General features: G+C 40.6%; 1 protein-coding gene and 1 long non-coding RNA gene across 2 annotated transcripts; both read left to right on the top strand.

Moving 5' to 3' along the window:
* Positions 1-2,209: 2,209 nt before the first annotated feature.
* On the top strand, positions 2,210-93,475 carry LOC126282124 (cytochrome P450 4C1-like). Its single transcript, XM_049981595.1, has 12 exons — positions 2,210-2,576; positions 14,808-14,914; positions 22,397-22,487; positions 38,068-38,253; positions 44,316-44,385; positions 60,268-60,394; positions 62,683-62,755; positions 62,832-62,941; positions 83,139-83,207; positions 83,324-83,495; positions 89,444-89,623; positions 93,238-93,475. The coding sequence occupies exons 1-12, from the start codon at positions 2,414-2,416 to the stop codon at positions 93,393-93,395; spliced, it is 1,506 nt and encodes a 501-aa protein (XP_049837552.1). The 5' UTR covers positions 2,210-2,413; the 3' UTR covers positions 93,396-93,475.
* A 1,977-nt stretch (positions 93,476-95,452) lies between these two features.
* Positions 95,453-100,315, top strand: LOC126282125 (uncharacterized). Its single transcript, XR_007551331.1, has 2 exons — positions 95,453-98,478; positions 98,547-100,315. It is a non-coding gene; the product is annotated as an uncharacterized LOC126282125 (long non-coding RNA).
* Positions 100,316-144,179: the final 43,864 nt, after the last annotated feature.

The raw sequence follows: 144,179 nt of genomic DNA on the forward strand, positions 1-144,179 counted from the left end.
CGGAGGAGGAGGGAGGTGGAGATTAGTGTTTGATGTCCAATCGACAAATAGCTCATTATAGACGGAGAACAAGCTCGGATTAGGGAAGGAAACCTACCATGCCCTCTCAAAGGAATAGTCCGGGCATTTGTCTGTAGCGATTTACGGAAATCATGGAAAACCTAAATCGGGATGCCCGGACGCTGGTTTGAACCATTGTCCTCGCGAATGCGATTTATCCGTTGCTACTACATAAGCGACATGATTGAAAAGACATAAAAAATAACTGTTCCGAATCAATCGTCACCCGAATCAACAAAAAACTACATCGGCTGCCAGGTTTTGGTGTACTAATGTTAAGATTATTGGAGAATTAAAGATGGGAACCAGAATGAAAAATGCTCATATGTACAAAAGAAGGTGAATACATCCCGGACTGAATTAGGGATGTAAAAAAAGGGAACTAGCTTTTCGATTTATCTGGCAGCTTCAAAGACATTTAAATCAAAAGATCTTGACATATTTTTTCGAGTTAGTCCTACTTCTCCAACACAGTGAGCTATCTTACACCCGCCTCCTGTTACATGTACGGTGAGGAAAGTAAGAACAAATAGACACGAATTTATATACTACTAGAGAGTATCCTGGAGTGGGGGTGTATCTATAACAGGAAATAACCCAGAGTGGAGATGCATGCATCCTAAACTTTAATGACACGTTGTGTCCTATTGCATTATATTACAAATGCTATGTTGCACGACATGATGATATGTACCATGTTATACGACATGACGTCATAATAATTTGAACAAGGAAAAAACCACGAATCTGTCAAGATGTTTTTATTTAAACGTTTTCGAAACTACCAGGTAAGTCGAAATGCTAGTTCCCTGCAGGATATGTTCACCTTTTTCTGTGCTACGGTAGGAGCATATCCATTTTGGTTCACTACACCGTCAGGTTTACATGTGTACAACAGTCAGTAAACGTCAAAACATGCATTTAGAAAGTATCAACTGAAAAATAAGTGTTTTCAACACAACACCTAGCCGTTGTGAAACACGTCACATTAAAACTGTTTTATGGCTCGCAATAAATGTTCGCATATCCCACCATCAGCTTCTGTACATTTGTGTACTCTTAGGAGTGCATGTTGTGTTGCTCTTCTGCATGCAAATTCAAGTTCCCCTAATGGGGGCAGCAGCGTCCATGACGTGACCAAGCAGTTCATCTCGCGGAATCCACCTTTCATTCGTACACATCAGACTTCATCCAGCCCCATAAGCAAAAGTCCAATGACTTAAGGACTGGTCATCATCCAGTTAATTGAGCGATTAGAGTAAGTGCGGTTGGGATGTTCATCCACACAGATAGTAAATTGTGGACGCCCACCGTAATGTTGGAAGTGCACTGTAGTCCGCGTGGCCTAAGGAACGTTCTCGAGCTGTTCAACAAACGAATTTTCCAAAAAATTGCTAGTAATTCTGTTCCGTCTTTCGCTCTTCTACACCGACCGGACCTGTCAGCATGTTACCGAACGTGCCGCACCGAACATGGATTGAAAAACGACAGTGGAAATTGGTTCCCACTGTAGGGTATGGATTTTCCTGCGAACATCAGTAATACGTGTGTTGTTGATTCCATTCCGTGTAAACGTGGCTTCATAAGTGAATAGCATTAATGGAAGCAATCGACAACTGAAGGCTTCCATCAAGGAACACGATCACCATCAGCTGTGTAGTGGGATGACGACAAAGAAAATTTGTGCTGGATCGGGACTCGAACCCGAATTTTACGCTTATCGCGAGCGGTCGTCACAAGACATCCGTTCAAGTCGTTCCATGACCCCATTGTTAATTTGTACTAATTGCATTTCTGCAAGTTGGTTATTATTATTTTAGTTTTACTAAAATTAATTAATAGTGTCTATCAATATGCAAGCTTACAACTATCTTAAGTTGTTGCAGTTTATCTGCACTAGAAGCAACAGCACAATGTCATCAGCAAACTAAGCGCCTGAACAAACTGCTTAGCCTGTCGAAAGCGAAAAGAGCTGATGATGTCTTACGGTCGTTACTGCCCACTTACGAGCAGTAAACGCAACATGATTCATTGTTTTGCCCCTTCATTGAGACGTGACCCTGACTTTGAGAGCAGCTATGGCGACACGCGTGGTAAAATGGCCCCCCCGACGGCTCTGTTACGAGCCGAGGGCGCCCACTGCCATTAGTCGACCTTCAGAGTGTACGCTAGCGCTACGGCGCGCCGCGGCCCATAACGGAACTAGCAGCAGCACGCTGGCCGCTGATGGCTGCGATCTCGTCTGCGCTGATGGCTTTCCCCGGCCAGTGCACCTCCGGAGCTCTGCCGAGTCGAGTGCACGCCGCTCCTCTGCGGTACTTCTAACTTCACCGGCATTTGCGTCTTCTGCCCCATGGAGCTAATACTCTTCGTGGTAGCGGCCGCAGTTGTAGGCCTGGCCGCTCTGGCGCTGTACCGGAGGTGGATTTTCTGCAGAGCCGTCGACAAGATTCCCGGCCCTCTGGCGTTCCCGCTGATAGGGACTACGTACATAGCGTTCCTCGTCGAAAGGCAAGGTACTGTACCAACAATGAAAGTTTTCGTATAGAAACCGTATATTCACATGGTTAACCTTTAGTTACTTGTCACAACAGAATGCCAGATAAGAGTTAGAACCTCAGCATCTCTCATTACCGGCACATCTGACGGAATATAGGTGTACGAAATTTAGGACTAGGAGCTGCGTTGGGCTGCTTATGCTTTGCATAAAAGACATTGATGTTGGTCCGCTTCCTGGACTGATAAATTTTAAAACTAGATTGCGAAATCCTCGTAAAATTTACTATTGCAGGTGATATAACACTGGATATTCTAAACTTCCTGGCAGATTAAAAGTGTGTGCCGGACCGAGATTCGAACTCGGTCCCGAGTTCGAGTCTCGGTACGGCACACACTTTTAATCTGCCAGGAAGTTTCATATCGGCGCACACTCCGCTACAGAGTGAAAGTCTCATTCAGGATATTTTGTTTGTTATTTTATCCGTGTTGGATCTTGTGAACCCCGCGGCCGTTAATGATAGTTGGTGAATGACGCAACCAGCCACAAATACATTTTTAATGTTTTATTTTACTGCCTTAACCGGTTTTGGGTGCCACGCCCATCTTCATATGGCTAACATTTTTCGTTACATAGATCTTTTGGTTAACAGCATGTCGTCTGCTCCACACTGCACAAGAATATTTGAGTATTTAATGCCACTTTATCAGTTGTTACATTAATAAAACTACGCAAAGTGTGAGATGCAAAATGGTTGTGTTCTCTAGTAGACAGCGATTCGTTTCATTGTGATCCGTGTGGTTTCCTAGCAACAAAACGAACCGCTATTTACTGGAACATATAAATGCGAATACACACACACACACACACACACACACACACACACATATATATATATATATATATATATATATATATATATATATATATATATATATATATTAATTAAACAACTGATGAAGTGGAACTATACTCAAATATTCTTGTGCAATAGGGAGCAGACAACATTATGTTAACCAAAACATCTATGTAACGAAAAATGCTAGCCATGTGAAAACGGGCATGGTAGCCAAGAACCGGTTATGGCAGTAAAATAAAACATTAAAAAAGTATTTGTGGCTGGTTGTGTCACTCACCAACTAGGATATTTTGTATGAAGTTTGGTATGTAACATACATTAGACATCTAATACTGGTAAATTACTAGTGCATAATCTATAAATTATGGCTTACATTGAAGAAAATGTGGAGTAGTGAACTTCACGATTGTTTAGTGGGAGTTTAACGTTTTTCCCTCCTAAGTGTTCTAGGGTTAATTTACAGGGTGTTACACCTATGTATATACAAACGAGAGGCGAGTATATTGCAATGAAACAAGCGAATAATTGTAACAAATATAGATTCGTAAACCAATGGTTTCCAAAATGCCTTCGTTTGATTTTATCATCATTCTGGATACCCAAGTATTGGTACATAGTGCTACAACGAGAAGTCTGTTTTGTAGTGGATCCCCAGTACCATGGCCTCGCAGGTCCACGAACTTGAAAGCTTTGAATATTGTGTGTGAGGATATATAAAAGGATGACTCCAGGAAAATATAGTGGATGGTTGTCATTTCGTTGGGAAACCGTTTCGGATTTCTGACATGTACGGGAATCAATAAGAATACGTGTTGAAGCCTGCCTTCGCTTGCAGAACACTTGTTGGAATATCCCCCGCATGAATCTCCACTCCGCAGAGGATTCAGCGCTGACTTGAACCTTCGTGGAAGATTTAAACTGTGTGCCAGGGCTAGGCCTAGACTCGAAGCTGGGACCTTTGCCTTTTACGGACAAGTGCTCTTTCGGTTGAGCTATCCAAGCTGTGAGGGTGGTTCGCGAGTTGTGCATGGATATCGTCTACTCGATGGAACACTTACCTGCGTAAAGCGTAATTTCCGTGTTCGAGGACCGGTATGGCACATAGTTTTAATCTGCCAGGAAGTTTGTGGTACGCGTTTTTCGTTAAACGTATATCTGTAATTTGGATGTACAGAGACTCTGTTATAAAGTGTTGAGGTACTCAGTGGTAATATATGGTGTCAGGGAAACCATTGGTTATCGGATCTGTATTTACAGTATACATTATTTCTCAAGTCTACAACCATTATTCTCAACACACTCATCGCCCAGGAAAAAATCAGGTATCGTTAGAAAGGTTTTTGACCGGGTTCTGACATTTCATCCCGGTTTTGTCCTGAAACGTACTATATGTGGAAAATTTTAACATTACAGACTTTTTAACTATCATAGGCAAAACAGCAGCGTGGATCCCCAGGTTCAGGCGTATATTTTACGAAGCTGACTCATTAATTTCTAATAACGGACTGTCCTTTCGTATTATCTTACTACAAATACCATTTTATTTGTTTTAAAGTACTTGTTTTTATACACCATTGTCACAAATAATAACCGTGACCACTGCCGTAGGCCGGTCGGGGTGGCCGAGCGGTTCTAGGCGCTACAGTGTGGAACGGCGCGACCGCTACGGTCGCAGGTTCGAATCCTGCCTCGGGCATGGATGTGTGTGATGTCATTAGGTTAGTTAGGTTTAAGTAGTTCTAAGTTCTAGCTGAATGATGACCTCTGAAGTTAAGTCCCATAATGCTCTGAGCCATTTTTGAACCACTGCTGTAGTCAATTATCTCTGCCTGTCATACAAATTGACACTTCTAAGCGAATACACTTGATGAAATGACAAACATGCTTGTCATTGTCGCCTTGATTTGTGATTACCTGTTGCTACGACGGCCTATGGTGCTTACTGTCATTGAAGATGTTTGTCGAGTCAGAGTCTTAGGTTATGTGAGTCTACTGCCTGTCGCACAAGCCGGGACGAACATTCCATATACAAAACACGTTTTTCGACACATGCAAATGTATATACAAGGATGTATCATAAATTCTTGATTATTATTTCACGTCGTTCGGTTCATTTTTTAAAATACTTTCTCTTCATTCCAACGACAACACTTGTTCCAAATACTGTTCATTGTTTAAAAGTACAAAAGTGCTTAACTTTCCCCTGGCTAGGATTATTTTCTTGCTTCATTGCGCAGCTAAAGTGGGGGAGTCACTCGAGCAGACGCCTTATAGTCCTGATCTCTCCGTGCGATTATCACGCCTTCTTTCCGTTTGAGCCTGTAATAGTACACATCCTGTACAATGAAAGTTATGTTCCACTCTCAACCTAACATCTCCGTTGAATCTGCTTAAGAAAATACAGAAAATTTATTTAAAAGTATGCATTTGGTGTAGTGAATGATAACTCTGTTTATACGCGCTGCAAGATAATGCCCGTAACAAAGAAATAGAATCCGATAATTCGATTCTAAGCTTCTTGTAAGACATTTGTGGAACTTGATGATTTAAATATTTACCGGCAATACTAAGAAAAAAAGATAAATATGGTAACACTGAATGTAAATAGTAGGTACTCTTTTCTGAAGGTGTAAGACTCGATCAAAAATTTTCGGTGTGAGGGCTTTGCTGCAGTGTATATGCAACATAGCGCGACTCTGATGAGGGCGTACAAGCACAGACATGTAAGCAAGGGGTTAGTGTAGCAATCGTGTCTTTCCGACTTATAAGCGATATATGAGGAAAGAGAATTACGACAACATTATTATCAAATGCGTCCAAACAGGATCAACGCACTGTTATTCTTTTCTTGGCGGCCGAAGAATTCATCTACAATTACATGGATACTCTACAAATCACATTTAAGTGCCTGGCAGTGATATCATCGAACCACCTTCACAATAATTCCTTTATTCCAATATCGTATAGCGCGCTGTAAAAATGAATACCTATATCTCTCGGTGCGAGCTCTGATTTCCCATATTTTATTATGGTGATCGTTTGTCCCTGTGTAGGTCGGCAGCAACAATATATTTTCGCATTCGGAGGAGAAAGCTGGTGATAGAAATTTAGTCAGATTCCTCCGCAATGAAAAACGCCTTTGTTTTAATGATGTTCACCCAAAATCTGTATCATTTCAGTGACACACCCTCCCCTATTTCGCGATAGTACAAAACCTGCTGACCTTTGAACTTTCTCGATATGTATGGGGCAGCATGTCTGTCGAAAACAACCGTTGTGAACTGGTGCGTCAATTTCAGCAGTGGTCGCGATTCGACACAAGACGCCGCTCGATCTTGGAGGCTAGCGTCAGTCATTACGGAAAACAACAAGCTGGTGGTCGATGATGAGATTAGGCCGGACCGGCGCATAACTATTCGTGCGCTAGCTGAGGATCTCGACGTCAGCCTGCGTAGTGTGCAAATACACCGTCCAGCAGAAGTTGGGCTACCTTAAAGTCCGCAGCCAGTGGACACACCGGGCGTCGAACGGCGAACAAAAAGCAGACCGGATAAGGATGGCTGTTTTCCTGAAGCACCTGATTCGTTTAAATGTTGAAGGCAACACGTTTCCTAAGCGCATTGTTGCAGGCGACGAAAGGTATGGCACCACTGGGAACTGGATTCGAAGTTGTCGACGATGCGGTGGTCTCATCCATAGACCCCTCGTTCCAAGAAGTTCAAAAGCCAGTCATCTGCTTGAAGGGTGGTGCTCACCCTGTTCTTTGATTACCAGGGCTCACTGCTTATTGATTTCAAGATAACTGTTTCTCCATCGCTTGGGAAGGATACTGCGCAACGCCTGAGAAATTACGGCGTGCAAATAAGGCGAAACGTCCGGTAAAACTGCGACAAGGTGTGCTGCTGCTTCATTATAACACACGTCTCCATATCGCAAATGGCGTAACGCAGAAATTGCGCCATCTAAAGTGGGAGAGTCACTCGAGCAGACGCCTTATAGCCCTGATCTCTCCATGCGATTATCACGCCTGCGGACCCTCAAAAATTTCCTTCAAGGTCGACGATTCCTGTCGGACCAATATGTGCAGCAGGCATTTACGGACCTCCTCAGGCAGCACGACAGCGTATTTTACCAAACGGGTATCTTCAGCCTGGTGCGTCGGTGGCATGATTGTCAAAATTCAAGGCGTTTTTGCCTGATTGGCACAGCGATTCTGCACTGTACGACATTCGAGGGGGAACTTTTTGATCGCTCTTATATTTCTCTACAGCAGTGGTTCCCAATAGGTGGTCCGCGGACCCTTAGGGGTCTGCGAGCTATGCCAGAGGGGTCCTCAAGACACTATTAGAATAAAAAATATATTGAATATATTTCGTATTATAACAGATTTTTAGTTTTGGCCGCTTGCTGCATGAGCAGAGATTTACCGAACGCTAACTTCTGCGTCTAGCGTCTTCCTGGAGCCAACTGAAACTAGCACATTCTAGCGCAAAACTAGTATTAGACAGATGCATATAGTTCTGCTGTATGCCGTTAGACTACGCACGCTGCCTCTTTGCAGCTGACAACTAACAGTCACTTTACACAGAAACTCGCATTTCAGACGACAATCGGCCAATGTTAATTTATTTCCAGTGCTTTCACAGACCGTATTGTTTACATATTGAATATATTGTATTAAAACAGTAATGTACGTAAAGCGTTGTTTTTTGGGGAAGCCACAGTTCGCGTAGTTAAAAATGGACTGTTTGTTAAAAAGTGGTTCGTTAAAACGAGAAAGGCCTACAGATGAAGAGGAAGATAATGCACCTGTTATACTAAACACCCAGATTTGAAGACAAAGATTTTTGCAATAATCAAAAATTTAACAATAAGAATGATGGATAAATTGAAAAAATTATAAGCTGAATATTGTTTCAATAATGAATATGTCAATGTTTCTTCTAAGTACCAAAAATAGAAAACGTATAAAAAGACTCTTAATTTGGCTTTTTAGATTCTTGATACTGTGATAAGACAAGGTACCGATCATGCTCGATGAGGGGTCCTCGAAAAAATTTTGTTAGGAACCCCTGCTCTAGAGTGTAGCATTGAACAGAAGTAAGTCATTCCAGATAATAATAGAAGCTTTCGGAATGAGGTGCTACAGAGACACTGCAGAAGATTAGATATGTAACTAGAGTTGTACTCCTTAAAGAATATGTTGCATTTTTTAAGTAATAAAAATTAGTTACTCCTGTAACTTCTGCGCTTTTATGCAACCGAAGCAATTACGTTTGATGAAATTACAGTTTACATGCACAAAAATTTATATGTATGTAAGCGTTGTTATTATTTTGTACTTAATAGGAGGCTTATCATGGTCAAACGCAAGAACTTCCTGCTATTACTGATAAATGCGAAAGTTGTTTACGGATAACAGAAACATGTTTTACTTAAGTTTGAAAAAGTACTGAAGCGATGTTTGATATATTTTTGTTACTTGGTTTTTTATTTTACCTATTTTCTCCACTCAGTTTTTTATTTTACCTTTTTTCCCCCACTCACTTCCTAGATGAGCGTAACGGCCAACAGTTATGCAACACACCCAATTTACAGGTAAAACAGATTCGACCTTCCTTAACTGACCAAAGCTACTGGGAAAACTAGTGCATACTACGCATACTTACGGTAGTCTATGAAAGCCTACAATAATATTAAGCTCTATGCGTAGCTAACGAAGAGGTACTGAATCGAAGAGGGGGGGGGGGGGGGGAAGGAGTCTATAGCATAACTCGGCTGAAACAAGGGCCCAGTTGATACAATACGTTCTGAGAGATCATGGAATTAATCAGTATTAAGCAGCAGCAGCATCCAGACATGGAGAAATCAATAACGTCTTGGAAATGTCAGTCGGTAATGGAGGGAAGTAAGTGGAGAGGAGAAAATTTTAGGGAGGGATCAGCGCGTGACAACAGAAGAGCGGTTTAGTTGAACGTTGGTTACAGCAGTTGTGCAGAAGAGGCTTGAATACGATAGACTAACAGGAAGAGATGCATCAAACCTGTTCCAGAGAGACAGGTTTTACTTTGTCGTCCTTTTTTGTGCTTCCACAATCCGCTATTCGAACTTAAGCAAGTATATGGGTACCAAGTCAGAGTTTTTGTCTTTTCCAGCTGTGTATCTCATTTCCATTCGCTCACGGTAACTGCTGCTGATTACATGATTGCCGTTTTTAACTCGTTGCCCTCAAGTTTGCATTCAGTACCGCCCCGTTCTGTCTAGGGTCTTGGTTCCCAGCAGTGTTAGTTGTGCGTTAGCGCTGACACGTAAGTCCTGTGGACGGATTTAATTATGAACAGTTGGCCGATGTGAACCCCATGTGAGGATCCACTGAATGCAGCGGAAGTGTGGCATAACGACGCCACTGTTCTTGCAGCAACGGCAGCCACGTCACAGTTCTGTCTGAGGGGTATTTCATTAATCTGTGATGAATGCTGTACGTTCTGGTCATTTCATTTTATAGGCTTCTTCACTGTTATGAACGTACGGGATAGTTAAAAAAAGGAATAGACTTCAGTTGTTTATTACAAGGAAACTATGAAAGATAGCAATACATTGCGCATTTCACTCCATAGAGGAATGTTCAAAGTTTTATGTTCGTACAGGTATTATACTGCACACATAACATGGGCACCATGAGTTGCTCGAGAAAAATCGAAACGGCAGTCTATTTCATTCCACAAACGAACCAACAGGTACCTGTTTACTGAATCGACAGTTTCAAAAATTCAGGTCTTGAAGAGAAGCTGCCACAGGTGGGACAAGGACTCTGTCTTTTACGTAAACACACAGAAAAGATAGCAATGTATGACTTCTGGTAACCTGGGAGAACAAAACCAATGAACAAGATCTTGTTATCCATCTCTTCCAGTCTAAAGTTGTGGGATGTTGATGTTAAGATAACGCTGCGCCTAAAGGTGGAAGTGAGGTGGGGCGCCTTCATGCTTAAAAATGAATTTATTGGAATCTTCGTGAAGTTGAGGAAACAACCAAGTTTGCAGCATGACCAGGTATGACATTCCTGTCGCAGTTTCTTCCGGAAAAAAGAAAGGTCTGTAAACTTTGTGAACAGAAACGCCACACAACGCGTTCAGTGTCGGTGAGTGTCTTCCACGTTCGACGACGACGCCATGATTTGGTGACCCCAAAATTCGTAAATTATGACAGTTTACTATACCCGATAGATGAAACGTCGGTTCGTCCTTGAAGATGAGTCGTTCGGAGAAAGTGCCCTCTGCCGTATCTTGTAGAACTGAAATGCAGAACTCGTACCTTCTGTTGTGGTCGCCGGTACGCATTTGCTACAGTATGACTTGTAAGCCTTCGTATCCATGCGTCGTTTCAGAACACGCCACACCGTTGCTTGAGGAAATTGAACTCCTGGCGTGCCCGCTTGTGGACTTCCGAGGGTTCCGTGTGAATGCATCTGCAATAAGCTCGACATTTTCATCAAATATGCGTGGCCGATCAATGCTTTTCCCTTCGCATATGCAACCGACTTCCAAGAATTTTGTATGCCAATCATAAATGTGCGTCTGCGAAAGTGGCTTCTTGCTACATCGTCGGCAGATTGTACGTTGTACTTGAACAATGAATTGACTTCGCGCAGATTCCACCACACAAACTGATTACTCTTTGTAATGTAATCGCCATGTTGCTACAAACAAACAAGAATCACATCTGTGTTAGAACTTCGAACCTTCCTCTACCCAGCGGCATATGCAATGCATTTCTTTCTTTTATAGTTTGTCTGTAGTAAACAATTGAAACCTGTAATTTCTTTTTGAATCATTCCACATTTTCACAGAGACAGAAGTGATTGTCCTACAATACCGAATAAATCATAATTACATTTTTACTCTGCCGTGGAGACCACGAATCCCTTGTACCAAAATACTTCGAAGCTATCCCTGAACAACATCTGAAAGTATGTTGGTAGGGTTGCTTCACACTGTATAAATCATGACCCACGTGAGGTTGCAGTTTCCTCCAGTCACATGTCACAGAAACATGTAAACGTCGTGAGTTGAGCAAAACAGTGTGTTGTGATGGCTCCCAAACACTCCACTCTGGACGAGGAAGACAGATGTAATGCAGGCTAATGGGATGGATAAAATTCAGAAACTCGTAAAAGAATTTACAACTAGAGTCTTCGACCAAACGAATTTACTTCCAGGTGTCTAGGTAACGCCTACATAACTCGTCTACATATATTGCACAACCGTAAGTTACCAAGATACCTATTCGAGGAATCACAATAAGGAATTGTACAAACAAAAATTCAAACACTGTGAGAGAAAAACCAACAGTCAAACAAACGAATATATATATATATATATATATATATATATATATATATATATATATATATATATATATATGAAAAAAATCGTAACACCAAAAAATTATTAATGTAGTGTAATGAATGATCTCGGAAACTGACATACGGTCGGGAGGGCGGTGTGCTGACCACATGCCTCTCGGTATCCGCATCCAGTGACACCTATGAGCTGAGGATGACACGGCGGCCGTTCAGTACCGTTGAGCCTTCATAACCTGTTGGGAGTAGTTGTTTTTGTATAATGAAATACATTTATCTAGGTAACATATTTATGTCATTAACATTTCTAGTACACTCCTCCCGATGTCTCCAGGTCTCTTCCACATATACAGTCTTCTTTCATGATTCTTAAACCAAATGTCAGCGATGATTGAATTATGCTCCTTGCAAAATTCTAACATGCGGCTTCCTCTTTCATTCCATTCCCCAAGCCCATATACACCAGCAATTTTTCCTTCTTTTTCTTTTCCTACTATTTAATTCCAGTACCCTATCACAATCAAATTTTTGTCTCCTTTAACAATCTGAATAATTTGTTTTATCACATCATACATTTCTTCAATCTCTTGGTCATCTGCGGAGCTAGTTGGCGTACAAATTTGTGCTGTTGTGTTAGGCGTGGACTTCGTGTCTATCTCATTTGGGAGGAGGGGGGGGGGGGGCGGGCGGGGAAGAGCAGGTTAATGTAATCGCGAGATTAAAAACATTGCAAATGTGAAACTGGGTACTGCAACTATGCCGTTCATAGTAGCTTATCCGCGTTCCTGATTATTTTATTCATTATCAAACCCACTCATCCATTACCGTTATTTGATTTTGTATTTATAACCCTGTATTCACCTCACCAGAAGTCTTGTTCGTCCTGCCACCGAACTTCACTAATTCCCACTATATCTAACTTTAACATATCAATTTCCCTTTCTAATTTTGTAATCTACCTGCCGTATTAAGGGATCTGACGTTCCACGCTCTATTCCGTAGAACGCCAGTTTTGTTTCTCCTAGTAACGACATCCTCCTGAGTAGTCCCCGCCCGGAGATCCAAATGGAGAACTACTTCACCTCCGGAATATTTCACCCAAGAGGACGCCATCATCATTTAACCATACAGTAGAGCTCCATGCTCTCGGGAAAAATTACGGCTGTAGTTTCTCCTTGCTTTCAGCTTTTCACAGTACCAGTACAGCAAGGTTGTTTTGGTTGCTGTTACAAGGCCATATAAGTCAATCATCCAGACTGTTGCCCCTGCAACTACTGAAAAGGCTGCTGCCCCTCTTCAGGAACCACACGTTTGTCTGGCCTCTCAACAGACGCCCCACTGTTGTGGTCTTACCTACGGTGCGGCTATCTGTATCGCTGAGGAACACAATCCATCTCACCGACGGCAAGGTCCATGGCTCAGGGGGAAGGGGGAGCGGGGGGGGGGGGAGGGAGAGCAGGTTAATGTAATTGCGAGATTAAAAACATTGCAAATATGAAATTGGGTACATTAATTACCGGTGTAACAGCAAGAATGTTGAATACAAACGTGCATGCATTGTGTTGTACGGATGCCGGCTGTCGGTTTGTGGCATGGATTTCAATGCCTCTTGCACTTAGCAGGTCATTACAGGGACGGTAAATTCTATTTGATGATGAGGCTGGATTTTTCGTCCGACGATGCCTCATATGTACTCGATTGGAGACAGATCTGGTGACCAAGCATGGCAAGGCGATTTGTCGACTCTCTGCAGAGCATGTTGGGTTACAACAGTGGTATGTGGGCGAGGAATGCCGTTCATGAATGTCAGCACAACAGGTCTAACCACCAGACTGACGTACGAATGTGCGATCAGGGTGCGTTGGGTCACCACGAGAGTGCTCCTGCTGTCATACGAAATCGCATCCCAGACGATAACTCCAGATACAGATTCATTGTGTCTAGCACACAAACAGTTTGGTTGCAGGCCCTCAAATGGACTCCTTCTAAAGCATACACGGCCTTCCCTGACACCGGGGCAGAGCCAGCATTTATCAGAAAAGGCAGCAGACCACCAACCCGCCGCCCAATAAGCTTTCACTTGACAACACTGAAGTCGCAAATCGATGTTGTTTGACATCGAGGAATATACGCTACTTGCCGTCTTGCTCAGAGCTGTTCGATTTGTAACAGTTCTTTGACTCGCTATGGTGCCAGCTGCTGATCAAATTGCTGCTGCAGATGCAGTACGACGCGCCAGAGCTATCCGCCGAGCACAATGAGCCTCTTTCTCGGTATTGCCACGTTGTCATCCGAAACCTGCTCTTCTTGCGACCGTACATTCTTGGGACCACCGCTGCCAGCAATTATGTACAGTGGCTGCATTCCTACCAAGTCTTCGTGCAGAAGGAACATCTAACTTCTCGTACCTCTATTACACCACCTCGTTCAAACTCTGTGAGGTGTTGATAATGGCGTCTTAGTTGTTTTAAAGACATTGTTGACTAACGTCAACTCACCACATCCAATCTCAAAGGTAACCAATGCTCACGATCCTTACAGGGCATCTTTAAAGCAAACCTGATTTGTGTTCTCACAGTAGTGCTACTAGCGCTACTGATGCGATTGGCGCCAAATTTGAATAGACATGATCTTTCGCATGCAAAAACATGCCAACCAACTTCCATTTACGTCACACAACTCTTTCTCGGTGATCCGATTTTTCACCTATCAGCGTATACCAAATTCTTCGTAAACGGATTCGAATTTATAACCATTGAAGTAACATCAAATATCCTGTCAATGTGTTTGTCAGTTTCTACTTGTGTCGTTAGTTTTGCAGGGCTACATGAGAGGTTTAGCAGAATCACGAAAATCATTTCTAGAAGTTCGTGAGGTTTCTTCTCATGATCCACATGCGAACGACTACGACGTTGCACGCTGGCCTCAATCTCCACATCGATATCATTGTTGCGTTTTACACCGAAGTGAGATGAATTATGAAAAACAATCCAACACTTCTTAGTATAGAAGACGATTTTATTTTCCAGACAGACTTCGTGTCTTCGACAAGGTGACGAAACAATACTGGCCGATATTCCGCGGCTGGATGGGTCCGAGTGCCTCAATAAACGTCAGTAAACCAGAGCATATCGAGGTAAGCCATTATTCTACTGTCTCCATATCCACTAAAAAATTTAACAATATAGACTTATTTGAGATACAGACCTACGAAAATAAAGGTAATCCGGCACAGACGTCCTTAAAGTATCTGAAAATTATATTCCTAACCCGTCTCCAGAGGAACATCATTCTCTGAGCTTTTCGATTATTGAAACCTCTGACTTCAGCAAAACATTTCCTATATCTCGATTAGTTGAACCCTTACTGAACATAACTCCATAGAAAAATGGTGAGAATGTTTCATGCCCGTTAACACCAGTCAGGTAAGATAAGATAAATCATGTTCAATAATGTTTATTTTGCGAAAAAATAGCTGCATGTCACCCATAACTCAGCACAGAGATAACCACGCTCTGTAGATCAAGCTGTTAGAGAGAGGCGACGACATAGGAAATGCTCAGCAGCCAACACAAGATAAGGCAGGTCGAGGTTAAGAGCTGTTTAAACTTTGTACACACGACCTCGATGTAGGTCTTATGCAGTAAGAAACAGCTTGGTCTTTCACTAACTCTGGTAGGAGTAACTGATATACATAAGCCACAAGTTACTGTACAGTGTATGATAGAATGTATTTTGTACTAGTATTAGGTACTCTCTGGTACTAATGCAAACGGATATTAAGCTAGGTAACAAATCTTGTCCTGATTCCTCCTTTTGGAGATCTGCGATGGGGGCAACAAAGCTATTGCTCAGAGTTCCGCAAAACTAGGTCCCTAAATTTACCGGGAATAACGTCACCTTTGTTCCTGCTATTACCATTTAAATTCTTTGAGCATGTTCGTTCAACTTTGGTACAAACAGTATCAACCTGTAACGTTCTCACAGGCGCTTCTCTCAGTAGCTTCAACATAATTTCAGACTCAAACGCAGAAGCAGTACTCTGTAACAGATGAGGTTCCTTTAGCAAATGCGCCGCACGTCCCAGAATTTCCTAAAAACTATGACCCTCATCCACCCTTAGTGCAAGTGATTTCACCTGCATGTTCTCTCCATTTCATATCCTTTTGTAGAGTTATCTCCGGATATTTAAACAATGATACGTGCTCCATTAGTTTACCGTTATTGTTGCGGTCTGATAATGTCGGATACTTCCCTTATTTGCTTTTATCACGAGGGCTACCCTTAGCGTATAGATGAAATGCTTCTAATAAATGTCAACCAAGATATTAGGTTGATGCATAAGTTGGTAGTGATTTTATTTTGCCTGTTGGTATTCCGGGTACTATGGATTTATATATCGATTATCATTTTTTATTTGTCGTTCACTGTTGCTATTTAAGTTTACATTTGGAGATAGTGAGTGGAGCTGCAGAGGCTAGGAAATGGAGTTATAAATGGAGAAATCGGAATATTTCCGACGTATTCCACGTTTGTTTACGTGGCCATCTTCCTCGGCAGCTGTTAAGATATGTTACTATTAGTTAACCGGCTTGAGCTCACTGCAATTTAATTAAAAAGAATTACACCAGATGCGTTTCGCTTTTATTTATAAAAACATATAACCGAAACAATAAATATTATAGAACAAAATCTTAAGACAAACAGTACACTTCCACAAGAATACATCAAAGATACATCTAGAGATAAAATAGAACCGAACTATTTTCATTTCAATAATGTATTCTATTTACTAAGTGAAGAATAACCAGTGGGATCCCCAGTGTCTGGAACCATAGCAAACATATTTATGAACCATGTAGAATAGATTATATTTAACAAAATAGTGTCAAATAGGTACAACATACTATACTGGATAAGATATATGGATGATATCTAGTGCCTGATAGATAAACCAAGCAATAAAATTGACCAGTTCTGCACAGACATAAATTCTCTTCACGATAAGCGACATTTTACAATAGAGAAAGAACGAAGTATACAGTTAAATTTGTTGAACATTACCATAAAGATTCAAAACAACCACCACACATTTGACATATACCAAAAACCAACAACAACAACAGACATAATTATACATGAGACGTCATAACACCCCAGTTCTCAAAAGCAGGCAGCACTTAGTTACATGCTCCACAGATTAAACACAGTACCATTACATACAGACAATTACAAAAAAGAAATGAGTACCATAATACAAATAGCCACAAACAATGGATACAAAGAGAACTTAGTAACAAAAGTGAACAAGAAAATCAAGAAATAGAAACAACGAACATCCAGCTGTCATCAACACAAGGATAAAATCACACACAAACAAATACACATAATACAAGAATAGGAACAACACAGTGTTAAAGAAACAAAGTAAAAGATGGTACTCATTGACGTACAACCACAAATATATACACGGAATATTCATTATTTTTTTAAAAAAAAGCAAGGCGCAAAAATAGTCCACAGAACGAATAATTCAATTCAGAAATACTTCCCGAAAACAATAGGAAAAACTGATCTATATGAGAAATCAGGAACATACCAACTGAAATCCAATACATGTGATGGAAGACACATAGGTCAAACCAGGACGACTTTTGACACGAGATACAAAGAGCATCGAAGTATAGGACAAATCATTCAAATTTTGCCGAACACTTGCACCAACACCAATATAAAATTACAGCCAGAGACACAGACATGGAAATCATAAGGATAAACAACAATAAAATCTACATCTAACCTTAAAAGAAAACTACCACATCCAAAAAACCGTAATAGAAGAGAAGCTACTCATAAATGTTGAAACCAGCTTGCAAACCGCACACTGTTTAAACTGACTAACCACTTAATATAACGTTAAATATAGACATACAACCACAGTCGCCATTTACCTCTACCATGTCCTCACAGATTCTGTCCTATAATCACCGTGCAGGCCCATCCCCACTACCCCACCCCCACCCCACAAAAAGAGTCAACCCACCTCCACTCCTTTCACGTCTTTAACAAAGATAAAACAATTCACAAATTTTCGCGTAACTCAAAAAAATGTAGTCACATGTTGGCAACACACAACGTGAACGAAAACAAACAAACAGACATGGACGCTGTTATTGTACGGAATGAGAAACAGTTTACAAAAGTGAAGTGTAAATAATGCAGTGCAAGAAGTACAGCACAATGGCAAAAAGTGACAAGTGCAAATCTGAACCGAAATCCTTTGACGTCAAGCACTGCTAGGTAGATGGGATGCAGAAGAATAGGTAAAGAGACAGCGTAAGTAACTTGCACGCCAACTTTACAAAGGAAACGCTGTTTTTAACCTAAAACTACCAACAATGAACAAATATTTGTCTACAATTTGCAGGACAACTACGGAAGATGATTTATAAATAAAAGCGAAACGCGACTGGTGTAATTCTCTTTACGTCAATTGCACTCCGTTCAAGACGGATAACCAATGGCAACCGACGTGTTCTGTTTGAGTTAAATAGCTTGGTGACAGCATCGGCGGCAGCAGTCAGAAACATGTTCTACATGTACGGGGATAATGGCATTGGAGAGAGCGACGGCAAGGAAATGTTTACCTCGATTTAAGGATGACCATATTGACGTTGGTGACTCTCCACGTTCAGGAAGGCCTTCGGGGTTTGACCTCAATAATCCACGTCAGTGTACTCGAAATCTGACAAACTCGGTGACTGATCATTCCACCATCATCGCTGACATTTATTGTCAACGACTGAGAAGTCTTGCGGACGCAATCCAAGAACAACGACCAGGAAGACGGCGTCAAGTTATGCTACTCCGCGATAACGCCCGCTCGGTTCATCTGATGCTGCACCTTCATATTTTCACCCGTTCCATTCTATATCGAATAATCTTCAAGCAGATTTCTTTCCGGATGAAAATGCGCTCCGGCCACGCCTAGGCGGGTCCTTCGCCTCAAAACCACGTGATTAGTACAGTCGTGGAATCGATAAGTTAGCCAGCGTTGGTAGACTGTTGTGAATAGTGGAGGAGAATAATATATTTGGTGACTAAAGGCTCTGTTATGTGTATCAATAACTTATGGAAAAACGCTACGAACTTAACGCAGCAACTTAGTTTATAAAGAAGAGTTTCGAATTGTTTGTTTGTAATGCATACAAATCAACAGTTTTGTTGCGATCATTATGAAATTTTGCAGATTTTACCTTCGGGACCAAATTTCGTAATACATACATACATACAAACATACATGAATGTAATACATAAAGAGGAAACTTTGTTACCAAAAGTCTCTTTAAAGTTGTTGGCCGATTTACAACAAATTACCCAACGATTCCCTAATGGACATATGGGCTAACATGGGCTACGTATGTTTTTAGTATACGCAATACCTAAACAGACATAAATCTTAACAAGAGTGAAAGGTGTTACCACACATCTCGAGAAGTACTTGACCGATTTACTTCCAAGTTCTTGGTTAATGTACTTGAGACTTATATATTCAGATAAAACAATAAGAAACATTAACGAAAAATTAAATTACTAACAAACGAAATATATCGTAGTAAACTGGGTGCAATTGCTATTGCGAGAATAAATTACAGCGGCAATACCCTTCTTGGAGTAGTACCATCAGGTCGCGCGACGAGCGAAAGCTCGAGAATTTATCAGAAACATGATTACAAACCCCTATTAATTAATTAGTTGCCGTCATTACTTATGCAGTGGCGGAACAAGGCTGGCTTTAAAGAACCTATTGCCGAACATAATACAGGTCACCATCATTACGGCGTTTGCCGCAGGTGAAAACTTATTCATTCCTAGCGTTCCACTGATACCTAGTGATTTAAATATACCCTTCGATTTTAAGCAATTGCAGTTTTCCATGCGGCTTGCGTTCTCCACAGGTATCAACGAGGCACAGATCCAGTCACTTTTTGTGGTAGGTATAAAGAATTATAAATTACTTCGAGGCATATCTGTGCTGTAGATCGAATGTAAAAATCCTCCCATTTGGTCTGATACAAAATTACTTGCTTCTGCCGCATGGTGTGTAGCCGAGCGTAGTGCAGAAACATAAGGCCTGTAATTAACACATTGACCTATTTAAATACCCTACTGGTTACTGTGGAATCAGATTTAGTACGTACCACATAGAACGACAGTTTCACGTATCAGCTAAATGATAATTGGGTGTAGTATACCTCTACACAGTCTTCTAAATGTAGAGCAACACCACACACTTTTTACACTGCTATGCTCTTTCACTTCGTTTTCACTGCGACTACAGCTCGTCATTCGAAGCGCCTAGGTAAGAGAGTCCCCTGCGCTGAATAGCTCTTCTCACTTTTCTTAATATCTTACAGTAGTAATCAGAAGTAATTATCCTTCCACGTTCTACAAAATTCACAAATCAGTTTCCTTTAGCGTTCCTACAAAAGGCAGTCATAACCTTTCGGGCTAACAGAGCCTGGCGTCGTTCTTTGGTTTCTTGACTGAGGAAAAGCCCACGTCGAATCATCACTTACGATTCTGTTCAGTAGATCTTCTGCTTCTGCATCGTTAAGAAAAAAAAATCTAGACAGTCAGTCATCGTGTGAGTTTTTTCGTTTCCCAGAAATGAGTTTTGTATTGAATCCAGCACAACTTGTCGTCCCCTAATTGTTTGGACACCAACTCACCAAGAACACTCAGACAAATCTGTGGAAAGTTGTCCGACAGTTTATGTTTCGCGAACTCTTTTCTTTACTGTTTGCACCGGTGCTTTGGCGCTTACAGATCTTTCTTGCATCTGTCGACATTTGAGGCAGTCTCTTTTCAGTTCATCAAACTGTTTCGTGTTTTCCCACAGTTATTTAGCAGGTTTACTTGTCTGCGTGCCGCAGTGTCGTCGGCGCGCAACCTGATAGTCTGCTGACACCTCTGATACAAAACTTATATATACTGAGAACATAATCTTCAGGAATTCCCGACGTTTCTTTTTGTTGAGCGTTCACCATCAAGCTAAGCTGGAGGCCTTATGGAAGAAACGCAACCGTTTTTAATTTAATACGCTAAAAAACTTGTTTTAGAGCTATGCGTTCTTTCCGTACTGACATATCGCTGTGACATTTGGATTTTAAACGAGTGTTTCAAAAGAAAACTTCGAGCAGTTGACAGAAACATAGAAAGGTGATTCCTTGATCTCACTAAAAATGATCGGAAAGGAAGTGATGATCAACAACAAGAATTCGGGACATTGCGGAAGGGTGAAGGCTCTAAAATGGAAATGGATAGGATCTTTCGCGCGAAGAAATGATGGAAGGTATACGAAATACAACAGTGAAGTCTCAGAGAAAGACGATCGCAAAGAAGACGACCAGACCGCTGGGAGAAGAAAGTCGCAAGCTTGAACTGGTAGAGAACAGGACACAGGGAGATCTGGAAAAGGCAACTGAAATCGCATTTTTAGGTTAAAATTAAAGAGTTTAGACCTTGACAAGGTTGAATTAGCTCTAAAATAAATAAGATAGATCTATGCTTCTGTCCTCACCAGTTCACAGAGTGATGCAAGAAGCTTAGTCGCAAGGACTCTGGTCGCTATGCTTACAGGTGCCATGACTCAAGTACAAATAGGAGCCACGTACCTGCTCTTCATCATGAGGGTGTGATTTCCTACGTCAGAATTCATTATGAAGGAGATGGGGGGTGGGGGGGGGGGGGGTGGCGTCGGGCTACTTTTACCCGGCTATTCTCACACCGTCTCAGTCATTTTATTTGGAAATAGCTATGGTTAAATGTCGGAACAGCTCAGCAGTGGCTTGAACATCTTTAAATAAAAATAAAAGTTCTGTATATGTGGTGTCTGTTCTTTCGGATAAGTCCAAAAGAACAGATACAGTTTTGATCCTGCAGCCACTCTGAATCGAGATACAAATAAATGGAAGATATTATCTATCAGTGAACACTGAATTTTATATTTTAACCGAGCGGTTCTAGGCCCTTCAGTCCGGAACCGAGCTGCTGCTACGATCGCAGGCTCGAATCGTGCCTCGGGCATGGATGTGTGTGATGCCCTTAGGTTAGTTAGGTGTAAGTAGTTCGGGGGGGGGGGGGGGGGGGAAGTCTAGGGGAATGATGACCTCAGATGTCCTTAGAGCCATTTGAACCATTCGAATTTTATAAATATCGTAAGATGAAAATTTGTGCTGGACCACGATTCGAACCTGGGTCTCCTGTACGCTGCGCAGATGTACTGACCACTACGCCATCCATACGCAGTGGTCACGCCTCCTGTCAGACACAAATTCTCATCTTACACCACAGACTCCTGATGTATTGCCTCTGCTCATTAGCCTCATTACAAATTTTCAACATGCCACACTCATGTAATTCAATGCTCACCGGCAGGTAGTGTATTTAATTCCTTTGTGTCTTGTTACACGTATTGTGTTTCAGTTCTGTAACGCCAAAACTTGGAACAATTTAAGATCGAGTTAAGCATTTTGACTTGTACATAGTCGTTTTGTTATCTTAAGTGAGCTACCCACTTTCCATGAACTCCAGTACGACCTTTTCTTTTTCACAGAAAATCCTGGCGAGCAGCGAGCTTATCAGCAAGGCGGCCAATTACCGCTTCCTGTTCCCCTGGCTCGGGGAAGGCCTGCTGACAAGTGCTGGTGAGCTCTCCTGCTTTGACGTACGTATTCTGAACGATAATTACACTAGCAGTCTCTCGTCTGAGGGTTCAGTTGCTGTGAAGAGGAACGCACGCTCGAGCTCACAGGAACGACGCAGGAATCGGCCGTTTCCAGGAATCCGCTCCATTATATACATGAAACGATTTACCGAAATCGTGGAGATCCAAACTGGATCTTACGACGTCGAGTAACCAATGCACCATCTCAATCGTTAGCATCTCTAAGTGAAATCGTTGCATGACCACTAGTTTCGCAAAAATAACAGGTTCACATATGGCAGAATCTTCATGTACAAACGGATAGTTACTTAAATTCTCCTGTCCATAACTTGTGAGGTCTTACGCCCTTCTCTTGTTAAGTAGCTGCTTGAGGTGCCAAATGTGCAACGTATCCTCGTTGAAACTGTCAAGCCGTTATGAACTGTTAGTTGTTCAGTTCCTCATGGTATCAACAGGGATTGATTCAGTGGAGGGGACCAGACAGCAGGGTCATCGGTCCCATAGCATTAGGGAAGCATGGGGAAGGAAGTCGGCCGTGCCCTGTCACAGAAACAGTCCAGGCATTTGCCTGAAGCGATTTAGGGAAATCATGGAAAACCTAAATCAGGATAGCTGAACGCTGGTTTTAACCGTCGTCCTCCATTATGCGAGTCCATTATGCTAACTACTACGCCACCTCCCTCGGTAACGGGGATTAAAGAGTCTCTGTCAGACATAGAATTTAATTAACCTCATTCACAAGAAGTAGAGAGATAAACTAAGAACCATAAGCCTACAGTATATTCTCATTTTGTAAATAGACAAGACGAATATAAAAAATTTTCAACAATCGTGTAGAAAAACCATTACTTTTTAATCAAGTGAAAGGACAGACTGACTTACGATGTAATTATAACACAACTGACCTTCCGCAGATGGTGAACGAGGATTATAGGGAACCTAACAATGAATTATCACTTTCTCTACAGGTCATCGTTTTTGATAAAGCTTTGGGCTCAGTTTTAGTAAAGTCTGCGCTTTAAGCCTCTCGTTTACAAAGAATGGAGGATAATGGGGGCTTAACTTCCTATTGACAATGAAGCGCAAGTTCCAAATTCCAAAGGGTGACGAAGGAAATCATCAAAAAGAATCATCCCAACATATGCCTCGGAAAACCTTCATCTGCACAGCCAGACGCAGTTTGAACCGCCGCACTCCTGAGCGCGAAAATGGCTCTGAGCACTATGAGACTTAACATCTGAGGTCATCACTACCCCTAGACTTAGAACTACTTAACAAACCTGGGGACATCACAAACATCCATATTAGGCAGGATTCGAGCTTGCGACCATAGTAGCCTCGGGCTTCTGGACTGAAGCGCCTATAACCGCTCGACCACAGCGGACGGCCCTGAGTGCGAACCCATAGACTTAAGAACTGCGCTGCCTTGCTCGGTTTGGGAAACGAGTGCTATAACATTTCATCAACTTGCATCACTGTGGGGAAGATATATGCCCCAGTACATCTCCAGTCAGGCTTCTTGAAGACAGTGAGGAATTCATAATTGAAAGAGAAGTCAAGGAAGGAAATCCATGTCAACAAAACTATTCGAAGGAATCCTATAGGGCATTTCCAGATCTTTCAGTTAAGGAAAAGGAGTAGGAATACATGTTAATGGAAGATACCTGAATCACAAGCGTTTTTCAGATAACATTGTACTGTTTACCTCTTTGAAAATCATCAGTAGCAAAATAACTTAACAGAGCAAGTTTGAAATAAAATCAAAAATCAATAACAATAAGACGAAAATAGTGTATACCTAACATACCAAAAGGAAAATTGTATGAATGTCTATATATAAAAGGCAATCTCCTGACCAACTGACTGACTGACTGACTGACTGACTGACTGACTCACTCACTCACTCACTCATTAACTCATCCCTATCCAGACCATACCTCCAAGCATAGAAACTTAAAATGTGCAGAGGGTGCTGATCTTATACTTTAGGCACTGTTTGGTAAGGGATTCTTCGAAATAATTATGAAAAATCCGTCTCGACTGCACAAACTACCAGTGTTTACCTAGGTTTCAGCATGGGTAACCACGCCTTCTTCAGAACAAATACAAAACAGCTTGCCTAAATAGGCATAGTCAAAGGCTAAAATCAATGCCTACAGTGGCAGTATGTTATTAATATAATATTAACTTTATATTAAGTTAACTTAAATATCAATTAAATAAATAATCTAATTATAGGTAATTATATAACTATTATTATAATTAATATAATTATTTATGTTATTTGAAGATATTCTATTTAATATTATTAATTTTATTTATTATATCCAATTATAATATTTAACTGGGAGATTAAGGAGCTAGCACAGGATAGATTAGCATGGAGAGCTGCATCAACCCAGTCTCAGGACTGAAGACCACAACACCATTTCATCAAATTCCTTATTTGGGGTTTGAATAGGACTTGAGATCAACTTACTTTCATTTATTCTGCCTCTAACAAGAAATAAAAAATATAATGATAAATGAATCATCAGTCAAATATTTTATTGTCCAAGCAATAGCATCGACAATACTATTATTTTCAATTTTGTTGTTCAAATAAATTACCCAATAGGATGGGAAACATAATTTATCCCCTGAATAATAATTAGATCCAGATTATTATTAAAGACTGGAGCTGCACCCTTACATTTCTGATTTCCAGAAGTCATAGGCGCTTCAACCTGAAATAACTGTTTAACATTAATAACATGACAAGAAATTACCCCAATAATGATACTATCATAATGTATTCAACTAAGAACCTTTATTTGAACCATTATCATTTGAAGAATTATTATTGGGGCAATAGGATGTATAAATCAAATGTCTTTAAGACAACTTCTAGCATACTCTTCAATTAGACATTTAGGATGAAAAATCAGATCCTCAACAGTATTATTATTTAAGCAAATAAATTTATTCTTTATAAATCAGATCTATTCAGCTAGAAACATAAAAACTGAAATTAAATTCATAATATTTTTATCCCTACTATCTCTAGGTGGGTTACCACCATTTCTTGGGTTCCTACCAAAATTAATTGTAATACAATCATTAATAGAAAACAACATAACAACCATTATGACTATTATAGTCGTACTAACTACAATTACACTTTATTCTTACATACATATTAGATTCTCGGCACTAATTATATCACATACTGAAAATTCATGATCTATAAAGATAAAGTCTCCAAAATCAATAATTATTCTTCCTATAACTTTAATAATCTCAACATTAGGATTGATTTCAACATCAACCTTAATCTCATTGTACTAAGGATTTAAGATAATTAAACTAATGACCTTCAAAGTTATAATTAAAAGAATAATCTTATAGGCCTTAGTGAAACATTACACCTCTAGAATTGCAGTCTAGAATCATAAATGAATTTAAGACCACATTATGTTAAGAGAGAAAATATCTTATAAGTATATTTACAGTCTACCAACTAAAATTCAGCCATCTTACTGTAAAAATGATTATTCTCAACAAACCATAAGAATATTGGTACTTTATACTTTCTATTTGTAGCATGGGCAGGAATAGTAGGAACATCAATAAGAATACTTATTAATGGTGAACTAGGCCAACCAGGATATCTAATTGGAGATGACCAGATTTATAATGTTATTATTACAGCCCATGCATTTATAATAATTTTCTTCATAGTAGTGCCTATTATGATTGGTGGATTTGATAATTGACTTCTACCATTTATAATTGGTGCACCAGATGTAGCATTCCCACGAAAAAAAATATACATTTTTGATTACTATTGCCCTCATTTACCCTTCTTCTTACATCTTCTATAGTAGATAATGGTTCTGGTACAAGATGAACATCTTACGCCCCTCTAGCAGGAGCTGTTGCACATGGGGGTGCATCTGTAGATCTAGCCATTTTTTGACTACACTACACAGGTGTATATCAATTCTTGGTGCAGTTAACTTTAATACAACAGCAATTAATATACGATCAGAAAGTATAACTTTAGACCAAACACCTTTATTTCTTTGGTCTGTAGCTATTACAGCTCTTCTTCTTCATTTACTTCCAGTTTTAGCAGGAACAGTACTATATTATTAACAGACCAGAACCGAAATACATCATTCTTTGACCCTGAAGGGTTGAGACCCAACTCTATATCAACACTTTTTCTGATCCTTTGGGCACCCAGAAGTTTACATTCATATTTTACAAGGAGTTTGTGTTATTTCACACATTCTATGTCAAGAAAGAGGAAAAATTGAATCATTTGGAATGTTAGGTATGATCTATGCCATGTTATCAATTGGGTTTATTGTATGAGCACACCATACATCTACAGTAGGAATGGATGTTGACACACGAGCATACTTCACATCAGCCACAATAATTATTGCCATACCTACAGGAAGTAAGGTATTCAGATGATTAGCTACATTATATAGAACTAAATTCAAGTTTCATCCACCATTATTATGATCTCTAGGGTTTATTTTCCTATTTACAATTGGTGGATTAACAGTTTTAGTACTAGCAAACTCATCACTTGACATTGTATTACATGACACATATTATGTAGTAGCCCACTTCTGTTATGTCCTATCTATAGGAGCAGTATTCGCTACTTAGGAGGCGTTATTCAATGACACCCATTGTTCACAGGATTAATTACAAGCAATACATGATTAAAAATTCAGTTCACAATTATATTCATTGGAGTAAACTTAACACTTCCTAGGATTAGCAGGAATACCACGATGACCTGCAGACTGCCCAGGCATATATACATTGTGAAATGTAGTATCAAGAATATATATTATAAAATACTTTTCATCTTGAGGCCAAATATCATTCTGAGGTGCAACAGTAATTATTAATTTACTATCAGCAATTCCATACTTGCTAACAGATTTAATTCAATGAGTGTATGGAGGATTTGATGTTCACAATTATATATATATATATATATATATATATATATATATATATATATATATATATATATATTATAGGATACATTACACCTTGAGGCCAAATATCATTCTGAGGTGCAACAGTAATTATTAATTTACTATCAGCAATTCCATACTTGCGAACAGATTTAATTCAATGAGTCTAGGGAGGATTTGATGTTGATAATGCGACATTAAATCGATTCTTTACATTTCATTTTGTATTATCAATTATTATTGCAGCTATAGCAGCAATTCACTTATTGTTTATGTACTTTACATACTTCTTAATTAATGTCTATGTTGTAAATGCATGAGATAAGCTAATTAAGGAATAAATAAGTTAATTAGCTTAGGAAAAGGATATGTTTGGAAAACATAAAACTAGAAGTTTAACTCTTCTATTGACTCTGCTTAAAATAATTTCACTAAATAAATAAAATAAATAAAATCTTTAAACAAACAAATAAAATAAAAAAATTTAAAGATAAAGGTAGAAAACTTTGGCATCCAAGTACATCAACATATCATAACGAAACAGTAGTAAAGTATCTCGAACCCAAATAAAACCAAAAAATATAATAATTAATAAAAAAATAAAAGAATAAAAATGACCACCTAAAAAAATTAAACCTAACAACATCCTTACAAAACAATTCTAGTATACTCAGCAAAAAAATTAAGTAAAACCACCTGCACCATATTCAATATTAAAGCCTGAAAAATACTCAGACTCAAGAAACCAAAAAGTGCACAATTAGTCTCAACTAAACAAGAAGCAAAACAACCTAAAGCTAAGAGAAAAGAAATAATAATAAATCAGCAATAAAGCTGATAATTTATAAAATCAAACATGTTAAAACTACCAATTAAAATAATTAAAGACAGTAAAATCAAAGCTGAACTAACTTTATATGAAATTGTTTGAGTGACAGAATCGAGGGAACCTAATACAGAATAATTTGAATTAGAAGATCAACCAGCAATTATAACAATATAAACACCTAATCTAGTACAGCATAAAGAAACAAAAACCCATAAGAGAAAGAACACATGTAAGTTAAGTAAGGGAAAATTACTCAGACAGCTAAATCAATCATTAAATTAAACAGGAGAAAAATCATAAAGTAATTATTTAGATATAATAGGAATATGCTTCTCATTACAAATCAACTGAATAGCATCACTAAAAGACTGTGGGGTGCCTACAAATCCTCCTTTATTTGGACCCTTACAAATCTGAATATAACCTAATACCTTGTGCTCCATTAAAGTTAAGAAAGCAACACTAATGAAACCACAAATAACTAATAAAAGAAAATTTAAAATAAACGTAAATCAATCATAAAGCATCAATACTATCTGTAGAGAAAATCTGCATAAATGAATTCTAAATTCAACACATTAATCTGTTAATAGTCTTAGGATAGAAACCGACCTGGCTCACGCTGGTCTGAACTCAGATCATGTTAGAATTTAAAGGTTGAACAGACCTAATCACTGGTCCTCTGCACCCAAAATTTTTCTTAATCCAACATTGAGGTCGCAATCTGCTTTGTCGATATGAGCTCTCAAGACTAATTACACTGTCATCCCTAAGGTAACTTAATATTATAATCATAAATTATGGATCAAAACAACAAACATAAATTAATGATATAATAATGAAGAGTTTATTTATTCTTCATGTCACTCCAACAAAACATTATCATTAAATACAGAAAGAGATACAAAAAACTTTATAGAAATAAAATGTTAAGCTCTATAGGGTCTTTTTGTCCTAAAGAAGAATTTAAGCCTTTTAACTCATAAGTTATATTAAAAAATTTATTATGAGGAAGTTGATTTCTCGTCAAGCCATTAATTTGAGCCACTAATTAAGAGACTAATGATTATGCTACTTATGCAAGGCCAAAATACTATGTCTCTTTAAAAATCCTATAAGTGAGCAGGCCAGACCTCAAAATATTTTCAAGAGGACATGTTTTTGATAAACAGACAGACAAAATATATAAGGTAAAAATTTTGTATAAATAAATATACTAATTCTCTCATTATTACAAATTTTAAAAAGGAAATCAATAATCTTAATAAAAACATAAAATAATTATAAAATTAAAATATAAAATTATGAACTAAAATGTAATCTTAAAGATTGCTGGTTTAAAGCTTACTACTATATTTTAGAAAACAAATTATAGGTTAATAACTTCAAAGCTTATCTCTTAAAGAACAAATTAGTTGATATTTATACTTAAAAAATTAAGTAAAAACAACTAACTTTCAAAAATTAAATATTTTCTTAAGAAACTAGATATCTTAGAAAACGATTAACATCTCATTGCTATAAATAATTTAATAATTATTATAATCCATTAACTGTAAATTATTTATAAATCAACCCAAATTGAGACAAGTGAAATATATACTACAATTTTGATAAACCCTGATACAAAAGGTACCATATAAAACTTACTTTAAAAAATTTAAAATAATATTTCATACATTAGCAATAAACTATAATTTTAAAAATGAGTTCTATAAAATATACTGAGACAAAAACCAACAAAACTATTTATATTAAATAAATAAACAAACAATAAATCAATATAATAAAATAAACAATCAAGACATCCTGATTGCACAGAAAAATTTTCAGTGTAAGTGAAACACTTTATTAATAAGTTATATCTTGATCCTCTTCTTAGATACACATTCAAGTACATCTACTATGTTATGACTTATCTCATCTAAATTGAAGCTACCTTAAAATGCTCAAAATAGAGTACTCAATAATGAGAGCAATGAGTGATGTGTACACATCTCATTGCCAATATCAGTTAAATTAAATATATCAAATTATTATCAAATACACCTTTATCAACAGTATTTCACCATCAAATCCATTATAAACAAAAATCTATTCTAATGCACCTCCTCTTAACTATTATCTGCACCTTGACCTGAAATATTTTATAATTATAAATCTTGAGAATCGTGTAGATATACCAACAAATAAATTAAGTAGAGTAAATCATGTATTATCAATCACGGGGTAGGTTCCTATGAATGGAATGGGATACTTTCGAATTCTTTGGGTTTAAAGACCTTAACTAATAGTACCCTGGTATAGATAACTAACATTTAAAGTAATAGGGTGTCAAATTGTACTTTATTATTTAAATTAAACAGATTCATAAAAAGAGCCTCAAATTAATTTTAACATTTCACCTTACAAACTTATATTTTAGCCCTAATAATATAAACAACTGTTTTAACTATTTTATGTATCAATCGTATAACCGCGGCTGCTGGCACGAATCATGCCAATACTAATTCAATTGCTAAATCCCAAATGATTTGATAATTAAATCCAATTACTTCAAAAAAACATTTAGTTTAGCAAAATGTACATATAATACAAAGGAAAGGTGAATTAACAAGCAACAATAAAACTTTTAGGAAAATAAGTATGAAATTTAAAAATTAATCAAAATAGGAAAAATGAAAAAACACAAATATTAAAAGAAAAAGAAAGAAAAATTACAGATAATAGCAAACAAAAAAACAAATCCCCCTTTCATGACCGCAACTTCTCTATTATATATAAATAAAAATAGATATGGAACACATATACCAATAAATGTATTGTATTCTTCCTTATTTAGTCTTCCTTTTCACTAATAATAAAGAAATATTAAATAATGTCATAAATATATTCAATACAAATATGTAAATTAATAATAATTAAGAAAAATCCGCCTCGATTGCACAAACCCTTAAGGGGTTGAAATAGGGGATGATAGGTTTTTTGAAAATACTTTGCTATTAAGGGAATTCTGAAGCTACAGTTACAAAAATTACTATTTGAATTCTCTTTCAGAAATTAAAGTACATGCTTCAGAACTTTTCCAAAATTCAGTGACTAAGAACGATAGCAGATGAATTCTTTTTTGGAAAATAAAGCATTACTGAAACTCCTAGTGAAGCATTATCAAAGCAACATCTGTGAAACCTGATATTAGAATTCTCTGTCAGAAATACAAAAATTTGTATCAGCTTTTTGGAAATTCAACCTGTAAAGGACTAAGAAAGGGGATGGAAATTTATATAAAACATTTCATCATGAAAGAATCTTTTAAGCTAAATCTACGAAAAACTGTATATGGCTTCTTCGTTAGGTGAAACGTACATATTTCAATGTGTTTGGAAGTTCAACCCCTGAGGGACTGAAATAGAGGATGGAAATTTTTATGAAAATATTTAGCTACATTAAAACAGTTTTAAAGCTAAATCTATGAAAATTTGTATTTGACATCTAAATAAATATGTGTTAGGGGATGGAAGATTTTATGGAAATATCACCACAAGAATGTAAAGGCATGATTAACAAAAACCAGTCTGTCCAAAGTAAACTCAAAAGACAATGGTCTTAATTAGCTTGCAAAGCTTAGAAAATGCTGCATTTTGTGAACAACATAAAAATTTTATTAAATGAAAACAAAAAAGCCTCTGCAGACTATACAGCCAACAAGAGCGAAGCAGTGGACACAGCAAAGACATTAACCGACTAGTAAACACTTTTGTACAGGTCATTTGCAAACAACGACCGAATGGGCAGCAAAACAAATCTACCGGAAGAAAAAATCTGTATGGACTGACGTTGGTAATCTGAAAGAAGTTTTCAGATAAAGTTTCTGATGTATTTGAAACTGAAAGCTTACATTCAATGTGTGGCACATGGCTTCTAGCTGCGAGGCATCAACTGTCATTGTCAAAACCGTTCAAAAACTGGTAGTTACTCATCAGGGAATGTAGATGTCTAAGTGAATGATTACTGGAAGAAGACGAAAACAAAACTAGTGGACTGTGGAAGTAGGAAGATGTGGGAATATCATGTAACTAGAAGAAAAGATACTGAATATAGTAAGAGCACTGTATACTGAATTCTTTTGCACAAGAAGAATGAGACAACCACATATTTGAAGATGTAGAAATGAGTCAAGAAAACATAATAGAGAAATTGTATATTTACGTCTGAAAGCCATAAAACATGGACAAATTTGGAGGAGGCTGTATCGAGAAGTGGATGTCAAATGACTGATGATCATGGTGATTCTGATGATGATACATACATCATATTATTTAAAAGCAGAAGGGGTGTTAAGAAGTTATGGCACCTAGGTCACCATGGTGAGTGGAATAATTCAAAGTACCACGTCACTTGTAATGGCCAACAGTGTTTCCCTGAATGCAGGATGGGCAAGACAAATGTTATTAAAATATTTAAACTGTGACAGGTAGAGGACAGGCGACACAGAAGAAACTCAAAGATCCTGCAGATACTGAGATTTTCAACTACTGCTTGAGAGTCCCAGTGTGTACCATCATGTCAGAAATGTACTGTGATAAGCCTCAAATGGGCACTGTCTGATCAAAATGATTCAGACACCCTATGTAATGCGGAATTGGCCACCAGATGTTACAAGAACCGGAGCTCCCAGTACCAAAACAACAGATGGGGAGTATTTTACTGTCAGTAGAGAAGTAGCAACAGCAGGATGGGTAGGTAAGGTGAATTCATTGAATTCGAACTTAAACTTGTCTTTGGATGTTACGTGAGTAAATAATCTATCAGGCATCTTTTATCGCTTTTAAAGCTGTCCAATTAGACTGTTAGTGAAATGGAAAAGCGAGGGAACGAGCATAGCTAAACCAAGACCAAGGAAACCTCATGTACTAACAGACAGGTATCGTCAAGCATTGCAGAGACTGGCTGTAAGAAACCATATGAAATCGGCCTAAGGACTCACTTTTGAGTGCCACAGGCAGTCAAGCTAACACTATGACTGCCTGCAGGCACTTAAAAAGAATGGAGTATAATGGTCGAGCATTTCCTCATAAGGCACACAGTTCTGTAGTGAATACTAAGTGACGATGGAGGTGTAAAGAGCTACGCCACTGGACAGTAGATGACTGGATACGAGACACTGGGGGTGACGAATCACACTGTACCCTGTGGCGAGCCGAGGGAAGGGACTGTGTTTGGCGAATGCTTCGAAAGCGTTATCTCACACATGTGTATTGCCAACAGTGAAGTACCGAGGACTTAGTGTAACAGTTTGAGGTGGTTTTGGCGGTTAGAGTGTGGTCCCCGAACTATGCTTAAGAAAACTCTAACTATGATAAGGATATAAATTTTACTGTATTGCGTACTGGAGACGATGTTTGTATGAGGTTGAAAATACACCCGGTCATAAAGTAGCATCTATGGGACAATGGTTTGTGGATAATAACATCCCTGAAATGGACCAGCGTACCAAGACTCCTTATGTGGAAGTAACGTGACACCTTTGGGGTGAGTTAGAACGTCGACAATCTTCGGTTTCGGCTCTTGGGTAAGACATTCCCACAACTCATTGAATGTATCTCCATATTAATATACAGTAATTCACTCAAGATCCAAAGAAACTGGCACACTTACTTAATATCATGTAGGGTCCCTGCGAGCAAGCAGAAGTGCCGCAACACGACGTGGCATCAACTCGTCTAATGTCTGAAGTAGTGCTGGAGGGAACTGACACAATGAATCCTGCAGGGCTGTCCATAGATCCGTAAGAGTATTAGAGGGTGGAGATCTCTTCTGATCAGCACGTTGCATGGCATCCCAGATACGCTCAATAACACTCATGTCTGGGGAGTTTGGTACCCAATGGAAGTGTTTAAACTCAGAAGAGTGTTCCTGTAGCCACTCTGTAACAATTCTGAAGGACCCGACCAGAGTGGCCGAGCGGTTCTAGGCCCTACAATCTGGAACCACGCGACCGCTACGGTCCCAGGTTTGAATCCTGCCTCGGGCATGGATGTGTGTGATGTCCTTAGGTTAGTTAGGTTTAAGTAGTTTTGAGTTCTAAGGGACTGATGACCTCAGAAGTTAAGTCCCATGGTGCTCAGAGCCATTTGAATTTGAATTCTGAAGGTGTGGCGTGTCACATTATCCTGCTGGAATTGCCCAAGTCCGTCGGAACGCACAGTGGACACGAATGGATGTAGGTGATCAGACAGGATTCTTACTTTCGTGTCGTCTGTCAGAGTCGTATTTAGACGTATCCTACATCACTATAACTGCACACGACCAACAACATTATAGAGCCTCCACCGCTTGAACAGTCCCTTACTGATATCCAGAGTCCATGGATTCATGAGTTTGTCTTCATACCCATACACGTTCATCCGCTCGATAAAATTTGAAACGAGATTCCTCCGACCAGGTAACATGTTTCCAGACATCAGCAGTTCAGTGTCGGGGTTTATGATCCCAGGCCAGGCGTAAAACTTTGTGTCGTATGATCATCAAAGGTACACGAGTGGACCTTCGGCTCCGAAATCCCATATTGAATGGTTCGCACGCTGACACTTGCTGATGGCCCAGCATTAAAATGTGCAGCAATTTGAGGAATGGTCACGTTGAACAAATTATTTTCAGTCGTCGTTGGTCCCGATCTTGCAGATACTATTCCGGCCGCAGCAATGTCGGAGATTTGATGTTTTACCTGTACACTCGTGAAATGGTCGTACGGGAAAATCCGCAATTCGTCGCTGTGTCCCATCGCTGTACTATAACACCATGTTCAAACCCACTTAAATCTTGATAACTTGCCATTGTAGCAGCAGTACCCGATCTAACTACTGCACCAGACACTTGTCTTATACAGGCGTTGCCAACCGCAACGCCTTATTCTGCCTATTTAAATATTTCTGTTTTTCAGTACGCATTCCTATACCAGTTTCTTTGGCACTTAAATGTACATGTCTGGATACCTCTGATCATATACTGTACCAATGCTGCCCGTATGACACTTCTTCTTTAGTGTATATATCTCACGATAGCTATCGATTGGTCGCTCTCTACTTTGTTCCATGCCTCTTTCTGAATCTGTCGATAGATTCCTCAGTTTTTAATGTCATCTAGAATTCCACGTCTTCGTCTTCCATTTCTTAGCTTTCTGCAATCATTTCTTCACCTAATCTTTTGCATGTAATTTCCTCATAACACACTTTTTGTACCACACAACGTTTTATACTCGTTCTGTCGTTTTCACTAGTTTTCTTTCATCTCCTAGTCTTAGAAGTACTTCTTCATTCATCATTTCGTCACTCCATTTCACTTTTAGCATATTCCTTCATAAACACATTTCAAAACTACTCGAACATTTATTCTCTTTTTTATGATTATCCATGATTCGCTGTCACACAGCACTACACTCCAGGTGCAACGCTTGGTGAATCTCTTTCTTAGTTCTATCTCAATTATCACCGAAAAGAAAAGCTGCAACCAGTCACGCTATTTGAATAATTTTTTTCCACTGTAACTAGTTTAGGTCGCAGATGTCAGTAAGGTTTCGTATAAAATTCAGATTTCGTGCTATAATGTAGAATGAAATGTAACACACTGTTTGAGATTTTGCGGTTTAGAAAAGCTTTTACTTTGAATGCAAAGATACATTTTGCTTTACTTAAGGAAAAGATTGTGTTTTATATATCACATCACAGACGACTCCTTCACTGATATGTAACACGTTGGACCATGGACTAAAGACAAAAGACTTACATCGGACGTCACATCAGCTGATTATAAATGCTATGGTTAACCTGTTCTTTTCACTTTGGCAGTTCGAGAGTCACATTAATTCGATTTGCTTCTTTTTCTTCTCATCTTTACCCTTTCCTGGTATTATTTCATTCTCAAACTTTGTACCCTTTTTTTGCTCTTCTCTAAATAATGTCTCTGTACTGAGCACATCCCCTCTCCTAAGCTTCACATGATCCAGTCACCTAGCCATACACTCCCAGACCTCTGCTGCAGCACCTCCAAAACGTGGGAGTTGAAGGTGGTCGTGTACATATCACGCACTTGTCGCCAAAGCTCTGTTTGCTTATCTTTTGTCTTCTGGTCTTCTGAAGTTGTGGACAGCTTGAATAAGACCTCGCACCATCGTGGCTAATATGAGGATTCGGTTTTGTGGGTCAACTGTAAGTCTGCTTTCCAGTAATGAGTACATAATTTTTTAAGGGAGCCAGGAATTTAGTCCACGTTGCAGTGTTTGACGTAACACTCAAGCAAATCGCTGTTGCAATGACAATTATATCCTACTACACACGTCCACATTAATGGTAGTGAACTATTTTACAGTGTCATAGGCATTATTGCGTAGTGCCAAATACTCAGACACCGGTATATTACTGCTTCATTCGACCGTACCATCTGAACGAAAGCCATGAACTCAATGGAATGCAATAAAATTTGAATAACACTGTATTAAAACAAACATGCCGATTAGTGAACGCACTTCTCAGGCCAGAAATTCCCTCTCAGTGAGTCTCACTAATGAATGCTGACTGAAGATTGCTGTCGGATCCTGATGCCACTGAACTATTGACAAGTTGCAGCGGATTTTCTGTCACTTGGTTCCGGCCAAACAGAGGCCACAAAACGCAGCGCTGCCGTATGAGGCTTTGCTACGATCAGTCAGTTATAGGTAGGAAAACAGTCCTCACGTGAATACCTACTCCTTAGCTCCCGATCACAAATCAATAGGCCATACAGTAGAAGGATTTAAGCCATACTGCATTTTACTATTTGCACCAGGCCAATTAGCCATAAATTATACACAATGATGATATTCATATCAGAAAATGTGTACCATGTAGAACTGTTATTATGTCTTTAGTTTTTCCTTCCAACATTTAATACTGCAGTCATGCAACTTGTATATTTTAATATTGTGCTCCGTCGTTGTACACTGTGTTTTTGTTAACATCCTTGACATGCTACTGGAACAGGGAGTATTTTACCCGGCTAATATCTGATCCTGCATGATCAGTATAGTGTTACTAAATGTTGACCCGTACATCATAGACTTCTTTGTGTCTTTTCCTCGCTTCCCTTGCTGATACGAGCACTGAATTAAGTTACTAGTTGAAACATTAGCCACTGTCCCACCACCAAAGCAGGTGTTGTGGTGTGATACGCTTTCTGAATTCAATTCCTTCGAGCCAAGATCGGGAACCTCAAGCACATCTCTCCCCAGAACAAATCCAGAACCCTATAGTGCTGGAGATAAGCGCTATTCCCTATCCGATAAAAATGTGCCTCCAGTACCTTGGAACTGCTGACGTGCTTACGAAACATAACTGTTCCAGGAGAAGACAAAATCTGTCATCATTAAAACGACGCACCGATACATCCGACCCATGACATAAATTTTCCAATGAGGTGGTCCGATGTCCCTGCGACGTCATGTCTACATTCATCGATGTCGTTACTAATTAGTAATTCTTTTTGCAATTGAAAGTGTTTGGACACAGATGCTGTTTTGGATTTCCCATTCGTTCTTCCTATTAAAAATCCAGTTTCATACAATAGTAAGACTGCTTCGGAACGCGCTAATTTAGTAGCTCAGGAATGTAATGATAATTTTATGTTGCTTAAGGACATCAAATTTACACCGAATAGTTTCCGGATCATTCAAAAGTTTGCGAATTTATTGTTATGTTTGTATCCTGTTTAAGGTCAGAAGTGGTTCTCGCACCGAAAGATGATTACGCCAGCTTTTCACTTCAAGATCCTAGATAATTTCGTGGACATATTTGGAGAGAATTCACAAATACTGGTCGAGAAATTGAAGAGCAAACTGGACGGGCATGCCTTTGACATCTATCCATACATTACGCGTTGTGCCCTGGATATCATTTGTGGTGAGTATTATATTCGAAAAGCGTAATATTTTGGTAGCCTACTAATAAATACCTGTACAAAGTGAGCTTTCTTTATTATGAACGTCGGATTGCTTAATATGCCACACAACAAACTGGTGAAACGGACCTATGTATCTCTAAACAAATAACGTATTGAAAGTTACAACTCTGAGGCTTTTTTGGCCACTTCATGTCTTTCGTCAAATTTAATGGAACAATCCAGTAAATTTGGTTTTCAGTTCCCATTATAAATTATCTTTGCTTCCTAAGAGTTGCAGCTAATGCTCCCCTCGCATACTATTGCTTCCTTAAATTTAGGAATATATTGACTAGTTTGATCATGGAGCAGGTAAGCGGTAAATGCTTAAATGCTAGGAATAATTCTGATCAGGGTTCAAGCGCGTTTTATTAGCTTAGTCTTCTACCTAAGATAACAAAGATACAATTTCTTGCCGGCCGCGGTGGTCGTGCGGTTCTAGCGCTGCAGTCCGGAACCGCGGGACTACTACAGTCGCAGGTTCGAATCCTGCCTCGGGCATGGATGTGTGTGGTGTCCTTAGGTCAGTTAGGTTTACGTAGTTCTACGTTCTAGGGGACTTATGACCTAAGATGTTAAGTCCCATAGTGCTCAGAGCCATTTGAACCATACAATTTCTTGAGAAACATATGTTCACGTAGTCATAGAGGAATATTTACGTCATTCGAGCTAAACTATATCTGTAAGATAAATAAACAATAAAAGGCTTTTACTAACTCGTTTAATTTCGTATTTTGACTTTGGAAAATTAACGAGACACTTCTGGTTCACTGGCGTTTACGTAACGAGCCTAATGCAGTTTTGGAATCCATACATGTTATAAAAATGTATGCGGGTATATACGTTGCACGTCTCCATCTAAACCACTGGACTGATTTCAGTCAAACGTGTACACATGTCGTTTCCTGCCTCTAAAGAAACGCTGTTGTGGCAAGAAGCACCCATCTATCAGAGGTGTGAGTGGGGGTGAAGCAGAGGTGTGGCCCACGAGGCGTGGATACCCATACTTAAGTCTTTCAGCATTTGACAGTACGAGCACTTAGTGACTTACAACAAGCTTCAAACCTTTACAGTTCTTTTCTCGCTGACAACCTCTACTACATGATGAAAGGAAAAAAGTATGTCGCTTGCTTCTTTTCCACTGTTCGTGCAGTAAAAGCACCACATGAGGCATGACGTTATAATTTATTGTTTCTTTACTACTAACTGTATTCGTGATACATTTTGCTGCCAATAGGAACATATTGCACTGAATGTAACTACAAAATAATATCATTGTAAGATATGTAGTTCAGGAGATATGACGTCATAAACAATTATATGCGTGAAAAACTGTCGCATCGTAAATGACCTTCAAATTTGTTACTTCGTTACTACTACCTTCATTGGTAACACATTTTGCAACACAGTTTGCAGACACTGTCTACACATTCCGCTAAATGTACCTGCAAAATCATATCACTGTATGACACATATATCAGGAGATATGACGTCATAAACATTAAGCACAAGGCCAGACGCTGTGGTGTGATAATGACGTGGACGCACAGCTATAAATAAATACCTGGGCAACGCCGGGTTTATATGCTAGTAGTAATAATAATTAACAGATAATGCGGAACGATAATGCACAGAAAGAAATATTATTAAAATGAGCACGTAGAAGTTATAACTCCACTGCGAACAAGTGATACAATCTGATTACAAAACCACAAGTGGTGAAAATTATACAGCTTGAAACATTTATACACAAAAGAGTTGTGGTCCAACGCTACAGAAACTCTCTCTGCTTGGCACTCTCGACATTGTCATGTAACTTAAAAAATACGAAATGATTATAAAAGGTTCCCAGTTGAGTCAATAATTTTCAAAGACTGAGTATAGTATTCGGCCATTATAAGGAAAACGCCATCACTCACAATAAACGAAATTGATAAACACACACATGAATGGTTCAAATGGCTCTGAGCACTATGGGACTCAACTGCTGGAGTCATTAGTCCCCTAGAACTTAGAACTACTTAAACCTAACTAATCTAAGAACATCACACACATCCATGCCCGAGGCAGGATTCGAACCTGCGACCGTAGCAATCGCACGGTTCCGGACTGCGCGCCTAGAACCGCGAGACCACAGCGGCCGGTACACACATGAAATATTAATCATAGCATACAGGAGTAGGTGAATGTCCAGCGACAGTTTCCTGGTGAGAGACAATTTTAGCATAAAGCTTTCACCAAGTAATCTTTTTTTAGTGATCTTCCTGCACTAAAGGTTTCGTACTGATCGATGTCGTTTTCCAAAAATTAATCCAATTAGGTTCACTTCCTTCTTAAGGCGCTTCCAATGTTCACAGGCAGTCCTGGACTGCAGTAAACGCCCGATAGTAAAAGGCGCCAAGTATAACTTTCCCACTACACCACAACATGGTCTCATATGGCAGAATAGCGCCTCTAGCCCGTCACAGGTGTAGATATCCCAACTAAATCATACACGACTGACTCTTGAGGGTGACCAACACTCTTAACTCGGTGAAACGCTTACTGCCCTCGGTGGGCGCGGAAGGTAAACACTTTCCTGAGAGTTTGGCAAAGTCAGAGTAAGAAAATATCCATTCCATACCACGCACTGCCCTTCAGTCTATCGAAATGTTAATGATCCTGTCTCTTTCTACCTCTTTTCACATTTTTTCTCGTTTATCCTTTTCTTTCTGTCTGGCTTCTGCCAACTGCGTGGTTACGAGATTCTATACGGCAAACTGAACTAACTGTAGTCGATATATGTCAGGACAAAATGAATAGAAGGAGGAGCAAAGATTTCAAAGCACTGGAAAATACGTTGATATATTGATGTCAAGACGAAGTTTCTTCCTTTGCAATTACGTAAACGCTGTGTTTGCAACTAATCTGTTCTTCACAGTCAGTTGCTCATTGCGTGAACATTGTAGGTAACGTGGGGAAATTATTTTGTGTTCTATTTAAATTTTCTTTTTGTACTGAAGATGTTGAGATGTTGAGGTAGTGTTTTTTTTTCACAATTGAGGATCAAATAATTTCACAATGACTGATTCACAAGATCACATTCAGAATCAGTAAATTCTTACAAATACCTGGCTGTAACAGTTGTGTGGATATGAAATGGAATCATCACACAGACTAAATCATAGGTAAAGCAAATGACAGATTTCGGCTCATTTGTAGGACTCTGTGAAAATTAAGTCCACTAGTTCTCAAGCGCATGATATTCATAGGACTACCAGGGAATAATGAATGCCAACTGGGCCAAAACTTTCATTATAGAAATATATCTACATCTGCATCCGCACTCTCCAAACCACTGCAAAGCCCATGGGAAAGGATACTTTCCTGTGTACGATAACTTAGGGCCATTTCTCATTTCATTTGAGTACGATTATGAGAAAAGTGACCCTAAGACTTATCTTAGAAAATAGATTAAGGAAAGGCAAACCTACATTTCTAGCATTTGTAGACTTAGTGAAAGCTTTTGACAATATTGACTGGAATACTCTCTTTCAAATTCTAAAGGTGGCAGGAGTAAAATACAGGGAGCGAAAGGATATTTACAATTTGTACAGAAACCATGTGGCATATATGAGTCGAAGGGCATGAAAGGGAAGCAGCGGTTTGGAAGGGAGTGAGACAGGGTTGTAGACTGTCCCCGACAGAGTTGTAGCCTGTCCCCAATGTTATTCAATCTGTAAACTGAGCAAGCAGTAAAGGAAAAAAAAGAAAAATTTGTAGCAGGAATTAAAATCCGTGGAGAAGAAATAAAAACTTTGAGGTTCGGCGATGACATTGTAATTCTGTCAGAGACAGCAAAGTACCTGGAAGAGCAGCTGAACGGAATGGACATGGTCTTGAAAGGAGGATATAAGATGAATATCAACAAAAGGAAAACGAGAATAATGGAATGTAGTCGAATTAAGTCGGGTGATGCTGCGGGAATTATATTAGGAAATGAGACGCTTAAAGTAGTAAATGAGTATTGCTATTTGGGGAGCAAAATAACTGATGATGGTCGAAGTAGAGGGGATATAAAATGTAGACTGGCAATGGCAAGGAAAGCGTTTCTGAAGAAGAGAAATTTGTTAACATCGAGTATAGATTTAAGTGTCAGGAAGACATTTCTGAAAGTATTTGTATGGAGTGTAGCCATGTATAGAAGTGAAACATGGACGATAAATAGTTTGGACAAGAAGAGAATAGAAGCTTTCGAAATGTGGTGCTACAGAAGAATGCTGAAGATTAGATGGGTAGGTCACATAACTAATGAGGAAGTGTTGAATAGGATTGGGGAAAAGAGAAGTTTGTGGCACAACTTGACAAGAAGAAGGGACCGGTTGGTAGGACATGTTCTGAGGCATCAAGGGATCACAAATTTAGCATTGGAGGGCAGCGTGGAGGGTAAAAATCGTAGAGGGAGACCAAGAGATGAATACACTAAGCAGATTCAGAAGGATGTAGGTTGCAGTAAGTACTGGGAGAGTAGATAGAGTAGCATGGAGAGCTGCATCAAACCAGTCTCAGGAGTGAAGACAACATCAACAAACATGGGAAAAGTGACTGTTTAAATGACTATTTGCGCCCCGTAATTGGTGTAACCTTGACTTCGTGGTCCCTACGGGATTGTTGTTAGGTGTTTGTGGTGTACTCCTAGATTCCCCACTGTTTTATGAAACATTATAAGTAGGTCTTTGTGGGACTGTTGAGTCTGTCTTCATGCGTCTGCCACTTCAGGTTTCCGGCATTCCTGTGAGGCTTCCACGTGGAATGCAAATGAGCCGAAATCTGTCATTTCTTCTACCTATGATTTTATCTGTTGATGATTCCACGTCATCTCCCGACAAATTGTTACAATCAGGTATTTGTAACAATTTACTGATTCAGACTGTGACCTTCTAAATAAGTCATTCTAAAATTATTTTCCCCTCAATTATAAATAAAATACTTTCTCATCATCTTGCATAGAAAAAGAAAATTTAAATACGTCTTCTACAAGACAAAACGATTCTCCCAGTTACCTGCAATGCTGACCCAATGAGCACCCGACTGTGAAGAACAGATTCGCCACCGAACACAGCGTTTAAGTAATTGCAAACGATGAAACTTCGTCTTGACATGAGTACAACAACATACTTTCCGGCGCTTCGAAATCATTGTTCTTCCTTCTATCCATTCTGTTACTCCAGTTTGCTTTTGTCGAACAAAAACTTGTACCTTACCGTCAGCAGTTTTATTCAGATATTCTCTAGTGCGCCATAACAGTCCCGAAGTAGCAGGTGCTAGCTTACTTTCAAATGAGATAAATATAGGAAAATGTTCTTTATCTTGTATTAATAGTTTTAAAAAACCTGAAATCGTTATTCATGTTACGAAAAAGCAGTTAAATGTCGCATGGCACTGTTGGCTGGGATTTCCCACGACAATGGTTCAGCCGCCTGCCAGAAAGGGTGTTCTATAACCGTGACGTTGACCCCTTTCTTTGCGGATATGTGAGAGGTGGGTCTTACGTTAATTTGTAGAGTGTTTCTGAGTGTTGTAGGTGTGTATATAGAGTAGTTTTAGGATGGATCAACAATGTCACAATCATCGCTTCACAGGACACTGCAGAGAGCTCTGAAAGTTAATTCAGATCATTGGCACAAAGACAAGTGATCGGGAACTTAACGCCGCCACCTTTCCTTCCCTACATGATCATTTACTAGCAGCTAGGATTCCAACCGGCTTACATCGTTTTCGTTTACTTCCAAAGATGTAAAATTTCGGCTCCTGATAAAATTGTGCCCAACGCGTAGTTCTCATGTACATTTACTGCATCATGCTTATGTAAACAGTTAAATTTAGCATATCATGAAAAGTACCTAGAACTACAGCAAATCAAGAAACCAAACAGTCCTTCACTCGGCATGCATTATGATATTACTGTAAATTTCCAGTTATCTTATTTAATAACAGACTTTAATTTAGAGATACTGAAATGATCTCAATACATTTCTCTTCGCAGAGACGGCCATGGGAACATCTGTCAATGCCCAGAATGAAACCGGATCAGAATATGTGTCAGCAGTGTACAAGTAAGTTATCTCTAATTAATCATTCGCCTACTTTCCCCCTTAGCATTTGAATTAACCTAAGTCATCAGATAACGTACCCCAGAAGAACTAAGTCCTCGGCTTCATTTCGTGAAAAACACGGAGAAGTTTTGACTTTATGCGTCGAAATGGAAAAAATCGGAGAGAGTCAAAGAGAAGTCTGAAGTCTCGTAGAGTTTGACACATCTACATGGAGAGCGGGCCGGTGAAATTATGACCGGACTGAAATCACAGCCCTGAACAGTGGGGAAGGCAAGTTGTTGGAGAATGCAGCTGAGCTTTTAGAAATTGTGTATAGTTACATACACACACACACACACACACACACACACACACACACACACACAGATACAGTCTCTCTCTGTCTCTCTAAAAAATGGTTCAAATGGCTCTGAGCACAATGGGACTTAACATCTCAGGTCATCAGTCCCCTAGAACTTAGAACTACTTAAACCTAACTAACCTAAGGACATCACACACATTCATGCCCGAGGCAGGATTAGAACCTGCGACCGCGGTTCCAGACTGAAGCGCCTAGAGTCTCTCGGCCACCAGCGGCCGTCTCTCTCTCTCTCTCTCTCTCTCTCTCTCTCTCTCTCCCTCCCTGACAACTACCCACCGCGAGGGTGAATGAGACCTGCTGGCACTGCGGCTATGTGACACACTGCGCCTTTGACAAAGAGCAGATTGTTATGGACCAGAATCAAGCAACGACAAGACTGGAAGGCTTTCCGCGTGGTACTGGCCTGAGCGTATGGTTGAAGGACTTGAATGAAGATGAAATAACGAGTAGGCAACAAGATGTTGGACGGTCACTACTCATCACAGAACGTGGGGGCTGGAGGTGTGACCCCCCCCCCCCCCCCCACCCCTGTAAAGCAGGATAGGTGGCTATGTATGGCACATATGAAGCAGGATAGGTGGCTATGGATGGCATATATGACGGCAGATCAGAATGCTGGTGCAGGTTCAGCTGTTTCGAAACACACCTCTGAGGGCACTGTGTTGAAAATAGGGCTCTGCTGTAGACGGCCCATACGTGTACCCATATTGATCCGACGACGTCATCAATAACGTGTCGATGGTATCTCCGGACATGCCGTCATCCACACGAATGGCAATGCGAAACATGGACCTCGCCAGGGACTCACACCGGTCGTGTCAGTATTATGCTGTGGGGGCATTCATATAGGCTTGCTCTGTACCTGTGGTAGTAATCGATGGCACCACGCCATCTGTGATTTGCATGAATTGAGTCACTTCCTGCTAGGTGCCTCCCCTGACGGCAATGACTGCGACACAAGGCGAGATTCACGCTGCGGTGGTTTGAGGAGCATGATATGAACTGACGTTGAAGTCTTGTACACCAATTCACCTGATCTGAACACGGTAAGGACTGTCGTCCGCCAACTCCGCGCCCACAGAGCATCGGCCCGTAATTTGTAGAAATTTCGTGAGCTGCTTGTAGACACTGGGTGCCACATATCTTCAGGAATGGAGGACATGTCGAATGCATGCCACGTGGAGTCGCTACTCTATTGCGTTCTAAATGTGAGCCAACATCCTGTTAAGCAGGCAGTGATAATATTTTTGCTCATCAGCGTATAAATATTTGGACACGTATATCCTTTCGAGGTGTAATCGTAGTATTCATAAATAAAATATTCTGTTCCGAGTTCTTTTAAACAAAATTCTCGTGATGTAACTTTCCACCTACGATCTTGTTCGTACTTTGAAGATTAATACACGCACATAAAGCTTAATTAGCAAACTGAAACGGTAGGTAGGCAGCATGCAGGTGGCAGGGGTAGTAGCAGTAGTAGTAGTAGTAGTAGCAGTAGCAGTAGCAGCAGTATCCAGAAATAAGTGACAAATGGAAATTTGTACCATGGCCAGGATTCGAACCCACATCTCTTGCTCACGAGGGCACAGTGGCCTTGGATAACTGCAAGGACTACCTTAGCACGCCTCCCTCTTCAATCCAAATTCCCATTCAAGGCTTAACCCACCTGGTATACTCCCTAAACTCGAACATTGCCGGCCTAGGTATAAATTTTCATTTGTCGCTCGAGTCTGCATATACACATCACAGATGTTTGAGACCTAAAAAAATGTGTGGAACCACTTAGTTTCATTTTATATCCAGAAAGAAGAAGAAAATCCTACAAAATTTTTTCGTCTCAACGGCATTCGAACAGTATTGACAATAATGAACAACTGTTTTCTGAGAAAGATAAGATTTCAGATAACACAGAATTATTTTTGCCTTCTCCGAAACAAGCGTTATACGAGCCACCGTAAAATTATTAATGAATCACGCAGTGAGGATGACGCTCCAAGTTATTCTTTTAAACATTTAAGGAACATGTTAAAATTTTGCATTCATGAGTTTAAAATCCCATAAATAGTGATAGAACCAAAATTAACAGAACTTACAAGTTTCACAACAGTTTTTCGTTATTCAGTAGATGAGTTAATATAACACATAAACAATGGCAGAACACGATTCACATACCCTCTCGCAATCCACCTTCCTCCAGTACACACTCTTCCATCCTCCGGACTTAACAGAAATCATACTCCAAAACTTGCGAGGGTAGCATTCCTGAGAAACTGCCAGAAAGTTTCATATCACGCACGTTCCGCTGAAGAGAGACAATTCGTTCTGGACACAATCCGCTAGGCTATGGTTAAACCATTTCTCAGCCATATCCTTCCTTCCAGGAGTGGTGAACCCGCAAAGTATGGCAAAACAACTGTAAAGTTTGGAACACAGAAGAGACTTACTGGCGGAAGTAAAGCTATGAGGTAGAATCCTGAGTCGTGTTTGGATAGCTCAGCCAGTACTGCATTTTTCCCTCCAAAGGTAAAGGTCCCAAGTTCTTGTTTCGGTCCGGCACACAGTTTTAGTCCCCCAAACTTCAAATCAGTTTTCACTCCTCTAAAAAGTGAAAATTCCTTTTGCTAAAACAGTAACTTGGTACTTCTAACTGATCAACACGAATATTATTTTTGTTTTCAGAAATGTTTGTAAACGTTCACGAATAGAATCCTGTAAGTATGCTACCGTGTAGGAAATGAGTAAACTACAGCGCAAGGGAAGTGCCTGGAGACCGGAAGAATAGGTTACAACTACTGGCTGGAAAGCCGTGAAGGTAGACTCCAATGCAGCTGAACTGGTCGTTAATGGAGCGGCTTCTTCGTCGGCACAAAGTTCTTGTTCATCCCAGTTAGTTGGGATCGTACATCTGAGGAGATAATATTGAAACCCGAACAAATGGTTCAAATGGCTGTAAACACTATGGAACTTAACATCTGAGGTCATCAGTCCCCTATAACTTAGAACTGCTTCAACCTAACTTACTTAAGGACGTCACACACATCCATGACCGAGGCAGGATTCGAACCTGCGACCGTAGTAGTCACGCGGTTCCGGACTGAAGCACCTAGAACCGCTCAGCCACCGCGGCCGGCAAACTCAAACATCCTGGGTTTTGTGGAAGTAATATGTGGGTGACGTTTCACGCTCTGACACATAAGTCTACAACCTACTTGTGCGTTACACATCGGACACTACAGTGAGAGAGGGAATCGCGTAGCAGTACACCCACCAGACGTAAATAGAGGACCGCACCTATTATTAAGAGTGAAGAGCTGGCGACCTGCCATGTGCGTGATGTGGTCTTTGCGTTTGGCGTCGACTTATTGAATGAACGTATCATACAGCTGCTCACTGGAGGAAATACTCTGTCAACGCAATCCTGTTTACAAAACGAAACTGAATGACTGAAGTAGAAGTGTGATTGTTGACTTTTTTCTTTTCCATTACTAAATAGTTGTTTTCCTACGAAGTTAAAGAAATTTTTTAAATATTATTGACTCACAATCTTACGGAATAATTTCTAAAAGAGAAATGATTCAAAGGATGTTTCTGTGTTAACTGTTATTGGGTTTGACACAAAAGAAAATATTTTCGTGACAAAGTAGTTAATTTTTTTCATTGTATTTAGAGACGGACGATATGTTAATACATGTCCTCTCCCAATCAAGTGGGAGAAGAATATACAGCTGGTATAAGATCCTAAGATAAGGAACTAACGGCCGGAAATGAATATCAGGTGTTTTGTTGACGTAACTTACACTTTTTACTAACACCTTAAGGAGAACGTATGCCAAGTTGCAGTACTTTATAAAAAATACTTTAAAGTGCAAATGTTTTCGAGGCAATGTACTTAAATTCGACACTTTTTAAGGAATGTTGTCTGGATACAAACATAAGTTTTCACGCTTATTGAAGTTATACGCTTTTAATTATAAACAATCTATTTTTTTCAATAAGGTGAGTAAAAAAGCCACTTGATTGAAAAATCTTTCAGAATGAAATTAATGTATTTTTGTACAAAATTCAATATACCGTTAAAAAAAATCTGCGGAACAGGATATTTATATCTTCTTTTGCTAGACTTTTACAGTTCTCCACATTTCTGTGAAAACATTTTCCAGATCGTAGGGCTTTTCTTTTACGTATATGCCTTACTGTTGTGGTACATGAAAATTCCTTCCACAGAATGTTTCACTATAGTACTGACTAATTGCAAGCCAAATTTAAGTTCTATAATGTCAGTGGTTTATGAGGAAAAGATACGTGAAGTTGCCAAAATTTAAGTTGCTGAAAACCTGAATCAAAGAATTCACAGTGCTTGTATTAGATCTTAACTTATCTAAGTGAACTAGTGCAAAACATATGCATTCTTCTCTTCATCCTCAACAGTCTTTTCTTTGCTTGTCCTCTTACGTTAACCTTATTGTCGAATTGAGTTACAAAAATGTCAGTTGCGCCAACTCCCTTGTTATCGATTTCTTTCAATATCGACAGCGTGAATCCTCCTGGATCGTATCCTAGCCTCTGTAGAGTCCATAGTCCGCAACTTTAACAAACTTAAAAACCAAACAAGAGTCATATACTGCAGTTTCGTCAGCAGTTGTGCAAACAAATGATGTCTTGTGGGATGGTTTTCCTATGAGAGATTTGTAACTTTCCTTAGGATTTTGAGTCTTTCCATGCACACACTTTTGTAGAGGTTCTGGATCTGTGAAACACCGAAATGTTCCCCACACTGTGACTGCATAGAACAGGAAGACAAAATCGCAGAAGTACTAATACGCTCGATTGCAGAACAAAGAGGCGTGACCTCGTGCAAGTTTTTGTTAATTATTACTTTTATCATTTTTGGCGTGGAATTGGAAAGTAATATTCTGGAATAGAAATTTCAGTATCATGCAGTAAACTAAAATCCAACTAAATTTTTTTCACAATTTTGGTCGCTTTGACATACGTCCCCCCTAAAGCCCAAAGCAGTTGTGCAAACGGGCAAGCACCGGGCACAAAACAAACATTACAATGGCGCTCAACAAAAAAATCAATTTTAAAAATTTTCACATAATTTACTTTTATCATCATACTAAGCAAGGCAAATTCAGGAAGAATTTGGCAAAAAGTAAACAGTTAATTTAAGATGTGGTTTCATTGTGGAATATAATTTCAGAATTTCACCAAATTAACTTTTATTATCATAGTAAGCAACGAATACAAGAAGACATTGGCAAAATGTAGATAGTCAATTGTTTTAAGGTTCTTGTTTCATTTTGGAACCACTTACACAGACAGATTTCAATCACCCATCAATTCAAGAGATATATATGTGATTGCAATTTCGCAGTTTTCCTAGACACAATCCCCATCTCGAAACTTACATGAATTCATAATGCTTAAAGTAAATTAGTCCTGACCAACAAGCAAAAATGGGCCTACATATAATAAATTTATATCATAAGTACATTTTGTTCCAGTGGTAACATTTCGTAAATACTCATAAAAACGTTAGTACAAACTAAATATGAGATTACAATAACTGTAGCTACACTTACTTTCTCTGTCAATAACCTCTTCAAAAGGGTCACAATAAAAAGACCATGTGTCACAATCTCATCTCGTACAATCACGGAGCACAGTCTCCGGACCGACTCTTGCTTTGAACGCTGTAAGTGACCGTTACAATGCACTACGCACATAGAACTATCTCAGTGAAATTCAAGACGTCTCTCCTTTGCAACAGCGTAGGTGGTCTCATGCGAAAGGCACTCGTATTTAAAAAAAAATATAATATAATGGTTCCAGACAGAAACCACTGCTACTCAAAGGATTAAAGCTTTACCACACAATCGCGAATGTAACTGTTCTCTCTTGAACAAAGTCACGAGCAACTACAACTCTAGCATCCAGTTACTTCTGGAAGCTTCCTTTGTTGCATGTCTATGGCTCAGTAAACATATTTTTATCCAGACATACTACAGATGTGCAGCATATACACTCCTGGAAATGGAAAAAAGAACACATCGACACCGGTGTGTCAGACCCACCATACTTGCTCCGGACACTGCGAGAGGGCTGTACAAGCAATGATCACACGCACGGCACAGCGGACAGACCAGGAACCGCGGTGTTGGCCGTCGAATGGCGCTAGCTGCGCAGCATTTGTGCACCGCCGCCGTCAGTGTCAGCCATTTTGCCGTGGCATACGGAGCTCCATCGCAGTCTTTAACACTGGTAGCATGCCACGACAGCGTGGACGTGAACCGTATGTGCAGTTGACGGACTTTGAGCGAGGGCGTATAGTGGGCATGCGGGAGGCCGCGTGGACGTACCGCCGAATTGCTCAACACGTGGGGCGTGAGGTCTCCACAGTACATCGATGTTGTCGCCAGTGGTCGGCGGAAGGTGCACGTGCCCGTCGACCTGGGACCGGACCGCAGCGACGCACGGATGCACGCCAAGACCGTAGGATCCTACGCAGTGCCGTAGGGGACCGCACCGCCACTTCCCAGCAAATTAGAGACACTGTTGCTCCTGGGGTATATTCGCAACCGTCTCCATGAAGCTGGGCTACGGTCCAGCACACCGTTAGACCGTCTTCCGCTCACGCCCCAACGTCGTGCAGCCCGCCTCCAGTGGTGTCGCGACAGGCGTGAATGGAGGGACGAATGGAGAAGTGTCGTATTCAGCGATGAGAGTCGCTTCTGCCTTGGTGCCAATGATGGTCGTATGCGTGTTTGGCGCCGTGCAGGTGAGCGCCACAATCAGGACTGCATACGACCGAGGCACACAAGGCCAACACTCAGCATCATGGTGTGGGGAGCGATCTTCTACAATGGCCGTACACCTCTGGTGATCGTCGAGGGGACACTGTATCCCGTGCCACCCAACGTGCTCTAGAAGGTGTAAGTCAGCCACCCTGGCCAGCAAGATCTCCGGATCTGTCCCCCATTGAGCATGTTTGGGACTGGATGAAGCGTCGTCTCACGCGGTCTGCACGTCCAGCACGAACGCTGGTCCAACTGAGGCGCCAGGTGGAAATGGCATGGCAAGCCGTTCCACAGGACTACATCCAGCATCTCTACGATCGTCTCCATGGGAGAATAGCAGCCTGCATTGCTGCAAAAGGTGGATATACACTGTACTAGTGCCGACATTGTGCATGCTCTGTTGCCTGTGTCTATGTGCCTGTGGTTCTGTCAGTGTGATCATGTGATGTATCTGACCCCAGTAATGTGTCAATAAAGTTTCCCCTTCCTGGGACAATGAATTCACGGTGTTGTTATTTCAATTTCCAGGAGTGTATTATAAACTTTCTTAACTCGCCTCTATGAAACTTGATTCTGTTCGTCAGATTGGCCCCCCATTATTAACGATACGATACATCCGTCCACCAAAAATGGAATACTAATCAGTGATATTTACATAATTCAAAGATATTTATTTAATCTTTGGAAAAAATAACCTTTCTTAAATAATTGATTTATTTTTTAAATTTTTGTACATTCATAACGAGTGTACAGACGTAAGTAAATGAAATTGAAAGAAAAGAAAACAGAAGAAAAGTTTTTGACAAACTGTAATTTTACATTTTGATCAGAAAAATAAAATTTTATGCTTTGTTGACCAAATACGTTTAGTGTCCAACATAAAATGTAGCAGTAAGGGAACCCCTTATTACAGAAAATTTGTTGCTCTACTGAAGGTGACGTGCCTGCAGCTTTCAACTAGAATCGCCGTAGGGCGCTTAACACTATAATATAGGGAACACAAAATGAATCAAATATCAGTCATTCATTAAAAGTATACACAATAACAACATTCGTACTAGCCTGAAAGTAAATTCTACACTTATTACCTAACTCAGCGTACGATGATTACCTAACAGAAGTTCACTTATGGACTACCGCCGGTTGACAGTCTATTATAGCAGGCTGTATGAAAGTTGAACGCTTTGACACTCGGCGTTGAGTGTCCGAGAAATCAGTCACTGGTAGCTGCTGCGCTGAAACTGCGGCAAATGCAGATAACTGTTCGGCAATCTAGAATTTGGTGGCTACTGTAGACAAGTGATCGGCAAGTGGTGATCTGACGCAAGTGGTCAACATGCGTGCCGAGTAAGTCTGAGCGTACACATTTATCCTTTAACAGCGGAAGGATGTTCATCTGTGATCCGTTTTGCAGATGCAGCACGTAGTCGCTGGTGTCGGTACCCTCTTTGGCGGCTGACATTATTATTGGCGGATAGAGCGAGCTGCACTGCGCAACACGATTAACAGGACCACTTTTTCAAACTCCATCATTTTCTCCCATTCCAAAGCATCAGTTTGAAATTTGGCTCGAAGGTGCCTACAACCTTCTTATGTGATCGTACAAAAGCGTGGCACTTTCGGCAACCCTCATACACTATGCGATCAAAAGTATTCAAATACCCCAAAAACATACGTTTTTCATTTAGGTGCATTTTGCTAACATCTACCTTAAGTACTGCATATCAGCGACCTCAGTAGTCATTAACATCATGAGAGAGCAGACTGGGGCGCTCCGCGAAACTCACGCACTTCGAACGTGGTCAGATGACTGGGTGTCACTTGTGTCAAACGTCTGCACGTGAGATTTTCACACTCCTAAACATCCATAGGTCCACTGTTTCCGATGTGATAGTGAAGTGGAAACTTGAGGGAACACGTCCGGCACAAAAAAGTACAGGCCGACCTCGTTTGTTGACTGACAGAGACCGCCGACAGTTAAAGAGGACCGTAATGTGTAATAGGCAGACATCTATCCAGACAATCACACAGGAATTCCAAACTGCATCAGGATCCCCTGCAGCTACTATGACGGTTAGGCGGGAGGTGAGAAAACTTGGATTTTGTGGTCGAGCGATTGCTCATAAGCCACACATCACGCCGGTAAATACCAAACGACTCCTCGTTTTGTATAAGGAACGTAAACATTGGACGACTGAATAGTGTAAAAACGTTGTGTGGAGTGACGAATCACGGTACACAATGTGGCGATCCGATGGCAGGGTGTGGGTATGGCGAATACCCAGCGAACGGCACCTGTCAGCAAGTGTAGTGTCAACAGCAAAATTCGAAGGCGGTAGTGTTACGGTGTGGTCTCTTTTTCATGGAAACGACTTGCACCCCTTGTTGTTTTGCGTGGCACTATCACAGCACAGACCTACATCCAAATTTTAAGCATCTTCGTGCTTTCCACTTTTGAAGAGCAATTCGGGGATGGTGATTGCATCTTTGAACACGATCGAGCACCTGTTCATAATGCACGGCGTGTGGCGGAGCGGTTATACGTCAGTAACATCCCTGTCGTGGACTGGCCTGCGTAGAGTCCAGACCTGAATCACACACAGCACCTTTCGCATGTTTTGGAACGCCGAGTTCGTGCCAGGCCTCACCGACCGACCTCGATACCTCTCCTCAGTGCAGCACTCCGTGAAGAATGGGCTGCTAATCCCCAAGAGACGTTCCAGCACCTGATTGAACGTAAGCCTGCGAGAGTGGAAGCTAAGGGTGGACCACACCGTATTGAACTCGAGCATTGCCGTTGTAGTACGCCATGAACTTGTAAGTCATTTTCAGCCAGGTGTCCGGATACTTCACATAGTGTATTTCGCATGTCGTCAGCAAGCACTAATGCAGTGATATAGCGACACTCAGCTCAGGTTGGGCCGATGGGGTTGCCGGCACGTAGTCATCTGTAAGTGAATGTATCTGTACAGGGACATTCTTTAAATACCCATGAAAGGTGTGCGAGGACACCGAGGGCATTGCCAAACTAGGGTGTAGGGGGAAGGGGGGAGGACAGCGGTTTAGAGGGATTATTTGCTCTTTTATTCATGTGCTTGTCATTGTCAGATTGCCGTGTGATTATGCCACACGACGGCTCAAATCAGGACTAAACAAGCATAAAGACACTTTTCTGCTTCGGATCATGTTCATACTTCACCGAATGTTTTTGAATGGTTTCTAGTGATTCCATCCTATTTACCACAATCAAAATTGCGGTCACACTCCACTGCAAACTGGTTCGATCTTGTCCTGTGAGGTTGAGGCCCTACGATATCCATAGACAGGTCGAATCGTTGTCAGCAGTGTCTAAGGTTCTCTAGAGAGCCGTTCTGTTGAGCGTCACACGGCAAACTATGATTCTTCGACCGCGAGATGTGTGTGTATGAACGCCTCAAGCGAAGGGGTGGCTTCATTGACACCCTCTGCGCCACCTCTTGAGACCTTTTCGTGTCGATTCTGACCGTCGGTAACTGAAATGCTTTTCCTCGACCACCCATAAGGAAACCTCGTGATTACAGTGCTGGGCTGCGCGTTTCCTATTTCCGTCGCAGCGGCTAAAGACGAGGTGTGAGTTGTGGGCAAAGAGGGCAAAGGGGAGAGGGAGTGACGACCCTCCAATCGTGTGACACGTTCACGGTGGCGTTACGCACACTTGTCGTCAAATTTGGTGCTAATGTGACATCATTAACCCACCTTACACCTCACATGAACTTCTGAGCTCTGGCCTTTTTTCCCTCACGTGTCGAAGCCTTGCTGTTTGAAACGTCTCCGAGGCCGAGGGTAAAGTCACAGGCTGCTACGTTATTGCACCATTAAAGGGGAAGATTGTAGGAACCTTCGAGCCAAATTTAGAACTTCTGCATCGGAATGGGAGAGAATAACGGGATTTCGAAAAAGTGACCCTTTAACTCGGTTGCGCATTTTATCTGGAGGTCTTCTGGCGGAAGCGTAATAATAATCCTGCTGTGTGTGACCTGTATGTGGCGACTGATCTGCACCATGCGTTACCACGGTGTAGAATGCCTGGCAGCTGGTGCCCTCCGTAACTGTGTACCGTGTATGACGATAGACACAGCATAGAAATTACAATAGCCCGTTCAGTTATGAAAGAAACACAGGCGAAGGCCTTCCTACGCAACTACCACTTCAAAAAAGAAATCTGTAACGATGCAACTGAACCCACGTCATGAAAATAACAAAATGATTTGATCTGTTCAAAATGGTTCAAATGGCTCTGAGCACTATGGGACTCAACTGCTGTGGTCATTAGTCCCCTAGAACTTAGAACTACTTAAACCTAACTAACCTAAGGACATCACACACATCCATGCCCGAGGCAGGATTCGAACCTGCGACCGTAGCAGTCCCACGGTTCCGGACTGCGCGCCTAGAACCGCGAGACCACCGCGGCCGGCTGATTTGATCTGTACCGGGCTGCTATAGCTAATGAAGAAAACGATACCTGACGAAACGAATTCCCCTGCACTAAAAACCATTAACTTCTCCTATTTTAGCTGGGATTTCACAAACCAACGACTTCACGTATTGCAAAGCAACGCTGCAGGATCTCTGAAGAAACGTAAACAGTTGTAAAGCACATGGCTCACCTGCAACACTCATTCAATAGCGCGTACCTCCTACAGTAATTTGTTCGGTCATCAGTTCCTAATCTCAGGATAATCAGTTTAAAATCCTCTACCATTTGCATAAACTCCGCCCTAAAAGGAATACCTATAAGGAACTGTAAAGCAAATTTCAAGTACAGGGTCTTGCCTTAACTGAAAAAAGAGCATTCGGTGTTATTTCAGAACATTCATACAAAAAAAATATGTTTACAGTAGAGAAAGACAAATATGGCATGCCGAATACTCTCACTGAACCAGACCCTCAGCACATAGCAACAGATGTGACGAGATCCACAGAGAATATCATTAAAAATAGTGAAACCCAGACCCAGTAAAGATCCGTATGTGTAGTAACCTTTAAATCTCAGTATGCCCCACAGCACATTTATTAGGGTGGAATACAGTGCTGTTGATCATCACGTCAACCGGTCCATAAATGCCTCACACTGAACGACGTGAAAGCACTGTATCGCTGTAACACTTGTTGTGCTATATATGGTGGATCGCAGGTACTTGCTGACTCCACAGTTAGTGGAGATCCTAGTTGTTTGCTTTGCTGCTGTAATCACCTCACCACAGACCGTAGTTCCGCAGTTTATCGAAAGACAGTATCAGTCAAGTAAACACAATTTTTCGGCACTCGGCTTCGTTCGCGGCATTTGTGCGTAGTAAGCAAATTTTAAATATAGGATCTCACTAAGATGAAAAAAAAAATCCGGGAGAAGATAATGTTATTTCCTCTAAAAGTATCAACAACAAAACCGACTAACGCAAAAAATACACTACTGGCAAATAAAATTGCTACATCAAGAAGAAATGCAGATGATAAACGGGTATTCATTGAACAAATGTATTATAAGAACTGACATATGATTACATTTTCATGCAGTTTGGGTGCATAGATCCTGAGAAATCAGTACCCAGAACAACCTGACAACCTGAGAAATCAGTACCCAGAACAACCACCTCTGCCCGTAATAAAGGCTTTCATACGCCTGGGCATTGAGTCAAACAGAGCTTGGATGGCGTGTACAGATACAGCTGCCCATGCAGCTTCAGCACAATACCACAGTTCATCAAGAGTAGTTACTGGCGTATTGTAACGAGCCAGTTGCTCGGCCACCATTGACCAGACGTTTTCAATTGCTGAGAGATCTGGAGAATGTCCTGGCCAGGCCAGCATTAGAACGTTTTCTGTATCCAGAAAGGCCCGTACAGGACCTGCAACATGCGATCGTGCATTATCCTGCCGAAATGTAGGGTTTCGCAGGGATCGAATGAAGGGTAGAGCCACGGGTCGTACCACTGAAATGTAACGTCCACTGTTCAAAGTGCTGTCAATGCGAACAAGAGTTGACCGAGACGTGTAACCATTGGCACCCTATACCATCACGCCGGGTGATACGACAGTATGGCGATGACGAATACACGCTTCCAATGTGCGTTCACCGCGATGTCGCCAAACACGGATTCGACCATCATGATGCTGTAAACAGAACCTGGATTCATCCGAAAAAATGAAGCTTTGCCATTCGTGCACCCAGTTCGTCGCTGAATACACCATCGCAGGCGTTCCTGTCTGTGATGCAGCTCAAGGGTTACCGCAGCCATGGTCTCCTAGCTGATAGTCCATGCTGCTGCAAACGTCGTCCAACTGTTCGTGCTGATGGTTGTTGTCTTGCAAACGTCCCCATCTGTTGGCTCAGGGATCGAGAGGTGACTGCACGATCCGTTACAGCCATCCGGATAAGATGCCTGTCATCTGTTAGTGATACGAGGCCGTTGGGATCCAGCACGGTGTTCCGTATTACCCTCCTGAACCCACCGATACCATATTCTGCTAACAGTCATTGGATGTCGACCAACGAGAGCAGCAATGTCGCGATACGATAAACCGCAATCGCGACAGGATACAATCCTACCTTTATCAAAGTCGGAAACGTGATGGTACGCATTTCTCCTCCTTACACGAGGCATCACAAAACGTTTCACCAGGCAACGCCGGTTAACTGCTGTTTGTGTATGAGAAATCGGTTGGAAACTTTCCTCAGCACGTTGTAGGTGTCACCACCGATGCCAAGCTTGTGTGAATGCTCTGAAAAGCTAATCATTTGCATATCACAGCATCTTATTCCTGTCTGTTAAATTTCGCGTCTGTAGCACGTCATATTAGTGGTGTAGCAATTTTAATGGCCATTTCCTCTTTCATACAAAAATGTGATCTGCATCAAATCTAACTTCCGAGAGGGTCCAAAGTACATGTACAACTGTAGCCATTAAAATCTGAACACCATGAAGACGCCATACAACAAACGTCAAAATGCTATAAAGCGCACTGCATGCTTTGATATACTAATGGTTAGCATATCGCCGCAGCCACATAAAGAAGGTGACAGTAAAGCTATCTACAATCTATTCAGGGTGATTCAAAAGTCATCTCCCATAGGACAAATAGGGCGAACCAGAATACTACCGACAAACTTTCAGAAATGATAATATGGGACAAAACATGGCTCAAAAAGGTATATCTTAAAACTACGAGCACTTCTTCATCTTCGTTACTGTGAAATAAATCTCTTCCACTGCAGTCTCTTTGCTTTCCATATTTTCAGACTTACTGGTATGGACCAAAACATGAAAAATATCCTGTGAACATGGGCACTAAAGTGCATGCCTTAAGAACTATATGTACTTGTTCAGTACAAGGGATGTGTTTCACTGTAGCGAAGATGACCGTTTGCTCATGAATCCCAAGGTATGCTCTTAAGAGTCCATGTTTACTGGAAATTTTTTTCTTGTTTTGGTTCATACGACCAGTCTCAAAATATGGAGAGAAAAGAGTTTACGGCAGAAGAGATTTGTTTCACAGTAACGAAGATGAAGAAGTGCTCGTAGCTCTTAATGTACACATTTTAGAGCCCATGTTTTCTTCCCTACAATCGCGTACCTTCAACTGTATACACTTTATACGTTTATGCCATACACCCTGTTCGAAGCATAGCTTAATTCTCAGTTTATTGGGAATGGTACATATGATAGTGTTATGACAAACATTACACCTCTATACTCTCTTTTTCAAGAGATTTCGATTCATCCTAAACGAAGCACTTGATCCATTTATAAAAACAAAATACTTGATTCAGTATCTTCGTCGATACAAGAGAATTTTCAGTTCATCAGATTTATGTGCCCCTCTTCCTATAATCATTTGCCGGAAACGTCGTTTCGATACCTTGAAACGTTTGTGAAATAAAAGGGATGCAAATTGTAGACGATCATCCTATGTAGATGCAAATATACTAGATAGAATTAAGTATGAAAATCAGCATCTTCGAAAATGAAGATATGCTAATTCAGGAAGGTTATTATACAAAACCAAAAAGCTGTCGCAAGTAAGAAGAAAATAAAAGAAGACAAAGTCTCTAAATGCATGTGTCAGTTACTAAAGGCGTGGCTATAATCTCTGGAAAACAATATTAGAAACACGGTACAATGTACTGAATTAAATAAAACCTTAGAAAAACTTACATACTGTCACGTAGGTAAAGTGACTGCCTTTTTTTTTCATACTTTTTCGATACAACCACATGAGCATTTCACAAATCACTTGCAGCATTTGCCTTTAGTATGAAGGTGATGATTGCCTGGTCGAAAGCGGTAACGGCATTGTGAAATGCTCATGTGATTGCGTCGAAAAAGTATGAAAATTACATAGAATTAGTAACTTATTTTATAATACAATTCTGAAAATGATTATAGTTTCACACAGCTTATACCATCCGGTAGTTTTTCTATAAAGCATTTCCAACATTTACGTTATTATTTTAAGCATCATTTCTCAAAATGCCAATCACCACAATTTCTTGTATTATTTCTAGGTGTTCAACATATTTTAAGTAAATTTTGTTTCTTCTGCCTTCCTTACATGGAAGGAACCTAAAATTCAGCAGCTATCTTCCTCTTTCGACGGTTATAGTTTCTTGTCGTTATTGCTGTCTCTGTTCATATCTGCTGCAATGTAGCCCATTTTAATTATATTTTTTTACTGCTGCAGCATTAGCGCTCTCACCATAAAAAGGATAGTGCGACCATGGATTCACAGCGACTTCATCTTTCAGAGAACTAGTACCGGGAGAGAATACTACAAACACTTGGACGTTATACACAGCTTCACGAAGAAGGTGAGTCTTATGTTTCATGTTAACAGTAACTGACATGCATTCTTTTGACGAGATAGGGGAAATCATAAGGAAGTAAAGGAATTTTTTCTTCTAACATCAATTACTCTTTAAACATAGTTATTTTAATTATAACGCTGATAAAACTTGGGAGGAATTATCCACTGCCATTCAACTGTTCAACATTACTTCAGTATGACTGCAGTCATAGAAAATTTTGTCAGTTAATAATGATGATTATAATAGAACTAAATGACCAGAGTAACCAACAAAATTTTTCTAAGGAATTTCTATAATTTGTTCACATACTAAGTAGAGCCATAAAGAAACATATTCCGATGTGAGCCATGCAATGTGTATACTAGTTCTACATGATGTAAATCTCTTGTCCCGTTTTTATTGTTTGTAAATGTCATTCCAACTATGAGTGAAATACGTAATATTAATTCTTTTATATAAATGTAATACATTATTTTTTATTTTTATATCTCAGGTAATCTAATTGAACACTCACTAATGCACTTATTTAATAGCCTCATAGATTACTCAGCACATACTTGCTAAACTGTTTCACTTATTTTTCTTCATACAAAAGATTACATTATAAATAGTATTTTCATAACCTCTAGGCAAAATATAATTTGACCATAAAAATAATTTTCGTATGTAAACAAAGATGTAAGTCGGAAACATAGCGGATACTGGGCTGTTTTTAAGCAAGGTAGAAGTGGAAACGTGTTTGTGTCACATCTATGAACGAGAAAAGAGGGACAACAACAGAGTAGAAAGTAAGTACATCTAACCAGAAATATATGGTAAACATACAATTAGCTAAGTGCAGTAGCTAAACAAAATTCTTATTTTGTGCAAGGCACTGCAGTATTCAATTTGCCATCGATGTTTTAACGATGTATTTACTGAAGATGCGAATATGTATTACGCTAATTAAAGATGGATGGTTTCCCGAAACGCGTATTAGCTTACATAAAAATACAGAAACGTGGCTGGTTGCCGTATTTTTTAAAATAACACTACATACCATTTAGATAAATCACTAAGAGAGTATTTTAGTTTATTTTCCCTTTCCTCCAAGTGTATTTCACTCTCCAGAGACACAAGCGTGAGCGACATAGGCTCTACATACAAGGTCCTAACGCAAACAGTTCTAAAGTAGTGCTCCAGGTTTTTGAGTCTTTATTAAGAAGGTATGGCAGTAGACAACGAACGAATTCAAACGCTCTCGGTTATTACGTCCTCGAAATGTTGTTTTTGAATTCCATTAACCTAATTTGTCATATAAGGATGTGCTGAGAAACATGGATGTTGAGCATGTAAATAATTTATCTTATAAAACAGCGACTGACGAATTAGAGACAGTTGAATTATGTAATTCGCAACAGTGCTGATTACTAGAAGTTGTTTGAGGGGGATTTCACAACAGCACTAGTATTCGAAGCGCAGTAATCACCATTCTAAGCCACAATCGTCACACATGGCTCTTAACGCCGCGCGGGTGCTTGTTACAGAGCGCCAAACAAGCAAATAATTATGCTGAGTGTCTGTATTCGGAATTTCCCTGTCCGAGACAACTCACAGATTATCTTTAAATAACTATTTAAACCAAGTTTTTTGGTTGGTTGCGGATTTTTAGCTAAAAATCTAGGGTATTTCATTTTTTGCTTTTATTTAATAAAAATGTTTGTTTCCCGGTGATGAAGACGTTACACAGTCTCTTCATAATTTTTTATAAGGCATTTGAGGAAATTTCCAAAATGCTTCGTTCAGCAAGTTAGGTACAGAAACCTTTACGCGTACTTGTTCACCTGAAGTAGTGTTCCGTCTATTAGTGATAACTGTGGCCACAGTAGCTTCGTAAGACCTTATTACTTCTCTGTTTTGAGTAGTACTTTTAGATTACAGAACAGGATTTCTCACAAACTTCACGGAGGGTTACACTGTTGGAACTTCTTCCCTCTTTGATTTCGGAACTTTGCGAAACGTTTTACATATTCCTTTGTGTTACACAAACAGTAAATGTTATACTACATTAGCGCTGTACGTAAGGTGCTTCTTTTTAACCGTTAATTCATGTTTCGTAATTGAAAATACGCATAGTAGTATTGTCGTTACCTAGTAAAGCAAAATGTGTTTATTAATTTTAGAGGGGTCTTGTTGGTTTCACTGCTAATGCTTCTTAAATTTTGTTATATTTTATTATTTTTAAGTGGCCTATGTCCTTCATAGAAGGTATTATTTACATATACAGCATTAATTTCGTATTTACTTCGCAGGTCATTAAACAAAGGCAGTTATCGCGGAAGTTGAAAGAGGGTGTGACCAAAGACGCACTCGTGGACGACATTGGTATGTAATTGACTGTAGCTTCTTCTGCGATGTATATTTACATTTGGACCAGAATTGTATTTCGATATTTTTGCAGGTCGAAAACGACGTTTGGCATTCTTGGACCTCCTACTAGACGCTTCCGAGAATGGACAGAAACTTAGTGACCAAGAAATACAGGAAGAGGTCGATACATTCATGTTTGAGGTATAAAAATGACTGTCTAATTCTACGACGCCTTGTTCATATACTGTTGAAAATGGTCTTGGTTGACGAATCTGAACGTGGTGATCCAAAAGAAAAGTATAACTGATGCTAGCTGATTCCAAGAAAATACGTTCAGAAAGTATATCGCTTTAATTAACGTTTCATTCAACAGTCCTGTTTAACCATTTGTAGTACTTCAGCGGAAGCGCAGACGATAACTTGTGTTGGTTGCCATTGTTTCCCATGTAGTGATTCCCAAGAAAGCATTGCTCTTACACAAGGACGACACACATATTGCTAGAAGATCACGTGCAGTTTCCGCTCTCGTGTTATGTCACTGCGTTACCTAACAGGAGAGTGCACGCCATGTGGGCGTGGTGGGTACACTACTTCCTGTCATGTTACATTGCAGTGGATGTCGCCTGGCCTTTCAACTGTGACATCGAACAACGTCACTGAAATGGGGCAGTTCTCCTTCACTTCTCCTTTAATGTAAGTGATCATTCCAGTAAGAAGTACATTAATATGGTAACTGAATAATTTTATATAAGCTCAGAGTTTGACAGAATAATAATTACCTTGTTATCAAACTCTTTTCACTGGAATTATTCTAATCCCTGATTTAATACTTTTTGTATACAGTACCGTGTAGTATTAATTTATTGAAAGAAAATCATTTTGGGAACATCAGTAAGGTGCTTTAGGGAAACAGACTGCTATGTGCATATAACTACAGAAACTGCAGCGTTGTTTATGAGGCATATTCATTGTATTGATCAGGTGGCTTGTCAAAAATACACTGATCAGAAGCATCGACACACTAGTCAATGGACGCTAAGATGGGATATGTCCATCCTTCAGCTTTATGATGGCTTCAGGTGTGTGAATGTCTGCAGAGGAATAGCAGTCCATTCTACACCAGTAGTGGAAAGTAGAAGAGGTAGTGATGGAAGCCGACGCTCGAACTCATCCCAAGGGTGTTCCATTAGATCTAAGGGGTAATCTGAGCAGGACAGTCCATTTCAGAAATGTTATTGTCTATAAGCTATTACGTTACGCGATCTCCTTTATGACAGGGTGCATCGTCCTGTTGATACAATCATCGCCTGCAAAACGTTCATCTACTGTTCGTAGTACACAATGCTGTAAAATGTGTTCATATTCTTCCTCATTTAGTCATCTTAAGCACAATTATGGGATTACATCCAGAGCACGAAAAACCCTCCTCTCTACTTTACTGTTGGCATTACACATGGCAGGAGGTAACGTACACCAGACATTTGTGAAATCAACATTTTTTATTGGGGTGCCTCAGGGTAAGCTTGATTCATCACCTCAGATCACTTGTTTCCAGTAAAACACTGCGCAGTGACCTCGCTCTTTGCATCACTTCAACCGTTGATTAACACCAACAGAAAATGTGTGGCTTAAGCGGAGTTGTGCAGTCACTGTACCCTAATTTATTTTAACTCTCTACGGAGAGTCATTGTTGGTTCAAATGGCTCTGGGCACTATGAGACTTAACTTCTGAGGTCATCAGTCCCATAGAACTTAGAACTAATTAAACCTAACTAACCTACGGACATCACACACATCCATGCCCGAGGTAGGATTCTAACCTGCGACCGTAGCGGTCACGCGGTTCCAGACTGTAGCGCCTAGAACCGCTCGGCCACCCCGACCGGCAGAGTCATTGTGCTAGCTTGATTGCCAGTAGAACTTTAGAACTCCTACCGCTGATTTCATGCGTTTTTTACGTACATTAGGCCTCCCTGGTTTGGTTTTATAGGTGGTTGTTACTTTGCGTTTTCACTTCACGATCACGTCACCAGCAGTCGACCTGGGCAGCTTTAGAACAGTTCAATTGTCCCTGATGCATTTGTTACTCAGGTGATATTCAGTGAGTAGTCCGCACTGGAAATCAGTTAACCCTACTGACCGACCCTCTGTCATTGCTTTTCTAGTGACAACACAATATTTGCCCCTCCTTTAATATCAGGGGGTCCGCCTCTCTTGAAATCTAGTAGTCAATTCCGCATTACATACGAGTATCCGGATTCTATTTATCATATAGTGTACTTTAAATTAAGTATCTTAGCACGACGTAGATCAGACATGACCAATTTACCGTATGCCCATATTTTAAATGTGATCCGAGATACCGAAAATGAAACAAAAAGAAAAATGCCTTTATTCCGACCTACCACTGTTGCAGCCTCTGCCTGACCAAAGAATCCACTGGAATTTTCATGGTAAAGGTACAGTCTTGCAGTAGAAGTAAAGGATATACACGTTGGGACAGTAGTTTCCTGTAGTCCACAGCAAACGTATCAAGGCCATTTCAGTCTACACGAACATCTCCGAAACGAGGATACTTTCACCACCAACTTAAATAGTGTCATGTAGGCAAGTAGGAAGCATAGCATACTTGGTTTTCGAGGTACTTGTACCATGCCATTGGCTGTACCAGAGTGCAACTGTGCTCATCTATCCATGCAACCATCATCACTAATTCGAGCGTCTGTTGGTGGCTTTCCTACGCCCATGCTAATCTGTGTGTCCTCTGAAGAGCGCTGAGAAATTATATATACAAGTGTGCTTCCGAAACTAATTTTCTCTTACTTATTTTCATGGAAACTACAACAACTACGGAAAGAATAATATTACAAGGCAAGATTTCAGCAACAAAATTTCATGGAAAACAGTCTGCTTGCCGCGCTCATGAAAACATGAACCAACTGAGGTTAGCCAATGTCTTAAAACTGAGTTTGGAAGATGTTGGTTACGTAGTCCATTTTCATATCTCCAAGGATATAGTACAATGGAGATGCTAAACTAGGACTGTATGGTGGCTGTAAAGCACAATACAGAAATATTTAACAATTAGATCGATGGTCGCAGAACTATTGGCAGCCTTAACGGAAATTTGTCGTTTTCACTGGCCTGACTGGAATTTTGGGCTTTCAGCCTAGTCAGGGTCTTCTGGGAGTGTCCTGGATTCCCAGTTGCTTTAGGTTCCAAGACAACCAATAGAACCTCGCCCTGCCTATCTCAGAAGACTGTGCACATCACTTTGCCTGCAAACGGCCGTGCCTTGATTTTCCTATTTCTTGTAGAATTCGCAAATCACTACTATATGAAATGCCTTCTGGAGTACGACTCTTAATGGTGGCATCATGTCTAATCTCAGTCCCGTATGAGTCCAGCAGTTCTCAGCAAATTTTCTTTTTCGGTGATGTTTATGGTCCTGTGTAACCTCCGTAGCACCCATCTCACACACTGCGATAATCAAGGTTGCATAACAACATGTCTAAGGTATTAGAGCCTACATTCACCTGTCCTCACAATTCCTTGATGTAATACACCTACCATCGCTGATATATCGATTGAAACGGTGTTCATGACGCAAGATGTTTGCTGAGGAGGGTCAGCTGGGCGTAGCTTGTAGTTCACACATTCTAACGACTTCTAAAACCCGGTAGCCATGCTTTCACGTTGCTCACGTTCTCTCTATCGTCTCCATACGCCTTTAGCAAGCGCCGATGGATTTGAGTTGGTGCTAAGTTGTTTAGCAATGCTCAGCTCAATGACACACCTCTGTTTTGTACGAGCCTCGATGTCCAACCTCACTAATTTTTGGAACGCTCGCCTGCTGCTGCTGCTAAGCCAATGAAACCAATAGGTCCTTAGCGAGAAGATTCATAATTTAGTACGCCAGAATAATCACACTTGAACACTCAAAGTCAACACAAAAAAATGGGAGGCATTGGTTTCAGAATGACACTCGTACGCATTGGCTCCCCTACGCCACAGTGAGAAAGTGGTTGTGGATGGTACGTCTGCTCACGAGTGGTTCATTGTTGAATTAATGAGTAATTGTTGCACTACGGCCCGTCTACACCGCTGCTACAATCCACGTGAGTCGACTTGTACCTTTGTCATCAACACCGGTGTACTCATCATCAGTAACAACTTCTCGGAACAGGAAATCCCATTCCTTGGCGTTCACTTTTTGACATCAATTAGATGAACAGATAGCAAATACCTTGTATGTGTAGTGTTCAACTGTTACATTTACTACCAGTTCAAGGTTTGATGATATCGCAGTCAGGTGACATGCCTGTCTTTTGTGCGAGGAGATCTCTAATTTAATTGCTCATTAAGCTAAATACAGACAAGTATCTCATGCAGAAAACTAAAATTAATCAAGCCGAGTAAACATGGTTAATCATCGAAAGGAAAGCGTTCACAGGAAGTAGTCAGAAAATGTATAAAGATATTTAAAACGTAAATTACACTACTGGTCATTAAAATTGCTACACCAAGCAGAAATGCAGATGATAAACGGGTTTCCATTGAACAAATATATTATACTAGAACTGACAAGTGATTACACTTACACGCAATTTGGGTGGATAGATTCTGAGAAATCAGTACCCAGAACAACCACCTCTGGCCATAATAACGGCCTTGATACGCCTGGGCATTGAGTCAGACAGAGCTTGGATGGCGTGTACAGGTACAGATGCCCATGCAACTTGAACACGATACCATAGTTCATCAAGAGTAGTGACTGGAGTTTTGTGACAAGCCAGTTGCTCGGTCACCATGGACCAGACGTTTTCAATTGGTGAGAGATCTGGAGAATGTGCTGGACAGGCCAGTAGTCGAACATTTTCTTTATCCAGAAAGGCCCTTACGGGACCTGCAACATGCGGTTGTCCATTATCCTGCTGAAATGTAGGGTTTCGCAGGCATGAAAAATGGTTCAAATAGCTCTGAGCACTATGAGACTTAACTTCTGAGGTCATAAGGCCCCTAGAACTTAGAACTACTTAAACCTAACTAACCTAAGAACATCACACACATCCATGCCCGAGGCAGGATTCGAACCTGCGACCGTAGTGGTCGCGCGGTTCCAGACTGTAGCGCCTAGAACCGCTCGGTCACTTCGGCCGGCTTCGCAGGGATCGAATGAAGGGTAGAGCCACGGGTCGTAACACATCTGAAATGTAACTTCCAATGTTCAAAGTGCCGTCAGTGAGATCAAGAGGTGACCGAGAAGTGTAACCAACGACACCCCATACCATCACGCCGGGTGATACGCCAGTACGGCGTTGAGAATACACGTTTCCAATGTGCGATCACCACGTCAAGGGTAACCGCAACCGTGGTCTCCGAGCTGATATTCCATGCTGCTGCAAACGTCGTCCAACTGTTCGTGCAGATGGTTGTTGTCTTGCTAACGTCCCCATCTGTTGACTCAGGGATCGAGACGTGACTGCACGATCCGTTACAGCCATGCGGATAAGATGCCTGTCATCTCGAGTGCTAGTGATACGAGGCCGTTTGGATCCGGCAAGCATTCCGTATTACCCTCCTGAACCCACCGATTCCATATTCTGCTAACAGTCATTGGATGTGGACCAACGCGAGCAGCAGTGTCGCGAAACGATAAACCGTAATCGCGATAGGCTACAATCCGACCTTTATCAAAGTCGGAAACGTGATGGTACATATTTCTCCTCCTTACACGAGGCATCACAACAACGTTTCACCAGGCAACGCCGGTCAACTGCTGTTTGTGTATGAGAAATCGGTTGGAAACGTCCCTCATGTAAGCACGTTGTATGTGTCGCCACCGGCGCCAACCTTGTGTGATACTTTGAAAAGCTAATCGTTTGTATATACAGCATCTTCTTCCTGTCGGTTAAATTTCGCGTCTGTAGCCCGTCATCTTCGTGGTGTAGTAATTTTACTTCAAGGTAAACCGTTAGGATGAGCCTGAACAATGATGTGAATGACCTTTCCTGTTACGGCGCGCTGGCAGAAGCAACGTTTGTGCTCTTCAGCTGTACAGATTCTAAATCTGCGATGATTAACTGCGATGTTCACACAGATGATGTTGGAGGTACTGATAGAGCTGCTATGGCTCTAATGGACGGTGGCGTATAAGAGACTTCGGGTAATCGGACGGAATGGGGTTGTGCGAAGCAAAGAGGAGGTGCGACTTAGTAATAGAGCTGACGCCGTCGTAATTGTTACATAAGCGACTTGACAGCTGGGGCTTGGGGTAGTGGATTACGGCTAGAGGCTAGAGGCACAGATGCTGCTGAGCGAAAGTAATAAGTAAAAGTGTCCAGGAAGGATGCCGTGTAGTAAATGGAATAAACAAGGTTGTCTAAGCAAGAGAAACTGAACTGGAAGTGATTCTGAGGGTGCGTGGTTATGGCATCCATGTGAAATACAGAGCGAGCGGCCAGTATGTTTTATTGGTAGATATGAGGTCGTCCAAATGAGTGAACCTTTTCGAGGGGAGAGGTAATTAAACGGGTGGTGTACTGGGTTGTGTACTCGGTCCAGGTGACGCAATGTAAGGAGTTCTTTGTGTGGAGTGATATGTCGAACAGATAGTGACAGCTAATTCAGATCTGGTGCAACTAGGCTTTACATTACACGTACAAGAGTAGGCGGCGTGGGATAGACTGCAAGCGTTGAATATGAGCGATGACTTTCTTTGTACCTCTCAGCAGACAAGCGTGAACCACTCTCATCATTAGCACTAGCTGCGGTTCATCAAACCGTCGATTGTCTGGGTAAGACATCCTCCCATAGCAACTCCCTCGTCATTAATCAATCAAATTACTTAAAATCCCAATCCTAAAAATTCCCCGCAGAAGACAGAGTATCAATAGCCCAACCAAACAGAAGCCACAATATTCCATTGCAAGCGGATTACAGTGAATGAATGGACACCGTCATCAGCACAACCCTAATTCCTACTCCATACTTCTGTAGGAAATCTCCTCCAAAGTTTCCATGCGTCGTGGTACGCACTAGGTCCTTAACCGAAACGCTAGCCACAGAACCTCAAATTCGTGATAAAGCCGAGGAGATTGAATTGGAACTTAACTCCTATTCTGTAATGAAACTGGAAAAAACCATCCATGTCCGCAATCTATTGACCGCACATTTCACGCTCTCATTTTTTCTTAATCGCCATTTACTTTCAATGACGTCATCACCCATGGCGCACATATTTACAACTGTATAAAGCACTTAGAATTGTCCTGATCCCCAGCCAAAACGTAGTTTTGCTACAGATGTCTTACATACAATGATCACCAGCAGAATAATGTAAAAACGCTCCCATCTGTCCTCAAATCAAAATCAATGGTCTCCTAAAACAGTGTCTGAAGCTGCAAACTCCATACGAATGAAATACTTATAACCTACCTCTTCTCGTCCCCTCCGACAAGCGTAAGGCAAAAAATCCTCTATGGCAAGCCTGAAATCACTGTCCCCATCTTCCCGATAGTCACACCATTCCGAACAACTATCGATATCATATTTCTATCACTGAAGATGTAATCATTTTTATCACGGCTGCCTTCCGTTATATCCATTCACTTCAATTACTCTATGTTCTTCAACAAATCACAATGGCTGCTCTTTCTGTATTTCATGTGAATCCCAGGGACGTATTTCGTCTGCAACTGTGGCTACGCAGGCCTGTGAAAGTGAAATCATCGATACTTGTGCGAGATGTTATTTTCCATGTCTTACATGATAATGCTCGGCCAATAAGAAGCACATTTTCTACAGAAAAAAAGTTTAATGAAAAGAGTGGATAGATCTGTTCATAGACCTGAAACCCATAGAGAACATGGAGAAAGCCTTCTGTCCGTGTTCATGCTCGCAGTATTGCACCGACACTAACTTTGCGACACGAACGAATGTTCACTTCCTGTAAATCTCACAGACGCCATCGTTCTTGCTATTAAACGCTGCTGTACGAGCTTCATTACCAAATATCACATTAATATGATTTGTACTTTTGCGAACTGATACACCATTTAGTTTCATTTCAATTCTAACTTAACTCTTTTGTCCAGTACTGTGTTTTCGTGTTATGTTTATACCTGTTAATTGTGATGTTCCATGCTTTCGAAATGTTTCTTCTTATTTGAAACATAAAAAATTAGAAATCGTTGTCTTTTCTTAATTTTGTCATCGATAAATTGTTCAAATGTAATGGAGAAGGTTTGGAATATGGAAGAACCCGCAGATAATTTTCAGCACACTTCGCAGATAACGTTGCCGTAAAATCTACAGCGGTAGATCTTCATATTAGTAAATTCAGATCATTCTTTCCCATGTTGTTAAAGATTTACACACAGTTCAAAAAGTAGGTGCCTGGAGTTACAAAGCGTGCAAGAGAATGGTACAATTCGACATGTCGAAACCTATTTTAAGCATTTACGCCATATCAAAAATTTCTCAAATCGTTATTTTTGTTGAGTAACTTGCAGTTCATACCGACAGCTAAACGGCTGCAGATGTAATAGTTACCCAAGTGACCGGCAGAGGAAAGAAATTCAAGACAGTGCATGCTGTTTCATTACAGACGACTTCCCTCAATCGGGACTTCAATTTCTGTAGTACACTTCTTATGATAATTTTCAAATACTGTATGTATGTATGTATGTATTAAAGCGGGGACCCAGAAACTACGGAGAGGCTTCGTCCCGCCGTAGCCCTCAGTGGTTCACAACCCCACAACAGGCCACAGCAGTCCACCCACCCCACTGCCGTCCCACACCGCACCCAGGGTTATTAAATACCGTATAGTTTGCTAGCAATGAACCAGTTCCTCGTTTATTCCCTATAGTTGTCACAAAACGTGAAGCGTCTCTTGGATGACGAAAACAACTTTTCCTGTGAAATTTTAAAATTTTCCCTGCGAATTAAATGTTCGAAGAGATTTCGCGATTGTAAACGGTCGTTGTAAACTTCAATCCACGATATTTCATCTGGACACCTGACAGTCATCTTGAGGTGAGCCATGGAAGACAGTCTTCGATGACACGCCTGAAGATGAGTGACAGGTGTACAGTCTAAATATAGCGGAGTGAAGTTTACGACGACCGCCTGCAATCTCGAAACCTCTCCAAACATTTTCCTTTCACCAGGCACATCCGTTAAAGGAAAAATTACTGCATGCAGGCACTTCAGAGTAAGTACTACTTTTACTTAGACAGAACTGAAATGAAATGAAAAATAGTAATACCAGTTGGTTTGTATATTGTGCTGTGTACATCTACATCTACATTTATACTCCGCAAGCCACCCAACGGTGTGTGGCGGAGGGCACATTACATGCCACTGTCATTACCTCCCTTTCCTGTACCAGTCGCGTATGGTTCGCGGGAAGAACGACTGTCTCAAAACCTCCGTGCGCGCTCGAATCTCTCTAATTTTACAATCGTGATCTCCTCGGGAGGTATAAGTAGGGGGAAGCAATATATTCGATACCTCATCCAGAAACGCACCCTCTCGAAACTCGTCGAGCAAGCTACACCGCGATGCAGAGCGCCTCTCTTGCAGAGTCTGCCACTTGAGTTTGTTAAACATCTCCGTAACGCTATCACGATTTCCAAATAACCCTGTGACGAAACGCGCCGCTCTTCTTTGGATCTTCTCTATCTCCTCCGTCAACCCGATCTGGTACGGATCCCACACTGATGAGCAATACTCAAGTATAGGTCGAACGAGTGTTTTGTAAGCCACCTCCTTTGTTGATGGACTACATTTTCTAAGGACTCTCCCAATGAATCTCAACCTGGTACCCGCCTTACCAACAATTAATTTTATATGATCATTCCACTTCAAATCGTTCCGCACGCATACTCCCCGATATTTTACAGAAGTAACTGCTACCAGTGTTTGTTTCGCTATCGTATAATCATACAATAAAGGATCCTTCTTTCTATGTATTCACAATACATTACATTTGTCTATGTTAAGGGTCAGTTGCCACTCCCTGCACCAAGTGCCTATCCGCTGCAGATCTTCCTGAATTTCGCTACAATTTTCTAATGCTGCAACTTCTCTGTATACTACAGCATCATCCTCGAAAAGCCGTATGGAACTTCCGACACTATCTACTAGGTCATTTATATATATTGTGAAAAGCAATGGTCCCATAACACTCCCCTGTGGCACGCCAGAGGTTACTTTAACGTCTGTAGACGTCTCTTCATTGATAACAACATGCTGCGTTCTGTTTGCTAAAAACTCTTCAATCCAGCCACACAGCTGGTCTGATATTTCGTAGGCTCTTACTATGTTTATCAGGCGACAATGCGGAACTGTATCGAACACCTTCCGGAAGTCAAGAAAAATAGCGTCTACCTGGGAGCCTGTATCTAATATTTTCTGGGTCTCATGAACAAATAAAGCGAGTTGGGTCTCACACGATCGCTGTTTCCGGAATCCATGTTGATTCCTACAGAGTAGATTCTTGGTTTCCGAAAACGACATGATACTCGAGCAAAAAACATGTTCAAAAAATTCTACAAAAGATTGACATCAGGTCTATAGTTTTGCGCATCTGCTTGACGACCCTTCTTGAAGACTGGGACTACCTGTGCTCTTTTCCAATCATTTGGAACCTTCCGTTTCCTTAGAGACTTGCGGTACACGGCTGTTAGAAGGGGGGCAAGTTCTTTCGCGTACTCTGTGTGGAATCAAATTGGTATCCCGTCAGGTCCAGTGGACTTCCCTCTGTTGAGCGATTCCAGTTGCTTTTCTATTCCTTGGACACTTATTTCGATGTCAGCCATATTTTCGTTTGTGCGAGGATTTAGAGAAGGAACCGCAGTGCGGTCTTCCTCTGTGAAACAGCTTTGGAAAAAGGTGTTTAGTATTTCAGCTTTACGCGTGTCATCCTCTGTTTAAATGCCATCATCATCCAGGAGTGTCTGGATATGCTGTTTCGAGCCACTTACTGATTTAACGCAAGACCAGAACTTCCTAGGATTTTCCGTCAAGTCGGCACACATAATTTTACTTTCGAATTCACTGAACGCTTCACGCTTAGCCCTCCTTACGCTAACTTTGACATCGTTTAGCTTCTGTTTGTCTGAGAGGTTTTGGCTGCGTTTAAACTTGGAGTGAAGCTCTCTTTGCTTTCGCAGTAGTTTCCCAACTTTGTTGTTGTACCACAGTGGGTTTTTCCCGTCCCTCACAGTTTTACTCGGCACGTACCTGTCTAAAACGCATTTTACGATTGCCTTGAACTTTTTCCATAAACACTCAACATTGTCAGTGTCGGAACAGAAATTTTCGTTTTGATCTGTTAGGTAGTCTGAAATCTGCCTTCTGTTACTCTTGCTAAACAGATAAACCTTCCTCCCTTTTTTTTATTCCTATTAACTTCCATATTCAGGGATGCTGCAATGGCCGTATGATCACTGATTTCCTGTTCTGCACATACAGAGTCGAAAAGTTCAGGTCTGTTTGTTATCAGTTAGTCCAAGATGTTATCTCCACGAGTCGGTTCTCTGTTTAATTGCTCGAGGTAATTTTCGGATAGTGCACTCATTATAATGTCACTCGATGCTCTGTCCCTACCACCCTTCCTAAACATCTAAGTGTCCCAGTCTATATCTTGTAAATTGAAATCTCCACCTAAGACTATAACATGCTGAGAAAATTTATGTGAAATGTTTTCCAAATTTTCTCTCAGTTGTTCTGCCACTAATGCTGCTGAGTCGGGAGGTCGGTAAAAGGAGTCAATTATTAACCTAGCTCGGTAGTTGAGTGTAACCTCCACCCATAATAATTCACAGGAACTATCCGCTTCTACTTCACTACAGGATAAACTACTACTAACAGCGACGAACACTCCACCACCGGTTACATGCAATCTATCCTTTCTAAACACTCTCTGTACCTTTGTAAAAATTTCGGCAGAATTTATCTCTGGCTTCAGCCAGCTTTCTGGATCTATAACGATTTCAGCTTGATCAAACTTGATCAAATTCGTAAAATTTTATGTGCAAACTGACAGTGAAGAAATGACTGAAATTTAACAACGCTGTTCCGATTACAAACCTGAAATGACAAAAAACTGACGGAAAATTATACTTTCTCTGACTACTTTAGGCTGTTGAAAACTATTTTATCGAGAGGTTGAACCACGCTACTAGTTCCGGATGGAATCCGAATTATATTAACACTCTTTTCATCGTCCTCCTAAGGCAGAAGTATCGTTATCTCAAAGCCAAAAGTCCAAGAAAGGAATGAATTATTGTCTGCAGATGGCAAGAAGAGGCTTCGGACGTAACATTGAAAATTATTCTCTCCTATTTTTCCAAATTTTGCTACTTCGATTGCAAGAATATTGCACTAAACAGTCTTATCTCTTAATTTTTGATGTTCCTGAAGGCAGACATATAGCTGCATAAACAGTAACACTGGCATTGTTGTGATGATGACGATGATACCTAGTTCTTGGGGCGCTCAACTGAGCGGTTATCAGCGCCCATAAAATTTCCCAATCTTTTCACAGTCCGGTGACGCCAGTTTTCCCGAATGGTGATGAAATGAGGAGGACAACACAAACGCTCAATCCCTGGGCGAAGAATATCCCCGACCTGGCCGGGAATCCAATCCGGAGCCCTGTGATCCATAAGCACTGTGGCACGAGTATACGAATCCACAACATTCATCGACTGCACAAGCGACTCTTGTCTTTCTCGGCTCGAAACGATACAGTGGGGAACTGCGATTTGCACAAAAAGTGACTGACTGGCTCTGTTTACAGCATTTTAGGAGATAACAAGAAACTTCGACTTCACGTCAGCTACGAATTTCTCTATAGTATTAACTATTAATGACACCTCCTCCGTAAACTTCATAATTTTGGGACCTCCTTTTCCCTATAGTTTCCCGAGTCCGTTTAATAAGATCGGAAAAGGCTGGAAATCGGTAATGTCCATCTTGCTTGCAGTTCAGAGCACCCAGTCGCTTAATCTCCCTTGGTAATGCTGCATTGACCCTCACTAGCAGCTCTAAGTCTTTCGAATAGTTATTCTCTCACACTTTTGCGAGTTTCATTTTGGCTCATGTTTCTACACCTACATCATCTACATAGACACTCGACAAGCCACCATATGGCGCGTTGCGGACGATACCCCGTACCGCTGCTTGTCCTTTCCTTTCCTGTTCCACTTGCAAACAGAGCGAGGGAAAAACGGCTGTCTGTATGCCTCCGTATAAGCCATAATTTCTTGTATCTTATCGTCGTGTTACCGAGCAAGGTGGCGCAGTGGTTAGCACACTGGACTCGCATTCGGGAGGACGACGGTTCAATCCCATCTCCAGCCATCCTGATTTAGGTTTTCCGTGATTTCCCTAAATCGTTTCAGGCAAATGCCGGGATGGTTCATTCGAAAGGGCACGGCCGATTTCCTTCCCCATTCTGCCCTCAGCCTAGCTTGCGCTTCGTCTCTAATGACCTCGTTGTCGACGGGACGTTAAACACTAACCACCACCACCACCACTTATCGTCGTGTTCATCACACGAAATGTACAGGGTGTTTAAAAAATGACCGGTATATTTGAAACGGCAATACAAACTAAACGAGCAGCGATAGAAATACACCGTTTGTTGCAATATGCTTGGGACAACAGTACATTTTCAGGCAGACAAACTTTCGAAATTACAGTAGTTACAATTGTCAACAACAGATGGCGCTGCGGTCTGGGAAACTCTATAGTACGGTATTTTCCACATATCCACCATGCGTAGCAATAATATGGCGTAGTCTCTGAATGAAATTACCCTAAACCTTTGACAACGTGTCTGGCGCAATGGTTTCACATGCAGATGAGATGTACTGCTTCAGCTGTTCAATTGTTTCTGGATTCTGGCGGTACACCTGGTCTTTCAAGTGTCCCCACAGAAAGAAGTCACAGGGGTTCATGTCTGGTGAATAGGGAGGCCAATCCACGCCGCCTCCTGTATGTTTCGGATAGCCCAAAGCAATCACACGATCATCGAAATATTCATTCAGGAAATTAAAGACGTCGGCCGTGCGATGTGGCCGGGCACCATCTTGCATAAACCACGAGGTGTTCTCAGTGTCGTCTAAGGCAGTTTGTACCGCCACAAATTCACGAAGAATGTGCAGATAGCGTGATGCAGTAATCGTTTCGGATCTGAAAAATGGGCCAATGATTCCTTTGGAAGAAATGGCGGCTCAGACCAGTACTTTTTGAGGATGCAGGGACGATGGGACTGCAACATGGGGCTTTTCGGTTCCCCATATGCGCCAGTTCTGTTTATTGACGAAGCCGTCCAGGTAAAAATAAGCTTCGTCAGTAAACCAAATGCTGCCCACATGCATATCGCCGTCATCAATCCTGTGCACTATATCGTTAGCGAATGTCTCTCGTGCAGCAATAGTAGCGGCGCTGAGGGGTTGCCGCGTTTGAATTTTGTATGGATAGAGGTGTAAACTCTGGCGCATGAGACGATACGTGGACGTTGGCGTCATTTGGACCGCAGCTTCAACACGGCGAACGGAAACCCGAGGCCGCTGTTGGATCACCTGCTGCACTAGTTGCGCGTTGCCCTCTGTGGTTGCTGTACGCGGTCGCCCTACCTTTCCAGCACGTTCATCCGTCACGTTCCCAGTCCGTTGAAATTTTTCAAACAGATCCTTTATTCTATCGCTTTTCGGTCCTTTCGTTACATTAAACCTCCGTTGAAAACTTCGTCTTGTTGCAACAACACTGTGTTCTAGTCGGTGGAATTCCAACATCAGAAAAATCCTCTGTTCTAAGGAATAAACCATGTTGTCCACAGCCCACTTGCACGTTGTGAACAGCACACGCTTACAGCAGAAAGACGACGTACAGAATGGCGCACTCACAGACTGCGTTGTCTTCTATATCTTTCACGTCACTTGCAGCGCCATCTGTTGTTGAAAATTGTAACTACTGTAATTTCGAAAGTTTGTCCGCCTGAAAATGTACTGTTGTCCCAAGCATATTGCAACAAACGGTGTATTTCTATCGCTGCTCGTTTAGTTTTTATTGCCGTTTCAAATATACCGGTCATTTTTGAAACACCCTGTATGTAGGCGGCAGTAGAATCGTTCGAAAGTCAGATTCTAATAACGGTTCTCGAAAAGAACGTCACCTACCCTCCAGAGATTCCCATTTGAGTTCCCGAAGCATCTCCGTTACAGGTGTTGTTCAAACCTACCGGTAACAAATCTAGCAGCCCGCCTCTGAATTGTTTCGATGTCTTTCTTTAATCCGACATGGTACTGATCCCAAATACTCGAGCAGTACTCAAGAATAGGTGGCAACAGCGGTCTCTAAAAAAAAAAAAATAAGAAAAATGGGCCCTAGGCGCTATGGGACTTAACATCTGAGGTCATCAGTCCCCTAGACTTAGAACTACTTAAACCTAACTGACATAAGGACATCACACACATCCAAGCCCGAGGCAGGATTCGAGCCTGCGACCGCAGCGGCAGCAGCACGATTCCAGACTAAAGCGCCTAGAACCACTCGGCCACAACGGCCGACAGGTCTCCTTTACAGATGAATCACTCTTTCCTAAAATTCTCCAAATAAACCGAAGTCTAGCATTCGTCTCCCCTCACATGCTTGTTCCATCTCACTTCGCTTTGCTACGTCACGCCAAGATATTTAAACGAGTTGACTGTGTCGAACAGGACACTAGTAATACTGTGTCCAATATTACAGGTTTGTTCTTCTTACTCATCTGCATAAACATACATTTTTCGACATTTAGGGCTAGTTGCCGTTCATCACACCAACTGGAAATGTTTTCTCGTCTTTTACCTTCCTACAGTCCCTCAACTTCGGCACCTTACCGTACACCACGGCATCAAGAGCAAATGACCGCAGATTGATGCCCATTCCGTCCGGTAAATCATTTATGTGTACAGAGAAGAACAGCGGTCCTATCACACTTCTCTGGAGCAATCCTTTCGATACTTGTCTCTGATGGACATTCGACATCGAGGACAGCATACTGGGTTCTATTACTTAAGAAGTGATCGAGCCACCCATGTATCTGCGAACTTATTCCATATGCTCGAACCTTCGTTAACAGCCTGCCTGGGGGTACCGTGTCAAATGGTTTTCGGAAATTTAGGCGTATGGAACCCGCCTGTTTCCATTCCATTGCCTCCATCTATAGTTCGCAGTATATTATGTGAGATAAGGACAAGCTGAATTTCACATGGGCGATGCCTTCTAAAAACACGCTGATTTATGGACTTAAGCTTCCCGGCCTCAAGAAAATTTATTATGTTCGAACTGAGAATATGTTCAAGAATTCTGCGCAAACAGAAGTTAGGGATATTGGTCTGTAATTTTGCAGGTCCTTTATTTTACTCTTTATACACTGCAGTCACCTAAGCCCGAGTCGTTTGGGACTTTGTGCAGGGTGAGAGATTCGCGACGAATGCAGATCTAGGTAAGGGGCCGATGTCATAGAGTACTCTTTGTAAAACTGAACTCGGATCCCATCCGCACCTGGTGATTTATTTGGTCTGAAACCTTCCAGTTATTTCTCTACGCTAGAGATGCTTATTACTACGTCTTCCATAGGGGAGTCTGTTCGATGGTCAAATGACGGTATATTTGTGCGATTAGCCTGTGTGAACGATTCTTGAATATGACATTTAAAACTTCGGCTTTAATTTTTTCTATCTTCAACTGCCACACCACTGGTCCATCAATAAGGGACTGAATAGAAGCTTTTGACCCGCTTAGCGACTTTTCATACGACCAGAATTTCCTCGGGTTCTCTGTCAGATCTTCTGCTAAGGTGTGATGGTGGTAGTTCTACGCTTCGCGGATAGGTCTTTTCACATACGCACGGATCTATCCTAACCTTCCTTTGTCATTTGTGCGTTCCCTTTTGAACCGAGAGTTCAACATCCTCTCCTTGCTGAGCATCCTACGACTTTCGTTAAGAAACCATTGTAGGTCTTTTCCATCGTTTATCTACTTATTAGGCAGTTAACTCCCCAGACCATGATTTACAATCTTGGTAAGATTTGCCTATAATTCCTCTACATCCATCTTACTGGAACTAAGTGATACCAGTTCACTGTATAAATGAGATGCTAATAACTGCTTAGCTGCCTATCTAGTAGGGACATACTCCTAGTCTTCTTGACTGATGTATTAACTTTTTTAATCATAGTTGCATTAATGACATCATGATCGCTAATCCCAGTTTCTATACTGACATTGTCGATAAGGTCCGGCCTGTTTGTAGGTACAAGTTCTAAAATATTTCTGTTCCGTGTGGGTGTCGAGCTAGCTGCTCAAGACAGTTTTCAGAAAACGTGTTCAAAAGTATTTCTCATGACTCTCTGTCTGTACCCCAGCAACGAATCCACAGACATCCCAGTCTATCCTCGATAGGCTAAAGTCGCCTCCAACTAGAACTGTATGATCTGGGTATTTGCGTACTTCGTTTTCAGATTTTACGAATCGAAATTGACTTTGCATACAGCTTATGTATAATCGTTTTCTCCCTACTTCGTTTAACCAAGAAATTTATAGCATTTTCTTTGTCACACGAAGCTATTACTGTACAAGTTCTCTTTGGGCTTGGAAGGGATTCTATTTCTGTTTTTATTGTCTTCAGTCCAGAGACCGGTTTGATGCAGCTCCTGTGCGAGCTACTGTGCAAGCTTCTTCATCTCCCAGTACCTACTGCAACCTACATCCTTATGAATCTGCTTAGTGTATTCAGCTCTTGGTCTCCCTCTACGATTTTTACCCTCTAGGCTGCCCTCCAATACTAAATTGGTGTGTCCGCAGCTCGTGGTCGTGCGGTAGCGTTCTCGCTTCCTGCGCCCGGGTACCCGGGTTCAATTCCCAGCAGGGTCAGGGATTTTCTCTGCCTCGTGATGACTGGGTGTTGTGTGATGTCCTTAGGTTAGTTAGGTTTAGCTAGTTCTAAGTTCTAGGGGACTGATGACCATAGCTGTTAAGTCCCATACTGCTCGGCGCCACTAAACTGGTGATCCCTTGATGACTCAGAACATGTCCTACCAACCGATCCCTTCTTCTAGTCAAGTTGCGCCCCAAAGTTCTCTTCTCTCCAGTCTTATTCAGTATCATACCTCCTCATTACTTATGTCACCTACCCATCTGATCTTCAGCATTCTTCTGTAGCACCACATTTCGAAAGCTTCTTTTCGAAAGCTTCTATTCTCTTCTTGTCTAAACTATTTTCGAAACTATTTATCGCCCATGTTTCACTTCCATACATGGATACACTCCATACAAATACTTTCAGAAATGACTTCCTGACATTTAAATGTATACTCGGTGTTAACAAATCTCTTTTCTTCAGAAACGCTTTCCTTGCCACTGCCAGTCTACATTTTATATCCTCTCTACTTCGACCATCATCAGTTATTTTGCTCTACAAATAGCCAAACTCCTCTACTACTTTAAGTGTCTCATTTCCTAATCTAATTCCCTCAGCATCACCCGATTTAATTCGACTACATTCCATTATCCTGGTTTTGCTTTTGTTGTGGTTCATCTCATATCCTCCATTCTAGATACTGTCCATTCCGTTCAACTGATCTGCCAGGTCCTTTTCTGTCTCTAACAGATTTACGATGTCATCAGCAAACCTCACAGTTTTTATTTCTTCTCCATGGTTTTTAATTCTTGCTGCGAATTTTTCTTTTGTTTCCTTTAATGCTTGCTCAGTATAGAGACTGAATAACATCGGGGATAGGCTACAACCCTGTCTCACTCCCTTCCCAACCATTTCTTCCCTTTCATGCCCCTCGACTCTTATACCTGTCATCTGGTTTCCGTACAAATTGTAAATAGCCTTTCACTCCCTGTATTTGACCCCTATCACCTTCAGAATTTGAAAGAGAGTATTCCAGTTAACACTGTCAAAAGCTTAAGGTTTACCTTTCCTTAATCTTTCTTCTAAGATAAGTCGTAGGGTCAGTATTGCCTCACGTGTTCCAACATTTCTGCGTAATGCAAACTGATCTTCCTCGAGGTCGGCTTCTGCCAGTTTTTCCATTCGTCTGTAAAGAATTCGTGTTAGTATTTTGCAGCCGTGACTTATTAAACTGATAGATCGGTAATTCTCACATCTGTCGACACCTGCTTTCTTTGGGATTTGAATTATTATATTCTTCTTGAAGTCTGAGGGTGTTTCGCCTGTCTGATACGTCTTTCTCACCAGATGGTAGAGTTTTGACAGGGCTGCCAGTAGTTCTAATGAAATGTTGTCTACTTCCGGAGCCTTGTTTCGACTCAGGTCTTTTAGTGCTCTGTCAAACTTTTCACGCAGTATCATATCTCCCATTTCATCTTCATCTACGTCCTCTGCCTTTTCCATAATATTGTCCTCAAGTACATCACCCTTGTATAGACCCTCTATATACTCCTTCCACCCTTCTGCTTTCCCTTTTTGTTCTGGGCTTTAATTAGCACAACAGTCATCGTTCGAACCACAAAACAAGGAATCATCAAAATTATTTCCTGTTTTCCCTAACGTTTCCACAACTGCTAACGAAATGTCGAAAACATTGACTGATTGATAAGAAATATACATGTCTTGGAGAGAAGTAGGTGATTCGATAGCTTACCACATTCTTCGAATTTGATCTTTGCAGGGTTGAAAACATTAACTGAATTTCACGTTACTGTGAAACTCTGTAAACTGCACTAAGACGGGTGCTATTAGCAAGCATATGTGAAGAAACCAGGAAGAAAATTAATTCAGTTCTATCTCAACTGTTAACACTTAGCGATACCGCTAGGGTATATGCTAATTGTTATGGATAGTACATGAGTTGCAAATTCTAGCGAATAGTAACTGCGAACACGTGTGTCCTAGAAACTGTCAATGAAAACTGATATTCGCTTTACAAACTCTGATCGCGTTGTGCCATGTCGTCTGCTCGCTGAAGTGCCTTCAGGCAAGGGTGTGAACCCGCCGTGCTGCGCATGAGCTATCTCCCACACCGACATCAAGTGTATACATTTCTCCTGACACCAGGCAAGCTACGAATTTGGTAAATTTCAACATTTTTAAATAGTTACAGGGTGTCTTAGCAGCTAAAATTTCGAGATTGTGTTGCTTTCGGTGTGTTCTTACCATTTAAAAAATTCTGGGCAGGCTTCGACAAGTCGAACTGGAAAATTCCGTTTTTAGTTGAGGATTTCAGAAAAAAATTTCTCCAATTAATCTAGTACATCCCAAACAAAATTCCTTCTAAGATATATTTCTGTTATGTACCTGGTAATGCCAAGCTGGTCAGATAACTACAGATCTGAACTACCTATCTCTCCGTATTTATTTCTACAGGGCCATGACACGACTTCAGTTGCCATGTGTTGGGCTCTTCTTCTTCTGGGACATCATCAGAACGTCCAGGTATTCTCACATATCAAATAAACAGTGGAGGCAGAGTTACTACACTCACACTGCTACTATCGTTTACCTCTGCTCATTGTTATTATTTTTATTATTATTATTACTATCTGTTTCAGGACAAAGTTTACTCAGAACTCTACGATATATTCGGACATGACAAAGATCGCCTTCCAACGTTGCAAGATCTTAACAGTATGAAATACCTCGAGATGGTCATCAAGGAGACGCTACGCCTATATCCCAGTGTGCCGTTTATCGGAAGGAAGGTCACCAAAGATATCGAAATAGGTACGTCACTTCCAAACTGTTTCTCTATTTTAGATACAGATAACATAAGGTACCAAGTATATACGATGGGAAAGGCGCCCTAGTAGCGTTTGTAAGTACTCGTGAGATGTGTGGCGCATTAATAAGAGAATCCCTAGTTCGCCATCATAAGGGTTCGATAAAAATTATGGAGACATAAAGAGAGGGTGACTGAAGTCGAGTCAACAGACTGGTCGTAAACGAAAAGGGGAAATGGGAAAGTTGGCGCAATAAATAGCTGTGTACTTCGATTCTTTAAGGGACTGTCGTAAGAAAGGAAAAAATATAAGCTGTATGGCGACTACCAAGCATACCATAAAATAGTAAAGTGCGCTGTAACCAACAATGTCACCTTTCGCTCCTGATATACAGGGCATACGTTAAAAGGACGATCTTTTCTGACGGCATATGTGTTCATCAAACTGTTTCTGTTTGAGAACGTTTCTGTGGCGTATAGGCAACGTAGCGCAACTCCGATGCGGGTATATAAACATCGACTTATAGGTAGGAGTTAGTGTGGCATTCGTGTCTTTCCGACATGCGTGCTATAGATACGGAAACTTGAACTCCATGGCGACATTATTACCAAAGGCTTCCAAATAGGCCCAGAGTGCTGATATTCTTTGCTTGGCTTCCGAAGGAAGAACACCGATGGACATCCATCGAAGAATGAAGGTTATGTACGAGGCAAAATGTCTCGAAAACCATTGTTGTCGAATGGCGCGACAAGTTCCACGTTGTTTCATGATAACGCTCGTCCCCATATCACAAATTTCATAAGGCAGAAGTTATGGCACCTCAGGTGGGAGACACTCGAACAGCCGCCATACAGTCTGGATCTCTCCCCATGCGATTATCAGGCTTTCAGCCCCTTAACAAAGGCCTCGAAGGGTCGATTCCATTGGGACAGGGATGTGTAGCAGGCAATTTCGGACTTCTTCGCCCAGTAGCATTTTACTAAATGAGTTTCTTCAACTTGGTGTGGCGGCATGATGATTGCCTCAATGGTCACGACGAGTTTCCTCGGTTGACATGACGATTCAGGACTTCACGGCCTTCGGACATAAATTTTTTACTGCTTCTTATACACGGTGACAGATAAAATCCGGAGGTCGTTGAGGGATATTTTCTGTATTTTGGTACTAATGACCTGCTGTCTGCGATTGCTCTTTACAGATTCATTGGACTTCGTTTGATTTCTTATCGCAATAATCATTTTATATGCGTTTCCCTGATAAATCTGCATAAAAGTGCAAATGTCTTCAGTACGCGCTGTTGTATTGTCTGGATAGGAACTTCTTCAGTCTGCTGATGGCAGTTGCTGTTGTCAACCGTAATTCCCACTTTACCCTTTGCCCTCAAGTCTACATTCGGTACTGCTCGGTTCTGTCTCAGTTTTGTACTATTGGTAGTGTTAGTTGTGCTTCAACACGGATACAGTGCAGTACGGATAGGTTTACTAATGAAGGGGCGGCTCATACTCACTGTTTCGGCTTAAAGTGAAGTGCCGGCAAGACGGAAAGGAACGTCAGAGCAGAGGGGGCTACGAGACGAAGACAGCCAGTAGTACGCTGACCGACCCCTCTCTAGGACAACAACGAGACAGAAGAGGACATAAGCGCCTCGCCGCCTGGCCGCGGCCCAGTTGAAGATGGGCCGCTCTACGGACTCAACAGCAGGACTTAGAAACTGTATAATTCCACTTGTATTAGGCGTTCTTGTACTAATGAGGCTTCTCATTTGCCTGTCGCCATTTGCTTGTGACACTCCACTGTAAACTCCCAAAATCAAATATTGTCATTCATCTTACTGTAATAAAAATTCATTAATACGATTTGCTTGAATTGTTTTCTAGCGCTCCGAGAAAGCAGGTATCCTAAGCACCCCATATTCGACGAGCAGGCACGATACAGACGGGACGAGGTTCTCCTCACTCGGCTTCGGATAAAACACAGTCCTATGGCGCTTGGCTTCCTGCGCCGGCGAGAGAACCCTCCAATGCGTGGTACTTGCGGCATCCAGGTCACTGTGTGCCACGTTTTATTGGATTGCGTTTTATTTTCTGACCAGCGGGCCGCGCCTGACTTGCCGGTTGATTTGCCACCTCTTTTAGGAAATACTCAAACGAATGTGGTTAAAGTTTTAAAGTTGTGTGACTTTTCCAATGTTTTTACCAAGAGTTTAGGGAGAGAGTCTTACAGGATGACTGGCTCGCCCTTTTTTTACACAAGTGGCCAGCCGATGACAATTTCCTGTTGCATCCTTGGCGCTCCTTTCTCGTTTTCCTTACGTTCTAATTTCTTGTACAGAATTTTGCAGATTTTCCCGCTTTCTTTGCATGTATGCTTCCATTTTATTAAATTTGTCCACATTCGTTTCCTTTTAATATGTGTGAGGGCGCTGATGACCTCGACGTTGAACGCCCGTAAGCCCCAAAACACACACATACACACATACAAAATGTGCATCGCGTATGAGTTCATCACAAAATAACGATGCTATTCTGAACTGTTACCTCAGCGATGGTAGTCATGTCACAGAACTTCTGCATCCCCAACTTCTATAATCGTCATTAAACCTACCCATACTGCAAAGTATCGCTGTTGAAGTGCAACTAATACCGCTAAGAGAAATAAGCGCGACAATATTTTGTAGCGTTTTCTCTACGAAATATGTAGTGCTGCAAGTCATTGCGAGATTAGGTCAAAAACATCAGTATCAGTCACAGAATACTTGTATAACGTGCTTGCAGATGACAGTGGAGATCAGACAAAAATCCAGTAAGTAAATATCACAAACCAATGGCTTTTTGCAACTAACTGCTTTTAAATCTGGAAGCAACCGGAAATTGTAAAAGAGTTTGTTTGGAAATCACTGTCGAAGTTTAAAATTAATAAAACAAAATGGGTATAATAAACTAAATGGGTCTATATTAACAGATGCAAACATGGATCTGAAATACCTTAAGTGTACAGGGGTTGCACAAATACATGGAAACACCAAAAACACAACACATTACCAAGCCTAATAAGTTACAGGAAACCCGCTGGCGTTCAAAACAGTCGTCTCGCAATTAATAAATACGGGTCTTACATGGTTTTCAAGGGCATCTTATATCATCCTTTTATCAAAATTGTGACAAGTAGAAAGAACGAGGATGGTGATCGATACCTTTCGCGCACCCTTGTAGATCACATAGACTCAGTAACAATGAGATCTCGTGACTGTTATGGCTAGAGGAGAGACGGCAGTTCATCCCAGTGCTCGAAAAACCAGGCGCCATGTCCTATTGCAGAACAGCATCGCCATTGGAAAACAAACATTGTAAAACAGGGTGCAACTTTATCAGCCAAAATGTTCACAAGTCCTTGGCAGTAATGACACCTTGCAGACTAACCCTGGGGCCCATGGAATACCACGATATGGCTGCCCAAATCATAACCGATTCCTCGCCGTGTTTCACTCTTGGGACGGAAACTTGGCCAGAAGTTGGAAAGAGTATGAAACATACGATAAAATGACTTTCTTTCTGTGCTCCCCAATCCAGGTTTTATGGTTTCGGCACCAAGTTTTGCTGTTACTGACAATTGCATCGCTGATGTGTGGTTTTGTAATTCTAGCTCACCTTTCAATTTCCCGCTTATGAAGCTGCCTTCCTGTTGTTTTGGCGCTGACAGTGGTCAAGAGTGTGACATTCAACCCCGAAATGACTTTTGCTCCTGTAGTTATCTCATTTTTAGTTACAATTACCTTCATGTTTAGGTCAACACACACTTTCTTACGCGTTGGGACTTAGCGAATGATGCTTTCCCTGTATGCGGTATAAATCTTCGATACGGCGCCTCTTCAGATAGCAAATACATCGGCTCCCTCGGTTACGTCAGCACCAACTATGTGCTCACTTTAGAATTCGCTTAGTTCCGAAATAACGCACTCACAGCTACACAGAACACAGTTCTGTCAACGACTGCCACCTGCGACGTATTAAGGACACTGCACAGGTGCGGTTCGTAGTCCAATACAACAGCTTAACCTGCAGGTTTGGCTGGCATCCACATGCATGTTCAAGCGCGCATTTCTCGCTGTGTTTCCATACTTTTGTCCAATGCCTGTGCATGAGATATGTTTTTAAAAAATACCAGGATTATGTGTTTCTTTTTGCGGTAAGAATTTTATTGATTCACCTATATCAATCTTATTTCCTTCAAAATCGTCCAGATTAGATATTATAGATTTATTGTAGCTTCTTTTCTAATTCTCGAACTCTTCCGGAACTCGATCTTGGGATTAGCTTTTAGCTCCTTCAGGAATAGGTTTTTAATATTGTAGATTCTTGTGAAACAACGGTCTTTTCAAGTTTTCTTTAGTTAAGAAACTGATAAAAATCACACGACTAACGTTTATGGACGATGGGACGTCATTACGGTATTACTTTTCGCCAAAAATTCATGATCAAGTGACGAAGTTTGCCCATGTGAGTTATTGCCGTGAGTACTTTCACTTCAGTTCCGACCGTTTTTTGGACTGCTGCATGTGAAAGACGTTGAATTTCAAAGTAGTGCTTCTTAACGTTCGTTCTTGTGTCAGGGACTCATGCTGCACCATCCCTTTAAAATCGAAGAACACAGTGAGCATAACCGTCGCATTTTACCGCACAACGAGCTTTTCTGGTTTTCGTGATCCGTAACGCTTTCACTGGTCCAGTCAGACTTAGTTTCGGCGCCATATCAGTATATTCATGTTCCTCTCCTGTTATGATACGTTTCGGTTGTTCTCCATATGGCGACTCCTAGACAACTGGCAGTAGCAAAAGTTATCGTCGAAATTCAACAATTAAAAAAAATAATAATAATTCTGTTGCACGTTCCATAACAGAAAGGCCAAAAGAATTCATGAATTCATGACATGAGTGAGCTGATATATCAACATCATCAATAACTTCTCTGATTGTGATTGACGATCTTCTCAGCCATTTATTTCCTTTTTTCCACAATTTCATCAGGTGACGCTGGGACCTCCAGAGCGCTAGTGATCTTCAGCGTCTTCACAGCCTTTTTCTAAACGTTATTATCACTCACAAATCCTTGTTTTACTCATGACAGACGCGTCTCAACCAATATTCAACATTTCTGAAACACAGCTACTCTTTATTCCGTCCGTACAACAATATTTAATACAAGTTCTTTTACACAATTTTAGACAGAATAAACAATATCCGATACTATAAAAACACCTGTAAACACGTAAACGTAGGCTTCCGCGGCCGTTGTCAAAGTCAATAAAATTCTACTGGGTTTGAGGCCGAATTGTCATCTACAAAATTCCGACGTTTCGGCGACTGTTGCAAGATGCCTTCCTCAGGCGCCGAAACGCCGGAATTTGTAGATGACAGTGCGGCCTCAAACCTAGAAGAATTTTATGGAACACTTATAAGCAGTTTGGCAGCTCTCAATACACTAAATTTTCTATATGCCTAATACGATATAGACACTTAAGAAAAATATGGTTCAAATGGCTCTGAGCACAATGGGACTTTACTGCTGTGGTCATCAGTCCCCTAGAACTTAGAACTACTTAAACCTAACTAACCTAAGGACATCACACACATCCATGCCCGAGGCAGGATTCGAACCTGCGACCGTAGCGGTCGCGCGTTTCCAGACTGTAGCGCCTAGAACCGCTCGACCACCCCGGCCGGCTACTTTAAGAAAAAACCTCTCGCGAATCGGACTGATACAGCTTGTCAAACTGCAATGTCCCCTCTTTGAACACACCTCGCAAAATTCATATTCTGTTGATGAAAATCGCGTACTATGAAGTGTTTCGTTCATAATGAGTAGGTTAAAAGTAGTACAGAACCGTGTATGATTCGTAGTGGTCTCCTGAGAAGAACTGCTACGTAAGTGTCGTGTTTGTGTGTGTGCCTGCAGGTGGCTACGCTGTGCCGGAGGGCGCCATGCTGAACCTACACATCTACCACGCACACCGCGACCCCGACCACTGGCCGGACCCGGACAGCTTCAACCCGGACAACTTCCTGCCGGAGAGGGTGCAGGGCAGGCACCCTTACGCTTACGTGCCCTTCAGTGCCGGGCCTCGCAACTGTATAGGTAAGGCACTCACTAACTCGGGTCCTCGGCGCCGGGTCAGTGGGGCTTATCCAAGATAACCACAAAAAAATCACCCAACTTTACTAGTTTATTATAACTGTTTAATTTATAACGAATCATACATCAAACTGAATGTAAACTAACCTAGTTTTTCTTACCAATAATCAATGTGTGCACTTTTAATTATACAGCACACATCCGACGTAAAATCAACTTCTTCCCACTTTGTGATAGAACAGACCAAGGGTACCCTTATACTCCTTTAAAGTATTCGGTGCCATGCTTTTGCGTATCATACGATACACATTTCACAGTATGACAAATACTGGAAAATTTGGAAATTTGTGGTAAGTTCCTATGGGACCAAACTGCTGAGGTCACCGGTCCCCAGTCTTACACACTACTTAAATAAATTAACTAAGGACAATAGCACACCACACAAAACACACACACACACACATACACACACGCACATCCGTGCCCGAGGGAGGACTCTAACCTCCAACAGGGGAGGGAGGGCGAGCAAATATTAAAACACAACTTTAGGTGCTCTGTATCGTATTAAGTAGCACTGTACACGATTTATATAAAATGTAACACATTGATTCAGTCAACTACAGCTCATTTAAATACAATTAACAGGAATATTTAAATAGTGGAAAAAGTCTTGTTGTAATATCAATTTTACGAACTTTACAGAAAAACTAATTACCGGTACTTCATTTGTGTAACTGTCAGAAAATAGTCACCTAGAAATGTTAGTGTTAAAATAAGTTCACTCATTAAATGAAAATTAATTGTCGAAATTCTATTATTTCATAGAACGTGAAAATTAATGTTTTGGTTAGGTTTCTGGCTAACTGATGCAGTGAAAGTTACAGTCACTTTCAGGAGTTTACGTTTCAATAAAAACTTACATCAGATTCACTGTAATTAATTCTATAATTACAACTTCTAGAGCTTTCTGTCATGAATAAACTATTATTTCGATCACTTGGTCAAAACTAGGTTATTACGTAAAATTTGAACCTCAAAATCTATTTCCTCATTATGTGAAGTACTCCAAAATATGTTAGCATCAAAATTCCTGTTATAATTACCGAGATAATACTTATTTAGTATCAAGTATTGTCAGTCAACCAGGGTTCGGTACTAAATTTGAAAAGCGATTTAAAAACTACACTTGTCGTAGTCAGTCATTTATTAGACTGTCGTCAAAACTGAACTATAATTTCTTATGAATCGACCGATTTTAATTGTACCTCAATTAATGTGACTGTTTAACAACACATTCAGAGAACTTGTATTGTTACGAAACTACGTAAGCAGTGAGCCTAAGAGTTCGGGAGTGAAAGTAGAGGGGCAATAGGGTGGCATTAGGGTGGCAGTAATGTTGCAGTAGGGTGGCAGTACGGTGACAGTAGGGTGGCAGCTGCTTTCAGTTAGTTCGACTACATGATCTGTAAAACCAGTTTCTTTGAGCTGTGCATTGTACAAATTTTCTGGGACAATATAAACATTAACGCAAAGAACAAACTATGTGTTGGGGTAAGTTATTCAGTATCATTGGCTGGGATTTCTGCTGTGAAGCAATTAATATCATGCAGCCCAATTAATACTGAATCGATGGAGAAAAGTCGTAGAAGTCAACAAGATAAGTTCACGATCCAGGGAACGCCGATTCACAGTCCACGAGTAAGCCACTCGGACATTTTTAGCTAGAACTTATACTGTATTCAAACATTATGAATCACCTCGAAGGAAACGATATATTGATACGTAATCAGCATGGTTTCAGAAAACATCGCTCTTGTGTAACGCAGCTAGCTCTTTATTCGCATGAAGTAATGGCCGCTATCGACAGGGGATCTCAAGTTGATTCCGTATTTCTAGATTTCCGGAAAGCTTTTGACACCGTTCCTCACAAGCGACTTCTAATCAAGCTGCGGGCCTATGGGATATCGTCTCAGTTGTGCGACTGGATTCGTGATTTCCTGTCGGGAAGGTCGCAGTTCGTAGTAATAGACGGCAAATCATCGAGTAAAACTGAAGTGATATCAGGTGTTCCCCAGGGAAGCGCCCTGGGACCTCTGATTTTCCTGGTCTATATAAATGACCTGGGTGACAATCTGAGCAGTTCTCTTAGGTTGTTCGCAGATGATGCTGTAATTTACCGTCTAGTAAGGTCATCCGAAGACCAGTATCAGTTGCAACTCGATTTAGAAAAGATTGTTGTATGGTGTGGCAGGTGGCAGTTGACGCTAAATAACGAAAAGTGTGAGGTGATCCACACGAGTTCCAAAAGAAATCCGTTGGAATTCGATTACTCGATAAATAGTACAATTCTCAAGGCTGTCAATTCAACTAAGTACCTGGGTGTTAAAATTACGAACAACTTCAGTTGGAAAGGCCACATAGATAATATTGTGGGGAAGGCGAGCCAAAGGTTGCGTTTCATTGGCAGGACACTTAGAAGATGCAACAAGTCCACTAAAGAGACAGCTTACACTACACTCGTTCGTCCTCTGTTAGAATATTGCTGCGCGGTGTGGGATCCTTACCAGGTGGGATTGACGGAAGACATGGAAAGGGTGCAAAAAATGGCAGCTCGTTTTGTATTATCACGTAATAGGGGAGAGAGTGTGGCAGATATGTACGCGAATTAGGATGGAAGTCATTACAGCAAAAAAGCTTTTCGTCGCGGCGAGATCTTTTTACGAAATTTCAGACACCAACTTTCTCTTCCGAATGCGAAAATATTTTGTTGAGCCCAACCTACATAGGTAGGAATTATCATCAAAATAAAATAGGAGAAATCAGAGCTCGAACAGAAAGGTTTAGGTGTTCGTTTTTCCCGCGCTCTGTTAGGGAGTGGAATGGTAGAGAGATAGTATGATTGTGGTTCGATGAACCCTCTGCCAAGCACTTAAATGTGAATTGCAGAGTAGTCATGTAGATGTAGATGTAGATGTAGAACCTGGAAAAAAACTGTGTTAGAACTTTGGCTAACAAATCCGGAATAAAGAAGTAATAGTCTCTTAAATTCTGTCTCTCGACTCTGGCATATCATTAGGTAGTGGCGGAACGTATACACGATCTTTTATAAAGCCCCAAAGGAAAAAATCGTATGGCGTGAGGCCAGTGAAAAGGATTTGCGTCGTACTGACCATTACAGCCAATCCAGAGGTCAGGGACTCCAACGTTCTTCCTGGTCTCATGCTTGATCTGAGTTCAGTTTTTGACGGGTTATCCACTGGGCCATTTTACCACTTAATCTGAGGTGATGTGATGGGGAGTTTCCCTTGTGTGTGTAACTGCCCCCAAGAATCGTACTATACTGCATACTTCAACTTTGGAGTTCATTTCCAGTTGCCGCGCCATTTCACTTCCACACTGGGATGCACTTGTTATCGGACCGCTGCAAGAAACCCAGAACACGTATTACTCCCTTCTTTCGGTAATAGGTAACTCTTGTTGCTTAGCATGGGACGACATCTGTAAATTACTTTTGGTAGTCTCCTCGTAAGTATGGCGGAAATTGAAAATGATATTCGTAAAAAAAAGTACTACACACTGCGCCTCTTTGAGTTCACGTCGCTGTTTGTATTTTGCAGGGCAGCGTTTCGCCATCCTTGAAGAGAAGACAGTGCTGTCGCAGATCCTGCGCAACTACCACGTGCAAACCTTGGATACCCCAGAGGACACCAAGGTCGCCATAGAGCTCATCCTGAAGCCTGTTGAAGGGATAATGGTACGCCTGACGCCGAGGTAGCAACGAGAGAAGCTGCTCGTAATTACCTCCTTCTCGAGGCACACTTTTCAAAAGCCTTGAATAAACATTCTTAGTTCCTATGACTTTGTAACACAGGCGTTACCACCACCTTAGCAGACACCGTGGTACTGCGTCGTGTAGTGCATCCCTACGTAAGCTGCACAGGGCGTCTATGATCAACAGCTGGTCTTCCACCCCTCGTTCCACATATTACGGAACTTTACTGAACTGTTCAGACCATCATGTTTCACACAACATTCTTCTGATGTCAGTAAGAAGTTTCTGTAGACGGCAGAATGTTTCATGGGCAGTTGCCGAACTGTAATATACGGTGTGTCTGCACCCCACCGACAGAACTTCGTAGGCTATCGAGCACTCGTTACATAGTAACAATTTCATTATGATTCATCCTGTTTATCATTCCAGTTACCTTTATTGCTACACATATATTTTCATTGCCGTGAAAAATCCTGTAATATGGAATGAACAAGATATACAGGGCGAGTCACGTAAGACATAACACCCCTTTTATTGTGTGAACAGTTCCAGACATCGAAACGATGTATGTGATGAAAAGTCTTAACTTTTCTATCGATCGAAATACTGAAGCAAATATATTTTCTTTAATGGAATGATATGCTTTTCATAACAACATTCAGTAGCTCTTGCAAAGTCTATTACAGTGATATAGTGCTTGTTAGTGTTGACGTTGTAACCTTTCAGAGAAGAATCCTAGAAATGTACTAAAACTGGAAAGCAAATGCCGCCAGAGTCCGCCAAACAGAGCGCTCACGCCAGGTTTCACCGTTACGTATGGCAAGACAGGCCTAAGCTATTAAGATAAAATCTCATTCATAAAGAGTCAGAGAAAGTTTAAATTTATGGATGTACACCATGTGCTAGTTTGTGGAGCTTCAGATGGATCTTAGAAAAACTGTTCACAACGTTTGTACGTTTCCAGCTTTTTTTGGAAACAGCTACAACTGTGTCAGGCTTGCGTGCATTTAAGCCCTCACGGTTGCTGTTTGTTTGCTGAAGCCGAAACAGAAACGTCGGTTTTCAAACTTATAAACAACCCTATTCACAGGAAAAACAACTGTATAAACGTTCTTAGATTTGAAAATAACAAAAATAATGCTTGACCTGTCTTTCCCTGGAGCCGCCTGAATGCTTCTTAAAGGTAAAACACCGACTACCGAACACGTGTAGTCGGTGTTTAAAGTAAACATTTTATCCAGACTGACTGACGATGTGTCTCTGCAAACCAAATACTTTTCTTAAAAAAAAAGACGTAGTTTCACACTTAAGCATGTGCTCCAGTTGTTTACAATTAATTAAAAGGCACATTTGCAGTCGCCGTTCGAAAGAGAGATGAACGGATGAAAGAACATTGGATGATATGCCGCTGCACGCTGTGGAGATTTGACTGCGCGTATCGCCTGGCGGAGTTTGGTCTTCGTGACAGACTGCATCCTTCAGTCCATAGAAATAAAGCAAACGGAGCCAAGTCAGGGGACCTTGCCGGCCATTATACTGTAGCATTCCGTCCTGTCCAACGAGTAGGAAACTTTTCATTCAGTGTTTGCGATGAACACTCGAAAAGCGAGCTAGGCAGCCGTTGTGTTGGAATCACACACACTCGCTTATCCGGTGCTACGTCTTCTAGAAGAAAGGGTAGAAAGCACGGAAGTGTGAGTAAGTATTCCCATTTAACACTTCTAGGATGAATTATGGTCCCACAATGGAATTTCCTAGGATGCAGCGCCCTACGTTTACTCTCCACGGCCATTTGTGTACATCATCAGGCCAGCGTGGATTTTCCGCTGCCGAGTAGTTCTTGTTACTTAAATTTACAGTACCGTTGTTCGCAAAAGTTGCCTTGTCGATAAAGAGCACACATTAGAGAAACGTAGAGTCGCCTCCTAGGCGCTGCACAGCAAACTGACTAAATTGTACCAGAGGTTGAAAATACCGCTACAGTTGTAACGCTCTTTTATTGTCACACGACCGGTTTCGGGCTCTTATACGCCCATCTTCAGGTATCGTAACTTGGTGCTGTGACCCTCGAGCAACAAGTTACGACACCTGAAGATGGGCGTATAAGAGCCCGAAACCGGTCGTGTGATAATAAAAGAGCTTCACAGCTGTAGCGGTATTTTGAACGTCTGACAGTGTAATGCTCAGTTGCGGATGTTCCTCCAACAGCAGTGTCGGTCTGACGAAATTCTATACAACGTTCGAAGTCACTACCTCACGGTGCCTGATGTAGTAACAGATGATAACGGGGAAATCGTGTCGATGCAGGATGGGAATGACACCCTTGTCTGGCTAATCCCACATTCCTTGGCAATACGTCTCCTGCCACCATGCGTACTGAGAAGCGTCGTCGCTTCATGTGCTATGTCAGTTGCAGTCTTCGTCCTCGCCTTCTGACGTGGAAGCTGCCTATAGGCACTAGTGACCTAATAATGGGTGCAAGTACCTGCTGCGACGGACAGCGGCAAATAGAATACAAATCCGCATACCACCGGACAGTTTCGACACGGTTTCTTTGGTATTCGCCTTACGAAAGAATGCCTATCGTCTCCTCATTGGTGCACATGTCTGCATGCAAGGAATGTTGAAGCAGAAATGACCTGCCGATGTACAACACAGTTCCTGGTAGTTCTGCAGTGCAGACAATAAGCAGTCGAAAGGGTTTCTACAGCGATGTAGCGTGGCATGAGCGTTTTTACAACTGACGCCCACGAGAAGGCAGGCCGTGGCGCGTACCTCACACCGCGTGGCACTGCAGGTCTTACGAGAGCCAGTAGCCGTCTCCGACTTGGAGCGAGTAACTGTTTTAGGCGACTTTAATAATAATTGACTCCGCGTTTACATTAACACGAGCTCTCGATAGCACACGACAAAATTAAGACCTTTACTGGGTACTTACTCAATAACATATTGCTTCCTTTGGCTCTTGCGCGGAACCGGGCGTTTCCGATGTGTGGTGGACAAGCCGACTAGTGTGACGTCACAAGTCCGTTGCGAGGCCCGTATATCTCGTCGGCCCCGTTTAAAACGCAACAGCCGATTCCGGCGGACTTGCCTTTCAAATGGTTCAAATGGCTCTGAGCACTGTGGGACTTAACATCTGAGGCCGTCAGTCACCTAGACTTAGAACTACTTAAACCTGACTTAACCTAAGGACATCACACACATCCATAACCGAGGCAGGATTCGATCCTGCGACCGTAGGAGCAGCGTGGTTCCGAACTGAAGCGCCTAGAACCGCTCGGCCACAGTGGCCGGCCGTACTTCCCTTTCAGTTTAAAAATATTTCGTAGATTCTTTTGCGAAGAGTTAGATCTCTTCAAGCGCTTTCGAATGCCACTAAAGCAAGTAAACATTCTATTTAAAACACTCGTACATACTTCAGTATCTTGATCGCTAGAAGAGTTAAGACTCTTTCCCATACCAAAGGACGTGCCCCTTCGCGTGTTATCGTCTCTCGGAAAGCTCATTTCGATATCTGGAACCGTTCACGAAACGAAAAAGGAGTATCACATTTTGCGTGCTGTTGCTACTGGAACAGCTGAGCATCGCGACATTTTGCTTCTCTTCCATATGCGACGTTTTATTGGCCTACTCATCATCGGTAAACCTGTATATACTGCAGTGTAATACTGTTAAGGTACAACTTGCACTGTCGGAAAAGCAAAGCCGAGCATCACTGGCTACAAACTTGGGTGGAGAAAAGTAAAGTGAACTTTCATGTTGTTAGGAAAAGGTACCGTCCGTGAGTGGACCAGGTTTCTTTCTAAACAAGATGCACAGTGCATAGAATCGACATCTACAATCTTCTTCTTGTTCCTTACCTTTCTTCGTTTCCCTACGGGGTCTGCATTGTTATATGGTGTTAACGGGTGGGGGGGGGGGGTGGACATTCATAAAAAATACAAACTATTTAGAAGATGCACAAAACCCAACAAATTTGAAGACACGACAATGAAATTTTCTACCTTGCTTGACATGAAATTAACACATTTATTGTTAAGTTCTTTGGATTCTATATATTAAACTTTTTATGGAATTTCAAAATTTTATTTTCGAGAAAAATGTGTATATCTTTTTCTCAGAAACTATTCAAGAAATTCCTACAAAATTTTATCTGTTTAATCTTTTTGATTATAGCAGAAGTAGATAGCGTATGTATGTTGAAGCACAGGCACGGCTGGGGGCCGTCGAGCTCTTATCAGTGATGTCAAAATGACGTCATATGATGACGTTATTGATAAAGACTGCTGAAGTGTCTTATCAGTGACGTCATCAGATGACGTCATGTGATAAGGGTCCTGACATGTCTTGTCGGTGACGTCATCAGATGACATCATGTGATAAGGGTGCTGAAGTGTCTTATTGGTGATGTGATCAGGTGACGTCATGTGATAACTATTGATGTATGTTATCTGTAACGTCATTGAATGTCGTCGTGTTTTTACTTGGCGTTGCAAGTTCTAACATGTTCTGTCCTGCAGCTTATGGACTTATGTTTCAATTTCTGTTAAGAGTAAAAAATTAGTCATTTTCAGTGATGTGACGTTATAGCCCTATGCCTTCAAACTCATTCTCTGTTCCTCTCTCTAAAGCTCACTAGCTGACCTATTAAGTTAACCTCATGCATGTCATGAAAGCTGTATTTGGCTAAGATAAATGATCTAAGCATGATAACTCCTTTAGAGTCTGACGTCTACTGATAAAGTTCTATGGTCCTTCAGTCATCTTATGTCAGTGGAGCATGCTATTATTCTGATGTAAATGATCCCAGTATGGTAACCTCTTTATCAGCTGACCCAAATGGATAACCTTATACACATTGCAAACAGTGTAGGAGCATGTGAGTGGAAGTTTCAGTTGATATCGTGTGTTTGACTCCATAGAAGTTTTAGATATTCAAATCTTTATCAGCTCATTTGACTATATAAGCTCATCAGCAGACAGATGAATCTGAAGTTGCCACGCTTGTGGTTGTGGTGTGTGTTGTGTGTAGAGACAGGGCGCCAGTTTGAAAGAAGGCATCTGCTACAGAGCAAGACACAAGGTAAGTACTTGCAACTGTTTCACGTACAGTAAAGCATTAGCATTACAGTAATTTATATTTCAAGACAGGAACCGTTCTTTGCAGAAATTAAATGATCTTGGCAGTGGAGCTGGTCGTCAGAAACCGATTACACGAGCATCAGCTCTTCCATTAAATGAAAAGTTTCTGGTGTTGGGAGCAAAGCAGGTCAACACTCCATTTGGCCCATCTGTATTAATAGAAAAAGAAAAACTCTTTTTAACAGCTCGATTCTCTGACACGTCTGAAGAAGACTTAACGTTTCTCAATAACGGAAAAGTTCCACTATCTTACAATGGTACAGTTAATGGAATGGATACACTTACTTTCAGCACATAATCTCATTCATGTAGTAAAAGTTTTGTAAAGTTATAGTGTGTCTTAACCTTAATTTTTATTAATAATTATAAATAAATGTACTATATTTATGTGAAGAGTCTTTGAATTATATTCATAAAAGTTTATAACTTTATAGAGAATACTAATCATCACTTAAGTCCTGTTAATATATTGAAATGTCTGTAGAGTATTACAAAGTCTGCAGGCATGGGAACATTAAAGTAGTTGATCTTTACAGTAAGAAAAATGAAAGTTGCATGGAATATTTTAAGAAGGAAAATACGCTTAATTTCATATTTAAAATTAATGGGAATTATGAAAACAGTGAAATTTACAAAAAGGTCATGAAATTGCTTAATGGTGTGTTTGTAAAAGGTGAACATTATTTAGCGTATCAAAAATATGTCAAAACTGAATGTGAGGATGTGACAGAGCTGTATATATTTAACGATGAGGAGAGTCACGTATATTATATCGAGGAAATACTGTACATTTTACAAACGTGCAGAAACTGCATCTATATTTTGTGATTGCGATTATTAGGAATTGGAGAGCAATTTAAGATCTGATTTTCCAAACAGGGATATAAACTGCAATTACTCAAACTGTATTCACATACTTCTTGGTATTGAACAGATACATGAAAGTGTAATGTAATGGATGACAACCAGTTAAGGAGAAGAAGAGGAAGTAATGGTGGTGATATTGACTTAGAGTGGGCTGTCAAAGAATCAGCATTCCAAAGACGTCTATGTACAGGTGAAATATATAATCACAATATTCAAGACCCACGAGAATTCCTTGAAAGAAGTTTTAATTTATTTAGAGCAAAAGTTGAAGCACAGAATCGTCCTCTAAAAATCAATTGTAGTCTTGAATGTACCTTTATATAACCAGCCTCTGGTGAAGAACATACTATTCATTTTAACTGTCAGAACAAAGACTATTTTATTTCAAGTGATACAGAAGCATGGTACATAGAAAACGTTGTAGAAAAAATTATGAAAAAATTTGATGCATGTCAAAAGCTTGGTTCAGGGCTAGCTCTAAAGGACATTGTGAAACTCTGTGTAAACCTAAATGAGAATACAGGTTTTCATGTAGGAGAGGATGTTGAGTTGCCTGAATTTATTAAAAATAAAAAAGTGGTAGTTAACATAGAGTCCAATAACAAGAAATGTTTCAAATGGGCTGTACTATGTGCACTCTATCCTGTGGAATGGAATAAATGCAGAGCGTCTAGCTATAAGAAACATGACGATAAACTTAATTTCTCAGGTATTACATTTCCAATTGAGCTAAAACACATTACTGTATGAGTAAAAATCCGAAGGTGTCTCTAAATGTATATGGTATTCAATATGATAATGGTGATTGGATGATATTTGGAAAGGAGGTTTATCGTAATAGAGAATTTAATTTTGTTCCTGTTTATGTAAGTAAAAAAGATGTGAAAAAATGCAAACCTATTAATTCTCCAGTCTGGTTTGTCAAACAGTTTTCATTTCTTTTGCATTATCTCGTCTAGTAAGATCTTCACTTACAAAACATACTCAGTCAATTCACTTTTGTGAAAGACGCTTGTGTTACTTTTATACTGAAAAGAAACTAAAGATTCATTTAGAAGATTGTAACACATTTAAAGCTGTGAGAACAATAATGCCAAGTGAGGAAAATAAAATAATAAAATTTGGCAATTGTAGAAATAAGGAAAATGCGCCATTTATTATTTACAGTGATATAGAATGTATCCTTCAACCAGTTACAAGTTGTGCTCAAACCAATGAGAAATCACATTCAGACTCTGTTCGTATTCACATTCCTTACAGTGCAGCAATGTATATATATTGCACTTATAATGAACAGCATTCACATATTTATTCATATAGAGGAAAAGACTGTATGAAGTGGTTTGTTGAGAAACTTACTTCAGTTTCACATGAGTTAGTACAGTGCTTACAAGAAAATAAGCAGATATATATGATTGATGAAGATAGAGAATTTTTTGAAAAAACAAAAATATGTCATATATGTAAAAAGCAGTTTTTAGAGACTGATATTAGAGTAAGAGATCATTGCCACTTTACTGGACAGTTTCGTGCAGCAGCACATCAAGCATGTAATTTAAACTATAGATCTAGTTTGACTGTACATGCAATATTTCATAATTTGACTAATTATGATGGTCACTTCATAATAAAAGATTTCTGAGAGTACAAATTGTTGGAAGATAATAGAGAAATTACGAAGAATGAAGGATATGTCAGTTTAACACCAAGTAATACTGAAAAATACAAATCATTCACAATGATGGGGACGCTTTAGTTATTAATGGTATAACGTATAATGGAACGAAAGGACTGTACCATTTACTGTTTAGAAAGAGACCCTCCGAGAAAACATATACAAAAGCTGATCTTTCAACGTATGGGAAAATTTTGAAAGCTACTAATGCACATAGGATAAACTATGCTAGTTATAAACCTGTTAATGCTAATAAGAGCGTCAAGTACCAGACAATTACAAAAGATCTGCAGACGTATATGGAACCAGATATAAGACTAATTCGCGAAGAATCTAGAGCACAATTATTAGAACAACATCGTAACCAAGTGATGGTACTTCAGAAAGTGAACCTAATGTTCAGAGTGGTAAAGGTATCACCGTAAAAAGAAGAGAAAAATTCCCTGTTGTAAAGCAGTGGAAAATATACAATAACAATTTACCTGTAGATTACGTGTATTGGCATAATCCAAATGAACTTCTTGAACGACTTGCCTTCTTACATGGTTCAAGAGCTGCACGCAATACATCTCATGACAATAAAATTATTTCTATCGAAGAAGATTTGAGAGAAGCTGGAATAATTATGTAACTTTATGAGTTACCAACACTTGGGTAGGGATTCTTGATACATGCAAAATATAAGTCATGAACATCAAACTAGCAGCTGCATAGTGTCTGCTAACTGACTACAGAGAGCAAGCTTCATGATGTACTTCACATTTCTTGAGTGATTGGAAACCTTTCAAAACGGAAATTGGTTCAAAGTATTTTCGCAGTCTGAGGAGCTAAAACATGCTGGTTTCTACAGACCTAGTCGCCAACATGATGATGTTGATGATAATACTGTCAAATGTATCCATTGTGAAACTGAACAGAGTGACTGGCAACCGGGTAAAGATCCACTAGTGAGACATTTATGTCACTCTCTAAAATGTCCCTTCGTGTGGTCTGCAGCTATTGATTTATGTAAGCAATTCATGTTTAATGAACAGAAGCTGGCACATATCAGACTACCTGCATGGCCTTAGTACTGTTCTCAGATAGCACGTAAAGAATTGGTCAAAATATCTACCAGTACGACTAGAAATGTTAGTAGAGGCTGGTTTCTTCTATACTGGCACTGGTGATTCTACAACCTGCTTCTATTGTGGTGGAGGACTACATGATTGGGAGGTGGGCGACGATCCATAGCAGCAGCACACATTCTGGTATCCTCATTGCAAGTACTTACGGCTTAAGGACAAAATAATACATGAAGAAAGTCATACGACGAACATGATTAAAATAATCTGTCAATATATTGTATCTACACATTTTTTACTACAATAAACAACGCTAACAAAGTGAAAAAGTTACTTCTTTATTACCTTATAATTGTGTGTGTATGTGTGTGTGTGTGTGTGTGTGTGTGTGTGTGTATGCGCGCGCGCGCGCGCGCGCTTCTGCTTTAGAGAGAGGCAGAGAGAGAGAGTTTGAAGGCAATGACCTCTCTAAACCAAAATCAAAATATTAAAATCTTAGCCTCAAGGCTAGAATGCATACAGCAAAACAATGGATGTTATCAATGGTACAAACCATAGGGCTATAACATCACATCACTGAAAATTACTAATTTTTTACTCTTAACAGAAATTGAAACATAAGTCCATAAGCTGCAGGAAAGAACATGTTAGAAATTCTACGCCAAGTAAAAACAGACGACATTCAATTATGTTACAGATAACATACATGAACACTGTTATCACATGACGTCACCTGATGACATCACCAATAAGACACTTCAGTACCCTTATCACATGACGTCATCTGATGACGTCACCGACAAGACATGTCAGGACCCTTATCACATGACGTCATCTGATGCCGTCACCGGTAAGACATGTCAGGACCATTATCACATGACGTCATCTGATGACGTCACCGATAAGACACGTCAGCACTCTTATCAATAACGTTACCATATGACGTAATTCTGACTTCACTGATAAGAGCTCGAGGGCCCCCGGCCGTCGCTCTGCTTGCACATACATACGCTATCTACTAGCAGGCTTGTTTCACGAGGAGAATTTTAATAATTTTTAATTATAATTCTGTAAGGGTAAGACTAAAGCAAAATTCCAAGCCCTTCGCCACACACCTTGGCTTACTCTTAAAGCAACATTTATTGGGTTTATAAAAATAAGTGCACAGAACTTCATAAGTCTAGCCTTCGTAGATTCTGAGAAAAGATACATAAACCTTAAGAAACATAATTTTCATAAAATACAATTTGACGTTCAACATAATGTTTTTTCTTGTATCACCTCTTTAGAAAACCCCAAATATGTACACTTGGCCATCTTTCCTTCAAGTCTTCTCTTCTGCTGTCTTATTTTCTACCTTCATTCCTTTAGCAGGTCTTCAACTGACATTTCAGCTGCAGAGAAGCGTTGTAAATCTTTTTTTCTAAAGATGTCTTAAGAGAAATTTCCTGTTTTAAATCCCATTGTGCCTAACTGCATGGTGAGTTGCAGTTGGAACACTTGAGTAAACCTCTGCCAGTAGCGCAAGTCAAACCAATTGCTTCTTCACATACGAAGCAACTGATATGTCATTCTTTCTATGATACAGAACAGAGTTACAGATGGTCTACAAAACCAAATAGTATATATCTAGATGTATCCTGTGGAAGTTTGCTTGAAACTAATCCACGAAACCGTTGTTCATCGACCAAGCATTGAAGAGATGCTACAAAAAGCAGGCGTGGCAGGCAGGTAGTGTTACAAATTTATTTTTCGGACACTCCGGATGCGATTTAGTTATTGGAACTTTGTAACTTATTGTCGGTGAGATCTACTAACAAATAACAAATAAATTGAGAAATAAAATTTGCGGTCAATTTCATGACCGCTCCTCCTTAAAGTACAGCTAATACACTCGGAAAAATAAAACCGAGGGAGAACCGAGCAGCACTGATTGCAAGCTTGGTTCGAGAAAAGTAAAGTCAACTTTAAAGTCGTTATCAGCTAATACCGAGAGTGACTGATCAACACAGTTTCTAAACAAGACACAAATCGTGTAGTGTCAACATCTGCAGTCGATTTGTAAAGGTCCGTCTCGATCACAGAAATTTTGTATTTCGCTATTACCGGTTTTGGCTACTGGTATCTTCAGATCTGTTACAAATAAAAAACACTGTGTAACCACCTAAGTTCAGCTAGCTAAAACAAAATCTATAACAGTTCTGGTGATACATAAAATTATTTACAAGATTAAAAGCTATGCATACCGTAAAATATTCTGAGGAAGGTATCATGTCAAAATCTATACATGTAGGTACATAGTAAATGCTGGTAATGGGCTGGACGTATCTGGAATTTATACACATAACTGAGGTCAGCAGAGAGCACTATAGCTAGGGTACATGAGTAACCAGTAACTTAAATTTAATAGCTAAAATGAAACATGAACTGTCATACAATATGTGGAATTAGATCCACATTTAGAATTCACATAAGAATTGTAAATAGTAATAATGGGAAGCCCCGAGCCAGGCAAATCAAATAGCACACAGCTGTGTAAAAGCCAGAACAACAGTTTAAAAATAACATTACACCTATAAATTGAAGCCTTCCAGCACGACTAAACAATTAAAACATAATCGAAATTGTAAGGTACTTAACAAAACAGCGATTCATCATCATCATCATCATTTAAGACTGATTATGCCTTTCAGCGTTCAGTCTGGAGCATAGTCCCCTTATAAAATTCCTCAATGATCCCCTATTCAGTGCTAACATTGGTGCCTCTTCTGATGTTAATCCTGTTACTTCAATATCATTCTTAACCGCATCCAGGTACCTTCTCCTTGGTCTACCCCGACTCCTCCTACCCTCTACTGCTGGACCCATGAGTCTCTTGGGTAATCTTGCTTCTCCCATATGTATAACATGACCCCACCATCGAAGGCTGTTCGCCCTGACTGCTACATCTATAGAGCTCATTCCCGGTTTTTCTTTGATTTCCTCATTGTGGACACCCTGCTGCCATTGTTCCCATATACTAGTACCTGCAACCATTCTAGCTACTTTCATATCCGTAACCTCAACCTTATTGATAAGGTAACATGCATCCACCCAGCTTTCGCTCCCATACAACAAATTTGGCCGAAAGATTGAACGGTGCACAGATAACTTAGTCTTGGTACTGACTTTCTTCCTGTGCGCTCACTGCATTAGCTTTGCTACACCTCGTTTTCCAGTTCTTTCACTACGTTGTCATCCTGTGAGAATATGCATCCTAAGTACTTGAAACCGTCCACCTGTTCTAACTTTGTTCCTCCTATTTGGCACTGAATCCGTTTATATCTCTTTCCCACTGACATTACTTTCGTTTTGGAGGTGCTAATCTTCATACCATAGTCCTTACTTTTCTGATCTAGCTCTGAAATATTACTTGCAAACTTTCAGTCGAATCTGCCATCACAACTAGGTCATCCGCATATGCGAGACTGCTTATTTTGTGTTCATGTATCTTAATCTCACCCAGTCAGTCTATTGTTTTCAACATATGACCCATCAATATTATGAACAACAATGGAGACACGTAGCAGCCTTGTCTTAACCCTGAAACTATTCTGAATCATGAACCATGAACTCAATTTACTATCAACTCTAAGTGCTGCGATTATTAATTAAAAATTCGATAGTTGATAACACAAAGTGGATGGGATGTCAATGGCGTTCATGGCTTCTCCGTATGAAGTTCTGGTTTTCCTGTGGCGGAGTTTGCGGAGAAGGCCCAGTCTCCCCGGCGCTGGGGGCCGGCTCACACCACCGCGCGGCAAGCTGGTGCGGCGCTCAACGCTGCTCAAACTAGTGGATTTCTGAATAAACATTCGTTAAATCCATTCCGTTCAATCAGCAATAATTCCAGTTGCCGTTTTCTGTGTACATAAATTTTAGTTTCATAGAGTAGGTTCAGTATACGTTCCTTAGGTGCCTTGTGCAACCGTTCCATATTATCCTCCGCCCTTTGACGAGCTCGGCTTGTCGGGAGGGTCCATCGAAATTGTCACTGTTGTGCAGATATTTTCACAGCACTGCACTCCACAGCACTGAACAACTTCAGAAATTTTTTCGACGGGTTTCGGGTACACCCCATATACAGAACGTCTCCGTTCCAATGTGTCTGTAGTTGTACCTACCACTAAAAGTTTGACCAACTCTTTCACTAAATTAACGAGGTCAAATAAAGTAATCAGTGTTTTATCGTTGTTTATGTAGCAACCCTTAGTTGTTATTCATATTATACGATGATTTTGAGTCTACTTCTGTGTGGAACTAAATAAATGAAATAATGTGGCACACTAAAATTCTGCCCGTACTGTGTTCGAAACACGCAACTTTTTTTCTTTATTTATTCATTTTTTTGCGTCTGTCACCAAACTCTTGTTAATCATATTGATAGATTAGTAGTGGCGATGTTTAATGATGAATCGTAATGAAATGTAAATTTATTTACGATTTATTAAAGCGTGAACATCACTGAAGCCAGTTAGTTAATTAGTTAGTTACCTGTCCCATGGATCATTTGCACGATAAATCGTAATGATCTGGAAATAGTAATTTTACATTCAAATAACATTAATTTGTAAATATGGGGACGTGCTGGTCATTTTTTTTAATATAGAGGTGTGAATTGGTAATTCCTACTCACCACCCTTTACGCATTACAATAATTGATATTCTTCTATGGAACAGGAGGAGTTGTCAAGGAGAACCTTATTCAGTTAAATTTGAAATCTATCTTCACTGTCAGGCAAAATATATCAACTTACTGAATTGTCTCTCTGCACTGTGGTATTTGCAATAAGTCTTAGTCCAAACGTGGCTGAACTAAGTTGTTTTAGCAGTTTCAAAATACCATTTACCAGTTTAAATTCTCATCAATATAGACACCTAAAATTTTTGAAGTTTGCATCCTGTTTATTATTTCCTCGCCATGTGTTACATCTATAAATGGCTTAGTGCCTGTAGATGTGCAGAATGAGTACTTTGTGTCTCTCTGAAACTGAGTGCGAGACCATTCACAGAAAACAAGTCAGTGACACTTTTAAGGACATTGCTTACCATTTCTACCAATGCTCTGTGTGTTATTGGATTGATTACAACACTAATGTCGCCCCCAATAAGAGCTGCTTGCTGTGTATTAGTCAGAAGATCGTTTACAAATGAGAAGTATAATAGTGGACCGAAGATTGAGCCTTGGGGAACTCCATACACAATTTCTCCACAATCCGAAGAATATCCCCTGATTACATGGTTTGAATTACTGAGTGCTACTTTCTGCATTCTTTTGGTTAGATGTAATATTATTCATTAGTTAGTTGTACCAACAAGTGCACAAAGCCTCAGTTTATGTAGGAGAATGCTGTGAATCAGTCAGTCAGATGCGTTAAAGAGATTGTAGAAAATACCAACCGATGGTATTTTGTTATTTAGTGCTTGTAAAATGAGGTGAGCGAACGTGTAAATGACATTCTCAGTTCAGCAACACTTCTTAAATCCAAACTGTGAATTACTGAGGATTTTGTAGTTGCTCAAGTGAGATACTATTGTAGGATAAATCATCATTTCAGAAATATTGGAAAATGGTGTCAGTAATGAAATAGGTCGCTAATTATTAACATGTCTACAACGGGCTCCACCCCCTTTGAATAATGACCTCTGTATTTACGATATGTGCATGACTGCATTAGTGCACACACTCCACTGTCTCATGATTCCTTATCGTACTTCACCAGTAGTGTACCACAGTGATTATATTATTGTTATTGTTATTGTGATTATTATGGTTATTATTTTTCATTCCCGAAGAAACATGATACATGCTAGCAATGCTAGTTCATTGTAGAAGAGAAGGACAAAAACTGAAAATTATTTGACTCAGTCGTAATACGAGCTGACTTCTAGTCTGCCGCCTTTTAAGCTAAAGCCGGTACTCATCAACTGGCGTCCTCGTGTGATAATGAACAGTCTTGTAACAATTTCAGCCACGCTTTATAGAAAACGCTTGATTGGTGCCCACTGGGAGAGCATCATATATTTCATGTATGCAACAATGTGAAAACGGGGAGAATCAGTGACATACTGCGCGTAAATGTCCACTGGTAAATGAGCAACAAAACTTATAACTAAACACAGTGAAAGACCTGAAATACAGGTAGGCCACAAGTCAGTTGTCAAACGAATGAAAATTCAAATTTTTCATGCATGGGGAGTTCATTGAATTTACAAAAGACGCGCGAAGTAGTTCCCATGCTGTTGTAAGCAAATAGTGCATCTTTTCAGCACAGATTTACAAATTTTCTTGAAAATTTCCGACCTGTAGGTTTTCAATTTTTTTGTGGATTCGTTTCTTTAATGGCTCAACATCACTATTCTCAACGGTCTAAATCTCAGTTTTTAGTATATGCCAGACTGTAAAATTCGTGGGTGTTACATCTAGGATCGTGGAGCCCATTCAGTAATAGCCAGTTGCTAATCCATTCTCCAAAGTTTTCATTTAGGAAGTGTCTCACAACAATTCCATAACATGAGGGTGTTCCATCTTATTGCCATGTGAACTAATCATGAACTATGTGCAGGTGTTCAATACGTGGACTGTTTTGCAGCTCTAACAATATTTCCTGAAGCATATGTAGGTAATTCAGGGAGCTTACAATGTGGTTAAAAAAATAAAGCCCCATTAGCACACCGCTGAAAATTTCTGCCCACGATCTCACCCCAGGAGAGTTTAACTCTGCCTCCATTGTCACATGAAGATTTATAGAATCCCAGGAGCCACATTTGTCTTTTTTAACCTTAAATGTCGATTCGTCAATCCAAAGAATTCATTTATAAAACCTGGGATCTGCTTCTTTTCGGATTGTGTACTGCTCGCAGAATTCCATACGCCTCTCCGTATTATCTTCGTTCTGGCCTTGATGTAAAGTAAGCCAACACTGTTTCAGTTTCAAGTTTTCCTGAACCCTTAGTAAACGAGCTCTTGCTATTCAGTCATTGGACGCTTTTCTTTGACATTTAGTCGGTGACTACACGAAACATTGAGCGACAACATTAAGGTTCTGTTCTGCTGAAAGACTTTGGCCTACTCAAACCAGTCTCCTTAAAGCTGAAATTAATTTGCAAATACTTTGTATTAAATGAGGTTGTACGTTTGGAAAACGTTCCACAAACTTCACGGTAACTACGGTCCTGTTTCCTCAACTGCTTATTCTTTCTTGAATATCTCAAGAGGTTGCTGTGCCATTAGCCGAAAGATGGAGTGATGTGATTTTCATCAAAGTGCTAGTGTCAGTTGACTTACGGGTACTACACACTAGTCAAGTCCTCAAATGACCATCGCTGCGCAAAGGTAAACGAAGTCAAAGGATTGCTGTTGACCACTGACTTGAGGCCAAACCCGTGGATATAAAACACACACAGATAAAATACTTGTCCATATTCGTGCAGTAACTACATTCTTTAATTATCAACATGACAGTAAGAAATCGTAATAACGTGATGGGAAACATGTGTACAGTTTCCGTGCTGCCCTGACAAACGCTTACAGCGCTGGAGGCAGAATAGCTCCACATCAGAAAAGCAAGCACAGGTGTAATGTAATATCAACACACACAAACTGCAAGTAATAGAAAATACATTGACCGAGAAAGCTCCACAGTCACAACTGTTTACAACTTAAAATACGTAAATTACAAAGATACAAATCAAAACTTGGATAAATTTCAGGCCACTGTAAATATTTCTAATTAATTGAGGCAAAACACACATGGAAAAATATACATCACATGTATTGAGTTGCACACAGACATAAATTTAGAATTATTAATGTAATAAAACATTTTACTTCGTCCCAAGGATTTAAATTTCTCTTTGTTTGTAATTTTTACAACACTAATTTTTCTAAAAGTTCATAGGTTTGGAATTTCATTTTAAAAATGTAGGTTTTTAGTAGAGTTCTGCAAGGAATGAACATTGTGTTAAGGAACAGAAACTATATTGCTTCATATATCACTTGTACGAAGATGGCACAAAAAACCTGAAACTAGAAGACAGTGAAAAAGTCTAGACGACTGTGATATCGTAAATTTATGTTCCTCTCTGACTACATTGAATTCGTGGAACAATTCTGAAAGTAATGTTATTTCAGCAGTGAAATAAATACTCATTTCAAATTTGTATAGTCATTTACGTTAGCAGATTATTAGTTTTAGTTAACCTTTTGCGCCAGTATTCCTGTCCATATAATGCCCCTACCTTTTCCACTTCCCGTATCTCGTACATCTTGTATCACTAGATAACTCCGAAATTCTGTATATGTGTGTATGTACATGAACAGTACATTACTGATACATTTCTCCCCCCCCCCTCTCTCTCTCTCTCTCTCTCTCTCTCTCTCTCTCTCTCTCTCTCTCTCTCTCGCTCTCACTTATACACACAACCCGTAATATCTCCACTGGTAAAATATTACGGAATATGCAGGGTGTCCCAAGGGGAATTGTCAAGATTCAAGGATATGACAGGATCGACCATTTGAAGCCAAATACGTCTTATGGACATATGCCCTATTCCGAAGCGAACATACACTATACATACGTTGTTATTTATTTTCTGTATTATTCAATACATTTTTACTTTCATACATAAATAAATTTACAACAATTGCTAAAACATTATAACAAGCGTTTCACAAAGTACCAATTGAAAAATACATAGTTTTAACACATTCACTTATAAGCGTTGTCGTACACGTCACGTTACAGATGTTGTGCAGTTCACAACAAACGTTCGAAACAGTAAAATTCATTGTATTTGTGCACTCTTAGAACACGTTGTGTTTCTTGTCTGAGTGCCTCTGCACGTGCCCTAATGAGAACAGCAGCGTCCACGAAGCGACCTCAGTAGTTCATCTCTTGTGTCATACTTCGTTTGTACATTTCAGACTTCATCCAAACCAACAAACAGAAATCTAATGGTGTAAGGTATGACGATCTTGATGGTCAATTAATTGTGCTAACATGACCAGTAAAGCGATCAGGGTAAGTACGGTTTACATGTTTCCTCACACATCCGGTAAAATGTGGTGGTTTCCGTCACGCTGGAAGTATACTACAGTCAGCGTGGCCAAAGAAACGTTTCAAGTTATTCAACAAACGGATTTAAAAAAAAAAAGTAATTCTGTCCCGTAGTTCGCTCGTCTAAAATGAGTGCACATATTACCAGTCATGTCACACAGATACTGACTGAAAAACGAACTTGGAAATCGGTTTCCAGTGTAGTGTGTGGATTTTCTTGCCACAGTCGACGATTATTACGTGTGTTTAAGATTCCATTCCTTCTAAACGTGGCTCCATCTGTGAATAGCATTAATGGAAGTAAATGACGATTGTTGTTTAAGTAGTGACAAAATTCTAATCGAGATACGTTCTCGCCAATGTGAAGATAGTAGACACACTGCAGGTGAAATAGATATAAGTTTTCCGCATGTAATGTTCGCCGCACACGAGTTCGTGGGAGGCAATTCATACGTGCAGAGTGTCGCCGTGTGCCGACAACAGGACCACGCTGTTCTTGCACTGGTTGTTGAACTACAAGTTCAGAAGAAAAATGGGAACTTGGAAGAATTATTGTTTGACTCAGTGTGCAGGAACATCTGATAAACACTCTACGACTATGGATTCGACGTGTCGGAGAGCGGCTTCAGTATTCTTCAACAGCAGCAGGAGCCAAACACACATTTAACTGCATATTCTTCACCATTGTACATCTGTGATAAACACAGCTAACTGATGCTTCTCGCTGTTACACTCTCAATCCCTTCCACTACTTCTCTCACAAATCGCCATGGACAACTGAATATCCAACGGGCTAGCTACTGGCAGAAAGTACTTAAAATGTCTTCTACGTCGGAAACAATTCGGAATGGGAGACATGTCCATAGGAAGCTTTTTCCTTCAAAAGAGCATGCTCAATCCTCGAGGAACACGCTATATGTGCTTCGTAGCACTAGTTAAGTACATGACAAGAGTCGTTTTTACTTCGTGTCAGGCGTAATTCACTTCATAAATGTCAAGAAATAACTGTAGTATATAATTACAGAGTCTCAACTTTTTAACACAAAACAGATAATAATTTATCTTAACAAGCACTTCAATCTTTTATATTAACATTCCACAAGGTTTTCGGATAATTACGATTATTATTGTTACCAACATGCTGGGAGGACATTAGAGCAGTATTCGGGATGACTGAGATTTGGGTTTTCCGAGGTTTTTTGGACTCACTTGGCTGGAATGACGGTGTTGTGTTATGGTTAAGACCACTGCTGCCTTCCCCTACCTTTTTACAAGTGAAGTCCTGCTGTGACACTAAATCATCTGGATGTGACGTGACGTAAAACTTTATTTTCTCTCGTGTTTTCCTCTTTAGAGCGTTGTCACCTAGAATTTGTTCTCGCAATGTAGTGAAAAACGTGTTCTTTGTACGACAGTCAAACACACACAGTTAAACGAAGAGGCGAGATGAGTTTTGACCTTCGTATCACAGCTAACGCCGCGATAACCCTATCTCGCTGTCTCGTTGCCAGAACCAACCAGTATGAGCACGGAAAACAGATGATTTCTTTGTTAGTACTCTACGCTTTAGTGTGCAATCTAAGCTTCTGAACTTCGTAAGCTATAACTTACATGTAAATTTGTGGTCATTTATGAGAACCGACTGCTTTAGAGAGAGTGGTTTGCACTGTTATTTCAAGTGCTTGATGCGCGCCAGAGGACATGTGCATCACTTACGCCAATTTGTTATGCTATAATGGAAAAAAAAGCTACGCTCGGATATAATGAGCTTTCAAGGATCATGTGAAAACTAGCTGCTTTTCGTTCGCAAGATCCAGAACGCTGTTCTTACCGAGGTTGAAAGTGACACTGCGTTTCTCCTCTTCCTGAAACCCCGTTTGCAACACTACTCTTAAATCTACTAAATAAAATATGTGTTAGCGTATTTTGTAACAGATATGGGGATAGACTGAGGATTTCGTATCTATCAAATATCAGGTCATAATTTTCAATGGAAGACACCGTCGTGAGGGAGAAGAGCGTTTGGTGCGCCGCAAACACATGTAATATGGCAGTTGCTAGCAACAATTCATGCATTTAGTTGACCTAGTGGATAACATAGGCATCTCTCTCTCGGCATAATATGTTTGGAGTTCTGGGCAAAACGTAATGACAGTAAGAGGTTTGCGTCTTGCAGTACTAGCAGGTCTGCACGTTTCTGTTATAGAGAGTCGTTGTATCACAGAGAAACGGCCTGTAAATGATCACTGCTGAGTGTTGGGGTTGGGGTTGTTTTAAGGTCGAGTTTGGCCCATAGCTCTGATCAAATGTGGTGGTTCTGCGCAGTAGTATGTATTCATATTTTTTAAATGTGTTATTTTAAGTCTACATAATTTGCAAAGGTAACACGAACTACAGTTTTATTTCATTTATTTAAGCACCAATAGATGATGTGCACTTTCCTTGTTTCGCTATTATTTCAGCAACAAAACCTCTTCAGTATATATACACACAGGGTGGTCCATCGATAGTGAGCCGGCGGAAGTAGCCGTGCGGTTATAGGCGCTACAGACTGGAACCGAGCTACTGCTACGGTCGCAGGTTCGAATCCTGCCTCGGGCATGGATGTGTGTGATGTCCTTAGGTTAGTTAGGTTTAATTAGTTCTAAGTTCTAGGCGACTGATGACCTCAGAAGTTAAGTCGCATAGTTCTCAGAGCCACTTGAACCACTGATAGTGACCGGCCCAAATATCTCACGAAATAAGCATCAAAAGAAAAAACTATAAAGAACGAAAATCGTCTAGATTGAAGGGGGAAACCAGATGGCGCTATGGTTGTCCCGCTAGATGGCCCTTCCATAGGTCAAACGGATATCAGCTTTGTTTTTTAAAAAGGAACTCCCATTTTTTATTACATTTCGTGTAGTACATAAAGAAATATGAATGTTTCATGTGGACTACTTTTTTCGCTCTGTGAAAGACGGCGCTGCAATATTCATAAACGTATAAGTACGTGTTATCACGTAACATTCCGCCAGTGCGGACGGTATTTGCTTCGTGATACACTACCCGTGTTAAAATGGACCGTTTATGAACTGCGGAAAAGATCTATATCGTGTTGATGTATGGCTATTGTGATCAAAATACCCAACGGGCTTGTGCTATGTATGCTGCTCGGTATCCTGGATATGATCCAAGTGTCCGGACCGCTCGCCGGATAGTTATCTTATTTAACGGAAGAGGAAGTACTCAGCCACATGTGAAACGTCAACCACGACCTGCAACAAATGATGACGCCCAAGTAGGTGTTTTAGCTGCTGTCGCGGCTAATCTGCACATCAGTAGCAGACAAACTACGCGGGAATCGGAAATCGCAAAAACGTCGGTGTTGAGAATGCAACATCAACATCGATTGCAACTGTACCATATTTCTATGCACCAGGATTTGCGTGGCGACGACTTTGAACGTCGTGTACAGTTCTGCCACCGGCCACAAGAGAAATTACAAGACGATGACAGATTTTTTGCACGCGTTCTATTTAGCGACGAAGCGTCATTCACCAACAGCGGTGACGTAAACCGGCATAATATGCACTATTGGGCAACGGAAAATCCACGATGGCTGCGACAAGTGGAACATCAGCGACTTTGGCGGGTTAATGTATGCTGCGGCATTATGGGAGGAAGGATAATTGGCCCCCATTTTCTCGATGACAGTCTAAATGGTGCAATGTATGCTGATTTCTTACGTAATGTTCTACCGATGTTACTACAAGATGTTTCACTGCATGACAGAATGGCGATGTACCTCCAATATGATGGATGTCTGGCACATAGGTCGCGTACTGTTGAAGCGGTATTGAACAGCATATTTCATGACAGGTGTATCGGTCGTCGAAGCACCATACCATGGCCCGCACGTTCACCGGATCTGACGTCCCCGGATTTCTTTCTGTAGGGAACGGTGAAGGATATTTGCTATCGTGATCCACCGACAACGGCTGACAACACGCGTCAGCGCATTGTCAGTGCATGTTCAAACATTACGGAAGGCGAACTACTCGCTGTTGAGAGGAATGTCGTTACACGTCTTGCCAAATGCATTCAGGTTGACGGACATCATTTTGAGCATTTATTGCATTAATGTGGTATTTAAAGGTAATCACGCTGTAACAGCATGCGTTCTCAAAAATGATAAGTTCACAAAGGTACATGTATCACATTGAAACAACCGAAATAAAATGTTCAAACGTACCTACGTTCCGTATTTTAATTTAAAAATCATACCTGTTTCCAACTGTTCGACTAAAATTGTGAGCCATATTTTTGTGACTATAACAACGCCGTCTATCACAAAGCGAAAAAACCCGTCCAACTAAAACATTCATATTACTTTACGTACTACACGAATATTTAATAAAAAAATGGCAATTCCTATTTAAGAAGAACGCAGTTGATATCCGTTTGACCTATGGCAGCGCCATCTAGCGGGCCAACCATAGCGCCGTCTGGTTTCCCCCTTCAAGCTAGACAAGTTTCGTTCTTTGTAGTTTGTTCGTTTGACATTTATTTCGTGAGATATTTGGCCCGGTCACGATCAGTGGACCAGCCTGTATGTATATGCGCTACACCAAACTTTAATTTTTTTCCAGCTCAGAAAACAAACTAAATTCGCCGTGTTTGTTTGTAGCTTATACACTGTAAGAGAAAGAAACGACGCACCAAGAAGGAATTATCCGAATATCCGAATGAGATGTTAATCGCTAGGTGTGGTGTAAATGTACAGACAAACAAATAACTCCAATTTCGGAAAAAACTGGATGACTTGTTCAAGAGAAAGAGCTTCAGAATCTGAGCGAGTCAGTACCGCGATGGACCACCTCTGGACCTTACACAAGCAGTTATTCGGCTAGGCTTTGATTGCTGGTCATCCTCCTGAGGGATACCGAGATAAATTTTATTCAATTCGCGCGTTAGATCGTCAAAATCCCGAGATGATTCGAGGGACCTGCTTATAATGCTCCATATGTTCTCCACTGGGAGATATCCGGCGACCCTGCTGGCCAGGGTATGTTCTAGCAGTCACGAAGACAAGCAGTAGAAACTCTCGCCGAGTGCGGGCCGTCATTATCTTGCTGAAATGTAGCCTCAGGGTGGCTTGCCAAGAAGGTCAACAAAACGGAACGTAGAATACCATCAACGTGCCGCCGTCCTGTAAGAGTGCCGCGGATCACAATCAAAGGGATCCAACTGTGAAATGAAATGAAGCCCCACACAATCACTCTGGCAGTCGGACCGTTTGGCGTGCGACAGTCTGGTATGCCTTCGCTGCCTCCAGACACGTTTTCGCTGGCCATAGGGGCTCACTCCTAAGTAGTCCTCATCGCTAAAGACAATTCTATTCTAGTCAGTAAGATTCCAGGCCACGAGATTCCAGGCCCCGATGGCCAGCGATGATGTGTCTGGAGACTCCTCGGACAGCGCTGGGATACCATCCTGACTATCCCCCGACGTGATTCGACAATCAAGAGTGATGGATGTGGGGTGCCATTCTTTTAATAGCAGTTATGCAGTTTTTTTGTATATGCGTTATGGAAAATGCGTTGATGTTGCCAGTATTAAACACAGTCCACACAGTTAATGTTAGAAATGTTTTATCTCCATTTATAGCTATCTCCGCTACTGTCAGTTACAGCACACACAAACAGCGTATGCTTCAAAAGTGAGAATAAATTGACAGACTTGTTGGATCGTGAACAGGACTGTTTGACACATCCGTGGAGAGATAAGAGCAAACTTTACAAATAGGTCTCATTGTGTCTGAGGGATTTTAATACTGCAGAATTTGGCGAGGAAGAATGGGTCGAATGACGTATCTGAATAGGTTAAACATTAAATCATCTGTGAATACTTTACACAATTGCACTGAAACATGGTAAGTAAACATAGTGTAAACACAGACTGAGCCAGAACTAAAAAATAATGGGGGTAACGTAAAACGGGATCGCAGAAATGCCCCAAATGAGCTAGTTTGTCACTGACTTAACTCGGACGAATAACTGTCAAACTTCAGAAGTATTCTCGTTTCCCATTTGTTTCGCTGAGCAACCCACTGTGGGCATCTCAGAATTCCTTCGACAGTTAGGTGGTGGGCAGCGGGGAAATGGTCCCTCTCCTCGTGCCTTTCCGCCGTACAGCTGCCACTGGTCTGTATTATTGGCTGTGAAAACAGTACTGACTTGTCAGTAGACTTCAAAATTAGCATAGTTGTGTTTTATTGGTCAATTTTTGTTGTCTGCCACTTTCTCTTACTTTTTATGTATTGAGTGAGTGATAAAGAGTAAAATTCTAATGCATTGCTAAATATGCAAGAATGGACCATTGGCGATAGTTTAACTGTTAAAACGAAACTTGCATCCTGACGAAAAACAGCATAATTCATTAGTATGTACAAAGTTCCAGTAACAATAAACTATTCCTACAGTATCTCGAGAAATCATGTACACACAAATGGAGAATTTGACCCATATTATTCCAGAAGTGTCACTGCTTTAGCCGGCGGCGGTGGTCTAGTGGTTCTAGGCGCGCAGTCCGGAACCGCGGGACTGCTACGGTCGCAGGTTCGAATCCTGCCTCGGACATGGATGTGTGTGATGTCGTTAGGTTAGTTAGGTTTAAGTAGTTCTAGGTTCTAGGGGACTGATGGCCACAGATGTTAAGTCCCATAGTGCTCAGAGCCATTTGAACCATGTGAACCATCAGTGCTTTAAAGAGGTAAGACATTTTAATACATTAAAGCCGTCCGAACCTTGTCAAGTCAGTCACAGTTACAACGCTGAGTAAATTCATTCATGTAAACCTACACCATCTTACAAAAAAAGTTAAATGCCCAGAGAAGAGGAGGAAGAAACTAAATGAAACTTCACGGTTTGAGAAGCCATTTGATTATTTCAGTAATTACAAAATCACGTCAATTTAACAAAGAACCAGACCTATGTGCTCACTTATCATCACGAAGTTACACCCTTTCTGGCGTGGATGCCGGCAATAAACCCGTTGTCATAAATCCGTTGTATCCTTTCCCGAGACAAGCTGGTCCACGACTGTTGTAACTGATGCTTGTCATCCTGGATAGTGGCGCTGAGACGGCGTTGGCATCCGAGGTAGTCCCACACGTCTTCTATGTAGAATATATCTGGGGATCTTGCTGGCCACAGACGTACCGCAACATCACGCACTCCGTTCATAGGGACACATTCTACGTGTGGACAGACATTGTCTTGCTGAAAAATGGCACCACTATCCCGTGGTATGGGAGGTACCACATGTAACACATGAGGACGCAGATTGTCCATGGTGTACTGTTCCATCAATCACTCCCACCCCTAAATCATACCCAATAGATCCCCACGCCATGAGGCCAGAAGTAGCACCGCTGTCCCTCTCCAAAACAATGGAAGAGTGGAACCTCTCCCCAGATCGCCGCCACACTATCTGACGATGGTCCTGTGTGGCAGAGCAGAGCCCCGGTTCATGGCTGAATACGTCAGCAATCCATGTTTCGCGGTCATCGCACCATTGTCAACGCAGTCGTTTGCGTTGTGCTGCCTGCGCATAGGACGGTAATTCCCATGTACGGCTGCTGCTGATCGCGGACCAATGGGGTTGGATGACACACTGTTGCAGAAAGTCAATTACTTGTTTTCGGATGTCAGACACAGATTTGAAGGGACTACGATTTGCTTGGTACACAACACGGCGATCCTCCCTGGTGGTGGTCAAATGTGGATGACTGGAATCTTGACAACGAATACACCCCTACGTTCCATGCAGTCCAAAAACGGACAACTGCCACATCCGAATGCCTCATAAAACTGGATATTGCACGATTTGACCAGCCATCTAAATGGAGGCCCACAATGAGGTTTTTCTTTCAGACTCTGCCAGCTGCTGATAACACCTCACGGCGTTATCTCCGGGTCGAAGTACCTCAGTGTCAACATCTGACGCTGTTTACGACCTTTTGTGCACACTGCCTGGCTATGTAAGAACACTATACACGAACAATGCGAATGCACTATGGCAGTTGTTCTAGCCTGACACAGATAATTGCATCCCTAATCATTTACATGCTCGCCGATGGTAGGTAGAGGTACGAAGTTAGATTGAAATCCGACTATTCTTGTGGTTGGTTCACTAATTTTGACAGCAGTTGTAAATAAACTGCATAAACGGCATATACTACTCTGCTCTAGAGCTCGTTTATCAATGCCATTTTCCCTTCGCGCGTATTCTTCTTACCAGTGAACAGTACGTCGTTTAGTGTGAAGTTAATACAACAAACGCTTATGAGATGAGTTTTGTCAAGAATGTAGAGAAAATATTCTTTGCTGAAAATGTCGTGGTCCGTTTAGTAGTTAAGTACAGCAGACGTTAATGGAGCAGAACATGTAAATATAACTCTTGTGTCCATTTTAGATATACACTCATGGTCCAAAACATTATGACCATCTGCTTAATAGCTTATTTGTCCGTCTTTCGAACTAAATACAACACTAATCCTGCGTATCGCGGATCCGAAAGTTTGTGGGTAAATTTGTGGAAGTAAGTAACATTAGGTGTCTACGCACAATTCATGTAATTTATGTAAGTAACGGGACACTGATTTGCGTGAGCGGTGATGGAGCCCGATAGGAATCCAGATTGGGTTCCATAGGATTTACATCTGGCAAATTTGGTATCCGAGACATCGACGTGAGTTCACTATAATGCTCCTCAAACCGTTGTAGCACGGTTATGGCTCCGAGACACGGACAATTATACTGCTGAAAGGTGATATCATCGTCGGGGAAGACATGAAACATGAAGGGATGCAGATGGTTCGCAGCTGTCAGTGTGTCTTCGATTAGTACCACAGGCCCCACGCAAGCGCAGGAGAATGTCTCCCTTGGCATGATACTGCTGCCGGTTCCTATCCGCCTTTCACCTCGATGACGGCATTTGTGGAGACGATCGTCGACCGAGTGTACTAAAAATCTGCTTCACCCGAAGAGAGGACACGTTTTCATTGATCGACAGTCGAATTTCGATGGTCCCGTTCCTTCTGCAAACTTAATTGACGATGGTGTTGGGTCAACATATGAATATGTAGGGCTGGTCAGCTGCGAAGCTCCTTTTTGAACAATGTACGATGAACGGTGTGTTCCGAAACATTTTTACGTGCACCACCATTTTGCTCTTTGGGCAGAGACACTACAGATCATCATGTATCCTATTTTACAGAGCAGAGAAGCCTCAAAACCACACTAACTGTGAAGAGCCGTGGACGTCCGACCATTTAGCAAATAGTGGTAGTTTCACTGTCTTTCTACCTCTCTCCGTAGATGTCCACGACAGTAGCACATGAACATTCGACCAAGTCCGTTGTTTTCGAGATACTCGATCACAGGCTCTGCGTAATAATAATAATAATAATAATTTTCTATTTGTCAAATTGCTTATATGATTGTATTTACTCATTTTTAACCCATACCTTTGCTAGGGCGATCCCGCATTCGTATCTGCTCCGCTTACATACTTTTGTTGTCGATTCACGTTCGCCGGCCAGTGTAGCCGAGCGGTTCTAGGCGCTTCAGTCTGGAACCGCGCTACCGCTACGATCGCAAATTCGAATCCTGCCTCGAGTATGGATGTGTGTGATGTCCTCAGGTTAGTTAGGTTTAAGTAGTTCTAAGTTCTAGGGGAGTGATGACCTCAAATGTTAAGTCCCATAGTGCTCAGAGCCATTTGAACCATTTGAAACGATTCACATCCCCGCAACGCCACTAGGCGGCATCCAAGACGAGGTGGGCAGTGATCGTAATGTTCTGGCTTATTAGTCTATAAAATGTGTGCTATACACCAACCTGGTAAACCACATGGACCACAACAAAACTGGAACAACTATTTCAAATTACATCTAAATAAATAAAAGCAACTATTCTTGTGGAGTGTAGGAGCAGAAGACATGCTGTTGTTGTTGTTGTTGTGGTCTTCAATCCAGAGACTGGTTTGAAGCAGATCTCCATGCTACTCTATCCTGTGCAAGTTTCTTCATCTCCCAGCACCTACTGCAACCTACATCCTTCTGAATCTGTTTAGTGTATTCATCGCTTGATCTCCTTCTGCGATTTTTACCCTCCACGCTGCCCTCTAATACTAAATTCGTGATTCCTTGATGCCTTGATGTCTTAGCGGCGTAGTGCACAAGGAGCCGTTTCACGAACTCACAAACTTGCCCTGCCGTAAGAAGAGTGCTATCTCGGCCTCCACAATAGTAGCGACGAGGCGTTTACAAAACTGGCGACGAGAGTTTACAAAAAAAGAAAAAGAATGTATTCTTAAAACGTTCGAAAACACACACAGTCACATTTTATAATCTACTACGAGGGTTGAATGAAAAGTAATGACTCCACCTACGTTAACTGGGTTTGGATGGGAATATTTTAATTCATCAAACGCAGAAATAATCCTCAGAATGTGATCTTTAATTACCAATTTCAGTGATTTGAAATCATGTGCGTATAATCATGAACACTGTCATTACTTTCAATTCAGTCGACCGCTAACATGAAGAACCTTATGTAATTGCGTAGACTTCCGCGGCCTGAGTCAGTCGACATAAAAGTTTTCTGGTTATGGTACCGCGTAGTAATGTATAAATGTATACATTACGACGCGGTACCATAACCAGAAAACTTTCACGACGATGAAGAACTTTGATGTAAAGTGTGTAAACTAAAAAAGAAAAATGGTGCTGCATTATTACATCATGAAGCAATCCACGGGAAAAACCACCACTGTCAAATATTCAGGGAAATCATTCGGAGTGATTTAAGGTATATCTATCACTAAAGCCCGGTTGGGAAACGGTAGATTTATTAAAAGAATCATACAGAGAAGTAATTCATCCATGAATTACATTTAGACTTTTTCTCGAATAATGTTCGTCAGCCTACCGTACTGTGTAAAGAAGTATGGCATTCACTGTCACAAGTATGTTTAATCAGCACAAGATCATCACAGATATGTTCAACACACCGAGTGAAACGCTGCGAGAAAGACGTTGGGCTTTACGTAATGGTTTATTATTAAAATTTCCGGAGCACATGGTTGTTGTGTGAATTAGGGATGCTAAGTGTTGACTAATGAGTACACAGTATGGTTTGAGAGTAAATCGGAGAAAGACGAAGGTAATGAGAAGTAGTAGAAATGAGAACAGCGAGAAACTTAACATCAGGATTGATGGTAACGAAGTCAATGAAGTTAAGGAATTCTGCTACCTAGGCAGTAAAATAACCAATGACGGACGGAGCAAGGAGGACATCAAAAGCAGACTCGCTATGGCAAAAAAGGCATTTCTGTCCAAGAGAAGTCTACTAATATCAAATACTGGCCTTAATTTGAGGAAGAAATTTCTGAGGATGTACGTCTGGAGTACAGCATTGTATGGTAGTGAAACATGGACTGTGGGAATACCGGAACAGAAGAGAATCGAAGCATTTGAGATGTGGTGCCATAGACGAATGTTGAAAATTAGGTGGACTGATAAGGTAAGGAATGAGGAGGTTCTACGCAGAATCGGAGAGGAAAGGAATATGTGGAAAACACTGATAAGGAGAAGGGACAGGATGATAGGACATCTGCTAAGACATGAGGGAATGACTTCCATGGTACTAGAGGGAGCTGTAGAGGGCAAAAACTGTAGAGGAAGACAGAGATTGGAATACGTCAAGCAAATAATTGAGGACGTAGGTTGCCAGTGCTACTCTGAGATGAAGAAGTTAGCACAGGAAAGGAATTCGTGGCGGGCCGCATCAAACCAGTCAGTAGACTGATGACAAAAAAAAAAAGTGTTGAGACTGTCTCTTTATATAGCTCAGTAACAAGTGTACACAGAAGCAGCAGAGACAAAATGAGGTACTTTGTTTCGGAAACGATTTGCAAGACTCGTGTACCCCAAGGCAAATCAAAGCCGAAACCGCGATCACGATACAAAAACGATATAATGTTCCATGACCCAGCTGACAGTAGTACATGTAGTACGTACAATAGCCAGCGTTTTACTTCTTGCATACAGCTGAGTTGAATCAGTCGTTTCTAGAAGTCAATCATTTCTAGAACTTCGTGATAATTTTCAAAATAATAAAAAGTCTACTACAGATTCCAGGAGAGATCAGATGGCCCCTGTTGCCTTCGCAGTGCGGACGCCTAAGCGTCAAGAAAAATAACGTTCCCAAATATCATCGAACTAGTTCATGTGTTATCTGGAGGATGACCAACACGATGGGGCTCTCGGCACCACATAAATGAGACGGTTAAAGTTTTATTTATTTCCGTAGCTCGCTTTCACTTGACATCATCACAAGGTAGTGTATTTGTTTGTGTTGTATTTTCTTTGTTAAAAATAAACAGACTCGTCCCTTAACATGCTTCTATACAACGGTGAAAGTTTCTTTCATTCTTCACTACGCAAATAATTACAACTCTTTAATTGAAAACCTGATTAATGAAATATGGAACACCATTTTAATAGTCCCGACAAATTATCGAAAACACGTATAGACTGTGTCAGAAAAGGGAAAACACATTGAAAAAGTTCTCATATCATGTCAACATGACGTAACACAAAGTACAGTCCTCTCCTCCTGTAAACTTTGATGCAGATTAAGGCATAACAAAAGAAGAACAAAATCAATAAGATAAGGTGCAACGAATTTGAATTTTTCATAACAATTGTTACAAACTAGATCCTGTTGATAAATTGTTGGTCACAAGTAATAAGAATAGAGAGAACAAACTTACAAAGAAAAAATAAAATAAGTCATCATGCAATTGTATGGAACAGTCTCGCAAAATGTCGCGGATATTTTGAGCCTCACAGTGTTAAAATAGCGTCTTAGACAAACATTCCAGTTGGCATGTTTTCAATGAGAAGATAAACAAGTCTGAAATACCGGAGTTTATAAAATTCATGTGATGCAAAGTATATTGGACAGACGGGAAGAACAAGTTTAGATCAGGTTCAAGAAAAATAAAGATGGATTTAGACTAACTAGGCATGTTCCACACCACGTGTACAAAACAGGCCATACCCTTAAATGAACAGAAGATTACTCAGAAATCCTGCACGCAGAAAAGAAAGAACATAAACTCGGTTTACTGGAAGAACTGTGGATAGCCGTTCACGAAAAGAAATATAACAGTATTCGTAACACGCAACTAAAAGTCCGGAGTGACGTCTCTTAAATGGTTTTTTGAACTTATTTGGAAAATAATGTAGACGCTAAATTAACATTGTGACGCTTAACAAGCATTGTATAATAATTAATATGTGAAATATATTTAATTTGATTGTCAGTTGTCCCCTAGACCAAACTACCGATGAAACTATGGACATTCACAAGTGCTGTAATTTCATGGTATCAACATTGCATGTGTGTGTGTGTGTGTGTGTGTGTGTGTGTGTGTGTGTGTGTGTGTGAAAGAGTAAGTGCAAACATGTTGCTGACTGCAAATATTCAGATATTTTGGACATTTTTAAATATGGTGCGAAATTCGGCACGTGGCGTTAATTTTAGATTGCTTATTTGCTTTGGAGCATGATACAGCAGAGTCAAATCATTTGGATACTTTTGAACATGGTGCAAAAAGTTGTGATCGTTGTGGCGTGCCGAGTATTGCGTGTTGGCCAATTCCGGCAGAACTACAACATAACCAGTCACATGAACATTATTTAATCACTGCTTTTCCCTGCTAATGACCGTTATTTTGTTAAAGAAATCTCCACCTGGTAAAGAGTACCAATGTTGTCTGTCAAGCACTGTAAATGACACTATGTTCATGCAGAAAAGTGATCATATATAACCAGAAATCAAGCTAAATGTATGAAAAGTAATCTGAACTATAAAAGTGTAATGATTTATAGTAATTTTCAGTGCTGTTGCATAAAAGTCTCATTACTGGTTGCAGATTGTCTATCAAATTTTCTGCTACTGTTACTCGAGGTGGCAACACTTTCCTTTCAGCAAAATGAACAGTTTTGTCACACAATACCACACGCAAGCGACACTAATGCATTGCTTCCTGTCACAATATTTCATAAAAGTTGTTACAAAATAACCAGGCTTCATACATCAGCAAATAACAATTTTTATCACGTAAGATGCTGTTCGCATGGTGGGTTCTGCTCACCAATACACGATTATTAGCGCAATGATGCCCATCTAGATTTATGTCTGTATGAAAATTTAATTTAAAACTGCCGCTGCAATATTTCCGTAATATGCAGGCTAACATAAGAGAATAACTTACCGATTCTCCTTCGGGCACTGTTTTACTACTGACAAATAATAAAAATTAATTCTTTTTTGTACCTTTACTACATGCAATATCATTTAAAAATATTTCTCATTGTTAATCGCTTATTATTTACTAATAAACCGCGCTGTAGATCAATGGTGCTAATGGCTGTGCTACTTTGTAGCTGATCAGAAAATCTTCAACATTTATATAGGACGAGAATCATAATGAAATAAAACTCCAAACAAAGAAGATTCGTTTCAATGACATAGATACTCTATTTTTCAAATATTAATTAACAACATAATATAGTTTTTTAGAGACCTCTGTGTTACGAGACATCAGTCACATCCGATCAGTACAACAGTTCAAACAAGAAGAAGGATTGTTCTAGAAGAATCATAGATAACAAAAGATGGAGACTTTCATTATGTTTTTCCATTGGTATTGTTGACGTATAATTTCTTACAGAATATTGAATTATGTCATTGACAATAATTATTTATTATTTTATCATCGATGAAGTCCTTTTTATTAATACCACGAGAATGTTCCTTCGCACTCCACACACAATGCTGTAGCAAATATTATTCCGATTATAATATAAGTGTGGATATTACATTGCCCCTTGGGCTGATTAAAGAAAACTAGTTTATATATATATATATATATATATATATATATATATATATATATATATATATATATATTATTGAGCAGGTCTCTTAGGTTGTTCGCAGATGATGCTGTAATTTACTGTCTAGTAAGGTCATCGGAAGGCCAGTATCAGTTGCAAAGCAATTTATAAAAGTTTGCTGTATGGTGTGGCAGGTGGCAGTTGACGCTAAATAACGAATAGTGTGAGGTGATCCACATGAGTTCCAAAAGAAATCCGTTGGAATTCGATTACTCGATAAACAGTACAATTCTCAAGGCTGTCAATTCAACTTAGTACCTGGGTGTTAAAATTACGAACAAGTTCAGTTGGAAAGACCACATAGATAATATTATGGGGAAGGCGAGCCGAAGGTTGCGTTTCATTGGCAGGACACTTAGAAGAAGCAACAAGTCCACTAAAGAGACAGCTTACACTACACTCGTTCGTCCTCTGTTAGAATATTGCTGCGCGGTGTGGGATTGACGGAGGACATCGAAAGGGTACAGAAAAGGGCAGCTCGTTTTGTATTATCACGTAATAGGGGAGAGAGTGTGGCAGATATGATACGCGAATTGGGATGGAAGTCATTACAGCAAAGACGTTTTTCGTCGCGGCGAGATATTTTTACGAAATTTCAGTCACCAACTTTCTCTTCCGAATGCGAAAATATTTTGTTGAGCCCAACCTACATAGGTAGGAATGATCATCAAAATAAAATAAAAGAAATCAGTGCTCGAACAGAAAGGTTTAGGTGTTCGTATTTCCCGCGCGCTGTTAGTGAGTGGAATAGTAGAGAGATAGTATGATTGTGGTTCGATGAATCCTCTGCCAAGCACTGAAATATGAATTGCAGAGTAGTCATGTAGATATAGATGTAGATTATCAGTCCACCATATCCCCGTTGCTCATTGTTCCCTTTCACTTAATTAACACAATGTTTTCATCATGCAAATGCTCAGGTATACAATGACTAACTCATGGCACAATTACTGTTGGTGTGATTGTGTAAATGACTTCAGTAACTGTAAAATCTTGCAAAATGCGGATGAGACTTCCCATGTTAACTTATCCACGCCCTCCCAATCTGTGTTCACTGGATTCGTTAAACCGGGAACAAAATCGTCCAAGGGGCTTCACAGTTACCTACTCTTATGTGTCAGGCTTGAGATGGTTATACCAGATAATGTTTTGAACACGCTTATTTATATTTGTGTTTAGTTGTATCAGAGGCCAAGACAGCCTTTTAAGGAGGTTTAATATGAAAATTAAAAGTTCACGTAGTTCAAATAAGAAAAGATAATATAACGATTCCCCGACGACGTCGCGAAGTCGCCCCCGCGTTGAGCCGGTGGATCGCAGGCTGGTAGAAGCCGCTGCTGGAACGCCCCCCACCGAGTAGATGGAGCATCGGCTGCCGTCGGACGCACCCTGGTCTGGATCTGTTGCTGTCTGAAAATGTTACTGCAGCAGGTCCTGCTTCGCTTTTTCCACGTCCCTCTAGTACAAGGTTGGTGCATGATACATCTAAAATGGGTAACAGTAAGTTGGTAATTTTTATATTCATCCTGTGGAAGAAGTGTTAGTTTCAAATTCACTTTCATTCACACGGATTCATACTGTTTATTTTCGGATGATGTCCTGCATCTTGACACTCTTCATTTGAATGTAGTGATTCATTGTCAACTTCAATTAGCTATGCACATGTACGACACTGCACCGTTTTTCATTCTGGTGTCCATCGTGTGCTGTGTTTATAACCTAGCATAAGAAAACATTTCCGCGAGGCGCTGCGTAGCCAACGTTGAATTTATTGTTGTCGCGCGGCTGGCTGTACAGTGTGTCTCATAACATTTAGCACGCGAACATGACTCGCAACATCTTTATTTGAGATCTACAATTTTACATCAATTTTAATACTGTAACACTTTTTCAACATCCATATCGTTGCTGCTAACATTAACAATCTACGAGCGTTCATATGTTCAATAATCACAGCTGTAATCCCTGTTCATCACTTTTCTTAAAAGGAAACACAGTTTTTAAAGTGTCCACTAGAATTTCATAGTTCTTGTGAGCCACGTTTCACTGTCCTGATTGCTACTACTATTTCATAAAGTACACAGCAGACAATCTTCTATATAACTGACAGTTTACAAAGTAATGATTTTTGTTCATGTTAACATTGTTCCATATTGTAATAACATGATAAAAAAAGATCATATGTTGTCAAACACATATGAGACAAGAGACTGTTGGAATCCTCTACATTGTTATGACCTTATGATCATCATTGAACTGTAAACATATATATGTATTTATTCATGTAAGAGGGTAAATGAGTCATGAATATTTCTATGACCTTCACCTATGTAAATGCACACACGTAACGAATGTTAATTGCTTGCGAGTTGCGTGTTTGTCTGTATCCGCATTCGCTATTCATGGAATATTTTCCTGTTGAGTACCGTTCTAGGTACGGTTTTCCTTTCGCGGTTATCTTTGCCGTTTGCTCTCATGAGCTTTTCTCTTGTTAGGTGAACCGAACATAGACATCTGTCCCATAATTTGGTAATAATTCTAACAAGAATATGAATGAATGAGTATCAATGAGCATAAATAAAATGTATGTCATTAAATACGGAAATGAACCGGGGAATTTCTATAACATAAATAAAAACGATAAGAAAATTATGTTTACTGAGATAGCACTTACACTAACTTCTACCGAGTAAATGACCTCTTCAGGTTAATTAAAATTTTTATCAGCAAAAAACATTATTCTCCCCCTTGGGGATTTATACTTTATGAATACTACAGCGTAACTACTGACATGTGAGGTTACAGACTAGTACATAAAAATTCATGAAATTACTTATGATAAAATTTTCACTATAACTACTATCTAAATGAAACTTCTTCTACTATTTACGTATTTACATTTGTGCTATTGAGCATTTGCACTGGACATATTGTTCTCTTCACAGAGACACAAAAGTGGTTTCCTACTGGAAATATTTCTTATTGTCTCTGTGGCAATATAGTCCTTCTAGGTTCCCTGTATTGACATCTTCTAGTACATAACATCCATCACGTGGAATTGACATTATTTTAAATGTTCCTTCGTACAGTACTTGCCATTGGCCCTGTATGAAACTCTGCAATAGGTCTTATGGAGATAGACTTTCATATCATAAACATAATCTTTTATGATACCTGGCCGATCTATAAATACTTCATGGTATCTGGATAGCAATTTTATTAATTGTCCGGGTTGTGAGGCGTCAATGCAAGATGCCTCTTTCACCTTTTCCTGTATTGTTGCGCTGATGTCACTCACGGTATTGGGTGCATCAAAAAATAGTTTCGGTTAGTATGGCACTTTTGTGGGTGAATATACTCTAACACCAACAAGTTTTGTTTGCCGACAGATACATCTAATACTCTAGTCACCGGAGGGCTCGCACCGAACTCCCGACTCAGCTTCAACGTTATTGGTCGCTGCCGGTACATGTGTTCCCCTGACGAGATCTATTACAGCCTCTCTGTCCCGTAAAAACTGAAGGCCCAGTACTGCCGGTACTGATAAGTTTTCCATTAGTAGGAACGTGCATATAACGCTATCATTTTCAAAGGAAACTTCAACCTGTGTCTGGTGGTTTATAATCGGTGCCTTCTTTCTCAGCGCTCCTATAACTTTGCAATTCGTAACAGGCAAAATCGGCAACTTTTTATTTGCACTACATTCCTAAAAAAATGTGCGTTTATCACCGATACACTGGCACCTGTGTCGAGGAGGATAATGGTTGCTACACCATTGATGGTTCCACTGAGACTTGCTTCAATAGTTTCCTTTTCTTCCCTATCAGCGATAGAGTTCATCATCGATTCTCATACCATCCTGATAGCGAATCATAATTATGTTCTCTTGCATAGACCTATTGCCTTCATTATTTGTCTCGGTCTCCTCGCGAAGGCCTAAAGGGACCGAGATTAGTTTGTTGACTTTGGGTTATTCTGTTTCGGCTCCGAGGATACCTCCACTATTTTCATATTTTGTGATTCTGCAGTCGGAGGTGGTCTACTCGGGTTCCACCATTGTGGATACTGGTTATTCGGCATGGGTCATATCCTATATGTAATTTACTGCCCGACACGGATTCATAAAATTTTGTTGTGGCTGCCAATGACTTGACTCTGGTTGTCGCCAATATTATTTGTCACCATTCACGTTTTGTTGTTTATCCTTGTACGGACTGTCCGATTCATTTTCATTTCGTCTTTTACGATTAGAATTATTATTATTGTTGGCATTTTCATTATTATATTGCCTTTGATTACCATTCGGATGCTGGTAGTCATTGCTTTCCTGGTAATTATTACTATTGCAGAAGTAATCCGATTTTTGATTGTAGATTTTTACCATTAATATACTTTCCATTGCCATGGGTTTTGTTCTTGTTTTTCTTGGGACTGCCTTTGCCCCTATTTCCATTGCTTCTGTTCCAGGAACCTTTTCCGTTAGAACAGTTGGCAGTATTTATTGCGCAGGAATTCTTTCTCGCGTCTTCTTGGACTAAGCTAACGAATCTATCACAGATAAAAAATCGTTAATGTCAGTTTCTGTGACGTTAAACAGTTTCTCACTAATATCTATTGGCAATCTAGCCTTCAGTACCCGTAACAGGTCCCGTGTGATTACTGGTTCATCCCAGTACCTTGTCATATTAATATATTTTTCAAAGTATTTTCTCAAAGAGCCTGTCTTCGGGTTATATATTTCTGCGTTATATACTATCTTTCTTAGTCGTTCTTGAGTCGACGCTGACCAGAACTGGTTGAGAAACGCCTTCTCATATTCGTCAAATGTCTTGCATGTTTCTGCTGCGTTCAACGCCCAGAGCAATGCATCACGGGAAATTTGTGAAACTACAAACTGGATTTTCTGTTCCTCCTTCCAAGACTTTGGAAGAACACTTCTAAAGTGTCTAATAAAAACTACGGGATGAATATTCTTTTTACCCTTCTCGTTGAATACTTGGAACTGGCGGTGTTTAATTAAGCTCTCTTCATGCATTAAGGTACTTAAGTGCATGCAGTTGTTGTCATTAGCAGGCGGTGTACTGACTTTATTACAAGTACAGTCTGCTTCGTTATTCAGGTTTCTTGGTGAAACAAATTTCTGGGGTAATGCAGATTGATTACCGAAACATGGTCTAATATGCACTGCAATAGAGGTTGTCGACAAATTTTCTTTTTCTTTTGCCTGTCAGTACCAGCGTCCTCGTTGCTGTGTGCTGACATTGTTTCAAGATTGTGATTTTCAATGTTCAATGCCTTGGCTACTTCCGTTCGGACTTGCTTCTGTACTTTTGTGGTGCATCATAGTAATGGGAGACTGGAACGCGGTGGTTGGTGAAGGGAAAGACGGAGAAGTGGTTGGAAAGTTTTGATTGGGGAACAGAAACGAAAGAGGTGCGAGAGTGGTCAGATTTTGTAAGGAAAACTCATTGGTAGTTGGAAACACGCTTTTTGAACATCACAAATGAAGACGGCAGACATGGACATCCAATATAGACAATAGCAGATACCAGATCGATTACATACTAATAAAGAGTAGATTCCAGACATGCATGAGAAATGTCAAGGCTTATCCAGGAGCAGATATTAACTCTGACCGCAACTTGGTTGTAGCAGTTGTGCAGGTTAGATTGAAAAGAATGTTAGTAGTTAAAGTGAGAGAGAAATTTAAATTGGATGCTCTAAAGGAAGAAGGAATAACCAAAAAACTTGAGGAAGAGTTCCGAGACAAATGCAAAATTATAGAATGACATAGGGCATAAATGAACAGTGGAACCACCTCAGAGACACCCTGAAAGCAACCAGTAAAGATGTTGTTGGTCTGGTGAAGTGCAAGCGGAGAAGGAAACCATGGGTTACCGATTGCATGATCTTGAAGATGGCAGAAAGGAGAAAATGGACAAACGCACAAACAGATGAAAGAAAAAAGCAATACAGAAGACTGGCCAATGAGCAGCGAAGAGTAACTGATCAGGAGAGGGAAAATGGACGACAGAACTGTGCTCAGAAATTGAGACACTGGAGAAAGAGGGCAAGTACGAAAAGATGTATCGAGTAGCCAAGGAAATATTATTTCAGGGAAGTAAGAACAAAACAACTATGGAGATACAAGGGAAAGATGGAACTCTTTTAAGTGACCCATACGCTGTTCAAAATAGATGGAAAGAAGATATTGGAAATCTCTATGAAGCGGATCAAAGACCTTCCGATCTGCAGATTGAGAAGGAAGAATCAGTAAATGAAGATGAAAAAGGAGATTTTATCGTAGGTTCAGAGGTAAATAAGGCATTGGGAGAACTTAAAAACAACAAAGCGTGTGATGTAGTTGACATTCCGGCAGAAATCTGAAAGAGTTTAAAAGAAAGAGGCGAAACTGAGTTCAGATCTCTTTGCAGTTTCATCTATGACAAAGGGAAATGGCCAGAAGACTTTCTCGTAAGTATAATAGTCCAAATCTCGAATACTAATAATCCCAAAAAGTGTGAATACCACAGGAAAATCAGCCTAATATCGCAGGCAGTAAAAGTAATTCTTCGAATTATGAATAGGAGGCTATATGGAACGTTGGAATAAACACTTGGTGAAGAACAATATGGTTTCATAAGCGGAAAAGGAACACGACATGCCATCGGACTTCTAAGGGCAAAGAAGTGTATGCTGTCTTCATAGACCTTGAATATGCCTTTGATAGAGTGCAGTGGGATAAACTGTTAGATATCTTGAAAAAGAAGGGAGTAAAGTGGAAGGAGAGAAGATTGATCGCAAATCTATACCTGAACCAGAAAGCTCTGGTACGAATAGGTAATGGTATCTCTGAAAACAGCAAGATTGGGAGAGGTGCTGTTGCCTCTAGCCGATCCTATTTAACATCTATCTGGAGGAAGTACTGGAAAGCTGTTTGGATGGGACAGGTAGGAAGGCGGTAAATTGAATGTATAAGATTTGCACGTGACATGGCGGTCCTTGCAGAAAATCAAGAGAGGCTGACTCAGATGTTAAAGGACCTGAATGAGGCCTGAGCAGCATATGGTATGTAAATAAATGAATTGAAAACCAAAAGCGTGGACATGGGTCTAAAGAAAAAAAAAGTGAAAATTAAGTTGTGGTCAGAAATCATAGAACAGGTAAGAGCCTTCAAGTATTTGGGAATTCCGATTAAAGAAGACTTGCCAAAAAGATATCAAAGTGAGAATGGCTCTGGAGAAAGAGACATTTAAAAAGCAGAGAAGATTCCTAACTAGTTGTTTACACAAGAAATTAAGGAAGCGACTGGTTAAGTGCTTAATATGGAGCGTAGCCTTGTATGGAGCAGAAAATGGACTTTGAGAAAGCAGGATGAGAAGAGAATTGAGGCTTGTGAAATGTGGATATGGCGTAGAATGGAGATCAGCTGGACTGATAAAGTCGAGAATGAAGAAGAGTTGGAGAAAAATGGAGGGGCCGGCCGGAGTGTCCGAGCGGTTCTAGGCCCTACAGTCTAGAGCCGCGCCACTGCTACAGTCGCAGGTTCGAATCCTGCCTCGGGCATGGATGTGTGTGATGTCCTTAGGTTAGTTAGGTTTAAGTAGTTCTAAGTTCTAGGAGACTGATGACCTCAGATGTTAAGTCCCATAGTGCTCAGAGCCATTTGAATCAAAACGGAGGATGCTGCTGACGGTGAAAAGCAGGAAACTAAAGTGAATAAGCCACAATCTAAGAGGAGATTGCCTTCTAATAGAAGCAATTGAAGGTTTCGCTCCGGGAAAGACAGGGAAGGATAGAAGAAGGTACCTACCAAAGAATGAAGAGGAACGCAGAGGAAAAAAAAAGCATGGTGGTTCAAAATGGCTCTGAGCTCTATGGGACTTAACATCTGAGGTCATTAGTCCCCTAGAACTTAGAACTACTTAAACCTAACTAACCTAAGGACATCACACACATCCATGCCCAAGGCAGGATTCGAACCTGCGACCGTAGTGGTCGCGCGGAGAAGCATGGCGGGCTATGCAGTCAAAACCTGCCGCAAGGCAGACAACCCAATGATGATGATGTGGGGATATCCATCTTATTGACTCCACAGTAGTAGTCAAAGCTTTGAACAGCGTTTCTAAGTTATCTATTTCGGTTTAAAGATTATTCACTTGAGTTGGTAGGTTAGCCTCCGGTTTAATACTAGTCTTTACTGCATGACTTCTTTGTTGAATTGAGTCATAATTTCTGTATCGTGAACGAATAACACCTGATAATTCTTTGGACAATATCCTTATCTCGTTCTATATAAATATTGTTTATTTGTTCCATGAATTTCCTACCAGGCTCTTGTTCTTTTAGAGCCTTTTTTTGCTAACCCTTTTCCTTTTTCTGTTCCATAATATTGTATCTTTTCAAATAATAATGCTAGCGTTTTACTATCGGGCAGTGGCATAGCTTGAGAATTGCTAATTTCTACCCCTTGCCCGGTAGAAATATTATCATTCACTTCTAAAGGTGTAACTGCAGGAATGTCCGTCTGTGTTGACAATTCCTCAGTTTCATTTTCACTTGGAATATCAGGTAATCAGTTGTTATCATCTATATCTACATCATCAAGGACTTGCACTGAAGTGTGCGAAGGTTGATCTATTTGAGGGTCTGATGCCACTTCTTCATGAGCATGCACATTCGACTTTACTTGCTTCTTCTGTCTAACCTTGTTTGACACAAATATTGCAGTAAATTATATCACTGACAATAACAATAAATCCCACAAAATATATTACAACTAACACATACACAAATAAAAATAGCTAAATTGGTGAAATGTGTACACAAAATATCTGCAAGACAATTATAGTTCAAAATATTACAGTCGCAGCTGGAATACTGAAGCACTGCTGCTGACGCTGTCACTGCTGTCACTTTGACTAAGCGTTGCTATTTTCAGAGTACACAAGCAACTAATGCTAATTGCGTGCATATGTGTAAGTTATAAACATGAACACCTGCTCCTACCTGAGCTTCCATTGTCGGCGGATAGCACAGCTCAATTGTTCATAAGTATTTCTTGTAACACCTCAGATGACATTTATGCATGTGATTATTTATCCCATGTCAGATTCATGCATCAAAAGAAAATAACATACATATTAATATTTTCTTACGGTATACTACACCTGTAAACAATTGCAACAAATAGAATATTACAATAAGTGTTGTGTATTGTGGTCCATGTTGGGCGCCAATGTGGCGTGTGGCCGCATGTTTGCACAATTTCACCAAGGCTACAACAAAACCAGTTACCTATTATTAACGTAATATGAGGTTATATTTAATCACTGCCTTCCCGGCTAATGACAGTTATTTTGTTAAAGAAACCTCCCCCCGGTAACGTGTAACAATGTTGTCTGTCAAAGCAGTGTAAATGGCACTAAGTTCATGCACAAAAGCGATCATATATTACCAGCAAACAAGCTAAATGTGTAATAAGTACTTTGAACTATACAAGAGTAACGTTTTTTAGTAATTTTCAGTGCTGTTGCATAATAGTCTCTTTACTAGTTGCAGATCGTCTATCGAATTAACAGCTACTGTTATTCGAAGTGACAACACTTTTCTTTAAGCAAAATGAACAGTTTTGTCATACAATATCACACGCATACAACATTAATGTATTGTTTCCTGTGAAAGTATTTCATAAAAGTTGATACGAAATAACCGTGCTTCATTCATCAGCAGATAACAATGCTGTTTGCATAGATATATGTTCACTATATGTAAAGATTATTCACAATCTAAGTGGAATTTATTACCTCTGAGTGGGTTCTGAGCCACCAATACGCAATTATTATCGCAATAATGACCATCAAGGTTCATGTCTCTATGAAAATTTAATTTAAAACTGCCGCTGCAATTTTTCACTAATATGGCGGCTAACATAAGATAATCGCATACCGAATATCTTTCAGGCACTGTTTTACTACTAACAAATAATACATATTAAATCTTTTTTGTACCTTTACTATATGCATTAGCATTTAAAAATATTTCTCAATGTTAATCACTTATTATTCAGCATTTACCAATAAACCGCGCAGTAGATCAATAGCGCTAATGGGTGCCCTCCTTTGCAGCTGATCAGAAAAACTTAACATTTGTATAGGACGAGAGTCATAATGAAAAAAAAACTCCAAACAAAGAAGATTCGTTTCGATGACAGAAACTCTATTTTTCAAATATTAATTAACAACATAATATAGTTTTTTAGAGACCTCTGTGTTACGAGACATCACTCACACCCGATCAGTACAACAGTTCGAACAAGACGAAGGATTATTCTAGAAGATTCATAGATAACAGAACATGGAAATGTTCATTATGTTTTTCCATGGGTATTGTCTGAGGTATAATTTCTTACAGAATATTGAATTATGTCATTGACAATAATTATTTATTATTTTATTATCGATTTGGTCTTTCTTATTAATATCACGAGAATGTTCATTCGCACTCCACACACAACGCTGACGCGAATATGATTCTAAATAAAATATAGGCGTGGATATTACATCGTTCAGATACTGTTGAACATGGTGCAAATTTCAGATTGTTCAGATATTTTTGGTCATGGCATAATAATGACCACTAGAAGAAAAGGCTCTTGACACCATATTGCATTTAATTTTTATTTTAATTTTGTCGTCTTCTTGCTTTTTTAAATTCCTCCAGGTTTATCTTACATTTCTACGTTTCCCACCAGTGCCATCTTGGATTTTTGTATCTTCTTCTTCCTCCATCTTGGATCTTTTCTTTGCCATCACCCCCAGCAAGTACACTGCTGTGACCCAAAGTCCGTTAACATTTGAAAAAAAGCACTAATCCACGGGATGGTAGAGGTAGAGATGTAAAAACTGATACTCTTGCCTGAAATGACATGGGTTTATTGAAACCAAAATCGAGTGCAAAAACTGGACAAGATATGCCGTTGGACAGCAACACGTCAGTGACTCCGCATAAGAATCTTGTATAAAATGAGCTGTAGTGAGATAGGGAGTCAGATCGTCCCTAGCCTGGCTGACGTACCCGTGCTGAATGCGGGATGGCAACCCACCCTTTGCTGCTACACTTCTGAAAGGTGTCCTGCGCACGTCGTTTGGTGAGGATCGCGCGCTCAGCTGCCACGTCCGTCATACTTGGTCTAGCAGACCTTAACCCGTGTGTTTGTTGGTTGTGAGGTTCCCTGAAGTCGCAAGTCTACCACGATCCTCCGACACCATTACGGACGCTAAAAGACTACATCCGACGGTCATTTGTCGCCGTACCTACTGATATGCTGTACAGCGCTGTGCACAATACTGTGCCTCGACTACATAAATTTTTGATGAATGATAGCTGGCATCCTGAGTATTAATTATAAAGAACATCGTCTTTGCTAAGTACCAATTGTGATGTTAATTATTGCTTTTGCATCATATGAAGTGCCATCTGTTGGTATTTAGTGCGCTTTTTTGGTTTCAGTAAAACCCCATGTCAAGCAAGTGTGTCAGTTTTTACTGCTCTATCTACGTTAATCCACGAAATGTTGAAATTTTAAATGTCAATGGACTTTTGTGTCACTATGTACCACTGCCGTAACTTAACATCTACCAATGTATACATCGTCAAAAAATGGTTTTGCTCCCATACCAACGGTTGTGCTAACAATTTTTACACGAGTTGTACCGTTTCCTTACTTGCAGATGTTCTGTTGCCGGCGAATCATCGACTTATGGTATTGTGACATCTATTTCTTTCACTTGGGTTTCGATTTCACTAATCTACGTTTCCAGGCTGTCCAAGTCGTCTGTGACTGTATCGTTGACAGTTTTCAGTTCCTAGCCAACGACTTCCTGAATCCTATCTGTTTTCTCTGATATTTCGCAGATGCTTTCCTCTTTATCGTTTTCAAGAGCATATATTTGAGTTCTGAGAACTTCTGTAAGTGTACAATCGTTCTCACTTTTCAGTCTTCGACCATTTCAGCAAAATCATCGTGTAATTCTTCGGTTTGTGCCTCTCTCCACTCGGGGAATTTTTCGTCCCACTCTTCGTGGGATTCCCTGAATTTTCGTCAACTATTTTTATGAACCACTTGTCTCTATCCACGTACCAAATTTCGTCTTTTTTCGATTTACACTTCCTGAAATTTTTCCGTAAAATGTTCTCCATGTTACTTAAACAATTTTATATGCAAGGTATCCGCAACTGCTGAAGGCTATGACGAATGAAAACATCGCTAGACAGCTGGTAAAGCTTGGATTTAACTGAATTGCTAAAATATTATGGTGCTTTAAGTCCAACTGATATCATAATACTTTGGCAAAATTTAATTGCTTCTGCGGTCAAATGTTCTATAAGGGACCGACCCGACGTGTACGTTGCGACATAGCGAAAACGTGTTAGCTATCTTTTGCCTGGGCAGTCAGTGTTTCGTGGTGCCTGGCGAAGGCAAGGCTTACTCTTGTAAGCGACGCTTTCCGTGTCTTACTTGAGGTGGTAAGAAAGCGGCCTGCCCACTGTATTGTACTATTCACCTACCGTCTTGCACTACTTCTATCTTTAACTATATTTGAGCTATATCTTAGAAATCGTTTTTAACCTTCGGCACTGTTTATATAGCAGTGAACGGCATATTCTAAACATTCATTGTGGTGTCTGATTGTACTATATCGTGTCTCCCAACCACTTTCGCGCAACGACGCTCTGTGCGTGTTTTTTAGGGAACTAGTTTGAACCTGGGACCTGTTGCTGGTAAGGAGACGCCAGACCACACATGACATGTAGAATTCAGAAGAGTTCAGTGAGACTAGCGATGATATAACCAAATACTAAATGATCTCAGCGTCAGCTCCACTGCACTCCCTGTAAAAGAATCTTAATTCTAACTAAATATAGTGGTAAGGGTTCAAGGCTTTCCTATTTTTAGTTAGCTGGTAAAATAACGTCGAAAAAGCAGTTAAGTTTACCATTCGAAATTTATTCTAATCACAAAACATCGTTTATAAATTGCATATTGATAAAAGGAAATGTTTTAATACAGGATGGTAAAAACCAACAGCATTCAACAAAAATGTGAACGAATATTCCCTAAATGGGTGTCCAAGTTCTACAATCGATCGAAGGATGACCTATGCCATATCACATCTATAATCTAGGTTTAATTTAAGTTTCACAAAAGAGAAAACTATCAAAATGGTCTACAGTGACCCTCAATTATCTTTAATAACTTATCTAACTTGTCGTAAATTACAGTGGCTGATGTGGCTTCTCAATAACTATATAAAAGAAAAATCATCGCGTTTCAGATCTGTTCTTCAAGTGGCAAATGTGAACACCATGAGTTTTAATTAACGATCACCATTAGTTTTACGGAAAAAAGGGGTGTAACAGATGAGACTTCTGCAGTTCTGAGTGAAGCCTTATGCGCTCAAACATGCGGCATCGCGTGCGTTCATTACGTTGTCGGAGTTTAGGCAGCGTCAGGGCGGCAGCGGCCCGCGCAGCAGCCATCCAGCTCGCCGTCTCGGAACCAACTCTCTCTTAACTTCTCCTTACTACAATTTACCGAAGTTAGTTAAAAAAAAACTATCTGGCTATGTTTTCATCTGACCAATCAGGGTCTCAATGTTAACCTTAAGCACCGCCTACAAAAATTCTGTCAATCCAATGAGAAACGTTATACTTCTCGTGGTGGGGCAATGTTTTTAAAGTTTGCAACGTAACAGAGACGCTAAAAAGTCTCACGCTAAAACCTGCAGCTGGTGTGGTCCTTTTAGCGTTATCGTGAGATCTATACTGCTCTTCTGGAGGGCTCTATCTTCTAACATGGTCTGGAGGATTGTCCTAATGTAACAGACACGCAAAAAAGTCTCACGCTAAAACTTGCGGGTGGTAGTGGCCCTTTTTGTGTTAGTCTGTGGTATTCCATTTGCTCACTCGTTACTCGTATTACTTTGGTTAACTTAATGTCACGATTTATTCGGAGCTATGTGACATACTACTGGATTTGCTTATCATGTCAGGGTTTTCATGTAAGGTGTTGTATTTGCCTGACACCTTACAATATATATATATATATATATATATATATATATATATATATATATATATATATATATATTTTACATGCAGTGAACGGCCTGTATATCGGTATGATCTACCTAAAACGTTGGTATAGGATATTGCATGGACTACATCACCCAAGTAAGTAAACGCAGATACCGGACATCCACTGTCAAGCTGTCGTTGAACAGCAGGTGTGACACAGTACTATACATGTAAAAGTTTACAACATAGATGTAAGCGCTCTTGGGTAGTATTAACTTTTAATATCAAAATACGTCGATCACGTCGCACACACACGTTACACTATTACAAAGAAGAGCAGCAGTGTAACATTGGAATACATAAAATTAATATAGAGCATAGCTGAAATGATTAGTGATTATATTTAGCCATAATTAGCGTTCACAGAATTACCGCTGGCTCGCAGTACTACTGTAACTGTGGTATTGATGACTTCTGAATTCAACTTCTTATACATTGACGGAAATAATTGTAACACCAAAAAATAATTAACGTTCAGTACTGAAACTTCGGGAACACATTTGTCTAGGTAACATATTCAAGTGATATACATTGCAGGTCACAGGTTAATGTAAACGTGAGACAAGCTATTGCAAATGTGAACTGCTGCTATATTAATAACCGGTGTAACCGTCGGAACGTTGAATGCAAGCATGAAAATGTGCAGGCAATGCGTTGTACAGATGCCGAAGTCAGTTTGCGGGGTGGAATTCCATGCCTGTTGCACTTGGTCGGTCAATAGAGGGACGGTTAATGCTGTCTCTGGATCATGCTGGAGTTGTAGTCCGATGATGTGGTGTCCCATAAGTGCTCGACTGGAGGCAGAACTGGTCATGGAGCAGGCCAAGACAGTATGTTGGCGCCCTGTAGAGCATGTTGAGTTACAACAGCGATATGTCGACGAGCGTTATGCTGTTGGAAAACACCCACTGGAATGCTGTTCATGAATAGCAGCATAACTCGTCGAATCCCTAGATTGAGGTCCAAATTTGCAGTCATCGTGCGTGGACTAAACACCATAGTGCTCCTGTTGTCATACGAAATCGCACCCCAGAGCATAGCTCCAGGTGTCCAGTGTGTCTAGTACACAGACGGTTTGGTTTCAGGCCCTCAACTGGCCTCTTTCTAACACCACACTGTCGTCACTGACACCGAGGCAGAATTAACTTTCAACAGAAAACACAATATAATTCCACCCTGCACTGCAATGATCTCTCGCCTGACACCACTGAAGTCCCAAATGGCGGTGGTTTGGGGTCAGTGGAATGCAAGTTACAGAGCGACTGACTCGGACCTGTCCTTGGAGTAACCTATTTGTAACAGTTCGTTGTGTCACTGTGGTGCCAACTGCTGTTCAAATTACTGCTGCATATGCAGTAATTTGCGCCAGAGGCATACGTCGAACGCGATGATCTTCCCTCTCGGAAGTGCCAAGTGGACGTCGAGAGCCCGCACTTCTGGCGACCGTACATTATCGTGGCCACCACTGCCATAAATCATGTACAATGGCTACATTCCCGCCAAGTCTCTCTGCAGTATCGTAGGATGGACATCCTACTTCTCGTAGTCCTGTTACTCGATCTTGTTCAGACTCAGTGAGGTGATGGTAAAGAAGTATTTGTCGCTTAAACGCATTCTTGACTAACATCAACTCACTACGTCCTATCTCAAAGGTAACTAACGCTCACGACAGTTTTAGCGTGTATTTGAAGCAATCCCGAGTTGCATCCTCATTGTTCCACTACTAGCCCGACTCTTACGCGACTGATGCGAAATCTGAACAGTCGGCACCTTTCAGACGTAGAAACCCGCAGCTAACTTCCGATTATGTCGCACTAACTCCTTCTTGGTGTTGCGATTTTTTTCCGTTATCGTATGTAGCCTAGTTTTCAATATAACATCCGATCAGGGCCGAAGAATCATTTGGGATTGTACATGTTAGGAATCTGCATAGGGTAAGCAGTAAAATCAGCTTTAATACATCAATGGGGTTTCGTGAACAGTATATGCAGCAAAGAAATGCCAGATCCGTCACATTCCACTTCTCTAGTAGTTCTTCTTGCAACTCTGCTATAGCACCATGCGATTCACATACACTACATATTTTCGTTGGCTGTTCTTTTGCTCAAAATTTTGCTTCTACTACTTCTCGTGATATACCGAAGCGGTGATGGTCGTGGTCAGATTATTTTGTTTTTCGATTAGTTTGCTTATCAACTAGGCATGCTGCACAATCTGATTTAATTTTGCAGCAGGAAACAGTTGCTTTCTCTTATTAATGTTCTAAACCAATCTAAAAAAAATTTTCCCCAAACTGTAAATCAAAATCATACAGCGCAGCAATTCAGAGATGACGCCGTAGCACAGGTCGCTCGCTCGCAATAACATCTCCAAAAGCACAGATTCCACCATTACCTGAAATGCATCACCTAACTGCGGCTGGCCAGTCACCAAGATACAAACCGTTTGGAGAAAGAAAACATCCACTACAACCACTAAATCTACACATTACTCGCTGCTGCTTTTATTAGAAACTGAATCTAAAACTTGCCTACAAATAATGTAGGCGTATCCGAGGAATTTGTGTAATCCACCTTCTCATTTGCTTCTTCGCGATGATTCATTTAAATGCTGTACAGAGACCTTCAAAGGCAGCGGACATCCTACCACGCTGTTGTCTTTTTATTTCACGTCACCCACGCCCGCCATCTTCCTCTTTCGATGACAAAAAAAAACTCAGGATGCAGCAACCTCATAACTGTTCAGGCGAGCACCTACCTGGTAGCGAAAATTGTCAAGACGAAACAAATATTAAGTTGGTGCATAACTTCGTCGTATTTTTGTTTTCATGTTAGTATTATGGTTGCTATGCGTTCGCTAATCGATTGTCGTTTTTTATATGTAGTTCACTGTTGCTATTTGAATTTGCATAATGTCGTTTTGTTATTTGGAGATGGTGAGTGGGGCTGTGGACGCTAGAAAATGGAGTGTCAGGTGGAGAAATCGGAACGTTTCCCACAAATTCTTCTGTTTGAGTTCAGTAGAGGTATGGCAGCAGCTGAGGCAACCAGAAATAGTTGTGCTGTTTTGGGGATAATGTACGGCAAGAAAATGGTTAAGGACGATATTATTGATATTGTAAGTGGGCTGCTTCTGTGTTGGCAAAACTGGCGCTTTGCATTGGATCTCTGACGGCTCTTTCTTTGTAAGAGACTCTATGGCTGGTCGGACTCGTTGTTGGAAGTTAATTGCCAGTAGTGTTGGGCAGTTGGAAGTTAGTCGCCAGCAGTGATGGAAGTACTGTTGGGCAGTGGGAGGTGAGCAGCCAGCCGTGACGGATGTTTGATGTGTGAAGTTGGCATTGATGAAGGGTAGAGGTCTGAAGTGTTAGCGTAGGGTAACGATCTGTACATGTTCGACTTGGAGATCGAAAATTATTCGTGATTATATATCTTTGTACTAGATGTCAATGACGATTTATGATTGTGTCTGAACTGGATGTCAGATCATTAAGGTAAAAAATACATTATTTTGTTTGCAACAAAATCTTTCCTTTGCTAACCACATGCCTGTTAGTAGTTAGTGGCTTTAGTAGTTAGAATCTTTTATTTAACTAGCAGTACTGACGCTCGCTGTATTGCAGTAGTTCGCGTAAAAAAGATTTTTGTGAGGTAAGTGCGTAATGAAATGTATAGGTTATTGTAAAGATTTCTTTCTAGTCAGAGCCATTCTATTGAATTAATTATTTGAAGTCAGGTTATCTTTTTTAGCAGTCAGATTGCGTTGCGCTAGAATATTGTGGGT

This window comes from Schistocerca gregaria, chromosome 7, assembly GCF_023897955.1.
Source record: "Schistocerca gregaria isolate iqSchGreg1 chromosome 7, iqSchGreg1.2, whole genome shotgun sequence".
Classification (NCBI taxonomy): domain Eukaryota; kingdom Metazoa; phylum Arthropoda; class Insecta; order Orthoptera; family Acrididae; genus Schistocerca; species Schistocerca gregaria.

Coding starts and splice junctions, on each gene's coding strand:
- LOC126282124 (XM_049981595.1), top strand. CDS start 2,414: ATGGAGCTAATACTCTTCGTGGTAGCGGCCGCAGTTGTAGGCCTGGCC. Junction 14,915..22,396: donor GTAAACCAGAGCATATCGAG/GTAAGCCATTAT, acceptor TCTTTTTCACAG/AAAATCCTGGCGAGCAGCGA. Junction 60,395..62,682: donor TACACAGCTTCACGAAGAAG/GTGAGTCTTATG, acceptor TTTACTTCGCAG/GTCATTAAACAAAGGCAGTT.